The 112,281-nt window shown below is 43.5% G+C and overlaps 4 protein-coding genes across 14 annotated transcripts; 2 read left to right on the top strand and 2 right to left on the bottom strand.

The window, feature by feature from the left end:
- The first annotated feature begins 32,690 nt into the window (after nt 1-32,690).
- On the top strand, nt 32,691-53,440 carry chst11 (carbohydrate (chondroitin 4) sulfotransferase 11). Its single transcript, XM_056425464.1, has 3 exons — nt 32,691-32,819; nt 51,069-51,298; nt 51,917-53,440. The coding sequence occupies exons 1-3, from the start codon at nt 32,691-32,693 to the stop codon at nt 52,539-52,541; spliced, it is 984 nt and encodes a 327-aa protein (XP_056281439.1). The 3' UTR covers nt 52,542-53,440.
- Nucleotides 53,441-61,196: 7,756 nt separating this feature from the next.
- LOC130200553 (uncharacterized) lies at nt 61,197-64,883 on the bottom strand. 8 transcript variants are annotated; one of them, XM_056424941.1, is made up of 6 exons: nt 64,451-64,868; nt 63,791-63,854; nt 63,373-63,638; nt 62,336-62,510; nt 62,106-62,227; nt 61,197-61,629 (listed from the first exon to the last, which is right to left on the bottom strand). In XM_056424941.1, the coding sequence occupies exons 3-6, from the start codon at nt 63,418-63,420 to the stop codon at nt 61,309-61,311; spliced, it is 666 nt and encodes a 221-aa protein (XP_056280916.1). In that variant the 5' UTR covers nt 63,421-63,638; nt 63,791-63,854; nt 64,451-64,868; the 3' UTR covers nt 61,197-61,308. The 8 variants fall into 8 exon arrangements, 5 of the variants coding, with proteins under 5 accessions (XP_056280916.1, XP_056280917.1, XP_056280914.1 ...); XR_008833034.1 differs by adding an exon at nt 62,693-62,829 and having other exon boundaries at nt 63,373-64,883; XR_008833035.1 differs by adding an exon at nt 62,693-62,829 and having other exon boundaries at nt 63,536-64,883.
- A 14,620-nt stretch (nt 64,884-79,503) lies between these two features.
- Nucleotides 79,504-108,401, bottom strand: slc41a2b (solute carrier family 41 member 2b). Of its 3 annotated transcripts, XM_056424681.1 has the most exons (12): nt 108,313-108,401; nt 106,809-107,008; nt 106,311-106,724; nt 104,273-104,380; nt 100,583-100,654; nt 98,088-98,232; nt 97,835-97,981; nt 94,156-94,303; nt 93,674-93,753; nt 90,105-90,236; nt 89,507-89,655; nt 79,504-81,503 (listed from the first exon to the last, which is right to left on the bottom strand). In XM_056424681.1, the coding sequence occupies exons 2-12, from the start codon at nt 106,863-106,865 to the stop codon at nt 81,318-81,320; spliced, it is 1,638 nt and encodes a 545-aa protein (XP_056280656.1). In that variant the 5' UTR covers nt 106,866-107,008; nt 108,313-108,401; the 3' UTR covers nt 79,504-81,317. The 3 variants fall into 3 exon arrangements, with proteins under 3 accessions (XP_056280656.1, XP_056280654.1, XP_056280655.1); XM_056424679.1 differs by having other exon boundaries at nt 106,311-107,008; XM_056424680.1 differs by lacking the exon at nt 108,313-108,401 and having other exon boundaries at nt 106,311-108,282.
- A 624-nt stretch (nt 108,402-109,025) lies between these two features.
- nopchap1 (NOP protein chaperone 1) lies at nt 109,026-111,848 on the top strand. Of its 2 annotated transcripts, XM_056424896.1 has the most exons (5): nt 109,036-109,133; nt 109,874-109,980; nt 110,176-110,250; nt 110,913-111,046; nt 111,137-111,848. In XM_056424896.1, exons 1-5 carry the CDS (start codon nt 109,117-109,119, stop codon nt 111,299-111,301), a joined length of 498 nt encoding a protein of 165 aa, XP_056280871.1. In that variant the 5' UTR covers nt 109,036-109,116; the 3' UTR covers nt 111,302-111,848. The 2 variants fall into 2 exon arrangements, with proteins under 2 accessions (XP_056280872.1, XP_056280871.1); XM_056424897.1 differs by lacking the exon at nt 109,874-109,980 and having other exon boundaries at nt 109,026-109,133.
- Nucleotides 111,849-112,281: the final 433 nt, after the last annotated feature.

The following is a 112,281-nucleotide window of genomic DNA, read 5'->3' as shown; positions in this document are numbered from 1 at the left end:
CAACGCTGCAGAGCACATACGCTGTCTCGCGGTCATTGAAGTGTAACCGAAACATATTTGTCTTTTCTTTCACGTCCACGTCGTACTTAAAAGTCAAAAAAGTTTAACCGAGAATTGTCGCTCTGGAACTGTGCGTCAAAGTCCAGAAGATACAAAACACGAGGACCTTTAATGTGGTCATCTCAAACTTAACTTAAGGTCCACCTCGTAGTTTCCTTTCCAGACCGTCAACTACATCTGACGGTCTTCTTCACGATGAAGACTCTTCACGCTCTGTGACAGTGGCAATTGAAAGCACCGTGACGCCTGGAAATGAAAATGCACGATTTGGATGGCTGTCTCGTGAAAGTAGAAGTGATGCGATCCACTCGGAGGTCATCATGGATGCATTATGTAAACACATGAATGTAATTGTGTTTTCCGTCCACATACGTCAACTTTTTGGATAGTATGGCAATTCGCCAATTGACCCACAATGTTTGGGTAAGCTTAAAGGGCCAGCGTGCAGCATTTAGGGTTTTACAGTCCTTAATTATTTAGTGTATGGTCACCTTTTCAAACTTCGGGTTTGAGTGGTTGATTAGAACATATTTTCTACTGGTTGAGCTATGTTTTATCCCAAAAAAATACATTTATGAAACTAGACAAGTCCCCCTCAAAAAAACAGAGATGTGAGCTTCAGAGTGCTCCTGGTGCTGAGTTTATGATGTGTGTGTGCAGCAAAGACTGGACGCACACATGATCTACTTTCCTGCCTGTGGCCGGAGAGCTCAGATTCATAGATCAGCCCCCATCCCCAGCGACGCGTCTTAAATCACCTCGATCCACCGGGGAGAGTGAGGACGGTAAACCACACTCGGCTCTCCTCGCCATCTTTATTTGATTTCTTCTTCTGCTCCCGCTCTGTGGCCACAAGCCTTTGGGATTGTATCTATATTGATGCTCCTTCATTCTTGTCTCAGTATCCAACCTCAGTTTTCTCTCCTATAAGCTCCCTCTCTATATTTAGTCCCAGCTGTGGCTCCTGAAGGGGCTGATCTGGCCTCGCTGGGACTCGGATCTCCCACAAAAACCTCTTAATCGTTGGGCGGCACCCCATAGAGAAGCTGGGTGAATGAGACGGGAGAGAAAAGACTGTAAAAAGGGTAGGATGTGGACAAGCTGAAAAGTAGCTTTGAAAAGAAGGAGTGTGTAAGGGGGGTTTGGGGGGAGAAAATGAGCCCATGAAAGCAGCTCATTAGCTTTGGAGCTGAAAATCTCATTTTCAGCCGTTGAATGGAACAAAGAAAGGAAAGAGAAGAAAGAAAACTCAAACCTGGCACATCGATGAACAAAAGTTTACCATAAGAGAAAAAACATGTCCGCCCTTTGGGATTGTAGAGGCTCCACCCGAAGCTTCTTTTTGCTTGTAATTAGTTACTCATCTGACTGTTAGGCCAATAATTATTCACATGGTTGTACTTTATACAGACAAGTTGGTCAAGTAGGTAATGGCCAATGGACCTGTACTTGTGAAAGTGCATGGCTTGTTTGGAAATAACTGGATTCGATTGAAATTCAATTCAATTCAATTCAGTTTATTTGTATAGCCCAATTTCACAAATTACAAATTTGTCTCGGAGTGCTTTACAATTTGAAATGCCACTGAAAGGTTATTATAATTCATATCCTTGTGGCTTGTTCTGTTTTGGTGTGTGTAAGGTGGTACGTACACATCACCTACATACGGCCTCCGGCCTGTGCTCCGTGGGTTGATGCAGTGCATTCTGGGAACTGTCGGAAATCGGTTCGGGGAATCTCGGTCCCTAAATAAAAAGCAAGGTTGTGTGACAGAAACAACTCCAGGGATCAGCTGAACATCACAGATGGAGTAGATGTTCTCCAGCGTAAGGTGAACCCTCATCACTCCACCATGAAGTCCACCAGAGGCCTTTAAATAAAGACAAGTAAAGGTGCGTTCACACCAAAAGCGATGCGATTTTTCCGCTCACTGAATCCCATGAAAAGTCAACGTACAGACTCGTGTGGCTGCGATAGACGCGATATTGTTCCGGGCGGCGCGTTTGGGGCGGCGCAATGTGGGCGACGCGGTGTGGGCGACACGTTTATAGCGGCGCATTTTCAGCGGCGCGTTTTCAGCGGCGCGTTTTCAGCGGCGCAATTTAGCCCCTAGTTAATATTTCAACTTTGACACAGAGATAAGCCCCGCCCCTCGCGGAGCGTCTCGACGCTTATGGCGTGAACACGGCAAATGGTCGAGCGAGTAAACTCACGCGTTTTGAGCGACGCGAAAAATCGCATCGCTTTTGGTGTGAATGCACCTTTTGGTGCTTCCCATCAGGTGTGGCAGCGTCTTAATGGAGCAACACTCGGGGGCTGTGACACCTGGTTAGCATTGTGTTAGCATTGTGTTAGCGTAACACGCTACGCAACTCAACTCACATCTCCTTCCCCGCATGTTCACATGTGTGAATATCATCAAACAAACCATATTGACATTTCAAGTGGTGTTTGAACAGCAGATTGAAATCATGTTCAGCATATTTATCGTCAGCCTTTCACTGATTTCACTGCAATTATAATCTTAAGCATGATTACGTTTTTTTATATCGTTTTCCTTGAAGAAGTGAAGATCAGAAACACCTGTTAAATCCTCTTAAAGTCTAAAACTCAAACGGCTTCTCACAGGGATACACACACACACAGGCCGTGTTTACCTTCCTGGTGCTCAGCTCTCTCAGGATGAAATGTTCTACACAAACACAAGAATGAGATAAATAACCTCAAAATCAATGAGAGAAGTGTGTCAGTGAGAGGCCTTCAGGTGACGTATGGAAGAAGCAGCGCTGCAGCGCGGGAGAATAACAATATACATCAGCGGCTGTCAGCCATCACTTCACCTTAGAGGATAACATTGGAGCGACATTGGCTTCTGACAGGGAGAAATACAACTGCACACACACACACACACACACACACACACAGACTTATGCTTTGTCAGAATACCATCAGTTATTTTACACCTAGCTTTTTGCTGACTTGTGCTTTTCTCTCTCCCTCTCTCTCTCTCTCTCTGAAACAAAAAAGGGAATTTAATTTAGGTGATTTTTGCATATATATGTATATCATTTTTATTTGACATATTGAGCTCAGAATGTTCATATATACTGAACCAGAAATACTGACACGTTCATCCTTCCTATTGGCTCAGGAGAGCCTAAAACAATAAAGGGCGTGCAAAATATGCACACGTTAACATGTGCTACTCTTGAAATGTAGTTGGGGCACTTGCGGGAAACTGATTTGACAAAATGGTCAGGATCCGTGGCCGAAATATCCCACATAACCCTGATGACATCATCAACGGTTTCACAGGACACGTGGTACTTCTCAACGAGTCAGCGGATCTTCTTTGTGTAGAACTTTTAACGTGCCACTTTAAGATGGTAATAGTCCTTTAAAATTACTATGTGTGACCCGTTGAGGGGAGGAATGCGTGATTCCAAATTAGAACCAATAGTGTGGCACTTTTGTCCGTTCGAAGTTTAAAACTTTAAACTCGCCTTGCATGAATAAAGCTAGCGTCATCAGTCAAAACTCCAAGACAGGAAGGCCAGACGGCCTCCGCCCGATCCAGAACCGATCGCACCGTGTCGGGGCACAAGGAGAAATCCACGTCTTGAAAGATGACGACTAGCACGATTCGTAAGACTCTCCAATGAATGTGATGGAAGTTAATGGCTTTCTCCAGCCATCACTCACAATATGACAGCGTATTAGACGGTCTCAGCTGAGCGTTTGGCCCGCTGTCTCCAGACGGGGACGTTTGATGGATGGTGCAGCTGGCAGCCGAGGTTATAACGCCACACCAAACCAACACGCTGTGATTGAATTCAGTGAAAGCCTAAAAGTGATACTGACATTTAGTGACACTCAGCAGCAGATGCTTTGGGATTTGAACCCAGACGCCATCCTGCTGTCCCCACAGTCTGTGATCCTGAAGTGCCACGGCCATGTTGTGGAAGACAGCCCCAGAGCATCATGGGAGGTCTGCACCTTCCCACAGGGTCAAAAAAACAGCTCTGGGGTCCGAATGTGTGTTTGTTTTAGTGAAAACAATCACAACCTCATGAAATGTAAATAACCTGCTTGGTGCACACAAATCAACACAAATGTATTGTCGCACCATTAAAGGTGTCATTCATACGTAAACCTTCCTAGAATGCCTTCACCTTAAAGGGGCGTTCCACTAATTGGATTTGAAAAAGTAAATTTTCTAGTAAAGAAGATTCCCAGTCGCAGGAAAGATGATATCCTGCTGCATTATGGGAAGTGTAGGATTTGCTGTATTTTTAGCTAAATTCCTGGAAAGCCTTGAGGCAAAAATATTAGCTGCATGATTTTAACTTAAAATGGGAATGCTCCAATCGGGTGAATGGGCTTCTGAACCATTAAGCTGTTAAGAATCATTTGGGCTATAGAGAGCTGTGTGTGTGTGTGTGTGTGTGTGTGTGTGTGTGTGTGTGTGTGTGTGTGTGTGTGTGTGTGTGTGTGTGTGTGTGTGTGTGTGTGTGTGTGTGTGTGTGTGTGTGTGTGTGTGTGTGTGTGTGTGTGTGTGTGTGTGTAAGTCCGACTCTGTCTGGGTATTAACCAGTATGCATTTTTCATGATCCTGTAATCAATGCGTCTAATGAGCCACATTAAGACAGACTGGAAGGTCAGAGGTCACGGCTCAGCACGGTTCCTCTCAACGTTCACATTGGCTGCTTCTTGTGACCTTTGTGACCTCTGTGACCTCTGTGACCTCTGCACAGTAGTGTTGCTTGTTCGAACGACTTTATCACCTCTCGTAACTTCTCAAACCCACAAGAACACAAACGGCCTTGAATAGAAGCGCCCAGTTGAATGAATCACATTAATCTTTCATAACTTAAGTCGCGCGTGATAGTTTGGCTGTGAGCCAAGGAACAAATGATGAAATGCTGGTGGGGATCCAGAGGGAGTGGTTCTCACATCGGAATATTAACGACCTTTTACCATAACTGTGAAACCGACGGCTACAGAATCAGAAGAGCAACCGAGTGTACGTTCAGTCCTGATGTTCACTCGGACCAAACAATAAGTGTGAATATTTCCAGAGGGGCGGAGCTGTATCTCTTGGTTGTTTTTTTATCAACGTTGTCGTGTACAGCAGCATCAGGACCTCGGGCTCAGCAGCCGAGTCGCTCTGTGTTTGCCACGAGAGCAGAGAAAGACAATTAAGTGAGCCGACGGTGGAAAGACACGAGCTGCAGCATCTGTTACCCCGACACGCCGACCTCTCTCTCGCTCTCTCTCTCGCTCTCTCTCGCTCTCTTTTTTTCTCTCTCTCTCTCTCCGCTTGTCGTGTGGACATCAGAGTTTAGTCGCCTGTTAGAGAGAACAGGCCTCGTTCCAGCTCCAAGGGCGCTTTAATCATCCATCCTCAGGGACCTGTGTGTGTGTGTGTCATGCCCATCTATGTCTTCCTGTATGCTGTTCTTTTAGACTGTACAACCTAGAATTCAAGCCTTTATTAAGTTGTTTATCGCCTTATATATCTATATCCTATATATATCTGGCACATCTTACCAGCAACCCACTGCTTGTGATGGATAACACATGTTTAGAGAGAAATAAAGGAGTTGACCACTGCTCACTATTATAAATGATAAGCATTGAAGCGGCACTGTTCAGTACGGGTGATGCGTGGAAAGGCATGTGAGCTCCCTTCAGTCGGTTGTTGGGTGTTTCTGACGAACCGCGGCCATTGGTCGATTTATTCATCCTTTTCAGTGCACGGCTTGTTCCGCTGCCTCCCGATTGGCCCAGAGAAAAGAAAATTTAGGTAACTGCCATAAGCTTATTTGATTCGAAAAATACACGACAAGAGCTCGTTGATCCAAACGCAACGAATCCAACGTCTTTGGTTCAGTGGCCTCCACCCAAATGGACGGTGGTGTTGGGGTTTCAGCCCTAACGGAGGGTTTTGAGTATGCCCAAACCATTTGAATTCTATTTCAGGAGCTTCTTTCCCCCCATGAGGACATTTGTGGAGGGGGAAACTCATAAATCTGCTTTTGATTCATGTATCGCCAAGAAAAAGATCCAAATGAAAGATCGCGAAATATGCTGCCGCTGCAAGAAGCCAAAGTGCTGGAACCTGAGCGGGTCTGCTCGCTGCACTTGTAGACCGGGCTTGTGTGTGTGTGTGTGTGTGTGTGTGTGCGGTGCGTGTGTTTCAAGTTTCAAGTTTTTATTGTCACATCCCCTTTTATACAAGTATAATCGGTTCGTGAAATTCTTATGTGCAAAACACCCGACAGCAGTAGCAGACTAAAAAAAGAATAAGAATGAGAATAAACTATACAATATCCACACACAAAAAAGAAGAAAGTATTAACAATATATATATAAAACAGTGTAATAGAATATACATCATGACAATATATATATATAAAACAATGTAATAAAATATACACTTTTTTGAGACTATATATATATATATGTATATACATACAATATATATATACAATATATATATATAAACAATGTAATAAAATATACACCATGGCCATAGATATTCACAGAATATGTTCTGGTGTGTAGTGTTAATGAGGGTCTCAGTCCTTGTTCAGCAGCCTGATGGCCTGACTGAAGAAGCTGTCCCTCAGTCTGTTTGTCGGCACTTGATACTGCGGTATCGCCTGCCTGACGGTAGAAGGGTGAACAGTTTGTGGCCGGGTGGTTATTGTCTTTCAGCATCCGTTTGGCCCTGGCCACGCACCGCTTGGTGTATATGTCCAGGATGGAGGAAGCTCACCTCAACGATGTACTGTGCCGACCGCACCACCCTCTGTAGTGCCCTACGCTCCAGGGCGGTGCAGTTCCCGTACCAGACGGTGATGCAACCTGTCAGAACACTCTCGATGGTACTGGTGTAGAATGTTCTGAGGATGCGGGGGCCATGTTGAATTTCCTCAGTCGCCTAAGGAAATACAGGCGTTGTTGGGCCCTTTTCACCACGTGAGTGGTGTGCGTGGTCCATGTGAGGTCCTCGGAGATGTGCGCCGAGGAACTTGAAGCTGCTGACCTCTCTACTGCAACTCCGTCTATGGAGATGGGGTGTGCTCTCCTCTCCGCTTCCTGTAGTCCACGATCAGCTCCTTGGTCTTCTTGACGTTGAGGACGAGGCTGTTCTCCTGGCCCCACTGTACCAGTGATCCAACCTCCTCCCTGTAGGCTGTCTCGTCGTCGCCGGTGATCAGCCCCAACACTGTTGTGTCGTCAGCAAACTTGATGATGACGTTGGAGCTGTGCATGGCCGTGCAGTCGTGGGTGTACAGGGAGTAGAGGAGAGGCTCAACACGCATCCCTGAGGGGCTCCCGTGTTGAGGGTCAGCGGCTCTGAGGTGGTACCGCCCATCCTCACCACCTGGCGGCGGCCCGACAGGAAGTCCAGTATCCAGCTGCACATGGTAGAGTGCAGGCCTAGACCTCTGAGCTTGGTGTCGAGATTGGCGGGAACAATAGTGTTGAACGCTGAGCTGTAGTCCACAACCAGCATTCGCACACAACAGTTCCTCCCTCCAGGTGGGAAAGGGCGGAGAGAAGGGCCAGGGCAATTGCGTCGTCGGTGGATCTGTTTTGTCGATATGCAAATTGCCATGGGTCCAGCGTGGCAGGCAACATGGAACAAATGAAGTCCTTGACCAACCTCTCCAAGCATTTACTGACAATCGAGGTGAGGGCTACGGGTCTCCAGTCATTCAGGCAGGTTACCTTGGGGTGTTTGGGGACAGGCACAATGGTGGACATCTTGAAGCTCTCAGGAACAACAGCCTGGGACAGGGAGAGGTTGAAGATGTCTGCGAAGACTCCTGCCAACTGGTCTGCACATGCTCTGAGGCGCCCCGGGATGTGGTCGGGACCTGCCGCCTTCCGGATGTCCACCCGCTTGAAGGCTCTGCGCACGTCGGCCTCTGAGATGATCAGCAGGCTGGTCTCCTCGGGCGGCGCTGCCTTCGGGCTGCCGTTCACGTCGAACCGAGCAAAGAATGTATTTAGCTCGCCTGGGAGGGAGGTAGAGGAGTTCTCTTCACCGCTGGTTCTCCCTCTGAAGTCCGTGATTGTCTGTAGTCCCTTCCACACACCTCTCACGTCATGGCTCTTGAGCTTCTCCTCCACCTTGTTCCTGAACTCCCGCTTGGCAGAGCCGATGGTCTTACGGAGGTCGTAGCGGGCTCTTTTGTATTCCGCCATATTCCCGGAGTCAAAGGCGGTGTTACGCGTGCGGGGTGCAGCGCGAACATCGCCATTTATCCACGGTTTCTGGTTGGGATAAATCCGAACCGACTTGGTAGGAACAACGTCATCTATGCATTTCTTGATGAACCCGGTGACTGAGGACGTACTCACTGACGTTGTTGTCCGACGCGACCCTGAACATATCCCAGTCCGCACGTTCAAAACAGTCCTGTAGCATAGACTCCGATTGGTCCGACCAGCGTTGCACTTCCTTCACAGCGATTGGTTGCTGCTTCAGCCTCTGCCTGTAGGCGGGAGTAGTTGGATGGAGCGGTGGTCCGATTTGCCGAACGGTGGGCGGAGGAGGGCTTTGTATCCATCCCGGAAGGGAGTGTAGCAGTGGTCAAGAATCCGCTCCGGCCTCGTGTTGCTTTTATGTGTTGGTAGAACTTGGAGAACTTTCTTCAGGTTCGCTTTGTTGAAGTCCCGCCACAATGAAAGCAGCCTCGGGGTGTGCCGACTCCTGCTCGCTGATCGCCCGTAGAGTTCCTTCAGCGCTATGTCCGTGTTAGCTTGAGGCGGAATGTACACAGCAGTTACGGTGACTGCTGTAAACTCCTTGTAGCCAGAATGGTCGACACATGAGCATTAGGTACTCCAGGTCCGGGGAACAGAACGACTTGAGAGTATGTACATGACTTTGGTTGCACCAAGATCTGTTTATCATGAGACATACCCCCTCCACGATCTTTACCAGAGAGAGTCTTTGTTCTGTCCGCGGTGTACGGAATATCCTGCCGTCTAGATGTCTGAGTCGGCAACATCCGCCGACATCCATGTCTCCGTAAGGCAGATGATGCAGTTGTCCTTAGTTTCCCGGTGGAATTGAATACGAGCCTGTAGCTCGCATAGCTTATTGTCCAAAGACTGTACATTTGCCAGTAAAATGGTGGGTAGTGGGGGTCGATTGGCTCGACGTCTCAGCCTAACCAGCACGCCAGCTCGCTTCCCCCTCCGTCGGCGACGTTTGCGTGAGATCGCGCCTAAAATGGACGGAGATAGTTCCGCTACTGTTCCTGGCGGGACGTCCGAGTAAGAGTTGAAAAACTCTGGTAGGCGGCGAGCAACTGCCGATCCAATCTCCAGAAGTGTGCATCTGTCGTACGTTAACCGGCTGCTAACGTTTTGTGCAAAAATAGTCGCAATAAGAAGAATAAATATAAAAAAACTGCTACAAAATCCGGGAGCTCGCAACACAGCGGCCATCACGTACGGCGCCATATCACATATGTGTGTGTGTGTGTGTGTGTGTGTGTGTGTGTGTGTGTGTGTGTGTGTGAGTGTGTGTGAAGCAATTTCCGATCTCGCCAGACATCTTTAGTCGAGCGCTGTTAAATATTACATATAGGCAGTTAAAGAGCTGGATGGAGGGAGAGAAAGAAAAGCCCCCAGCGGCCCCTGAAGGCTGCAATACATATGTTTGTCCTGATGTTGGCGCTAGAGCAAAGACCACACTGTTCTTCATTTGAAACTAATTCTAATTGCTCAGTAGATTAATAGTATAAAAGTGGAAATATTAATGAGGACATATTAGGATCCATCCCATGTGGTCCATGTATGTCCACAAGAAGTATGGCAATCTTGCTGGTAACCAATCTCCAATGAGAATGAAGAAGCAGGTGCTTTGTCTATTGGTGACTCCTGCTAAGCAGTTTTAAATCAGCATGCCATGCCAAAGGTTTTCAAAGGTTTTCAAATGTTTTAAAAGGTGTTTTAAAGGTTTTTAAAGGGTTTAACCATCAAGTTGTGTCATCTTTATTGTGCCGATGAGCTGGCTGCTATTAGATTGAGGACTTTAATGAAGGTGGTTTTCTCAGTGTGTGTGCGTGTGTGATTCTAGTCGTTTTAGGGGACTCTGTGTTGCGTGTAGATGGCTTCACCCTGCGGCTGTCTTTGTTTGTAACAGATCTCTAAATGCTTATCTGTCTCTGTTTGTTATCCCAGCTGTGTATCAGCATGTGTGTGTGTGTGTTCCAGCGGTGATTTCGCTCATCCCGTACTTTAATCTGACCCAGTGAACTGATTCAGCAGGAAATAGCGTGGCCTTCTGCGACGCCCTCTGACTGCTAGGAAGGCGGCTCCTTCATATTTACAGCAGAGTAAATTATTTTTAGCGCGGTGGAAATAACAAAAGCAATGCAGAGGGAGTGTGTTTTATTGAATTTGGTTGTTTGACATTTACAGATGTCTTTCAGACAATTGACATTGCATGTGCATATTTTTAGATGATGCATATTTAGAGTGTAAAACATAAGATAAACAACAAAAAAGAGACAATGAAACAAAAAAGTTAAACAATGTATAACCATGGAATGATCTATTCTCTATTGTACATTCATTAAAAATGAAATGAATGTGTTTTATACAGGTCTTGATGCTCGTGAGTGTGTGTGAGGAGCCTGTCCAGCAGCCTTGTGGCATATTAAGAAACTTATTGATCACACACATGTTAAGAGATCATTTGAGCCCGTCAGTGTCAGGTTCTTGTGACGGGGTGAGGCTCAGGCGCAGAGTGACAGGCTGGACGCAAAATAAAAAAAATTAAAAGCACTCTTTCATGAGGCAAAACAGTTTACAAAAAAACAAGGTCCAAACGGGGCAGGCAGGGTCAACAGGCAGAACCAGAAACACGGACAGGACGGCGGGAAAAGGACACGGAACTAGAGACGACAATCCGACACCAGACAAGGGAAAGACTGACACAATATATAGGGGGGGAAACAGGTGTACGACATCAGACAGTAACGAGACAAGAGTGGCTGAGGGCAGGTGCAGGGAATTAAACAATTAAGACAGAGAAGACACAGAGGAGACATAGGAGACACGGAACACAGGAGAAACAGAACAGGGTGTTACAGTCAGGGTGTGAGACAGGCTTCTCTGACTCATGTGAACCATGACTCATTGATCAGCGGCCCAGCTGTGATGCTTTAGGAACCCCATGGTGTTGCTTTAGGACCTGTCAGTGTCAGTCTCTGCTTGTTACATGCTGATTCTTTTCTAAATAAACTTCCTCGCTCACAGGAAGCATACACCTGCTGTCTTTTCTAAACAAACTTCCTAGCTCACAGCTAACATACACTTTCCGTCTTTTCAAAATATACTTCCTCGCTCACAGGAAACATACACTTTCAGTATTTTCTAAATAAACTTCCAACATAGGTTTATTTAGTTTTTAGCTTCACTTTCTGAAACAGTAGTACTTGCTTGGGTTCAAGAAGAGATTTTGTTTTAGGTTAAAATAATTTAGTTATGATAAATTAATGCTACGTCAGTCTCATACTTACACACATGAGGTATATGTGACTATTCAACTGTTCCCCTATGTTTATAATGCTGCTATGTTCATAATGATGTGACTCCATTGTCACTCCTATCATACACAGGGGTATGCAGCTTGGTCAGTGGCCAGATGCTGCAAACTGTTTACGTTCATCATGATAATTGTCATGTTGTTTTAATGTTGTTGACTTACAGTCTGCTGTGCCATAGTACGTGACTTTTGGAGCTACTCGCTAATTTCATTGGAAAAGAGTTTCAGTTCTATGATGTTTTAAAGCCAGCGTGCTATTGCTACTGACAGTTGCTTTAAATCTACCTGTAATCACCACACAGACGTAATTTCCCGATAAAGATAAGAGCAGTTTTACAGCTCCTATTCAATTCAGTTTATTTGTATAGCCCAATTTCACAAATTACAAATTTGTCTCGGAATGCTTTACAATCTGTACACATAGACATCCCTGTCCCAAAACCTCACATCGGCTCCTATATGGCTTTATCCACCATCATCAATCTACAATCCAATCAAGTTTTCTCAGACATCCATGGATGAAGAAACGGGGCCCTGGCGATCGGTCACCCAGACACACCGTGTGAAGTGCTTGTTCATGATTTCATACTAATATATTCAATTTGCGTAGGATCAGTCTTTCTCTTCCCTGCACCTCGGTGTACATCAGTTCCATGTGAATATGCTGCATGAGGGAAACAACCCAGGATGGCGTGTTCTGCTACAGTGAGCCGAGCTGCACGTGCAGTCCGGGTGTTGACAGCAGTTAGAAACAGTGCAGTGAAAATATGCTCCTCAAATCATCACGACTAATTATTGTGATCTGTAATAGCTGTGATGTTGTTTATAGTGTGTAATTTCTTTTTCGTGCAGTCTCTCTTTTTCAACCCTCCACACACACTCCTCTCTTCTAGTGTTTAATGATAATATCCAATACTGCAATGTTTTGTACCCATTTAGTTTTGGTTTCATTCAACTGGCTTAGCGTACACACATGTTGTTTTTACTAGACGTTACAGTGGCGATTATTGGCTGGAGACGTCTCAATAAAACATGGGCAGTGTCTTTGAAGTTTTAGTACCAGTAACAGCTTGTCTAGATGGAGAGGCCCTAATGACTAGAGTAAATAAAAAGACAAGAAACTACACGTAAAAAAAAACATGAAAGACATAAAGCTGACAATTAAAGTTATGGGTAATCTTCCCAAAAACTTCTATGAGAATAAATATTTTCAAAAGGCAGCACATAATTTGCGGCTGTAACTCACACATGAAAGACTTCAGCATGACAGGAGAAAAGAGTTAAATCATGAATGTAGACATAGGCCTAAACTACTTTCAAACATGCACCGTTGACTGTATACGTTGGCGTCACATACAACCATCCCATTTTATACCACCGGGTATCATTTATACCCAGCTCAACATTGCTAATAAAAGCACAATGTCGAGCCAGGAGATGAGAAGCTTAGCTAATTATCTATTAATGTGAGACTGTCTTGGTCTGTTCACAGGTGACAAAAGTACACAAGCGCCATATATATTAATGTTATGTTTGCTCGCTTTGGCGGTGCTACATTTTTAAAAGGTATTAAGTGTGTAGTAGTTAAAGAGAAGACAACTAACTAAGGCTAGCACCAGGAGCTGAAGGATACTAATCGTGCTAGCACTTTAGTGCCATTGTAGCGTCAGTAGCTTGCATTGTTCCATGTAAGATTGTAGCAGGCCCGGGGTGGGTAATCGGGAGAATCGGGAGAGTTCCCGGTGGGCCGCTTCACTTCTGGGCCGGTCGAGAATTGTATTTGTTGACATTTGTCACGTTAGTCCATCTTCTCTTAAAGTGGGCTAAACACGTTCCGCATTCTGACACCGCAGCCTCTGCATGGGTTGTACCTTGCGAGGAAGTTCACCCCACCCAAATAATAGAGTTGGTTCAGTCCATTATGGAACCAACCAACTCAATTTGGGAGAGGAGCACTTCCTAATCGAGTTGGTTCGGTCCTTAGCCGTCTTTTCCAAAAAGTTTTCTCAGCTCCTGATAGCTGGGCCGGCCCGACCGCAACGATACGCGTCAGGGAGGATGGACGGGAGGAAGAGGGCAGGAGGGGCTGAAAAAGCCAGGTTTAAAAAAAGAAAGGCATTGGAGGAGGATGCTGCCAAATGTGCCAAGCTTACAGATTTATTTTCAAGAGGACAAACACAAGTGGCAACTGGTAAAGAGAGACAAAGGCCTAATGATTAGCAACATAACTATGCGGCTAACATTGTGGCCTTGATTAATATCATTGTAGCGTTGTCAACCTATTCCCAAGCAAAATATTAAATTTAATTAAAATATTAGCCTTTTTATCTCACCCAAAATATGGCGATCCATAGACGTTGCAAATATTATGGAAATATTGATATATACTATTGATATTGATATTGAAGTATGCAGTAATATGACTTAATTTTTCTTTGTAGCTTCGGAGCAGCAGATAAGACAGTCTCCTGCTGAAAATGATGAGCTCGACATTTGCAATGAGGAGGCCATGACTACAGGGACAGGTAGAGAGGATAACAGAGGAAACAATATGAATTAAAGTTATATATTCTAAGAAAGAGCAGTATATGACAGTACTTGATGAACCAATATGCATTGTTTGCTCAGAAGTGGGTGTAGTAAAGGAGTAAATCACCACTATATAATACACATGCAGAAAAATGATAATAACCATGACAATGACGGCCCCCATGAGGTCTCACTCCAACAAATCTGGCCTACTGCCTAATCTGAGTCTGACACCCCTGCTATGCCCTTCTGCCTTTTTTAATGTTATGCATATTTTTTGTTAACTTCTCATCTTAAGTGGATTATTTTTGTTGTATTTAACCTTTACATTATTTGTTGGACCATGGTATTAATAAAAGAACTACAGGATAGTAAGAGCTGAACTGTTGCTTCATTTATCCAATTTCCACTACCATAAAAAAAGTAGGCTGGTCTTGAGCCTGAAATTCCCGGGCTGAAAAGTGGCCCCACTCCGGCCCTGGATTGTAGGCTATAGTTATGTTGTGTCGCGTAACAGATATAAACAGTAGTGTGTGAGGATGCATAATTGTAGGTTGTTTGTTCAAAATTAATGTAATTATTGTCTAAAACAAGCAAGTTAGACCAGAATAACACAGTCAGATGTGACGCAGCTATGAATGTGAGACTGTCTTGGTGTGTTCACAACACAATCATCTGGAATGCTAAATGGACATTGTCATCTTTAAGTGTGTAACACTAGCTTAGCACAAAGACTTCTTTAAGGTCCTAAATCGTGGGTCTCAGCCTGTAGATTCACTAGATGTTGTTCTACGACTTTACAGCTAGCCCGTAAAACCACAACACATTTTATGGTTTGTGTATCGATTAAACAAAGAGAATTAGCTGTTGCATCTGATTACCTTCAGACAGAGCCAACAGGCTAACTCTCAATACTTGTCTTCGTCCATATACAAAGGCCTATACAGTTGCCATTTTAATGCTGTTTTGCATTACAAGCAATGAGAACAAGAACGTTCTGTTTCCACCCCCTGGTTAAAAAGAGGCAGAGACCAGAGATCAGAGATCCAAGCCTGTAGTTCTATTGCTTCAATTAACTCCAAAAAACATTTGATATACAGACACGATGGTATTGATCTTCTTGTCTGAATGTAACTGAGACATTTTTCCGGGAGTCATTCTGGGAAGTGTGGGACACCACCAGCTGAAGAAAGAAGTACGAGGCAGGTTGAGAGAAAGTGGAATTATTGATAAGTAGATGGCGTTACACTTCATCCTGAAAGAACTTCAGGACACATCGAATATCTGTCAGCGCGAGTGTGCAGGGGGGCCGGGTGGGAGCTGCGACCTCACTTCCTGGCACAATTTGGCTCCGTTAGCGTGCGGCAGCTCCAACCGGCCCTAAATTCTTCTTCTTCTGGGCTTATTGCTGTGAGCAGAGCTGCAGAGGCTCCTTCTGTTCGGTCTGAATTGATAACTTGTCTCTTTAGGAATCAGTCCACGTCCACACTTCCCCCTGTTCTCCCTTCTTTCTCGGGCCCGATGGAGCTGCTGTATCTGACTCATCTGTCTCTCAAAAGGACCTTAGGGGGGGGGCACTGTGATATTCAGCTCTCTTTCTTACGTCTATTAGCAGACCCTGGTGGTTCTGATCCATGGCCTCTTCCCTAAAGTTTGGAGATTCTCAAGATGGAAAACTTTCCTAATATACTGTTCATCTCTCCAGACTACAACACAATGTAGAAGCATTAGCAACATCTCTAGGACTCCCTAAGGCGCTTCGCCTCCAGCTTCACAGCAAACTTTAGGAAATAGAGTCTTTATAAACGCTGGTGGGTGTGTGTGTGTGGGGGGATTACACCCTGGAGGTTTTTAGGACTGTATTTATTAATTAATATTCTCAGTGTAAAGAACCGCTGAAGACTGAAGGTGACCTTCTAATACAAGGGTCCCCAAACTTTTTCCTGTGAGGGCCACATAACTGTTCCCTTCTCTGATGGGAGCCGGGTTCAGTTTGTAACAGAAAAAGTGTGACGATCGCAGGGGTGCCTAAATGTAAACATTTATTGTTTTCCAGAAAGCCACACATAACCAAATATTAATAACCCTTTCCGGGATCTTCACACATTCTATTTAACAGCAGCTAGTCTAGGATTTGTATGGCCAGACTGGAAAATAAATCATAATGCGTCTCTGGTATTGTTCAGGGGGCCGGGCCAAATGTGGAGGCGGGCCGTATCTGGCCCGCGGGCCTTAGTTTGGGGACCACTGTTCTAATATAACAATTAGAATATCTAGATATAGAGTCTCGTCCGACAATTGAATTGTTACAATGTGAACAATGTGGCCTTTATCTTTGATGAAATGATTACAGGCAGAGGTTAAAAAGAATGATTAAGATAATAAGGATATCAATAACTCTCTAATGCAACTGTCATTTCATAGATGTGATCCTTAAATGTTTTAATAATATGCAGAATGTTCTAATTTAACAAGTGGCTGTGTAAGATTGGGGGTCTGGCCACCCCGGTCTCTGGCTTTTGTTGTGAATGCTCCTGGTCCAATAGTTCTGGTCCAATACCCCTGATTCAGTACTCCTTTGCAGTTTGCACAGGTTGAGAGTCATTGAGAGGAAATAGAATAGTATAGACCAATCAAAAGGATCCTTCATTTGAATTAAGTCCCAACCTGGCAACCCAAAAGTGTTTCACACTCATGCCTGACGTGTAAATCACTCAGAAATGTGTATTTATTAGAGCTCCGATATGTCGTCATCACTGCTGCTCAACATCTCTTTGAAGGAAGCTTAGCCCATGAATTAGTCACGACCTCTCCTCCACTCTTACCCTCGCATGTCTCCAACTTTAGATCTGTTATGCATGCAGAGAGGACCACGAGACAAAGATCATCCCACACTCGTTTGTTGAGTATTAAGAGGCTTCGTGGTCCTCCCGCCGGCCCGTGACGGGTCCTGGGATGACAGCTTGCCGTCAAGCCCCGGGGTTTCAGTCTGGTCACGGCACAGTTTTATTTTCTTCACTTAACTCATGTCAACTTCCATTCACACTTTTTATGTGTGTGTGTATGTGTGTGTGTGTGTGTGTATGTGAGAGAAGGTTCAGTGAGTTCAGTCTGATCTCTTCGCTCTACCCATCTGTATCCAGGCAGACGTCTCTCTTCATGACTCCCCTCCCCCCCCCCCCCTCCTCCTTCACTGCGGTTGTGTCCCGTGGTCTCAGTTCTTCTTCTCGCTCTGTTGCCCCCCAGTCGACGCTCCTCATGTGACCGGTGTGTCTTCCACGCTTGGCCACCTTCAGACTGAATTGGCCCACGGTTGACCGCATTTCACCGCTTGGCCATTTCCACTCTGTCACACTTTATATATACATGTGTATGTTTATGTGTGTGCTATAGGGGAGGGGTGGACTATAAACAGTCATCACTTCCTGCCATCCATCAAAACCTTCAACTCTGTTAAGTCCATGTGGCCTTCGCCTACTAAAACCATTATTGCATCACACACTTCTAATGCAATGTAGGTCCTTTGTACAAATGTATACAACTACAACAACAATTCAATTAAATTAATTTTATATTGAATATCACAAATTAAAAATGTGCCTCAGAGGTCTTTACAGTCTGTACACATACGACATCCCTGACCTTTGACCTCACTTCAGATCAGCAAAAACTCCCAAGAAAATGTTACGGGGAAAAAAGGTAAGAAACATTCAGGAGAGCAACAGAGGAGGATCCCTCTCCAGGATGTACAGAAGAAATATATGTAATCTGTGAAGCAGTACATCACTTGCTACTTCAATAAGTATTGAGGCAGCTGAGGAAATTCAACCTGCCAGGGAGAATGATGGTACAATTCTACACGGCCATCGTTGAGTCCATCATCTGCTCCTCCATCACCGTCTGGCACCCTGCAGCCACAGCCAAAGACAAGTGCAGGCTGCAGAGCATCATCCGCTCGGCCGAGAGGGTTATTGGCTGCAATCTGCCTTCCCTCCAGGTCCTGTTCACTTCTAGGTCACTGAAGCGGGCCAGAAAGATTGTCGCTGACCCCTCCCACCCTGGACACTCCCTGTTCGAGTCCCTCCCCTCGGGGAGGAGGCTGCGGTCCATCAGGACAAAGACCTCCCGCCACACCAAAAGTTTTTTCCCGTCGGCAGTCGGGCTCATCAATGGAGCCCGGGACTGACTGACTGTCACCCCCAGGACTACCACCTCTTCTTCCACCTTCCTCTCTCCTCCTTCTTCCCGCTCCTTCCTCTTCCTCCCACTCCTCCTCCCTCCTCCTTCTTCTTCCCTCCTGGAGGCCTCCTCCACACACGTCACTTTAACATGCACTTTAACTTGAGGCCTCCTCCACACATATGCCACTTTATTTACATGCACTTTAATTAAACACTTAAACACACGCCACGTGTAACATACACTTAACTAAAACACACCACTTGAAGCACACACCCAAACACTTTCACATTATTTGTTTTCTTTCTGTCGTGTTGATTGTTGTTTGTTTGTCATGTCCAAATGTTGCACCTTCCGCCAAAAAAAATTCCTCGTTTGTGTAAACATTCCTGGCAATAAAACTGTTTCTGATTCTGATTCTGATTCTGATAATGTATCTACATTTGAAATATCCCTAATCTCAATAAAATTAGTGTGTGTGGCCTGAAAATCAGTTTCCACTATCTGTCTGCTTGATAACCCACCACGTGTGTCATGGTGGTGTCATGATGGTGTCATGATGATGATGTCATGCTGAACGTCTGTGGTATTGGTTCCCTTCTCGAGGCGTCCAGGCTACGAATTCCTTTCCTTTTATAGTTAAAGGGAATGTTGAATCAGGCAGTGAGAGGGCAGCTATAACTCAGGGGGTTCTGTGAAAGCCGGGCGGTGATGTCATGGGCAGGAGCTCCCGGGGTCTTAAGTGGTCAGATCATTACAAACACATGTGTGTCCTCATGTCTCTCCTGTGGAGTCGAGCCACGCGTAAAGTTTGTGTCTGAGTCTCCGCCCCAACGCAATAAAGTGAATGGAATTTATTTATGAATGAAGGTTTTCATCGGTACAAAGGAATGTTCCTCAGGGGAACCGCTGACGGACTCAACCCAGAGTGTTGTGATGCAACACTGCGTGGATACATCACAGAGACCATCTGCATCAATATCGAGACGGAGAATATACATTCATATTGTCATTTGGGTGAACCGACCTTGTGATGCTGTTTTGAGCTCCGGAACTACTTTCAATGATACTAAGCCAATTCATGAGGTCTTACTAACCCTTCCCCAATAGTTTTGTCATTTTGTTGCATTTTTCTTTTTAATATTAACCACGTTTTTAAAACGATGACCCTTAATCCGGGAATGCCGTTTCATTGTATCGGAAATTCATGTGGTTGGAGACCAGGTTGAGGAGGACACACCACACATGGATGTTTTAGGTGTAGGCTGCAGAGCATCATCCGCTCGGCCGAGAGGGTTATTGGCTGCAATCTGCCTTCCCTCCAGGTCCTGTTCACTTCCAGGTCACTGAAGCGGGCCAGAAAGATTGTCACTGACCCCTCCCATCCTGGTCACACCCTGTTCAAGTTTCAAGTTTCAAGTTTTTTATTGTCACCTCCCCTTTTATACAAGTATAATCGGTTCGTGAAATTCTTATGTGCAAAACACCCGACAGCAGTAGCAGACTAAAAAAAGAATAAGAATGAGAATAAACTATACAATATCCACACACAAAAAAGAAGAAAGTATTAACAATATATATATAAAACAATGTAATAGAATATACATCATGACAATATATATATATAAAACAATGTAATAAAATATACACTTTTGAGACTATATATATATATATGTATATACATACAATATATATATAAACAATGTAATAAAATATACACCATGGCCATAGATATTCACAGAATATGTTCTAGTGTGTAGTGTTAATGAGGGTCTCAGTCCTTGTTCAGCAGCCTGATGGCCTGACTGAAGAAGCTGTCCCTCAGTCTGTTTGTGCGGCACTTGATACTGCGGTATCGCCTGCCTGACGGTAGAAGGGTGAACAGTTTGTGGCCGGGGTGGTTATTGTCTTTCATCATCCGTTTGGCCCTGGCCACGCACCGCTTGGTGTATATGTCCAGGATGGAGGGAAGCTCACCTCCAACGATGTACTGTGCCGATAGTACTGTGCCGATGTACTGTGCCTCTGGGAGGAGGCTGCGGTCCATCAGGACAAAGACCTCCCGCCACACCAAAATCTTTTTCCCGTCGGCAGTCGGGCTCATCAATGGAGCCCGGGTCCCCCACTGACTGACTGTCACCCCCAGGACTACCTCCTCTTCTTCCTCCTTCCTCTCTCCTCCTTCTTCCCCCTCCTTCCTCTTCCTTCTCCTCTTCCTCCTCCTCCTCCTTCTTCTTCTTCTTCTTCCTCCTACTCCTCCTCCCTCCTCCTTCTTCTTCCCTCCTGGAGGCCTCCTCCACACACATGCCACTTTAACATACACTTTAACTTAAACATACGTCACATGTAACATACACTTTTAACTTAAACACACATCACTTGAAACACACACCTAAACACTTTAACATTATTTGTTGTCCGAGCACTTTATCTTTATCTTTATCTTATCTTATACTTAAGTTCACTGTTGCTGTCGCGTTGATTGTTGTTTGTCATGTCGAAATGTTGCACCTTCCGCCAAAAAAAATCCTCGTTTGTGTAAACATTCCTGGCAATAAAACTGTTTCTGATTCTGATTCTGATTAATTGGATATTTGTGTAATGCCCTGCGGCCAAATCCAGATCAAAGCGTTCTGGAATCTGATCAACATGTTATGAAATGATCTCCTGATTCACATTGCAGACCTTTATTATCACGGAAACCAAGATGAGCAATTGGAACCATAACGTGGTATTTAATCGACTGATGTAATAACTTCCCCCTGTGGATCAGTGAACCCACATGGGCAGTTATGAGGACCATAAATGAAGAGAGACGAACAAAGAGAAAGAACAATGGAGACACCAGAGGGTTCCCTCTTCATGTCCTCGGCTCGCCATGGTCCCTTATGGAAGCCATGCTCGTCCAGGATCTCTATTCATGACCTATGACCTCGCAGCAAAATAACATTGTTAAATACCAAGTAACTCTTCAGTAATTATGGAGCTAATTAATAGGAGAATCCTTGAATCTGCAGAACAGTCATTGACCGTATTTATTTACACCATAATTGACCGTATTTATTAAACCGTCTTTTTTCTACGATACGTACATTATCTCAGCGCCTATGCATTATCCCCCCCCCCCCCCCCCCACGAGTGAGAGCTCCACCGGTCCTCTTCTTCCTCACCTTGCCTCCGCTTGACCCGCCGGTCCGTCAGCTTTACGCTCGAGAGAGAGCTCGGCGTCGACCGTGATGTGTACAAGGACCCCTGAGAAGTATTACTCGCCATTTCCCCGTACCCCGATTCAGACATTTTAGAAGCTGTCAAGCCCTATCTTTGTCTCCTTGACTGCTTTCGCATTGTGCCTGCGGCTGTGCCTCCTCCTCTTCCTCCTCTTCTTCGATCATCACAAGTCAGAATCGCTTTATTTGCTAGCTTGGCAGAAAGGAGTGGAGTTCTGCATCTGGGTGACAGCTAACCCGGTGTGATGGGAAGAGCCACGCAGGAGCAGGAGCATCCTGTCAAGCTCCATTATTAAACTTGTTTTTTTGTTTGTATACATACACTTGTTGCACACCCCCACTGCCGGTCGAGGCCCGTCGAATTGTGACGGATGAGTAGTGAAGAGAATTGGTATAGATTTAATATTAGATTTCTGTCTGTGGGCCCGAGGTCAGGCTGTTGACGCCATTATTGCTTGTGTATTATTGTCATGTCAGTAATCATCATTAAAGGGATTAGACTGAGCACACACACACACATACACCAAGTTATTATTGAGCTTTGTTAAATGAAGTTGGGCCAACATTGCTAATCACCGTATCTCCACTTCTCTGCTCCGCATGCATTGTTCATTTAAATCCTGATGAGGCTGCGCCACTTCAGTTTGGTGTGTGTAAGTGTGTGTGTGTGTGTGTGTCTGTGTATGTGAGAGTGTGAGTGTGAGTGAGTGTTTACACCCAATCAACCATGTGTGCGTGTGTGTATCTGTGTGTGAGTGTGTGTGCATGTGGTACGTGTAGGCTTGTGTGTCTGTGTGTGTAGGTTTGTGTGTGTGTGTGTGTGTGTGTGTGTGTGTGTGGCCCCATTTGAAGTGGATCTCCTCCCTCTCTCTCCTCCGTAATTTCTCTCGCTGAGAGATAGCGTTGGATGTTGCGCGTGATTGCTGGGCCCGCACTGAGCAGGGCCCAGCAATCCGCGGCAGCCCCACGCTGTTTATGGGGCGCCTCCTCGTACAATTAGCTGCAGACACGTTCACTGACTGCAGCGCTGGTGCTGCATTCAGGGACATGGGGACTCGACCGCTGAGCCGAATCAACAACTGGCGGCGCGAACTGAAAGCAGACGTTATGGGGTTTATTTAATTGGTATTTACTGCATCGTGGCTGCTTTATTTACTCTGTTTGTCTCTTTCATATTATAGGTGTTGAACGAGGTCACAGTCTGTGTTTATCAAACTGACATTTTGGATTTAAGTAAAAGATCAATCCAAAGAAATATTCACTTTTACTCAAAGTTAAACTTCATCAAAGACGAGATGAAAAGAGAAATGCCATTTTAACACGTTTAGACACTTAACAACACTTTTTCAACTTATTTAACAATATATGAAGAAAAGAAAATACAAAGTCTCAAGTGTAACTTTACAAGAAAATCTTTTACCCCAACTTAACTTCATTGTATGTTTTTACAAAGACAACAAACATCCTTACCTAACCTTACAATGGTAATGGATGTCAGGGGAAAAGCTTGATGAAGGCCTTCGTCCCCATAGAGGATGGTCAGGAAGAAAGGACACAAAGATACAAGCAGACGGACAAAATAAACAGAATTTAATTTAATGTATTTTGTTGGCAGCAGGTATTCCATCAAATGCAGTAACCTTCTCGGGATTCACTGGTCAATCTTCTCTTTTGAAGACACGTGGTCTTGCATTCCTGAATGTGCTCTGCTACCCGTGGCATCAATAATGTGCACTTTCACGCCAATGAGTATGAAGGTAACTTTCAGTCCACCGGGCTCATATTTATTCATACTTCAGCCTCATTAGCTCATCATCATGAGAGGGTCGATACCTGTCAGCGCCGAGGAAATTAAACCGCTCTGACCTTACCTGATACCAGACCCGAGGAATCCGGCCAGCCGGTGCAGGTGACGGGATGGTGAGGGGGTAGCCGTTGCCATGGTAACAGATTGTTCCCACCAACCAATAAGCCAGGTGTTGGTGGGTGGGTCTACAGGTGACCTTATGATCCCCCTTGACTAGGTACACACCGAGTTCTGTGAGCTGGTTTCCCTTTACCTGGTCCGGGTTCCAGTAGCTCTAGTGTGTGTGTGTGTGTGTGTGTGTGTGTGTACCACAGGTAACAAGACAGGGATCTACCACAGGTAACAACGCTTTACTCGCGTGAGTTTACTTTTTATTAAAGGCTCAATTGTACGCCTCCTTGCAGCGCTGCTTCACAATAAAAGCTTTTCAGTCACTTGTAGCGAGCAGGCGTCGCTCGAGGGCTTTTACTGTGAAGCAGCCACGTGGCGTTCAGGAACCTGTCAGCTCAGAAGTTGTTGCTTTAGGAAACAAATGCAAATCAAATCCGGTTGGCATTTATTTTTCAACACAATCAATTTTAATCACGTTGTTTTCAGCGCACGCTTCATATGCTGTTAAATTGTACACCTCGTTCAAATGTTTATTAATGTTGTGCAGCATGAGATTAAACATTACGACATATTTCAAGAACATGAAATTCACAAGAGCTCTTTTTTCAATAAGGGTTTACAGCAGTGGTCACCAACCTTTTTGAGGCCAAGATCCCTGACCTCCGCCTTCATGACCGGCAAGATCTACCTATTGAGGCGTTGAAAGGAAACGATGGTCCAGACTGGACTTACAACTTTTTATTTGGCCTAATTGTCATTTTGGTCCAGCGTTCAAATTGATGTGACCAGGAACACAGAATTTAAGTGTAATATAACAAGTAAGATATTTGTTAACCGCACACAATATGAACAAGAAAACACACATTTCAATGAGCAGCTGGATGAACTCCCAATATAAATGTTGTATTTACATTACAACACGACACTGACAACATGATCAGTCAGTGCAACTCATGTAAGTTCAGCTCTCATCACAAGGCCATCAAGCCATGTGACTCCAGTCAGTGTGACGGCTGTGACTGAACTCTGTCTGTGAGCTTGTAGTTAGTTCATAAGCACAGACAGACAGTCTGAGGCCGTAAGTGAGCTGCTGTCAGTCATCCAGCTCCTGGTCTTTGATTTGGTGATTTTCTCAACTTCACTGACGAGTTTTTCGGGGCAAAATTGGTATTCATGAAAGTTTTCTCATCTGGGATTGGTTCTGAACTCAGACCATTGGTGATTACGTTCACATCAGCTCTAGACATCCTCAGATTTAAATAATGTTCATAATAATAAATATGAGAATCACCATTTGTGACTCCTGCATCTGTCCCTTTTCAAATAATAGAATAAATGCAATTGCAATCACTTTCAAGTAAACCAGATTGCTCTATCAGACAAGAAAAAAAAGCTCAATGTTGAGCTTTTGTTTTGAATGACAACAGCAGAAAAGCCCAACTCACGGAGGTAAGACCTGGCAAGTCGCCAAGAATCTCGGCTGTCGCGCATGCGCAGGCGTAACCTGTTAATGCCGTAACGTAAACATGTACACGAAGGTACAGGCATTTCAATATTTATTTATTGATGACTTAGTTTTATGTCGGTGTACTTTGAGCTTGTGTAATATGTGAAGTTATCAATTTAGGTCTTTCTGCATTTCCCCTGCGCCTCACCTGTAGTGGTACGTTCCCCTCTTTCAGGAGCACAGCTGACAACACGGCTGTGTAAGCGAACCCGTTTTCAGGCGTTCATGAATCAGGCGGAGATCTTTTCTTGCCTCAATCTTCCAGTCAGAAAGAAAACATTTCAGAAGACACCTCAGAAAATGTTCGAAAACAAGGAACAATGTGTTTCTGAATTTATTTTCATTTTATTTTGGAGATCGACAGGGAACGTCTCCGAGATCGACCGGTCGATCGCGATCGACGGGTTGGCGACCACTGGTTTACAGCCTTTGACTAATAGCTTCATATAAAGTTGAAAGGGCAGCAGAACATTGCTCTCCGTCCCCTTGTTTCCTGTCAACACCTCTAATAGACAGAAATGCCCGAATATATGACACAGTACAATCATTTTGGACAGGATGTACATATATATGTATATACATATATCCTGTAAGGATTAAGATGAAGCCCATATGGAACACCACTGTTTTTTGGTGGAAAGAAGTTTCTATGATTATAATCGTCATTTCTGTTATGGTGCGGTGTGGAGGACCCAAACGCTGCCGGAGTTTTCACAAGAAATCAGCTTTATTTCCAGGACAGGAACACCACACAGGAACAAAAAGGACGATCCAACACCAGACAAACAGGACACAGATTAAATACACAGGGAAACGAGACACAGGTGGAAACAATCAGGAAAGAAACAGACAAGCACAGGGAGGGAAGAACAGGGAAACAGGAAACGAGACAGGGACTTCAACATAAAACAGGAAACACACAGATCCTAACAATTTCATTGTTTTATGATCTAGATTCAAGACATCATTTGTGGGGAATGGCTTTTTGAAAGATGTTAACGGTCAAAATCGTGGGCGTGCATAACAGTGTTTGGAACAGGCTCGTGGTGTCGCCAGTAGGTTTCATCCCCAAGCACCAAAGGATAGGCATGTAGAGAAGGATATCTGGTCATATCTTTTATTGTCATTGCAGACTTTGCCTCTGCTCTCCACTCTCCCCCTCCTCAGTAAAAGATGGTGCAATAAAATAAATATACAGAGAAGATAAGAAGCAGACTATAGAATATTTAAATTAACCAAATTCCAGTGTTGAGATGGAATTTTACACCCAATAACCCCCTTCGCTCTGTAGCGCAGCATCTTTCCTCCTAGGCGTCCGTCCCTCGTGGTGAAGGACAGACGCCTGGAAGTATTGAATCTGTCGACAACCTTTCAACCTGATTCATTCATTAGCGACGGTCTCACTGGGACACGTATCGCCACAGCTCTGCAACCCGTCACACACACATTCACACAGGACTGGAGCCTCATTACTCTGAGCTCCACCTGCAGCCGTTCTGCTGAATCAGTGGCAGTGTGTCCAAAGTGTTGCTGCTTTTCAGTTTGAGCGACTTCATCAAAAATAAAAATAAGAACGCATATATTCCACGATTGCACTCGGATAACTCGTCTCTTCAGAGGAAACCCGGTAATTGCCTGTTCACATCATTCAGAGTAGGACGCAGTGTTGAAACGCAATCTGAAATACCAGCTTAAGCCACAAGGTTATCAACCACGCTCTGTGTGTGTGTGTGTGTGTGTGTGTGTGTGTGTGTGTGTGTGTGTGTGTGTGTGTGTGTGTGTGTGTGTGCGTGTGTGTGTGCAGTGGTGTATAAAGTACCCAAAATTCATACTTGAGTAAAAGTAAAGATACTTGACTGGAAAATTACTCAAGTTAAAGTAAAAGTCACCTATGAGAATACTACTTGAGTAAAAGTATTAAAGTATCTGATTTTTTTTGTACTTAAGTATCAAAAGTAATTTTCTGATATTAAATGTACTTAAGTATTGAAAGTAAAAGTAAATGCTGTAAATAAAAAAAACAAAGGGTCAGAATTTTGAGAATTATGAAGTTTATTTGTTTGGGTGCTGTGGCCACCATGAACAAGGAGTATGAGCTAGGATGAACTTAGCAATATATGAATACTATGAAATTACTAAAATATAAAAACACGATTAACACAGAAAAAAGCAGAACCAAAAGTAACAACCAAAATCATCACTTTAAAGTGAAAAATGTATTGTTCATCTTTAAAAGAAGTTGATTTTCAAAATGGACAGATGTCAGTCTCGCTCTTCTTGGACTGAAGACGAGTCCTGCGATGCTGAAGAGCCGTTCACAGGCCCTGATGGTGCAGGTAGAGGTGTGTCTAGCTTCACAGGCCCTGATGCAGGTAGAGTGTGTCTAGCTTCACAGACAGCCTGCACAGTTGGGAAGCATTTCAGCAAGTCAGCTGTTTGCTGCTGTCATGCGCTTGAGATTACGAAGAAGAAGTCCTCTTCATCAGATGAACTGGACCTGGTGGCATCACCTAGCTGCAGGGAGGGTTCTTCCATGTGCTGCTTGATTAGTCCATTCCTGAAATAAAGTGAGAGTATTATAGACATGGTAGAATTAATAACACTTCCTAACATGTCATGACCCCAACCAACAGTTTTGTACAAAATAGTTTGTTTTAATTTGAGGTTTATACATTTAGTTTCATGCACTGTCCGTGCATCCAGAGTTGATTTGTGAATATGCACTTGTATCTCTGTAGTTAAACACAACAACAGTCCCAAATCAATATCGTCGCCATTACTGGACCGTCACTCTTATAATATTAATACAAATAATGATAATAATAATAATGCTGTAATGATTAGCATTATATTATAGCTAAGACGACTCAAATCAACAAATTCTCACAACTGTCAACACTTCTTCAGCTCATTAACTCGCTAGAGATCCGTCTACTCCACTAACGCTAATTGTCTCATTTAATTGACAATAGCTAGCGAACGTTAGCCTAACAGACACCAGTCTTCCCCTCTCCTGCCAAAGATATATCGTACTCCAATCCTGAAGGCAACACTGCTAGATATCTTAACAGGTTTATGATTATCAAAACTAAACATTGACGTTGCGGCTCATGGGATTAATCTTAATTTACCTCAATGTGTTTCCTGAGGTTGGTGAGTTGTTGAAGGCCATATCTCCGTAGCTTTCAGTCGGCATAAGAGGCACTTCATCCGGGAGGAAGAAACTTTCACTCCGACAAAAGAAAAGAGTTTGCCCAAATATGGCCACGGACGTTGATCTTGGTCCCCGTCGTTGTTCGAGTAGCTTCCATTGCTGCTCCACATGAAATGAGTCGTATCTGTAGCCGCTCGCTCGCTAGCATCCTGGGCATCACTGGGAAGAGAAAACACGCGGCAAGGACCACTGATCCCCAACCTGGTGCTCGTGCTGCGTTCAGGTGCGCTGCGGTGTGTTCCACAACAGGCCCCGATGTTTGTCTAATGATAATTTGTTTCCGTAGTAACGAGTAACGATACTGTTTCAGGGGAAATGTATCGGAGTAAAAGTACAAGTTTTCATTGCAAAATGTAGTGAAGTAAAAGTAAAAGTAAACAGAAATATAAGTAGTAAAATAAAGTACAGATACCCAAAAAAACGACTTAAGTAAAGTAACGAAGTACATCCACTTCGTTACTATACACCACTGTGTGTGTGTGTGTGTGTGCGTGTGTGTGTGTGCGTGTGCGTGTGTGTGTGCATGTGCGTGTGTGTGTGTGTGTGCGTGTGTGTGAGTGTGAAGGCATGCTTCGCCCCGCTCTCCATCCTCCCCTTTGAAGGTCATGGTTGTCTGTTGGAGCTTGTTACACTTACAAGCTCCCACGAAGCACTGGAAATAAACATGGACTGGAATATGTCTCATAGTGCACATGTGTATAATCGGCCACTGACCCTACCACAGACAACAACAAACCCCTCGGCACAGACATGTAAGAAAACAATGAAAAACAAACAAACAGCCCTCTCTTTGTAGTTGTTTGGTGTCTCTTTGTAGTCGTGTTGTGTCTCTTTGTAGGTGTTTGGTGTCTCTTTGTAGCAGTGACGTGCGATGAGGTTCATGGTTGGTGAGGCACTGACTCCTTTAGTGTTAGATTTACAATTATATAAACCCAAAAGGGTAGCTTATTCAATTGGCTACTGGTTATTTCATGTCTCATCAGCATTCTCCACACAACACACACGCGCACACACACACGCACACGGTACATATTACAGATACGTAAAGGTAAACAAAAGTTTGAAGCAGACCTTTTAGCTCCGGCGTTGGTCTACCTGTGTTAATCACGTCCACTTTTGACTGAAAGTCCAGTTTTGAGACATTGTTAAGCTTAGATATATAATCCTCTTCCATGTTGGCAGTCTGGCGCAGCAAAATACAAAAACAAACGGACTTGACTCGCTTGGCGCCTCTGCGTAGAAGAAGCAGCAACAAGTACCTGTTGGCTCACTAGCGCCCCTTCAGTGAGGCAGAGTATTATCTGCCTCACCCTGCGCCTTTTCACTGCGGCTTTATTTCCCATCAGCAAAACTAAATATGTCACTTACAAACATTAAACTGGAATGGTTAAAGGCCTTAGCCAGACTGTGGGAAATCAGGGCAAATAAACATATCTGCAAACATTATATTAGCGACATGCAGAGATACGGCAACCCGCACGGGCCAATTGCATGCATCAACCAGCTTGTGATGGATTGCGCAATCAGAGGTGAGGCTCGACTCGTCGCCTCAACTCTCGTTTCATCCTGTATTTGAACAGGAAATAGGCAAATTCAGCGATTTTGACTATAAAATGTTCGAAATTAGTCATACATAAAGATCGGTGGACAAATACTAATATGAATTTGATGTTATCATTATTATTTGTTTTAACTTTTTTTTAAACTTGTTTTACTCATGATGACAGGTGAGGCTCTTTGTAGTTGTTTGGTGTCTCTTTGTAGTCATTTGGTGTTTCTTTGTAGTCGTTTGGTGTTTCTTTGTTGTCGTTTGGTGTTTCTTTGTAGTTGTATCGTGTTCATTTAGGTTGTGTCTCTTTAGGTTGTGTCTCTTTGTCTTGCGTCTCGTTGAATATCTTAATTATTTGTATGCTTCTCTCCAGATCACTTAGATGTCACACACAAACATAAACACTGAATATTACTCTCACATTTAGAAATGCTTCATTCTGTACATATGACATCTATTGCTTCTGTCCATCCTGGAGAGGAATCCTCCTCTGTTGCTCTTCTGAAGGGTTCTTACCCTTTTTCCCCTGAAAAGGTTTTTTTCTATTTCTTGGGAGTTTCTCCTGATCCGATTTATTAATAATAATAATAATTCAAACTTATATAGCGCTTTTCTAAATACACAAAGACTCTTGAGGTCAAAGGTCAGGGATGTCGTATTTTGTACAGATTGTAAAGCCCGTTGAGGCATTTGTGATATTGGGCTATACAAAACAAACTGATCTGAATTTAATTATAGTTTGTAGAAAAACCTTGGTAACTATATTATTTTAATGTTACTAATGTACAGTCATTATGTGTTATTTAAATAAAAGTACTGCTGCAGCCAGGGCTGTTGCCAGGATTTTAGTTTGAGGCTCAACAAGCGATTGTATGACATTATGACTTCAGCTCTTAGTAGTTAGTAGCATCGGAGTGAGAATTACGGGCCAGTAAAAAAGGTTATTACTGTTTTATTACCCGTTATGAAGGTCTAGATGCTAAAGGATGCCAGGGATACAATTCCTCGTGATGAAATTCTTGATCCTGGGGGAGGATTACTTAATGTTGAAACTGGAAGTAGGCTTAAGTTGTACACACACACCTGGTAAAACCCCAACACCCAGAGAAAATGCTATCAAAGTCCTAAATGGTAGTTATTGCACTAGCTGCAACCAACATTTATTTCCATTATTGTACGTTTACATCTCAGAAAATAATCAAAATTTTTAAAAACTTAAACGACCCAGATAAACTCAATTTACAGTGATATCAAAAATAGCGTAGCTAGAACTATTTCTTGAAAAATGACAATCAGCTATCAACATTACTGTCAGTTGCCAATTAAGTTATTGAGAACATCAATGTGTATGTCTACTAATTAAAAAAAGGTAAAACAGTGTGTGAAGTATCAGCCAAGCAAAGTGTGTTCCTTATGTCGTTGTATGATTAATTATTTGAAGGTAACAGGTGGAGGCAATGCACTGTAGAGAAATAGATCAAGTGTGAACGTATACTCTCATCATTAGCTCTCCTGATGGCAGTAACACATGCTCATCCATTAACACGAGGCACATGACGTGTGGAATAAACTGCCATTAAATCCTTGGTTTTCTCGTTAGCGGTCCCATTTCATCCCTCGCCGATGCCGAGGCCGTCCTTCAGCGCTTTTTCCATCCAGAGTAATTGGAGAGAGTGCACTGGCTTCTCCCACTGAGCCGCTGCCAGCAGCTACCGCTCTGTATGGAGTTGGGTAAAGAGCTGAGATCCAGCCAAGCAAATTCTGAACTGTGGCTTCGCCCTTGGCATATAGTCACTGCTCTCGTTATTTATCCCCGTAGCTTTCTGCCGCCTCCTCGCTGCAGTTGGTCGTTCCGAGCAATGATTTCCAAAGTGGTCGTCCTTGAGGATTGGTCCAGGGGATTCACGACCAAAACAAAGAGTAGTTAAGTTGCATCTATCACAATAAGACAACCTAGATAAGCAGCAAGTCTTCTGATCATATGCGTGTTTTCTCCACCATTACGTAAGAAATATTTAAAAAATCTTCCTCTCTTTGGCAACAAACCATGATCAAAAGCCAAATGCAACCTAACACCTTTGCTATCTTTGTCCATATATCACCGCAATATGTACATCCAAAAATCCCAACATCTGAAGCAAGACTGTTTAAAAAAGAAAATCTTCCTTTCCCAAAATAGCACTGACTTCAAACAGACAGATAACATCACAAATACAAAACAGCTGTTCGAGATGTTGGGAACTTTCATAGTTTGAGAAAATGATGCAAAGAGAGGTAACTAACCTTGTTTTAGGGCCACATGGGCAGAGAGGTACCTGGCTCTATTAATGCATCCGTATCGCGTCCCGTTTATCTGTCTTTCAATCATGTTGTCAAATCGTTGTGTCCTTAAAGCAATTGATAGAAAAGAATCTTAGAAAATAAAGGAGGATTTAACCGGCCAAAGATCCTGTATTTATCTCCGTCACAGAGGTTATGTTTTGGTTTTGTCAAAAGGATTGCCAAAAAACTACTGGCCTGATCTTCATGGAACTTGGTGGAAGGGTGTAGCTATGTGGCTATGGAAGAAACCATTATTGGCCCTCCTGCCTCCTGCTATGGCCCTGCTGATGCCCCTCCTCTCTACCTCCTCCTGTTTCATGGATCTTGGAGGTGAATTGAAATGAAATTGAATTACATTTTGGAAAGGATCCAAATCCTGGGGCGGATTCAGAAACTATTGTTTCCCTTTCATTAAAACTGTGAGATAGGGCATTGCCTTGGTAGAGGTCCTTCTACAGCAGTTACCACTTGTGGATAGCAACGATTGGATAGCGTTAACTTTCAGAGGTGTTTACGCAACGCGGTAGCAACAGACTGTATTCCTGAACTGATTCCTCTCAACAAGTCCGTTGTTCCTTCCTTCCGTTTGACTGGCCAGGTTGGTGTCATGGATACTCTGTTAATAGTGGTCTTTCCTCCCTCTTTTGTAGTCATGCGGAGGAACCCCTTCATGGTGGACGGCTGCTGTAGGAAAGGGTCCCGCAACGCCCTACAGGAGCTCTACAACCCAACGCAGGTAGGAGGCTGACATGCTCGCACAACTCTGTATGTACGTATCTCCATGTCTAGCTCTCTTGAACCTCATCTCTTCCTATTTGTACTCGCCTTCAGCTGTCAGAGGTCTGACCCAATGAGGCGCTAAAACCAGCTGACTTTGGTTTTGTATTTCTTCAAGTATGCCTGCCTGTGTGCAAGTATCAGCCTTTTTTGTTTTTGTGGCGACATGCCGGACGTCAACCCGAGTGTACCCCCCATCCCGTCCACCATGACCTGCCAATGAAAACTGCATTAGCATAATGTATAATGCTCGTCCAAATTCTACAAGCTTGCATGCGTCCTCAAAGCCAGATTGCAATGATAATGTAATTCTGACTCTGTTTGCTGTGATGGATTACAAACCTCAAGCAAGTGATCTGAAACCAGTGGATGCCTTGAAGGTAGAAAATACATTCATCAGCAGAATGCTCTAAAAAGGGTTGTCCAGGATGAAAGGTATAGACCCTTTTACAGCCGTCACAGTGTTAGATAGAAGCAAAGCAAAAGACAGACTGATGGCAAGCACAATGTCATTTCAAAGTTTCACATAAAAAATGACATTGTGCTGTGTTGTAGGGTAGCAAAAACTATATTGTGATTCTGGGATTTAGCATGCTACAATATCGGTGAAGTCTTTCAGAGATGGAAAGAATTTTTTTTTGATAACCGGCTAAACTATTATCAAGATGAAGAGACCCGCTGTGGGGTTTATATCAAAGCATGCTCGATTTTGCAAGCTAACCAGCGGACGGCTTGCTACTTAGCTAGCTTGTTAATTCCGCCACGCTTTCATCACAGAAAAGGACCCAAACAAAGCAGTCTGGCTTTTCCAAGAGTTTGTGGATGAAGCATTAGGTTGTTACATTTTACTCATTTAACGGCTGGCTAGTTAGCTAGCTAACTTGCTAATTCCACCATGGTTTAATGCAAACATTACACAGTAAATAGAAAATGAGCCCAACAAAAATGCAGTCCTTCTGCCTCACACCCGCCCTCGGAGATTATTAGCCAGCTCTGGAGTTGATAAGCTAGCCCGCTAACTAGCATCTGTTCTCACCGGAGCTCTCGTCTGCTCTCAAGTTTTACACATATGAGAAAAACTAATTTTTTCAGCTATTATATATTAAAAAATTGTTTAAACAAACCCAGAAAACTTGCAACCCGACATTAACTCACGTGTTCAGAGAATGAATCTCTCTCCACCTCTGTCATCCAGTTAACAGAAAAGGGTTATAGACACAATGTGTATGGCCTTCATCATGCCAAACCCAAAATAGACATTTGAAACAGATATCTGACATATTTTGCCGAGGCTGGAGCACAATACTTTCTTTAGTCGTGATGCAGCAGCTGAATCGAAGAGTGAGGCAGGGGGACATTGTTGGTGATCCTATCATAGTGATGGATTGGATCGTTTCTGCTCTTCTTCTGTTCTCTCATCACTGTCCTCCTCGCTATCTGTCACTGGCTATGCTCCTGCGACTAACCCTGGTCTGTCTGGTCCCTCACACCTCCACCTGTCCTTCTAACCCTGTGCTGTCTCCTCTGTCCTGGGCTTCCTTGAGCTCACATTCCTTTCCTTTTCTCTGTCAGTTTCTCTTTTTTCCTCAATTGGTCATTCATCACGTTATAAAAGGTATACGGCTCGAGGGAAGGCTTTAAGTGGTTTTCTGGACAGTCAGGATTAGATTCGGTGCACGTAGACTTGGGGAAGGTCTTTTTTTCCGTGAAGGATTTTTCCACATGTTCTCACCCATCTGAAGGTCCCATTGATATAGTTCTGTGTGCAAAGGAGGGTGTTACTGCAGTTAGAGTAAACTTTAGCAAGGCGCTTGGGGTCAGTGGTCAAGAAAGAGCTGTGTTTGTGTGTGTGTGTGTGTGTGTGTGTGTGTGTGTGTGTGTGTGTGTGTGTGTGTGTGTGTGTGTGTGGAGGTTTCTGTGGATTAATCATGATTAATCACATATTACCGATATTCTCGGTATATTTTTGTGAGAACATAAAGATTTATGACAAAAGACGGATATATACATTTATACACAGGAATGCACATAACTTGCTCACCAGTGTGCGCGCATCGCGGCTGAGCTCTGCAGCGCGCGAGCCGAGAAAAGTTGTTGACAGGGGGGGGTGCAAGTGACTTTTTTTCGTCCCGATGTGCGCGCACACGCCGGGTCGGAGCTCTGCGGCGCGCGAGACGGAGATCGGAGTCGTGTTAACGCGACACGTAGAGACAAGATGACACGCTGCTGGTTAGAGACGACCAACAACAGACGTATTGGAAGCTCATTCTGCGCATGCATTAAATGGGTTAAAAAAATTAACTAATTAATCCTGTAATTTAATCATAACGCGTTAGCGCGTTATTTTTCACAGCACTACATATAATATGAACTTATTTGTGTGTATATCAGCCAAAAAGAGAAGTGTATTGGTCCTTTTGATTGACATAATCAATACTTGCTTTAAATCAACTGTTAATCATTTTTTCAAAGCGGTGCATTCTTAGCGCCTAAATAAACCATCCATCTTTCTCTTTCCAAGTGTTGAATATATGTTTTAAATTTAATTTATACATGTTTTATGATTTCCTTGCAAATACTCGCTATCATTAAATATATCTGGAAAAACCCCCAAGGCTTAACTTCCCTCTTGCCACGCTGCAGTCGGCAGGGAGCAGGAGACGTCTTCATAAGCTCACAGAGATCTTCTTCTTTGCTATTTTTACTCCACCGAGTGTTTGTGCTTCATCTGAACTGAACTCTGCGTCCTCGGGGGCCACACACTGGTTTCTTTAATGAGAATTAATATCAGAGAAACTTGATTTGCCAAATCCAATAAACCCTCCAGAGGGAATGATTTAACGTGGCCACACACATGGTCAGATACCATCTGAAGTCCAGGAAGGAAACTTGTTTCCTTACACAGTAATTATCTTTTCCTCCTCATGGAAAGGTTTTTTATTTTCTTCAAGAGGCATGCAGACGCCATAATTACCAAGCCAAAAACCCGGCTCACAGTTAAATGCTGATTCATGAATCCGAAGTGAGGATGTGCAAACTGTGTCTGGGTTTGGGACTGGGAGGAATGACTCAAAGGTCACATCCGCACTAATGGAAGTATGTGTTCATGTATCTGTGAGAGCCCAGAAATACATCGAACAAAGTGCCTTTGATGAGGATATGTTGTGTCAGAAAGGGTTACATTTAAATTATGGATTATTATGAATACTTTGTTTAATCGCTTTGAGGTACGATTTGATTCTATTCTATGTTTGGAGTCTCAATGACAATTTACTCACATTAATGGACTGTATGGTTCCATCATTTTTATAATGTTCTATCACTCCATAGAAACCAACTTCATTTGATAGAATAATATGGATATCATTAGGTCCACTGATTTGTGAAAATAACTTTTTTGACAGACTGCCAAACATATTGGGCAGGGAAAAAAACACGAACCTAACACAGGATAAGAAGGATGTCGTGGAGAGTGGTCCTCTTACTGTTTCAAAAATTAATGTATCCAGTGAAGGGAGGAAAGTGTCTCTGTGCCAGCAGATAATATGTGTGTGTGTGTGTGTGTGTGTGGGTGTGTGTGTGTGTGTGTGTGTGTGTGTGTGTGTGTTTGTGTCCGTGTGCGTGTGCGTGTGTGTGTGGGAAGCTGCATAAGTCACTCTGGGTTTACGAAGACAAAGGGATGTAGAAGAGGAGGCTGCACTCTTCTTGTCTCGCTGTGCCTCTGGAGGCTGCAGATGAGCGTGGCTGGAGAGAGGGGAGTGAGAGGAGAGAGAGACAAAGGGGAGGCAGAGGAGAGAGAGACAAAGGGATTCAGGGATGTAAATAAACTGTCGAGAGAAGAGGCAGCGGAACACAGGAAGCCACAGAGCACATAGGATGAATAAAGATGTTTAGCAGGTAAAAGCACGATGCATTTCCCTCTAGAGTTCATGTCCACATTGTGTTTTACTTTTCAAGAGGAGGTGTTTACAACTAGTACGCTTTGGACATCGACAGCTGAGACCATGCTTCAACGTCGATGGCCTGTTGATTTAGCTCAAGCATCCTTCCAAAATGCAGGGAAATCTACATTAAAATGACAAAACTCCATATAATGTCTCACTTGCAAGGTGCAAGGAAGACGCATATCCTTTCACACAGCTGCTCGGTCACTTTTTAATACAGATCATCATCTGGAATTTTAATTTGCCTCGATTACTTTTTTTGTTGTTGTCCTTATCTTTTATTGCAGTTGTTATTGCAAAACACATTCAACAGTTATGGCCCAAACTAATTGACACATTCATTTTATGTAGGTAGCGCCCTTTTCTTTGTTTCCACTCTGGTCAATAACCCCATTCTGCAGGACGAATATAATGCATCACTTCCTGCGTGGCCTTCCACAGACTTAAACTGGCTGTATATTGAATCACCATTAGGTGAGTTAATGAGGAGATATACTGAGCCCGTTAATGTCTGGAAGAAACCAAAATACCATATCAGAACATTAAGTTATGGATGTAACTCTGGTTCTAAGTCGCTCCGTAATCACACCATGAATAGAGACGATAAACATGATCATTGTGTCATTAAAGCACGACACCGTTCGACGCATCTTCAGACCCGACTGAATATTGATGAATTTGAGACATTAACTGACCCGAGATAAAGGCTCAGTTAGTTTTACTTCTTCTCCAAAGACCTTTACACAATAGCTAACATCTGACTACGGATATAGAGCAGCACATACAAACAAAGCATGAATGAATAGAGCCCAGGTCCCCCACTGACCTTCATGAACAGATTTATTTTATCTAATACCATTGTAAATTTAATATTTAAATTATTGCACTATGTTGACTGTTGATCGTTGTTGAATGTTGTTGTTTTGTTTGTCTGTCTAATGTACACACCGCCTGCCAAGTCAAATTCAATTCAATTCAATTCAGTTTATTTGTATAGCCCAATTTCACAAATTACAAATTTGTCTCGGAGTGCTTTACAATCTGTACACATAGACATCCCTGCCCCAAAACCTCACATCGGATCAGGAAAAACTCCCAAATAACCCTTCAGGGGGAAAAAAGGAAGAAACCTTCAGGAGAGCAACAGAGGAGGATCCCTCTCTAGGATGGACAGGTGCAATAGATGTAATGTGTACAGAAGGACAGATTTAGAGTTAACATACATTCAATGAATATGACAGAGTGTATGAATAGTTCATAGTAGGCATATTCCACGATGGAGACCTCCACGATCCATCAGGCAGATGGAGGTAGAGAGGAGGAGAGGGCAGAGTCTCAACAGTGGGCGGAGTCTCAACAGGACAGTGGCGTCGTCGGTAGCAGGAATTCCATGACCCAGACCTCGATGATCCATCAGGCAGATAGGATCTATGCCGTCTCATAGAGTCCGATGATCCTATGAGACGTGAAGTCACAAGGACTCCGGGGAGAAAGCAGAGTTAGTAATGTGTGATGGAGAGATGAAAATTCATCCCTAAGGAGAGAAAAAAGAGGAGATAGGTGCTCAGTGCATCCTAAACGTCCCCCGGCAGCTATAAGCCTATAGCAGCATATCCAGGGGCTGGACCAGGTGAACCTGATTCAGCCCTAACTATAAGCTCTGTCAAAGAGGAAAGTCTTAAGTCTACTCTTAAACGAGGTGACTGTGTCTGCCTCCAGGACTGAAGGTGGAAGCTGGTTCCATAAAAGAGGAGCTTGATAACTAAAGGCTCTGGCTCCCATTCTACTTTTTAAGACTCTAGGAACTACAAGTAGTAGTAATTCTTTGTGTGTCTAACACACATAGCAAATAAATGTTTCTGATAAGCTCTGCATATAGCTGATAGATCATAGCAGTAATAGACACGCTCAAAGCAATATGCATAATGTTTTCATAATGTTATGGCCTTCACCCCAGTGATTGGCTGGTTTTAATTAGCCGTGGTCAGCGGCCAATGCTCAATTCAACAGAAACGACCTTGAGGGGATCTCTTTTTGAAATTTGGCACTTGGACTCTCAGACGAAGTGAATATAATCGTGACCTCAAGAATTCATATGCAAATAATGACAATTTGATGCTAATTTTTTCGAAACTGGATAAAATGATGGTGGGTAGCAACACATCTAGTAAGAAAGCGAAAGAGATTTCTGTCATATTCATTGAATATGTTGTAACTTTGTAACTAAGTTCATCTGGTCACATGACATCTATTGCTTCTGTCCATCCTGGAGAGGGATCCTCCTCTTTTGCTCTCTTGACGGTTTCTTACCATTTTAACACCTGTAAGGATTTTTGGGAGTTTTGGGGAGTTTTTCTTGATCCAATGTGAGGTCAAAGGTCAGGGATGTCGTATGTGTACAGATTGTAAAGTCCTCTGAGGAAAATTCTTAATTTGTGATAGCGGGCTAGATAAAATAAACTGAATTGAATTGAAACAAAGCCCGGCCAGAGCTTGTAGGATTATTCAGGTTGTGTACGGCCTCATATGACCAGTGTTGGGAGTAACGTGTTACAAAGTAACGCATTACTGTAATTCCACTACTTTTAGCGGTAACGAGCATGTAACGAAGTATTTTTTTTAATCAATTAACGCAGTTACAATTACTGAAATTTAAATGAGTTCGTTACTCGCGTTACTCTCTTTTGTGAAAAATGAACACTTGCAGACAAGAAGACAAGATAGGCCTACTTTAGCTCAGGCCCGGGGTGGGTAATCGGGAGAATCGGGAGAGTTCCCGGTGGGCCGCTTCACTTCTGGGCCGGTCGAGAATTTTATTTGTTGACATTTGTCACGTTAGTCCATCTTCTCTTAAAGTGGGCTACACACGTTCCGCATTCTGAGACCGCAGCCTCTGCATGGGTTGTACCATGCGAGGAAGTTCACCTCTCCCAAATAATAGAGTTGGTTCAGTCCATTATGGAACCAACCAACTCAATTTGGGAGAGGAGAACTTCCTCTCATGGTACAACCGGTGTACCATGCGAGGAAGTTCACCCCTCCAAAATAGAGTTGGTTCGGTCCTTAGCCGTCTTTTCCAAAAAGTTTTCTCAGCTACCAATCGCTGGGCCGGCCCGACCGCAACGATACGCGTCAGGGAGGATGGACGGGAGGAAGAGGGCAGGAGGGGCTGAAAAAGCCAGGTTGAAAAAAAGAAAGGCATTGGAGGAGGATGCTGCCAAATGTGCCAAGCTTACAGATTTATTTTCAAGAGGACAAACACAAGTGGCAACTGGAAAAGAGAGACAAAGGCCTAATGATTAGCAACATAACTATTCGGCTAACGTTGTAGCCTTGATTAATATCATTGTAGCGTTCTCAACCTATTCCCAAGCAAAATATTAAATTGAATTAAAATATTAGCCTTTTTATATCACCCAAAATATGGCGATCCATAGACTTTGCAAATATTATGCAAATATTGATATATAATATTGATATTGATATTGAATAGGCTCTCAGATCAAAAGTTTGAGAAGCTTCTGTTGAGGTACAATAACTGGTTTGAGACTTGTTAGCCCATTTTAACGTTTGTTGAGAATCTCATCTCTTATCTATATTTAGCTTTACCTTATGAGGCATGTTTGTAAAAACATTTTGTTAACCTTTTGTTAAATCACATATTCAATTATATGCAGCACCTCAAGGCACCTTTGTTTTCTCTTTTAATTAGTGTTAATACTGTAGGCCAATCACTTTTATTTCATTGGGCCTAATGTGGTAAAAAAAACACTGTTAAATGACTGAGACAGTTATTTTGTATAATGTTTAAGTATTAAAAGGGACTTTTGTACTACTGCTTGATTTGAAGGCCTGTTGCCCTGTTGATTGCAATAAATAGGTCTAAAAAATATGTTTATTGTGTTTGACTGTTCAGTACTGTTCATTACATTAAAAAATCAGACATAAAAGTAACTTACAAGTTACTTTCCCTAGTAACTAATTACTTTTGATATTCAGTAACTGGTAAAGTAATTAAATTACGTTTAAAAGAAGTATCTAGTAACAGTAACTAATTACTAATTTTCAGTAACTTGCCCAACACTGCATATGACCCGTATGTGTTGACACTTAGCTATAAACCAGGACCGCGTGTTGACTTCTATAGACTTCACAGTACATGATTTCTGGGGAACAAAACCTTCAAGATTCTTTTGAGGGCTCCAGTCTGCAGGCACTCCAGAGAGCCGAAAGAGATCTATCACAGAGTGATGAACAGAACCCTCATTTCTCCTTCTTGTCGCCTGCTTCTCCTCCTCTTGATTCTCTTCCTGAGGGGTTAAAAAAAAGACGTGCAGGAGAAGAAACGGATGAAGCGCTCATGGGAGTGGAGAGAAACTGTGATAGCTCTGAGGGAAAGTCAGAGCAGTTTGTCATTATCTCGTTGGCGGATACAATTATAGCCCCACTCGTTCTCGTTGACGCACACTCAGAAACACAGACACACAAAGAGACACGTCATATCCAGTCCTCGGGTGTACAGCAGCACAAGTACACACATGCATCCTCGTACTAGTGTGATGTGTACACAGTGTGTTACTCTGCACCATTTGAAGGTAACAGGGGACAATGATAGTAAAAGCAGTGGAAGTAAGCATGACGCTGAGCTCGTGTTCCAGGGCGTGTGTGTGTGTGTGTGTGTGTGTGTCTGTGTCTCCAGTAAAACCTATTTATTAACCTTGAGTTTACTCAGAGGGTTAAACATCCTCCATTGCATATCTTTATCAATGTCACCTGGTGGTGGTTTGTTTTATGACCCAATAGGCGGTTTCCCACTGGCATTGAAAAACACCCAAACATGTCTGTGATCAAAAGTATGCTGTTATTCAATTTAGAAAGCGGTGTCCCCACGCAACACATCCTAGTCACGGTCCTCATGGTGCTGCGATTACAAGTGTGTGGGTGTTTGTGTGTATCAGCTGGAGTCCATTTCTGCCGTTGTTTTTATCGAACTCGAGCATGACGGTGCATCTTGTTGTTATGCAGCTGCGAAGACAAAATATCCTTTACAGGCAGATGGTGCATTCAAGGACACACCAGGGTCAGAGAGTTTAGTATTTGGCTGCTGAAAACCCTATCCATAGAGAGGTTAATTTGTGTGAAAGGAAGGTAAAAAAAAAAAGAAAAGAAAGATAATTACTAGATGTCCCAGGCAGGATAATTCAAAGTTTTAAAGTTCTGCATCGCATCAGAAGTAAAAACTTAAGGTGACGACATCTCTGTAAAGTCTTCTGAAATAAAGTGAAAGCGTGTGTAGTTAACAAGCTAAATGATGCAAGACTACCGCGCCACTTTTGGGTCTGTAAGTGTTTGTAAAGAATTTAGATTTTTAACGATTTTGCAAAATCACAGATATTGTTCAACAACATTATTTTTCGAACGACTTCTTTCTACAGTCTGGGACAATCATATAAACTATGACGTCATTGTGGTAAGGCATATTTAATGTTATGTAGCCAGGTTTAGGGTTATTGATGACATCGTACTGAATCCATATCAGCTCCTGGAATATGAGTGGTTCCATATGGAATCACAGCTTTATTGCAGCAATACGTAAAGCCTGTTTTACGGGGTATTTCCTCTCACGCAGAGGTCGGCTGTGATGTGTTCAAGTGCTCCTTCTCTTTAGTAAAGTACCTCAATAGGTTGAAGAAAAGATCGGCAGGTACTTTGTTAGGTTTAGACAACCAAACGTCTTCAAACTGTTTGATGAATAAATCCACTTCTCGTTTCCTGGCTTAAACTCCACCAGTGTCTCAATCTGATTATATTGTACTTTAACTGTGTGACTATTTATGGTACTTGTTGTGTTTTTTGTTCTGATCTTAATCTTGTAAATTTCCGCACGGTGGGACGAATAATGATTCTTTTATCTCATCTCGAGGCAAAAGCAATTAATTTGCTTACATATTCTTGTTCCTTTCAGAAAAACAACCCAATCCCTAGATTGCGTGCTTCCTCCCAGAGTGACATCACGAGGCAGTAAAAGTTCTCCATTAAAGGCTTCTAGTGAAATGGTCTGTTAAGATTAAGAGCTCCTGAAGGCATCACGGCTTCACTGCAGCTTTTACAGTGTGCAGAGAGGACAATAATATTCACACTTCGTGTCTGTGGTCGGCCACGCTGACTTGCTCACTTCACACTTTCACTAAAAGGGAAATATGTGACATTGACACATTAGTAGCATTAGCATTAGCATGAGCATCAAATGAAGCTGGGAGTCAAGCAGCATCACCCCATAACAGCACAGAGGTCATGAATCCTTTCTGCTGCTTTGGGGATGTCGATCGGTTAGAAGAGCTGCTTGTGACCTGAAGGTTGCTGGTTTGAATCCCAGCGGCCTGGTGCCCCAGCTTAGTGGGAAGTCCAACATAGCTCAGGTTGAAGGCAATGTGGGAGTTCAATTTAATTCAGATTATTTTATATAGCCCAATATCACAAATTACAAATTTGCCTCAGAGGGCTTTACAATCTGTACACATACGACATTCCTGACCTTTGACCTCACATCGGATCAGCAGGACCATGACAGGAGGCATCAGACACAGCCATGCCCAATGGACCCTATGAGACGTGAAGTCAAAAGGACTCCAGGGAGGAAGCAGAGTTAGTATTGTGCAATAGAGAGATGCAAATTCATCCATAAGGAGAGAAAAAAGAGGAGATAGGTGCTCAGTGTATCCTAAATGTCCCACAGCAGCCTATAAGCCTATAGCAGCATATCAAGGGGCTGGACCAGGTGAACCTGATTCAGCCCTAACTATAAGCTCTGTCAAAGAGGAAAGTCTTAAGTCTACTCTTAAATGAGGTGACTGTGTCTGCCTCCAGGACTGAAGGTGGAAGCTGGTTCCATAAAAGAGGAGCTTGATAACTAAAGGCTCTGGCTCCCATCCTACTTTTTAAGACTCTAGGAACTACAAGTAGCCCCGCATTTAGTCATGTTACTGCTTTATATTTGTATCTTCCCCTAAGCCTTAATTTTTATTTTCATTCATCCTTTTGTAAATCTTTCCAGTGGGAGAGTCAGTCCAGTTTAATGATAAAGTTATCAAAATGAACTTATAATGGGATGTCTACCAATGGCCATGTCTCCACTGGCCCAAGTGGCACTTGGTACATTTTTAATGGGAAGTTTGAGATCAGGGGAATCACGAATAGGGCAATGGCCTTATATTTATATGAACTCACATCTTTTAGGTCCCACTATCGACGTGCCAGAAAGGAAGTTCACATACAAGAACAATTGAACCAAAAGGGGGCGGGGCAGCCCAATGTGAATAGAAACTGTTCTTTGTTGTGGGAAAACCATGATACCAGAAATATTATTATTTACATATTTACAATGTGTCTGGGGGGGGGACTTTATGTAATGGGATGTTCTATAAAAAGGTAACCTCTCCCACACGATCTGAATCCTGCAGAGGACGTTTTCGAGACTCAATTTCTGAAGGTCTTCTTCAAAAAGTCTTCTTCAAAAATCTTGTTCATTAATATTTACCCAATGATTCCCTTTAGTTTACGTCTGTCCTCCCGGGCTGCTTGGTAGATGTCTGTGGTTGTCCTCTGGCTGTCCTCTGGGTGTTGGTTTTTCCCCCCAAATTTTTGTTTGGAGCTGCATGAATATGTAGCCGGGCGTGTTCTCGGCAGATTTCCCAAAATACAGAGTCAAGGAACGTTTCCTCTGCTGTTTTCTTCCGCTTCGTGACGGGCCCAGGTGTCCGACTCCTCATGAATGATGTGATGTCAAGTTAATGTGGGAGGAGGATGGACTCATCAACTGTCGACATTGTCAAGGTTTATGGAAGGAGCCTCACCGTGATGCCTTTTAGAGACTCAGGTGAAGAAAAGCAGCTGTGTGTGTGTGTGTGTGTGTGTGTGTGTGTGTGTGTGTGTGTGTGTGTGTGTGTGTGTGTGTGTGTGTGTGTGTGTGTGTGTGTTCAGTGTCGTTGTGGCACACTGGCAGCCTTATATTCCTGCCTGCTCTATGAATGCCAGTCTGTAAGCAGAGAGGGTCAAAGAGACAGACGGCCTTCAGTGTTCACTGAGTGAGAGAGAGAGAGGAAGAGAGAGAGAGAGGGAGGGAGAGAGAGAGAGGGGGAATGAGAGAGAGAGAGAGAGAGAGGCTTTGATGGACCCTATTTATCTTTGTTTAGATGACTTCACAGCTCACGAGAAGAAGAGAGAAGTTGATGAACAAACAGAAGACAGATGGATCAGGTTTGAGGAGGCGTAATGGAAGAGTAGTTTATTGGAAGAGAAAGAGAAAGAAGAGAGAAGAAGCATTCCTCCAGCATCACCGAAAGCAGCCCTTTCCTCTCTAACTCCACCGGAGAGAGAGAGTAAATACTTGAGGAGCAGATTTAGCCCGACAGAAAATAAACAAGGCTGCACAATAAATGGAAGACAATATCTAAATAACTGCACCCGACTGACGCAGAATTTAAATTGCAATAAAAAGCGTTGTTTTCGAAAAATAATAATTTCTTAGAGGAAAAGACGTTTTGAGGCATCTTCTCCAAACAAAGAGCTCTGACGCTCTGCAGAGACCCCGGGCTGCAAATCACATCCTATCAGCAGCTCCTTTCCTCCGAGGCAATATTCATAACGTATTTGAATAAATTATCAACAGTTGTTTCCATATGTATGGTAATGCTATGTTCTGAAGCTGTATTTACATCTGGCTTTTAATTTACAATATGCTGTGCAGGAATACCCTGTAACAAGTCATTGTAAGGGTGATTTATACGTGTGTGTGTGTGTGTGTGTGTGTGTGTGTGTGTGTGTGTGTGTGTGTGTGTGTGTGTGTGTGTGTGGCTGTATGTGTGTGTGTGTGTATGTTTCAGTTTCAGTTTATTTGTATAGCCCATTTTCACAAATCCCAAGTTTGTCTCAGAGTGCTTTACAATCTGTACACATACAGGACTGTCTCAGAAAATTAGAATATTGTGATGAAGTTCTTTATTTTCTGCAATGCAATTAAAAAAACAAAAATGTCATGCATTCTGGATTCATTACAAATCAACTGAAATATTGCAAGCCTTTTATTCTTTTAATATTGCTGATTATGGCTTACAGCTTAAGAAAACTCAAATATCCTATCTCTAAATATTAGAATATCATGAAAAAGTATACTAGTAGGGTATTAAACAAATCACTTGAATTGTCTAATGAACTCGAAACACCTGCAAGGGTTTCCTGAGCCTTGACAAACACTCAGCTGTTATAAATCTTTTTTTACTTGGTCTGAGGAAATATTAAAATGTTATGAGATAGGATTTTAGAGTTTTCTTAAGCTGTAAGCCATAATCAGCAATATTAAAAGAATAAAAGGCTTGCAATATTTCAGTTGATTTGTAATGAATCCAGAATGCATGACATTTTTGTTTTTTTTATTGCATTACAGAAAATAAAGAACTTTATCACAATATTCTAATTTTCTGAGACAGTCCTGTAGACATCCCAGTCCCATAACCTATGTATGTGTATGTTTGTTTGTGTTTGTGTGTGTGTGTCTGTGTGGGGGGGTGTGCGTGTGTGTATGTGTCTGTGCGTGTGTGTGTGTGTGTGTTACCGAGCCACGTCCTGGAAGATTTTAATGTCCCTGACAAATGGTTGAAAAAAAATTCTAATATTATCTGGATTTATTAGCTGAAAAAGCACTGTAAAGCTCTGTGTTAAGAATTTTATGAAAATACACTCTGAAAACCTGTTGCTCCACATCACTGGTGATCCACACATCTACAGGGTTTTGTTTCTTACCATATGGACGTCAGAGTCAGATGATGTCATGATGATCCAAAAGGCCCATGTAGGGTGGAGGACACACGACTTGCATCAAGGAGACCGCTGTCAAGTCCTGTGTCCAAACAAGAGGCCTCTGTAACTTCATAATATTTTCTTAAACTTAACCAAGTTCTTTTGTTTGCTTTCACAACTTCGAGATATAACGATGTGCATTGACTACTTTACCTATGTACTTTCGGGATGCCACTTTCCTCCCTCCTTCATTTTGCTTTGTAATCCTCTCCAAGTTTCCTCCCTCCTTCCTTCCCTTTGTAAACCTCTCCTAGCTTCCTCCCTCCTTCCTTCCCTTTTTAATCCTCTCCTAGCTTCCTCCCTCCTTCCTTCCCTTTGTAATCCTCTCCTAGCTTCCTCCAGCCTTTAGCCATCATCAGATCAGGAGGAAGCTCTTCATTAGCACCTCTATGTGTCCGTGCTGAGACTCAGATTATATTTCAAAATCATAACAACTTTCGCTGAGAATCGTCCATCCATGGCGAGGAAATTAAGACTTGAAATATGAAAACACAATCTGCACAGTTCCCGTCAGCAGCTGCTCAAAAATGTTTAATGACTGTGCAGCGCCATAAATGCACAATGGCCGATGTCTGAAGAGACTTTATTGTTATATATACAACATTGATCATGATGTTTATGGTGAGATTATGTTTATTATGCATCAGCCTTTCCTTTGAGTTCTGATTGACTGTCACTGACTCACTTGTTGGGGTCCCAGGGGATGAGTGGGCTATGAGGGGGCTATGAGGGGCTATGAGGGACTATGAGGGGTTATGAGGGGCTATGAGAGGCATAAGGGGGCTATGAGGGGGCTATGAGAGGCATAAGGGGGCTATGAGGGGCCTATGAGGGGGTTATGAGAGGCATAAGGGGGCTATGAGGGGGCTATGAGGGGGCTATGAGAGGCATAAGGGGGCTATGAGGGGGCTATGAGAGGCATAAGGGGACTATGAGGGGACTATGAGGGGGTTATGAGAGGCATACGGGGGCTATGAGGGGCTATGAGAGGCATAAGGGGCTATGAGGGGCTATGAGAGGCATAAGGGGCTATGAGGGGTTATGAGAGGCATAAGGGGCTATGAGTGGGCTATGAGAGGCATAAGGGGGCTATGAGGGGTTATGAGAGGCATAAGGGGCTATGAGGGGCTATGAGAGGCATAAGGGGCTATGAGGGGGCTATGAGAGGCATAAGGGGGCTATGAGGGGGTTATGAGAGGCATAAGGGGGCTATGAGGGGGTTATGAGAGGCATAAGGGGGCTATGAGGGGCATAAGGGGGCTATGAGGGGGCTATGAGGGGCATAAGGGGCTATGAGGGGGCTATGAGAGGCATAAGGGGGCTATGAGGGGGCTATGAGAGGCATAAGGGGGCTATGAGAGGCATAAGGGGGCTATGAGGGGGCTATGAGGGGCATAAGGGGGCTATGAGGGGGCTATGAGGGGCTGCTGTGGCTATGATGCATGTAAATGGTGTCTGCTCTCATGGGAACAGCTTGTCTTGGCCAGAGTTCAGCGACCCCCTCTCAGATTGTAACGACATAGTTCCTCTCTCCTCTCCTCCTCCTCTCCTCCCTCTCTCCCCCCCCCCCCTTCTTCACCCTTTCATCCAAACTGCACAAGAGACCCGACGAAGTTTGAGACTGGGAGATTAAAATGTCATGAAGTAATCCCCTGAAAGGAGTGATATAAGGAGTGAGATAAGGAGAGGAACACTGATGACAAGATTCCCTCCCTCGTCTCCTTCCCGAGCTAATTGCAGCGTTTGTCTTCCTCTGGGACTTTTATGTGAATCATATAGCGTAATGTCTCTGAGCAGATTGTCATCAACAAAGAGCTGTTATTCTCCTCCATGGGCTGTGATGGAGTGAGCACACAAAGAGAAAAGGAGACGTCATGTCGATGTATCTTTCTTTACTTCTTTCAAAATGCTTTGAAGGACCCGTGGAAAGAAGAAGAAGAAACCAGATGGAGAGTGAGTCGGGTTGAACCATAGAGATGTGAACAACTAAAGAAACTAATAAAGTTGTAAAGTAGAAATGTAACAATAGAGGAAAGATACAAACTGTAATTATTCATATAAAATATAATTCAGGCTTGGTATTAGGTTGTAGTGGATTTGATGCTGGCCCACTTGTTGGGGTCCCAGTGGATGAGAGGATATGACGGGGCTGGGGGGGGACTATGAAGGGTCCATGAGGGGCTATGAGGGGACTATGAGGGGCTATGTGAGGGCTATGAGGGGCAGGAGGGGGCTATGAGGGGCTATATGGAGGGTTATGTGAGGACTATGAGGGGCTATGAGGGGCTATGTGAGGGGTATGAGGGGCAGGAGGGGGCTATGAGAGGCTATATGAGGGCTATGAGGGGACTATGGAGGGTTATGTGAGGACTATGAGGGGCAGGAGGGGGCTATAAGGGGCTATGATAGGGCTATGAGGGAGCGGAAAACAGCTGTGTTCTCTCACGGGCGCGTAGCCGGGTCACTCTGAAAGGCTGGAGTACTAACAGTACTAAGTGAGATAGGTGCTTTACGGGTTTGCGACAGATAACAAACTTTATGGGGACTTTCAGAAGAATTACGGACTTGCGATCCGTAAACACGTCCGTGTGGTGGCCACAGCCCTTTAAGGCAACCAGGAACTGTATGTTTGTTAATGTTAAAATAAATACTCCTAAGATGCATCCCTGGCTTTGAGACTTCGTCCGCAAACACCGGGCTCCACTTAACTCTTGATGAACCTTTTCAGTATGGTATAGAAACATGACAACGCCAGTTCCCTTAAAGGGATACCGATACCAGTAGAGTACTTCATAGGCTACTCTATATCTGGTGAAAACAATATTGATTTGTGCACAAGGTTTTGCTTCGGGGGAGAAATCCATATGTTGTGCACATAGATATTATTTAGTGGGGATAAAAGGTCCTCCAAAAGTTCCACTGCACCAGAATAACACATCTCATGTTTCCATATTAGATCAGTTGCATCACTCAGATAACGATGAAACCTCACGCTGAAGAAACAATCAAAACCGTTCTCATTTATATGACGTATAATATAAAGTTTGACGACTGTACACAAGAAGGAGAATCGTTGTTCACTGAAAGCATTAACGAGACTAAAATCTTGATTATTGTCACAATGTGAAGTCACAGTGGGAAAAAAGCCTCCCTCCAACTCTTCACCAAATTGATTCTTCAAGGAAATGAAGACATGTGACCTTTGACCTCTCTCCCCACATGACTATCCAACTATGAAATGTGACTTTACAGACATCCTTGTGGACAAAATTCTGATCTTAATGCTCCATGCTTTATGCTGATATAAAAAGTGTAACAGATCGGTTTCCTGCAGCAACCTTTGCACTTGGGAACAGGATTGAAGAGTGACTTCAAAGAGAAAAGAGTGACTTCAAAGAGAAATACATAGCAGGAGCAAAGCCCCCCCCCCCCCTCCCCCGCCCTGCTCTTCTCCTGCCACGGTCCACCTCATCACGAGGATCACAGTGAATATGAAATAAGTCTCATATGAATGATTGCTGCTTGGATTTTGCACATATTGAAAACTCAACATCTGTAATACCGATGTCATTATCTTTCTCCACACCCGTGAAGGAATCTCTATCGTCGTCTGCGAAGCGAGTCAGTTACGAGAAAAAGATAGTCAATAAATAGATGGGTATAATAACTATGGCTGCGATTAATAACACGCGCTTTATCTCTCTTCATCGCTCGGTTCAGATTTATTTGTTTTAGAGCGCTTTCTTGGCACAGGGAGATGTCCCCCTCACTGTTATGCCTCTATAACAAAAGCATAGAGGCAACAAGCGACTTCATACACAGGAAGATATATAGTAATGCATAAGTTATTATGCAAAGAGTCATGTGATGGGTATTGAGTGAGAATGTATCACCTGGTCATGTTTCCTAAAAAAGTATCCCCATATTATTTCTATATGTATGTATAAATTATAAACATTTATGTTTCATAGTATATAGTCAAATACATTTAAAGTCCATTTATATATTATAATATAATACTATAATCTATGTTATATATATATATATATAAATATATATATATATACAGAGTCCCAGAAGTGGAGAAATTGGTACAGCTGTCTATTTATAAAGCATTTGTAGTTCTATGTATTTTACTTGTGATGTTGTATGTATTTTATTCTATTTTAATGTGTTGTACTATCTGGACCTTGAGTCTGAAATAAATTTTGATTGATGGATTGATTAATTTAGCATACTGCAAATGTATTCAGTTAGTTGAAGCAGTGTTTTGAGTAAATCCTGGATTACAAACCAATAGCTCCCAAAAGAAGCAAGAAATTACCAATGTTTATTTCATTCTGTTAAAAGCTACTGAAAGCCTTTTCACATCATGTCTCTCTCCCACTCTGTTCTTCTCTCCTGAACAGCCGGAGTTGTCTGGAGCCGCCGTGCTCCACCAGGCCAGGCGGGACCAGGTGGTGGACGCCTGTAGAGTCTATAGCGCATCCAGCCGCAAGCGCAGAGTCCTGACGCCCGGAGACCTCAAACACCTCGTGGTGGACGAGGACCACGAGCTCATCTACTGCTACGTCCCCAAGGTGGCCTGTACCAACTGGAAACGGGTCATGATGGTGCTGACCGGCCGGGGCAAATACAGGTCAGTACTAGAGGCCAGTATTAGGGGTCAGTACTAGGGGTCAGTACTAGGGATCAGTATGTCTACAGATTGTAAAGCCCTCTGAAGCAAATTTGTAATTTGTGATATTGGGCTATACAAAATAAATGTAATTAGGGGTCATTACTAGGGGCCTGTACTATTCAATTCAGTTTATTTTGTATCACAAATTACAAATTTGCCTCAGGGGGCTTTACAATCTGTACACATACGACATCCCTGTCCCAGGACCTCACATCGGATCAGAAAATACTCCCAAGAAATAGAAAAAAACCTTTCACGGATAAAAAAGGGAAGACACCTGAGAGATGTAAATTCATCCATAAGTAGAGAGAGACGCGGAGATAGGTGCTCAGTGTATCCTAAAATGTCCCCCAGCAGCCTATAAGCCTGTAGCAGCATATCAAGAGGCTGGACCAGGTGAACCTGATTCAGCCCTAACTATAAGCTCTGTCAAAGAGGAAAGTCTTCAGTCTACTCTAACATGACGTGACTGTGTCTTCCTCCCGGACTGAAGGTGGAAGCTGGTTCCATAAAAGAGGAGCTTGATAACTGAAGGCTGCTAGTAAATGCATATTGGGTTTTTCCTCTCTTCCACAGTCACCCAATGGACATCCCTTCCAATGAAGCCCACATCCCTTCCAACCTGAAGACACTGAACCAGTACACCATCGCTGAGATTAACCACCGGCTCAAGAACTACCTCAAGTTCCTCTTCGTCCGCGAGCCTTTCGAGAGACTGGTCTCGGCATACCGCAACAAGTTCACCCTCAAGTACAACTCGTCCTTCCACAAGCGTTTTGGCACCCGCATCATCCGCCGGTACCGCAAGAACGCCACGCAGGACGCCCTGCTCAACGGCGCCGACGTCAAATTCAAAGAATTCGCCGAGTACCTGGTAGACCCGGCGACGCAACGCGACGGCCCGCTCAACGAGCACTGGCAGACAGCCTACCAGCTGTGTCACCCGTGTCACATCCACTACGACCTGGTGGGCAAGTACGAGACGCTGGAAGAGGACGCCAACTACGTGTTGCGGCTGGTGGGCGTCGGCGACTCCTTGCGCTTCCCGAGTTACGCCAAGTCCACCCGCACCACAGATGCCATGACAGCCCAGTTCTTCAGCAATATCAGCACCCAGCAGCAGATCCAGCTTAACCAGCTCTACAAGTTGGACTTCCTCATGTTCAACTACTCCACACCCAGCTACCTCCGGCTGGACTGATGGAGGGCCGAGACTCTGAGAATGGCGACCTTGTTTAAGCAGAGGCAACAAAGTGAGCGGAGGGATTGTTTTTGGAGGCAAACTTGATTTTTATTTAAACTGTCGTTGTAACTTGTAGGCGTTGGGGTCTGAATTAGAAACAGTTGCTGAAAGAGAGAAAGGTAATGCTCATCTGGGCATAACTGGGAGGATGTCCAATCGACACTGTGTGAGCTACAGAGAGCGCTGGTTGGGAATTTGGGATAAATGGACCAAATGCATGCAAAGACTACAGTGGGTGGGTGAAGCAGGTCTTCAAGGTGTTTTAAAAAGGGGAACCTATCCTCAGAGGACGGACCTGAAGAGGGTTCCTCCTGACGATGTACCCCTACTTGTTTAAACAAACTGCTTCAGATTCTACAAAGCGAACAGCGGCCTCGCACGCGCCCTGACCCCAAAGCATTGTGGGAGCTACGCTTATCTTGCCCTTCCCCCTTTGATCAGTAGAGGAACTCCGTCAAATTGTAAAACATTGTTCATTTCCTCAGCGCGGTGCGTTAGCACCCGTCACCGTCGACCCACGTCAGAACCATACAGGCACCCTGGTAGGCGGCTACCGGCTCTCAAGACCTCTACAACCGTGACGATGTGGCCTTCAGCCGACAGTTTTAACAAAATAAGTTTGCCACTGGTCTATAATTACAATGTTGGCAGAGGGGACCTTCTGTGTACCACCTTGAGTACCCCAAGGGAAACGGAGTCTTGGTGAAGTGTGGAAGTGCTTCATGAATCATTGCCTGTGACACCAAGCATCCTTAACACTTTGAGCTACTACAGGAAGACGTTAGAAAGGTACGGGGGTCCTCACGAGCTCGGAGTGACAAGTCTGAGAGATAAGAGACAGCCTGTATGATTGTGGAAGGGTTAAAGACACTGGATCTGGACACTGGGGCCCCGCCCCAGGGGCAAAGTGGGCACACCCACTAAAGCCCCCGCTCAGATGACCAAACATGTCTTTCAGTAAATTAAGATGACGTTTTTGTTTCTATGCTTGACTTTGGTTTGTATTGTTTTGATAAGCATTGCTGCGAGCAGCAATAACAAGATTATTTAATTAGCTTTTTTTTTCACATGCCGATTAATATTGAAGAAAATATTTTGAAGTTGAACTGTTTTCAGTGTTCTGTCATGTTGCTTTTCGTCTTCACAACTTTACTTTTTATATTTCTGAAGGTCACGTGGGAGGCTTTCATTTCAGCCCATGGCTTTGTCCTTCTGTGTGACATCATCAGAGTTCTTCTCTATTTCCTGTTGTCGAACATTTGGTGCCAAAATGGCGAGACCGCGCCCCCACCCCCCACCTCAACCACAACTCTACTGACCGCATCACAGACACAGAGAATGTATCTCATGCTGTAATGTGATTAATGTTAGCGATGCAGCGCAATGTCAATATTAATCACTGCACTCTCCATCACACTGTGGATCACAGGCTGTAAGTATCATCGAAGAGGGAGGGAGGGGGGGAGAGGGGCGGAGTCATTTTGTTTTTTACCTCTCTGTAAATTCCAAACCACTCCAGCTACAAAGTCAAACAGAAGGTGTTTTGGGGGCAAAAGATGCACCTCTCTCTTTTGCAAATAATATTTCCCTTTACAGTTAAACACAGTTCCAAACAGTTTTGACCATCAATCCTGCTGGTATTGATGACATCTGACCCACCAGACTCAGTGTAGAGGTGCTGCTAGACATGGCTGGATTAGCAGATGTGTGGCCATATGCACAAACTAAAGCACAATATCAACCGGCATGATGTGGGCCTTAAAGCGGGGCCTTCTTTACTCAACCTCGAGGCGCCGGCTTGTAGTGGCTCCTTGTCAGAATGTAGTATTAAGACCTGCATTTTTGTACTTAGATGGCAAAAAAAGCTGGCAATTGCCATGTGTGCTCGACCTTTAAGATCCCCCACGGTCCAAGGTTCACTGTGTGGAAATACAGAAATAGGCACGACTAAAGCACAATATGAGCCCACCATGACCCTCTAAGAAGGAGAAGTGATTTAGCTAATGAATGGAGGATAAGGACCATTAAGATGGATGCTGGTTTATTTTGAGCCTTGTAAAGTCAAGTCAAAAACCATCCACAAAATATTATCTTATATATAATGTACACCATTACAAATGACAAAGTGTAATAAGTGAATCTCTTACTACTAATATGCTTACAAGGTGCAAATCCTCTAACTAATTAGTAATCCTGGGGCCGCGTAATATCCAACACATCATTACCAACTCATGAAATATGGCAGCTTGTACACCCCGGTGTCGTTACATGCATACACTGTTTAAAAAACATTCCATTCATGGTAACAACTGGGTGAGGCTTAGGGATGGTTTGGGTTAGAATAAGTCTGTTGCATAGTTTAAGTAGGCCACGTTAAGTACGTATGTAAGTGTTACATAAGTTTAAGTACATAACTTAAAGTAAGTCAACGTTGACTAATAATATCACACAGGAGAAGCATACCTAACTCCTGTGTTTCTTTACTCATCCATCCACCCACCTCCTCCCTACACAGACCACCTGACCTTCACCAGCATAGGAATACTGTCCACAGTGCATGTTGAGGGAGAAAGGTTAAGGGGTCAAAGGGGCCTAGTTTGTGCCCCGCGGCCACCGAGCAGCTTATTCTGGCCCTGCTGCTCGATGAAGCTTTATAAAAGAAAATAAATTATAAAATCTCTTGCATGAAAAGTTATTTGCCTATACATGAATTAAATCTATTAACTTGTCTGTTGTAAATAATGTAAATTCACGCGCATTCAGCTGTGCAATGAGGGGGTATTTGTAATGGACAATTTGTCTCCAGTTTTTAATTCCAAATTGATATTTATGTAAACTGTATCCGACTCAGGTCCACTTTACTATAATGTTTGTCTGGTGGTAACTCTGTGTCTCTGGTGAGTGAAATGTCATCATAACTCAGAGGTGTGATAACTAAATATGAGATAATAAATCGACGTGCTACATCTGCCTCTAGTGTTAAAGTAATGTTACTGTAATGAGGGGGTCATAATGAGAGGCCAGGCGTTGTTGTTTTTCACCCTCACTCACACATCTGGCTCTAATAGAGGAGAAAAGCTGCAGGTCTGGCCTTGTAACCAAACAATAGCTGTATCCTCCGAGCCCATTGGCTCTCCTGCTGACGTTGACGCCACGCAGCATCCTGCTCAGCAACACAGTTAAACTGCTCATTTAGCCTCCGGATTACAGAGAGAACCTCTTCGGCTGCAGAGGTCTCTCTTTTCTCCTACCCTGCCTCGCTCCAGAAGCGACCTCTGCATATACACACCAGAAAAATAATGGTTCTTATATGCTTCTTTAAAAGGCTTTGTGGTTCCATGAAGAACCATCACCTATACTGAATAACCATTTTTTTCAATAAGAGTCACCATTATAGGTTCTTTATGGAAATGGTTCTTTAAAGAACCCTGGTTTGAAAGGTTCTTTGTGGAACCATAAATGGTGCCTTAAAGAACCTTTTTTAAAGATTCTTTGAGACATCTTTGTAGGTTATTTGAAGAACTATTTAAGGAAATGGAAAACCCTGGTTTGAAAGCTTCTCCGTGGAACCAAAAACAGAACCATTTTCGGTTCCAGGTGGCACCTTAATTCTTCTGTATATATAAAGTCAGTGTCGGTGATCCCCACCGTCACCGTGGCAGCAGCATGAGTAAATATCCTCACTGGGAGCAGGAACCTAGAGGCCCCTCCTGCCTTCCTGCTCCCTATTCCTAGCTCCTCAGTCTGCTCACTGCCCAGCTGTCTCCTCCTGGAGGAGTGGTCATATTCAAGCCAACGGCTATATTTATGTTGTTTCTTAACGACGTCTATTATTAGACTGAGCTGCACATAGAGGAACACAGGAAGGCTTCTTAACATATCTGTGCTCATATTATTATTGTATTATTTATGCAGAGGGCTAATAGGGTCACAGCAGGTTCATATATCAGTATCACTTAATAGCTGGACAATTTGGGAGATACACTTATTGCTACAGGCAGCGGCCGGTTAGCTTAGTGTGAAGAGTGGGGGCTAAAAATATTGAAATAAACATATCTAACCACAAATGATCGTATCTCATATCATCAGAGGGATGAAGCCATTCGCTGTCACGCTCCCTCTTTCTCTGCCGACTTCCTTTCTGACATTTCTATAAGATTTTGTCTCGTGTAGACATGATGTCATTCATTCTGCTGTCATGTCTGCATGGGTTAGTGCTCACACACTCACTGGCACACTCACACACATCACACACTCACACACACACACACATCACACACTGAGTTGTTTCTCTGTGCCTTTCATTCACAGCAATGCGGGGCAGAGATCCAGAACTCCTTCTTGGTGGTCTCCAGGGCCCCCCCCCCCTCCTCCCCTCCACCCTGACACATACACACACACACACACACACACACACACTGAATATTCATTCTATCCCGAGCCTCAACCCACGACAGATGGTTCAGCTTCTCACTGCGATATCTCACACTCTTTGCTGTTGTCAGTTATCAACACAATCAGAAAAGCATCGCCCGCCTGTACGCGCTCCTACACTGCAATATATATTAGATGTGTTAGATTTGCCCGATGACATCGTGGCACGAATAGGACGAGACAACAAGCGTCAACGCCGACTTCCCAACAGGAAATTCAGTTTGAGGAAATGCAGTGATACCCGTGAGGTGTCTCTGTTTCTTTTTCAACGCTTCACACTTCAAATCACTTCTCACACGGCAAAGCCCTCGCTGAGCGCCGTGCAGAGAGGCCCACGAGACGGCATCACGGAGGAGCTCCGATTCTCCTGCTGTCAACCATTCTGTCTTTTTGAGTAAATAGTCCTGATTTCTATCAGTGATGGTAAAGTCACTGCTGCGATGTGAAAACATGCCGGTGTCACTAATAATCAGCTGATTTGTTCATCTTCAACAGCGGTGGTGTGGATGTAGATTAGACCTCAGATGAAACTGGCAGAAGGGATTCAAACCTGCACACACCTCAGTGAGATAAAGGGCAGGCGACTACATCTTCTGTCCCTGCTCTCTGCTACTAGGGGATGTAGGCGTGGCAGCAGCTCAATAAAGTTATGAATCACGCTTCTTGATTAGGATTGTCCAGGTGTCCGTCCTCACTGGGGCACCAGATGATGATGATTCCTGACCAATGAGCTATACTCATTCCTACTCAATGTTGATGTAATGCCCAACCTTAACCAATCGCCTGTGCCTCGACAAGAGGTCGACCCACCTACCCTCAAATCTCAAGTCTCAAGCTGTGGCGATCACTGCAAGGCAACCTCCAAAGTGGGTCGGTAATCGTTTGGTTTTCAGAGCGTTGCATCATCACTCACGTCTCATTAGCTCGGCGGCAGCTATTCGCAGAAACGGGATGAAGAGCAGCGGTGTAGTCTCTCCACAGCTCCACTGAAACCAAGAGGCGTTCTACCTTTCTGTCTCTCTTGTGGGAGGAACGTTCCAGTCATTGTCTTTAGTTTCTTCTTTTGTGTGAACAATTATCTCACATTTGGTCCACCCCCCACCCACCCACCCACCCCCCTGGGCGGGTGTCACGTGCTCTCTGAGTTTCCTCACGGCTTCATCTTCCGCCAGATGGTGTGGATGATGTACTCTACAGTAATGTGTGTGTCTGTGTGTGTCCCTTAAATCAGCCGTGTCATCAGCATTTTTCACCATCCTGCGTATCAGAGTGCCTCATGCGCTACAAGTGGAACGACCGTGTGTGTGTGTGTGCGTGCATGTGTGTGTGTGCATGTGTGTGCGTGTGTGTGTGTGTATGTCTGTGTGTGTGTGTGCGCGTGCGTGGGTGTGTGCGCTGTACCCACTCTGCCTTACAGGGGACGTCCCAGAGGAAGGCCGAGACGCTTATTTATTTATTTATTCTCACATGACTTCTTCCTCAGAATCGCCATGGCAACACACCTAAACTCTCTCTGCGTCTCACCCTCCCGGGATGACGTCTCACTCCTTTAATCCTGTTCATTTCCACTCAGTGGAGTCATGAATAATTTAGCGTGTACAGTACTCTGAGTAAAGCAAAGTGGTGTCGACCTGCGGTTCATTCTGTCTGATGTTTTCACAATAAAACAACACTGAAACTCCCACTCATGCTGTTATTCTGCTTTTTTGTTGTTCAAGGTCAAATGTCAAACATGGAGAAACATACGAGCTGAACATGAGATACAGAAAAGTCCCACAGCACATAAACACACCACAGAGGAGAAAGAAGCTGGAAGATAATGGTGATGAAATATAATATTTCCCTTAGAGTGTCTCCTCTAACCGAGTTTCATCCCTCTGAGACTTTATTATGTGCTTCCCTTGCTTTCTTTTACCACTTTTGGAATAAAAGGATATAAATAATACAATATGTGTACCAGGGTCCATAATGAGAAGATCTGAGAGGTACAAAGTAGAGGATTATTATTCCTAAAAAACAGCTGTTGAGTAGTGAGATGGAGACTGAAGCCACCACTGGACTTCTACCCATCAGCTGCTTCTAGCTTTTATGCTAAGCTAACGTCTCCTGCCTCCGGCTTCATGACATCATATAGAATCTCCGTTCTGGCCACGTGTGCCTTTGAGCAAGGCACTAAACTAAAAGATGTTTTTGCTCACGGCTCGAAATAGAACCTGTGATATCATCACGAGACACATTGAATAGGCAGGGTGTGTTGTTGTTGTTGTGACAGGCAACTGAGTGTAAACAACAGCTTAACCCCACCCACTTCACACCCACACACACACACACATACTGTTGGCAGCGTTCCACCTCCTGGCTGACCTTCAAGATTCAAGATTCAAGATTCAAGATGTTTTATTTGTCACATACACACACAGGGTGTGCAGTGAAATGAAAGTGGCAATGCTCAGCAGGAATGTGCAAGGGCATCAAGTACACACTATTTACAAATAAGAAACAACACAATATTGACAGTAAGTGTGTGTGTGTGTGTGTGTGTGTGTGAGCCTAAGAGGGGCAGTTGTGTGGGACTATGTGGGGGTCCTGGTGAGGTCCGAGTTCACAATCCTGATGGCCTGAGGAAAGAAACTCCGTCTCAGTCTCTCTGTTCTTGCAACGTGGCGCCTGCCTGACCGCAGCAGCTGAAACAGTCTGTTGTTGGGGTGGTGAGGATCCTTCATGATCCTGCCGGCTCTGGTTCTGCACCTCCTGGTGTACAAGTCCTGCAGGGTGGGGGTAGTTTTCCAATAGTGCGCTCAGCCGAACGCACTACTCTCTGCAGAGCCTTCCTGTCCTGAGCGGAGCAGTTGCCAAACCAGGCTGTGATGCTTCCTGTCAGGACGCTCTCTACAGCTCCAGAGTAGAAGGACTGAAGGATCCTCTGGGAAACTTTAAATTTCCTCAGCTGCCTGAGCCTTTCTCACCAGAGTGTCTGTGTTGTGGTCGAATCTCTGACTTGTGGTCGAATCTCTGAAATACACATTACCCTTCCTGCCCTCTCCAACTGCACACCCTGTCATTAGAGGGAGGCCAAAAGTGTGTGTGTGTGTGTGTGTGTGTGTGTGTGTGTGTGTGTGTGTGTGTGTGTGTGTGTGTGTGTGTGTGTGTGTGTGTGTGTGTGTGTGTTTCAGGTTGAAAAACAGAAAAATAGCTTCATATTCCAACCGAGGAGAAGAGGAGGAGGTTGGTTGGTTTCCACTGACCTCTCCTGACATGCAGTTGTCATGTTCTGAGAACATTTATTTTAAACAGAGATTGACACAAGCAAGCAGACACACCTCCATCGAGTCCACTGGATACTCTTTGTCCGTAAATATAAAAATATCTAGATTCTATGTGGCAGCAGATCTACTCTTCTTCATGTAGGGGCTCTTACAAACGTACCTTATTCAACACTCAGCCCCTTTCATACCTTTACCGTTCACTGTTGATGATAGTTGTGGTCGTTTGAAGCAATACATTCCTCACTGCGTGCTTATATTGACAGAACAAGATGAGTTTGCATCTGCGAAATCTGAAGTTTTTCCCACATCCAGACAGTGAGGAGGTAGGATGTGACAGTGAGGAGGAAGGATGCAACAGTCAGGAGGTATCACAGCAAAATCGAAAGTGTGAATTTAACTCGCATAGTGTTAAAATCAACACTTTGCTGGTGTTTATATAATCCACCCCGGCTCCGAGTTAAATTTACACTTTGCATAGTGTTAATATTTTAACTCATTAATAGTGTTAATATTTAACACCTATAGTGTTGTTAAAAGACACACAAAAGTGTACTTTTAACACTCAATTGTTGTTGATTTCTAACTCTTGGTGTTATTTAATGACACATTGCAGTGTATTTTTAACTCTAAATTGTTGTTGATTTCTAACACTCTTGGTGTTATTTAATAACACATTGCAGTGTTCTTTTAACACTAAATTGTTGTTGATTTCTAACTCTTAGTGTTATTTAATAACACATTGCAGTGTACTTTTAACACTAAATTGTGTTGTTTGCTTTCAGTAAGTGTTGATTTCGAACACTCGTCATGTTTAATGCTATGTAAAAATTTACTATTAACACTAAAATTGTATATCTACATACGGTCAAATGCTTACACCCCAAAAACAGTGAACTTCAATAAAGTATTGATACAATTCTTTTTATTTTATTCAGAAAATATCTTCAAAGCACCATCATGCACATTTACAAAAATCAACTCCTGGCAGGCCGCATGTACAACACCACAAATGAAACACTTCATTTTTAAACCACGTGCAAGACCTTCGCCCAGAACTCACGTACTCTTGGAGACTGATCTGTTGTTGTAATATCGATGTTGTGGACTGTTGTCTGCACAAAGGTGAAGAGTGGGACCAAAGTTTCATCGTAAGACAGGTTGAACACGTAGTGGGATTTAAATAGTTCATCAAAAGCACCCAACGAGCTCGTAGCTTGGCAGGGGATGAGCCGTTTATCCACAACGATGTAGAAGGCATCGATTCTGTTTTTGTTTCGGCCAACAGCAAGGAGGTCCGGTTGTTTAGCCTCTCTTCCCAGCAGGTGTTCACTGATGCTGCAGCATGACTGAAAAACACAACATGAAAAACTTAGCTCAAGTTATTAGCCATGCAGTGGTACTTGTTGCTCCATGAGTTTAATAGATCCTCCAATTTGAGCAGTCATCTGGCCCTGTGTTGCAAAAATGAAATGTGAGCTTCACTGGAAGTGTCTTCCTCCCAAATTAAGTCCCACTTTATTTTGAAAAAGGAACACTCAGTGAAGCGTGTATAAGAATTCGAATTATCACTTTAAAGCAGTGTAGGAAAATGAAGAGTTAGCAAGCTTTCAACTGCTCACTGCATAGTTGAGTCTGTTAGATAAAATAAATGTTGATTTGCTCCTGTGTCGAAAAAGTCTTTGCTGTTGAAGAACTGTTGTAAAGATTGCAACATTGAGATGTTCAGATTAGTTGTTATTTTTCAAGCTTAAATCAATTTTTTATTGAGTTAATATAACTGAAAAACTGGCTTGTGGGATTTACGCAGATGAGACACACATACCTTGTGACAATGCAACATTTTTCCCACTGCATCACTGGGACTTATTTTGATCCTCTTCCGTCCAGCTGTGGGTGGCAAGAGATGGAGAAGCAGCAGCAGAGAAGCCATGTCACTGTCCCAGTCTACCAGGAGTAAATGAGGCAAAACAAATCATGTATATGTACTTGGAATGCACAAAGTTAATAGCACCAGCCATTTGGATAATAAATTAAGGATATCATGTAGCTTACTGGTATGATCATCTTCTGGAAGGTTCTCTGCAGCTGTCAGAAGTTGGCACAGCTCAGTTGTCGGAGTCAGGTGTTTGGCCTCTTTGATGACCGTGGGCTTGAATGCTGTATCCCACTTCTCGAGCATCTTGGAAGCCGTCTCAGCACCAAACAGCAGCGTGAAGTCTTGATTCAGCTGTTGATCATACAGATGCCAACAATAATAAAAATTAAGCAAAAGGTGTGTGTGCTGATAACTACTTACATCCAACCAAATTAAGGACTAGAGTTTAAATAAAAGATGTGCACAACTCACGAGTCCTTTGACGTCTAAAAAACATGGAAATAAATTCTACAATATTTTGAAGAAACACTTACCCATGCATTTCAGTCATATGGCTAGCCAATATGTTGACAAGCTGTCTACGGGTGCGGTGCTTCAGCGAATTTCCTGACTTGTACTCTTCAAGGACATCTTCACCTCCAGGTTTGGTGAGCAAGGCATTTTCTACCATCTACTCACATAAGATTTTAAAAAATTTAGTGTATAATTCAATTCAGTTTATTTGTATAGCCCAATTTCACAAATTACAAATTAGTCTCGAAGTGCTTTACAATCTGTACACATAGACATCCCTGACCCAAAACCTCGCATCGGACCAGGAAAAACTCCCAAATAATTTTCAGTCTTAATCAAACAAACAAATTGGTCAGGTAACGTAGAAACATCTTTTCAGGATATGTGGGGCATGCTGAAGCCAAAACAAGCAATATAGTCTACACTACAAAAGACAAGGCACCGTTCCATGTATGTAAATTAACCTAATTGAATAAATATGTATGGAAAGAAGAGTTACATAATACAAAGCTACACAACAGCTAAACCCTGGGTTAATTATTAATTTACACTAAACTAAGTTTCGTAACTTTCTCAATCTGGCACTCACCATTCTAAATTTAATTATAGTCCAATTGGTGAGAATCATCATTCAGTTAAACAATTTTCTTGATGATATTGTGAGTAAAAATGTTAACTGACATCTACTGCTTTCAAGTACCTCTTTTGCAGTCTCTGAATCCGAAACCTTTTTTGTAGACCTGTCCATGACCTCAGAGCTCAAAATCCCCCTTTGTCTTATCCTATGAACAATGCCACTTAAACATTGTGTATTTGTTGTTAAACCAGCAATAATTTGTTTTTTTACATAATATGTTACTCACCTGCAGTGATGAATTCCAAATAGGTGAAACCTAGCTGTAATCGGATGTACTTCTTGGTACTCTGGTATCTCACCTTCAGCAGCATGGTGATATCTTGCAGAAACTGTACAGAGTGGAAAAAGATAGCTGTTCAACTTTCTCTAGGCAAGGAGTTATTAAACATGTATTAAGTCCAACAAGTGGCTAAAGTTAACAGGGTATCGCTAAGTTAACGTTAGAACCTTAGTCTCTGAGATGTTGGAAGTCTATAATTACCGTTTTGGTATCAATTAGGCACTCGCTTTTTCCTCTTTAGTCCCTGTCGCAGTTTAGCATATGCCTGCGATAAAAGTCAGCCAATTAAACCATACGCCGGTGAAATGCAAGACAGCGAGACCGCAGTTCCGCGAAACTACCGTTAGTAATGTTAGCCCTCGACACAGCAGTACCGCGAAACTACCGTTAGCCCTCGACACAGCAGTACCGCGAAACTACCGTTAGTAATGTTAGCGCGCGAGACAGCAGTACCGCGAAACTACCGTTAGTAAAGCTAGCCCTCGAGGCAGAAGTACCGGAAACTCTCGTTTATGTCCTGTCATGGTGGATCGTCGAATTTCTGATGGCAAAATAATGTGGCATAATTAAGTTAAATATTCTTCAAGAAATTTACTGAAAGAAAAAAAGTATATTTATTATTTTGGCCTGGAATTAAATATGCTCGGCCGGTTTGAACAGGTTCATACATATTTATTGACTGATGTTACACTTCCTGGCTTATTTCTCCTCCCTTCAACCAACTAACGTTAGCAAACGTTAAATTAGCTATTAGTCACAAGCTTCACTAAAATATAAAACACGTCTCACCACACTTGAAGTTAACACATCATTTCATATGAAGATGAACAGCCTGTAGAAGTAAATATAATGTGTACTTACCTTCTGAAATAACAGCTAAATATCTTCCTGACCACGGGTTTTCTTCACCGTGACTTCAAGAAGAAAGAGCGCGTTGAAACCGGATGTGCAAGTAACTCGGTCAGGAGAGCATCACTTAACTCGCCGCAATAACTCCGCCCCCAGAGCTGTTTTAACACTGTAAGTGCTAAAAGAACACCACAATCAACACGGATCAACTCAAAATATTTGACACTGGGAAATCAACACTACCAATTTTGCTGTGATAGGATGCAGGAAGAACCGCAGGGTGCTATTTCAGGGGGTTCTAGATCAAAAACAGCTGTCAGCTGCTGCAACGGGCTTTTTAGCTGATATGGTTCCTGATGTCCATAGCGGCCTAGAAGAGATCCCTTCCTGATGTCCATAGTGGCCTAGAAGAGATCCCTTCCTGATGTTCATAGCGGCCTAGAAGAGATCCCTTCCTGATGTCCATAGCGGCCTAGAAGAGATCCCTTCCTGATGTCCATATCGGCCTAGAAGAGATCCCTTCCTGATGTTCATAGCGGCCTAGAAGAGATCCCTTCCTGATGTCCATCCCATGGTGGACCAAATCCACGATCCTTGTCTTCCTTTACTTGCATTACTTATTAAGCGTTTTCTGTAAACTTGAGATAAAGTAGAACTACAGATCATGATCGGTCATCCCGGACCATGAGACTCACAGTGGAGAGATGACAATGATCCCTCCAGACTTTGCGGGGGGGATTTGAACGCCACGCTTTGCTTGGCGCCTCCTGCTCACAGATAACAGAACCACTGAGCTCTGGGATCCAGGTTTCCCACGACTGGGCTGAGAGGCTTTGTGAAGATTCTCTGACCTCCAGGAGCCTCAGGAGGAGAGGCCTTCCCTCTTCCCTTCAGCACACAGGTGGCCACAAAAATGTCATGACATCAGGAGGGAGAATTTTTGAAGTGGTCAGAGAGACTTTGGATTGGAGCCGCTCGCCCTGCCGAGGTGCTGTTGGGCAACCCGCCTCTTCTCCGGCTTTCAGGTTTCAGAGACCTGAACTCGAACGCCTGGTTTTTAGAAGCGTGATTGACGGCACAGACGGCGCTCCGTGTTCGGACACAGTCGGACATCTTTTACAGCGCTCTCAAGGTGACCTCCGACTTCCCCCTGAAGAAATAAAACGGTTCCTCCGCATGCTTCAGCAAATCCCACATTCTCAGATAACTTGTCTTTGATGGTTTAGTGCAGGGGTGTCCAAAGTCCGGCCCGCGAGCCAATGGTGGCCCGCGGTCAGATTTCATACGGCCCGCGACATCGGTCATATAATGTGTTATTTCTGGCCCGCCAGATCTGTCAGAATAAATAAATCATAAAAACTTGAAAGACGTAATTCCTCCTTTCTAATGTATCTGGCTCTGCATCCGTGGCGTGAACCCTTCTCGAACCCTATTTGCCATGGCGACGGCAACAAAAAAAGGAGAAAAGTTGACAGTGAGGGCCGCCGCTTTCAGGAGCGGTGGGAATTACGAGTGTTTCCCCTACCATGAGAACAGGGTGGGGGTCCGCCCCACTGACATGTTCTCTATAGCGCCAGATTACAACATAAGTAATGTCAGGTTGTTTTATTCAACTAAACGGTCGTATATTATTGATCGTATCGACACAGCGGCATGTCATTTCTGTCTCAACGTGGTGGCATTCACACTTCTCCTGGCTCTCGGTATCGCGGCGGAGCTCCGCCCCCATGCGCACAGACAGGTGCGCACATACAGGTGAGCGCGCTCCAACCAGCCGGCAGAGATCGTCCAATATGTCGCGTGAACAGCAAACCGACACCTCTGCGTTCCCACGGTGGTGAAGACACGTCGTCTCAGAGTCGCTCTCTGCTCCGGGTTCAAGAGCAGAGACGAGGTGGGGCGCGAGGGGAAATGCAGATTCTTTTATTTCAAGACCTTGTTTGAGAACTTCACATATTACAAACTACACGGACATAAAACTAAGTCATTAATAAATAAAGAGCGAAATGCCTGTCGTCTACTTTCGTGTAAATGTGTACGTTACAGCGTTAACCGGTTACGCTGCGCATTCGCCACAGACTAGATTATTGGCGACTTGCCAGGTGTTACCTCTCAGCGTTCCAGCTGTTGCCCTTCAAAACAAGAGCTCAACATTGAGCTTTATGTAGAGTGGCCGTATCAAGCCTGCAACCCCGTTTTAAAAAGAGGTGTAGTGGAAAGCACATTTCATCACACAGAGTAAAACGTGATGACTCAAACATATCTGCACTTGTTTTGTTTTTCAAAGGTTGCGCGTTTTTGTTATTTTGAAAATATATGCAGTGTAACTAACACTCAGTAAAACTCTTTATGCCCAAATTCTTGATCTTATTTGGTTTAATTTGTCACAGGTTGCACTTTATTGATATTATCTTGAAAAGGTATTCAGTGCAAAACAGGTTAATTGCAGCCACAATAAGCTAAATGTGAAGTGTGTTGAACGGTAACATATGTCATTAACAGTGAAAAACCTGTAGATGTGACAAACTATTGTGTTTCTGAAAAGATCTAGTAAAAGATAAGGGCAAAATTAATTAGTTTGTAAGTGTAATGATAACAGACCACTTTGCATATAACTCCTGTTTAAAATGTTCATTAAGCAACGTTATGTAACTCATAGATATGTAAGGTATTCTATATACAGCTTTTTCATTGTTATCTGACTGAATGAAAGGCAGACTTGGTTCTATTATATGTGGTTACATTGTCATTTAAAAAATAAAAGTAATTGTGACAGTTAAAATACATTGTTTTATAACAGTCTATATTCATGTAACTTTTGTGGTTTAAAAAAATGTCTAAATGAACTATTGGCCCTCAGGCATCTTTACTTTATCACAATTGGCCCTCATTGCAAAAAGTTTGGACACCCCTGGTTTAGTGGAACTAGAACCGCCCACGAATGAACCGTCAGAATCCCCTCAGCAGCTGTTTCCCCCCCTGACTGCAATATGACGGTGTACAGTAAAATATTAGCCATAAATCGTTACTCTACAGGCTATATAATATGCAACTGTTCACCCTCAGGTGGCACTTTATATGTCACGTTATTGTATTCACGTGAGTGAAATCACTTTAGATTAGCTTCATAATTCACCTGTATTTCCGAAATACCCTTTAGTGTCTCCAGAGGTAAGCTGAGAGAAGTCTGTCCTTGAGTGATGTCACTTGAGTCAGCGTCGATTGGGTGATGAAGAATATACGAGTAGGAAAATAGGAGAAAACCAGAAATCAGTGAGGTAGAAGTGAGGCTACATCTTCTGGTAGCATAACTCTACAGCTGAGTTGCATTGTGGGTGATGGAGGCACCAGATGTTGACAATGAATAAGAAAGAGTTGCATGGAGGATGTCTCTGATGTAAGTATACTGGCCACAACATTCGTACAAATCAAACAGCTCTTCTTTGAAGCTGCATGAGGTATTTATTTGTTGCCACTGTAAACACAACATGAACACATGCTCCCCTTTTATATATATATATATATATTTATATATATATATACACATATATATACATACATAAATGTTGTTATATATGTATATAAAAAATGTTTTATGTATAAATATATATTTTTAAAATATATACAGTATATATATATGTAAATATATATATACATATTATGGATACATATTTTGTATATATATGTTTACATATATATACATATTTTGTACATATAGATGTATATATACTGGAGGAACTTGCGCAGCTGGGCTCGTCCAGCTTGGAGGAGGCGAGAGGGGGCGTCGCCGACGGAGCCCCGGAGCCCCGTCAGCCCCGCAGCGCGCCCGCGGACAGCAGCTCCGCGTCGGCATGGGTGCGCTGACAAAATGACGTTACCCCTCTGCGATGGGCCGCCTCCTGCTCCTCGTTTACCGCACGGTGTCGGTGATCTCCAAAGTGGTCTTCTGGAGGAGCAGCATGGCAGCGGCTGACCGGAAGAAGCTGAACCAGCTGATGAAGAAGGCCAGCAGCGTGCTGGGCAGTGGCGCGAAAAAAAGAAAAAAAGAAAAAAAAAAGAAAAAAAAAAGACAAAAAAACAAAAAAAAAATAAATAAAAAAAAAAAATATTTAAAACAGTTGAAATGCCAATTAAATAAATAGTAAATGGGTAGTGATAGTGTGTGAACCACTTACCGTAATCAACAATAAATATATTATAATGAAAATTATTATGAGAGAAGCCCTCCGATTAGCGAGGCGCCCTTTAACGGTACGTGTATGGCGTCGATTTCGTGGTTTTGGCAATCGGGGGCTTGATTGGCGGAACTGAATGGCGAGCGATGTCAAGACAAATGTGCTGCGTGCGGGATTATTCGCTGATCGCAGATCAGAGACCCCCCTCCCAGGCAGCAGCCCAGCCTCAGCCCCTGTCGGTTTTGAGTTTTCCGGGGTTTCGCTGTTGTCCAGAAGTGGTTTTTTTTTTTTTGGTTTTTTTTCCTTTTTTTTTAGACCTATTTTTTATGCAAATTAATGCAAAAAAATTGAATAAAAAAAAAATAATATATTTAAAAAATACATTTTTGAAACCCAACCAGATCCAAACGACTCCAGATCAACACATTTATATTTATTATAATTAATATTATAATTACACACAGCCATTTTAGTGAAATAGAAATAGGGAAAAGGAAAACTGCTTTTAACAAAGAAACTAAATGTTAACATATGTTACAATACAGATAATACATTGGCAATGAATGTAAGTAATGTTGGACTTGGACTTTAAAAATGGTTTATATTATTTAGTATTTTTGGTATTTATTGGGTTATATTTTGGCTGTTTTTTGATTTGGTTTTTTGGTGGTTTTTTGTCACACAGACCTGGCAACCTCACAATGGTTTTATATTGCTGAGAGTGTGTGAGTTGAAAAAACGATGTTTGCAATATTTGGCTATATATTTTATAAAATTATAAACTGTTACATTACATAATAGTAATGGTATACGACGTCATCACGCTGTCCGTTTGTGGTGTTATTATCAAGTCAACATAATACGTTTGGTGGCGGTCTATTGAGCCACACCGCTTTTTTTGTTTAGCTACCATCCGGTCGCTATATTATATTTTCCTTGTGTGTGTTGTTTTTTTGCAGTATGGATGTGCTTCTTGTTGTGTATCTAGAATATAAAAAAATGGAAAATCACCATCTCTTCTTCCTTTTTCCATGCCCACATCTGTTCCACATGCTCTGAACTCTTTTTCTTGAGGGTGAAAAACTTTTTTTTTTGCAAACCTCAAACCCCAACCCAATGTTCTTAAAGAATTCTGCTTTTACACAATTCAAAATAAATTTTATTTCTTTTATTTTCTATGTTATTATTTTAAACCAACTGCGCCCCCCCCCAAAAAAATTTCACCAGCCGCCACTGGTGCTGGGGTGTCCTGTGGATACCGTGGAGGTGGTGGGGGACGGGAGGGTGATGGCAAAGCTCTCGTCCCTGATGAACCACACCTCCCGCCCCATGCATGACACTCTCTCAGCTCTGCACAGCTCCTTCAGCCACCAGCTGATTCCTCCCCGTGTCTGAGGGAGAGAGACCTCAAGTCCTTCCTTCCTGCTGTCAGGCTGCACAACGTTTGTTGATCCTGGAGATCCTGGCAAACTCAACACTTTACTCAGCACTTTGCTTTGTTTTCCCTTTGTATATTTAGTTTCCTCTGTATATTTAGTATTTTAGTTTAGTATTTAGTATTGTTATTGTGTTTTATTTTTATTAATGCTCTAACGTGCACAGGCACGTGCACAGACATTTTGGGGGGCAGGTGCTCAAACCCCAAAAAAGGGCACCCAATGCCAAAAAAAAATTCTGACAGAGTTGAAGCATTAGCAGCAATACACTGATGATGCTGTCCTCGACCTGCGTTTCCTCTGGGCAGCATCAGACCGCTCGCTTACATTTTCTTTATGAATAAAGATGAATTATTATATAGCAACAACAGTACAAGCGTTCTGATTGGCTAATGGGTCGTCATGCCAGCCACATATTGCCCTCCTCGCTGGTCTGATACGGATCCGTATTGCCCTCTTACGTCATTTTCAAAATGAGCGATATTGATAGACATCAACAGCCAAGAGCAGTGGTCCTCAAACTAAGGCCCGCGGGCCGGATAGGCCCGCCTCCACATTTGGCCCGGCCCTCTGAACAAGAGAGGCCGTATGATTTTTTTTCAGTCTGGCCACGCAAATCCTAGACTAGCCCGTTAAATAGAACGGAATAAGAATTCTCTCTCTCTTTCTCTCTCTTCTCTCTCTCTCTCTCTCTCTCTTCTCTCTCTCTCTCTTCTCTCTCTCTCTCTCTCTCTCTCTCTCTTCTCTCTCTCTCTCTCTCTCTCTCTTTCTCTCTTCTCTCTCTCTCCCTCTCTCTATTCTCTAAACATAACTAACGTCAGTAAACAGCTGGACGAGGCTTTGAAATCACGGAGTTTTTGTTTGTTTATTTTTTTAGGAAACGTCGGACCAGTTGTGACGTCATGTTTTCAGCAGCGTAATGTTGTGGTTGATTTATCACAAAACAACGTCAGGGGACAAACACCGTCAGGACCTGTGTGTCTGGTGCTGCGGGTCAGAGGAGAAGGAGGTGCAGCCGTTCGGTTGGCGCGAGAAGCACTGCGCGGAGGAGGAAGTGGAGGAGGGAGGGGCGCGGCGGGGGGGGGGGAGTGGAGGGGGGGCTCGTGAGCGCCGCGGAGCAGGTCTGACCGAAATTCTCACAATAACTCAAATAAATGCCCCGTCGGAGATTAAAACACATTTTGGGGAACTTGATGACAGAAAGAGTAACTTTTATTCTTAAATACGGATGAATAAAAAAAATGTGTCTCCAGCAAAAAGGGCACTTTACTCATCCATGGCAAAGGGGCTGGTGCTTGAGCACCACTAGGGCTCGTGCCTGAACGTGCACCGCTGCTGTGATCCTGAAATTTCCCGACTGGGACTAATAAAGGATTATTTTATCTCTCTCTTATCTTATATACGTTTTATAAATATATATTCAGATTTTTACATATATATACATATTTTTTAATATATATATATATATATTTATGTATATATATGTATACATATTTTTTAGATATATACATATACATATTTTTACATATATATACATATTTGTATATATAATAATAATAATCATTTATTTTATATAGCGCTTCTCAAGACACCCGAAGTCGCTTTACAGAGTCCAGAGTCCAGTAGTCATACACACATACAGTCATACCGGTGGTGGCATAAGGAATGATTAATTTGTGTTGAAGGGTTTCCTTAGACCGATCACGGCTGGCTGGCTTCAGGGGGAAGGACACTCGCTTCCCTGTGGGGTCAAGTGATGACATGTGAGTATCGGAGATGTGTTCCGACTTAGTGTCCTCCTGTGGTGATTAGTGTGTGTGGGGTGTTCACAGGGTGGCACGCATCCAGCTGTGAATCTCCCCAGGGAGTCGGCCTCCTATCTAGGTGTCGGGTCCTGTGCCAAACGGGATTGATCGGGCCCTGAGAACCCACCGCAGGCCGAGTCATCCGTCCTCTATCGATCTGCCGAAAGTACAGTTCCTGTCAGTGTAAAAGATGGAGTGCACGGTGGTGGAGATGGTGTGTGTGTGGGGGAGGGGGGTCAGAGGTCACAGTGTCACATCCAGGATGGTTACAAGCTGTCTCTGGGTTTCAGACCTGTGTGAGTAACAACTGCAGCTCATCCAGAATGCAGCAGCTCGACTGGTCTTCAGCCTCCCGAAATTCACCCACACCACTCCGCTCCTCCGCTCTCTCCACTGGTTACCGGTGGCTGCCCGCATCCGCTTCAAAACACTGGTTCTGGCGTACCGTGCTCTGAACGGATCGGGCCCCGTCTACATCCGGGATATGGTCACACCGTACACCCCGGCACGTTCGCTCCGCTCGGCAACAGCCAATCGACTTGTGACTCCTGCACCTCGAGCTAATCACTCGAAATCCAGACTGTTTGCTGTCCTGGCTCCTCAGTGGTGGAACGAGCTCCCCACTGACATCAGGACAGCAGAAAGTCTCTACATCTTCCGCCGGAGACTGAAAACACACCTTTTCCGACTATATCTGGATTAAAACACAGATGTGCACTTCAGTGGCACTTAAATAGCACTTACTTATGGTACTTTTGTAGTTCGACTATGTTGAGGAAATGTTACTTCCTGTATTCTTGTTGTTCTTAGTTTGTACTCTAGGTCGAAATGCACATATTGTAAGTCGCTTTGGAAAAATCATCTGCTAAATGACATGTAATGTAATGTAATGTAACTGTTTGGAGAGGATGGGGATTGTCAGCTCAATGAACTCAACAGGGAAACATTCATCCTGACTGGAGGAATGTCACCGCACGCTGTCAGGAATTCCTCCGCTGGCCCGACCAGTTCACCGAGATGGTCGAGCTTCCCTCACATTCCATCATGTACCATCACAGGATGCACAGGTGCTTTCAGACATGGCCTGGTCTATTCCCCAAAACCCGTTTCAGACGCCGTTCAAATCTAACGCTGTGGTCATTTACAGACGTAGCTTCATGTGTTAAAGCTGCATTCTCTCTACTGACCACCAGGGGACGACTCCTCTGGTTGTATCTATATATATGATTCTACTTCTCTCTTGATTTATTCCCTCAGTAAACATTGTAAACATGAGTTTATGACTCAATCTCTAGTTTCAAGTCTTCTTCAATACAGCATGATGTCATCATTGAGTAGATTATGGTCATTTAGAGTCAAACAGAACATAAAGCAGGGGATGCTTTAGGGGCGGGGCTACAATGTGATTGACAGCTTGTTGCCTTGTTTGCCTTTGGCAATCTGGGGACATTAATTTTGATTACAACAGTGAATCATGCAACATAGCAAACCATCTTATTGGTGTTTCTCATAATATTTTGCTTTGATGAAATAACACTAAGCTTGACTGATTTTGTTCCAATTTCCTGCAACCTGGTTAGTGGGTGATGAAACAATAGCATTTAATTTGGTTTATTGGGAGAATTATTCCTTCACAACTAAATTGTGGCATGAATAATTCAGGGGGCAGCTCCTCCAACTCCGATTGGCCGCCCTGGAAGACGACCTTGTGACTCCTCCCACTGCCCGTCTCCAAGAACTCTTGCTTTATGTTGATTGTATCGCTGTAATAGTGCACATGGCGGTATGAATCTGTGAAGACCACATCAGTGTAATGGTTATTCTCACAAACCTCTGGCTCCTTTCCTTCATGGTGCACTTTAAGACCCCCGGGGTCTCATAACTGTGACACAGTGTTCCAACATGCACTTCAGCTCCACGGGCAAAACCCACGGGCCCCTCGAGAAATACGTTTCCAATTACACGGAGCATGAAACATCAATTGTTTCCCTGAGCGCCCAGAGGTGCTGGGGGCCGTGAGCTACCTCCAGACCTCTGAGAACCCCCTCCCCGTAATAGCCTCAAGGGTAGCTGAATGAGTGACAGGCGGGGGGGCACATGTCTGGATCACTGTTGCTGAGCCAGCAGACCATCCCCCCCCTTCAGTTTATTAAGCACAGCGTCCCATCGACATGGTTCAAAATCAGCCATCTAGACGGCAACAGAGTTTTGAAAATCCAAAACACAAGCTCATACATCACGTGAAATATAATAATCATAGCGTCACCCAGGCACGTGCACAGGTAGAGCCCTATTGGGGCTCAAGCACATGGCCCCTTTGTCCTGGATGAGAAAAGTGCCCTTTCTGTATTCATGTCAAATACACATTATTGTGGTCGTCATGCTCCGGTTTATTTTTTCTGTTTTTTTAGATGTGAGACGGGAGTTGTTCTTCCAGAAAGCCCGTCGGCCCAAAGATGAACGGGACGATTAAAGTCTCCGTTTGATTCCTTCTTCAGGTTGGAACCGACATGCCACGTTCAACGAGTTCAGAAGGCTGAGCCCTTTGTCCGGCTGCTGGGAGGCGAGGAGCTTCCGGACGGTCTCTCCGGGAGCTGGTGGACGAGATGCCGGCTCATGTCTCCTGTCCTCAGCCTCCAGAGGACGTCATTCATGCTGCTGAGGTCCAGCGGTTGTGGAGACGTCCTCCTCCATGTTGTCTGTTCATTGGTTTTGTTTCAATGTTCTCCATCCAGTTAGGAGTTTGGTATAAAAGCATCATTTCATATACCGCCGGGGTCGGTTACTTACTTTCCTATTTTTGTCAATGAAAATCTTGGAAATAGAAATGATGCATTGCTTTAGTTGGATTATTTAGAGTGAGGATATATGTTGGCATTTGTTACTGATGGTTGCCAACTGACATGACACGTTTTTCCATGTAGGAGTTTTTGTACGATAAAATAACTTTGTGGTCATTTAAGCTGTTTGGCAAAACACAAAACAAAAATATAATCGTTTAATCGTTTATCTGTTATGAAGATGAAAAATGAGCACTGGTGTAAACTAACAATATATTAGACATTAATTATTAAGAATCAACACAATAAGTAAATATAAAAACTATAACATTGTAGTACATAAGTCTCAACCATTAAAGTTGATTTATAACCCAATATGAACATCATAACAGTGTTTGCTGACGCAGTAGTTTTTAATAAAAAGACATATTTAGATGTTGTTGTACATGTATTTATTAAAATGAGGAGATAATCTAAATACTGTACACAGTTTACATGAACGTACAGATTCCATGTGACAAATGAAATAATTATTATGTCTCGTTCAGGCTGAAGCGTCCGTCTTCTTCACAGCTGCTTCCTGTGTGGGCGTGCGGTGTCAGGGGTCTGGGTGGACAGGGGGGGGGGTCCTGATTGTACTTGTTCAGTGGTCTGCTGAGGGTGACGGGTTGGTTGACGTCCACCTTCAGCTGGGAGAGAGACAGAGGAGTCCTGCCCTGTGAGACACAAACACCAGAGATGAATATGTTTGAACTGAACTACACAAGCTTTACATTATTGTGTTGGATCTGGCCTCCGATGATGGGATCGTATTACTGATACTTCTGTAGTCTGAGTGAGGGATTACTTACTCCGCCCACTAAAAGAAAGGCAACCGCCACTCTTGATCTGGTCCTGTAGTCCTTCATCCTTCTCATATGGTCCTCCCTCGTCATCTTCTTCGTCGTCGTTAAGGAGATCCTAGAAGTTGCTTCTTGTGTCACAGCAATCGATACCTAAATAAAAAAGTATAACCACGCCAACCAGCCTTCCCCTGCCAGGCGCGAGGGAAGGCTGTCTGGAACTTTATCAGTCCTGCCGGGGCAGTCGGGCGAGTCCTCTTCCTGCTCCTCCTGGTAGACTCTTCTGGTTTCTGGGGGGCTGGGGCCGGAGCTGCTTCAAGACGTTCCACAGCTAAAGAGAGGGTGAGAGGAAAGGAATAACCAAGGACAGATACGGGAGAACATTCCTGCCAACTGCTATAAGACTTTATAATAAATCACCTCTGACCATATCCTCCTTAAATTGATCAATAACCCTTTCACTGTATACACTCTATAGACTTTGCATTTTCTTTATCATCTAATTATCTTAAATTGAATATTTCCTGCTCTGCTATTTTATTGTATATATTGTGTGTTTACTCTGTAACCTTGCTTCTACAACCAAATTTCCCCCTGTGGATGAATAAAGTATCTGTTCATCGCTCTATCTATCCGTCCATCTGTCTGTCTGCATATATCTATCTATCTATCAATTGTCTCTCGGTCTGTCTATCCATCCATCTATTGCAAAGTATGTTTTCACTAGAGATGCACCGATCAGGTTTTTGGTGCCGATCACCGATCACTGAAATCAGTACCTGCCGATCCGATAATACCGATCACGGTGTCGATTGAAGCATTCTATTTATTGTGTAGCATTATTGCCTAGGTCTATGAGGAAATACATATATAAAGCAACTCAAACATTAAAGAAATTACCGATTTCTTTAAACATTTAGGACTTTTACTTTGAAAAATTTCCTAATTGATACATTAAAATTGTTTGATTGCTATTGTAGGGGATTTCAGATATGTATGGAACACATATGCATTATTCATTTCCTGGAACTCTTGGGGAAATCTATATACAGGACTTTTTTTAACATACAAAAGTCTGACTTATTTTTATAAACTCTTCCTTGGTACAGTAAAAATGTTTTAATGTTAGCATAATTTAAGCTAAATCTCAGAAACGATCTATAAAGATACAAAATCAGTTAATTGTTTTCTTTTATATGTTCGTGTATGATTTGTCGACATCTTATTTTGAAAAACGGATGTTGTTTCACGTGGTTCTTTCTAGAGATGCACCGATCAGGTTTTTTGTGCCGATCACCGATCACTGAAATCAGTATCTGCCGATCACCGATCACTGAAATCAGTATCTGCCGATCTGATAATACCGATCACGGTGTCGATTGAAGCATTCTATTTATTGTGTAGCATCATTGCCTAGGACTATGAGGAAATACATATATAAAGCACCTCAAACATTAAAGAAATTACACATTTCTTTAAACATTTAGGACTTTTACTTTGAAAAATGTCCTCATTGATACATTAAAATTGTTTGATTGCTATTGTAGGGGATTTCAGATATGTATGGAACACATCTGCATTATTCATTTCCTGGAACTCTTGAGGAAATCTATATACAGGACTTTTTTTAACATACAAAAGTCTGACTTATTTTTATAAACTCTTCCTTGGTACAGTAAAAATGTTTTAATGTTAGCATAATTTAAGCTAAATCTCAGAAACAATCTATAAAGATACAAAATCAGTTCATTGTTTACTTTTATATGTTCGTGTGTGGAAGTTGCATTAAAAGGCAAAACACAATTCCTCAAGTTGAGCACACAAGTGTGTGTCTCGTTTATTCCGTAACACAAAAACGAATGAACACCAAAATGGCGCTGCCCAGATACCAAACCCGCATGGGGCTCGACGTCACAAACAGCAACACAACACTTAAAGGGACCGCGATCCCGGAACAGTCACACCGATGTGTGTGACTCATTACACTAATAACTGTGTAACGAACTACACCAGGAACAAGGGTGAATTATGATATCCCATTCACTACAACAGTACAGGATGAGACACACTGCAACAGTATGTAAGAAGAAGAAAAAATTCACACAATGCGAAGCTACAGTATAGAGAACATTAAAAGTAAATATAATATAATTTGTTATCGTGGAATATTGAAGATTATAATGATGATCTCGTTGTAATTAATCACGCAGCATATGGAGCCTTATTATTTGCTTTAATGTGTTGCACATCTACTTCTTCTTGATGATTGGCAGATGGATGAGCAATAGATGACGCGGGCTTGCAGGTGTATGGTCTTCTGACTAAACTACTTTATTTATTTGACAGCTATACGTTTCCCCTCTCAACTTCTTGAAACTGTTCGAGAGGTCAAATGATTACTGTCCATTATTTTTTTTGTAAAGTCTTAAGAACATTTGTTCTTCTTCTTTAAACAAATAATGTATTCTTTTATTTGGAAATATTGACAGGTACATAACACAGTAAACATGAACTGATATTTCCATTGTATATTATCTTTTTGTTGAAATATCATATAACAACCCACTCTCCCACCCCTCCCACTGTATACACATAGAGTACAGGACATTAAATACATAAACAATACATACAAAGAGGTCACCTCATTTCACCGAGCCAGACGTACACACACACACACACACACACACACACACACACACACACACACACACATCTGGAACATCTGTATGTAGACACACCTGCACAGAGTCAATACCCAGTATCACACAAGTACAATATATCCAGAAATTAAATGACAATATGAGTTGTTCTTCTTCTTTGAGTACAGCCAACCTATTCTACCACATGACTTGGGGAATAGACACAACTGAACATCAGAAATAGGATATTGTAAATCTACAACTGGCACATCTCCGGCTCAAGATTTATTTCCCAGGGACGTAGACAAATTTTTTCTTCATTCATCAGTATTTAAGAATAACACTTACTCTCTCTGTCATCAATTCCCCCCAAATGTGTTTGGATATCTGTCGGGGCATTTATTTGAGTTCTTGTGAGAATTTTGCCTCGACATGCTCCGCGGCGCTCATGTCTTCAGCTCTCATGTCTTCTCACGACACAAAGTGTTTCAGGTGTTTCGTAACAACCAATTACTTGCTCACTTCAAGTTACAGTGATCAATAGAAAAATCATTTTGCCAATGGGTGCCCTTTTTTTGGGGTTTGAGCACCTGCCCCCCAACATGTCTGTGCACGTGCCTGGCGTCACCCTTTAATAATGAAGATGCTCAGCCTGGAATGGGTTGTTAAGTGCTATGATAATCATGCGTTTGTCGATGTCTTGATGCAATTATCAGTTGATACAAACCTCCTGAACCATAGGGAGTCCTTCATCTGAAGAACTCTCAGACCATCCATCAGCACGAATAAGAGATATTCATGGTGCCTTTGATCACACGAGAGGTGAGTTGTGTTGGAATGCTTCTCCCCGTGTTTGAGGAGATAAAGGTAAAGCCATTAGTTATTCAACCCAGAGAGCATGCAGTTCGGTATCAAGACTGTGAAGTCTCATGAGAATCCACAAATCCCATCTGAGACAGGGGCCAAAAGACCATGAGGTAATGAGTCCACATCCACAGACTCTATATCATCTATACAAAAGACCATATTTATTAATGACACCATCTTTTATATTGTGTGTCGTCCTGTGTGCACTTGATTTTTTTTTAAAGCTTTTTTAACTTGCAATACTCCCTAATATGTGAAAAGCACAGCATATTGTTTAATTATTAGTAAATATTTATATTTTAAAAAATGCTTTTGCCAATCTGAAATTGTTGTGTGAGCAGAGAAAAGTTCTGGAACTTCTTGATGTGTTGGATACTATTTAGGGATTACTTCAGGCACATCTTTACCGTTTATTTGCTCCCCTACTACGGCTCCTCCCCCTGCAGTGCAGCAGGCGACCACCGGGTGGCCGACTGGACGAAAGGAGCCAAACCCCCAAAAAGAACCACAAGTGAGACGCGTTTCATCAGAAGGACATTTATTTATTGAGACCGACGAACACAAATAAAGGCATTCATAGCAAATGTACGTCACCCTCTATAATATGACAACTTATGATCTCTAATAGTTTCATGCCAGCAATTCAAATGGTGTCACTCCTCAATAATACAATAGTCGTCGTACAACTAAAAGTACAAAAGGAATCAATTTCTCATCATCACAATGCGGTAGAAAGAAAAAACTGCATTAATAGCGTGACGGAGAGAGAAATACCTTGTGGACCAGTGAATCTCAAGAGGCACATGTTGGAGTTGATCGGTCGTTCACGTGCACACGCTCACGTGCACACGCTCACACAATATGCTGCTGAGATTAAAGGAGGAAGTCGGATTTAGGGAAGACAGATATAATTTCTCCGGAGTCAGAGACACACATTGAACAATCTTCATCTGGACCCTTTGAAACACAGAACTATGAAAAGTGACCATAACCTAATGAGAAGACAGCTGATTGGACGAGTGTAGATGCTATGCATACGTTGTTGTATTGATTAGCGTGGGGTGTCTCTGTGCCGCTCGTTGTGCACAACGGAGGGCGGCAGACAAAAGGAAGGACATGAATGACATCACAGAGAGAAGAGTTCATGCTTTGTGGATATCGACACAACATCAGGAGGCTGGAAAGATGGAAAGAGACACGAGTTCATCCGTGGATTGGTTGACCGTTCACTAAACCCGCCTCCTCTTACCTTCTGTTGACAATTCGGCCAACTGACATTCAATGAGCTAATTTAGCCAACGTAAAATTCTCGAGTTGCTCTCAGCTATCTGATGACATGATGGCTGTGTACTCGATGCTCGGCTGCAATACTGATGTCACATGATGAGCCACAGAGCTGCAGGTCCCAGGTCAGTTTGACTTGAAGCTCATTCCCTTCTCTCTCCAAACTAGTGCCTGTGTCTTTTAGGCCACGATTAGCCTAAAAGACACCAACACTAAAAAAATAAATGCATCGTCCTTGTATTGCAGTGTTAAACCAGTTGGTTTGCATGACAAAGATCAGTTGTATTCATATAGAAGCTGACGACCTGTAACTGTCACTGTTAAGGTTGACCTTGAGGATGACCTTTGAGCGATGGACCATGGCTTCTGGACTCAACTTCATCAGATCAACTATAAAAGTGGACGTGGTCGCCGTGAACGGGGCTTTTTTAAGATGTTATTTGTAACCCCACAGAGCAAAGTACCGCTGCAGGTTATAACAACCCAGACTGAGTTATTACTCGTAAACACACAGACCTGACACGTCCAGGGGCGGTTGCCAAGCACTGATTGGACGAGTGGTTTAGTGAAGGGTCAAATCTCAACGGCTAAGGTACCTTAAAGAGCGTTACACATTATCCATTAGTTTAATTGTGAGCCTTTTTAGTAATTCTGTCCATGTCCTTACTCTGTCAGCATCATTCACTGCAGAAGAAATCATTTAAATTCAGCAGAGAGCGCTATAGAATTAGACTGGAATTAATTTAGCCTGGCACAAAACTCAAGTACATCCCAAAAAAAAAGGTAAAGCCCCAAAAATACATACTCCAACAAAAGAGATGTTTTTAAGGAGCAGTTCTCCGACTGACGCCTGGCGGGCAGAGTGAACCACCTCGGCAGCAGCAGCGAGGTTCCCTGCTCCTCTGCAAGTGCTCGAAATATGAACAGAGAACAGTCTAAACTTATGGAATATTATGTATTTTGTGTATCATATAAAAAAAAGTAAAAAAACGATCAGAAAGAAGTTCCCCAAAACCCTAATGTGGTTTCAGTGAAGCGCTCCCACGATGCCTCAGTCGCCCACGTCGCTGTCCTGGTCTCCGATGACCCACAGGAAGTGGAAGCTGAACGCCAGCAGGGCGGTGCCAAGCAGGTCGCCCAGCGCCGTCAGGTAAGGGATGGCGAAGCTGTCGGGGTCCTTGCCGCTCCGCCACATGGAGTGCACCATCCAGTCTGCGATGCACAGCAGCAGCAACACCTGGAGGAGGAGGAACAGGCGGGGATGTCACTTCTCTTAGAGGGAAACGGGCGGAGGAGACATCGATGCATTTAAAACCCTCATCGAGGTCAGGAGGAATCGGTTCGGCGGTTATGGAAACACTGCTTTGCTTTCCGTCTGAGAGTTTGAGGAGTACGTGGATAGCACTCCGTCGTCTGCAGAGTGAATGTGTAGCTAGAGCCGGAAGCTTAGCACAGGGTTCATGCACATGTGGACCAGTGGGTTTCCACATTTCCATCACCAAACATTTTGTGAAAATGAAAAAGTGAGAAAATGTGGTATTTAAACTAACAATGAGAATTCCAAAGCATACAGTACATAACCTAAATTGACTCAAATGAATGAGAGACAATTGTTTGATTAAAAGAATAAACATGCATGTCTTTTCAGTTAAGGTGCGTTCACTTGCAGCGCGAAAGATGTACGCCGAGTGTGAAGAGCGTATGCCGGCTTATATTTTGAGCGTCATTCTTTTACAAGCATATTACTCATTTAAAACTCAGCGAAAAATGCACATATGAATATAACAAATTAACATGACTTTTCCAAAACTTTTGGGGATATCTTTCCCCCAGCTCTTTTCCAGGCCTGGAATTAACCATTTTAAAATAGCATGACTTTTCCAGGTTTGCCATGACTTTACGAACCCTGAAAGCAATTGTAACACCTGGGCTTTCCACTTATTGACTGGTGAACAGTCTGAAATGTAAGAGTAATTTGTCCTCACAGATTTAATAAAGTTATGAGTGAGCTTCAGAGGTGCCGGCTGCTTCTTTTGTTTCTATCTTCCATGCTACGCTAAGAGGAGAAATAAGCATAAACTCTTTCTGTAGGAACCACATTATATATGTCAGAAAGAATACTACAGTATAAATAAGAAATACAAATCCTTTGAACATATTCATAATTTCTCTGCGATACAAAATAAAATAAAGAGTGTGTGTTTGTGTGCGCGTGCGTTATTGTCGTTAGCATTTAGCTCAAAGCAGCACGGTGCGAACAGCCTTACAGAGCCACTTGGCTATGAACTCTTCTTTATGATGATAATAATGTGGATACAAATAAAAAATACAATGCTTATTCTTGTGGTCACTAATATTTTGGAAAAGTGGGCCTAAATATTCCTTTTCTTATTCCGATTGAGGCTTTTTCATGGCAAAAGAAAAGAGAATAAGGAGAGGCCTCCGAGTTTACTCCTCCACCAAAAGAATACAAAGAATATCAAGATGGAGACGAGTAACGCTGGTGTTGGGCTGGAGGAACAAGAGTTACCAGACACTGTGCAGAACGGAATAAACACTCAGACTGTCGGAGAGTTAAGAGAGTTATTCATCATTCACGTTTCCACGCGTGGAGGCAACCGTGCCGAGAGTAAAAGAGAAGTCCATTAAAAGATAAGGAAGAGTCCATCATTTAAGGGGGAATGGGCTGTCCGGAGTGGTGTGCAAACATTCTCGAAACACAAAAAGAGCATGGCCGTCATCGGGAATATGAGGAGCAGCGGTGGTGTGATGACAAAATGGCCGCCAGCGGCGTGCAGTCATGACACCGTGGAGCGTCTCCCGAGCGTACGTCCAGCGTTTAGACCCGACCATCTACTTGTGTTCATGACGACATCCTGTGTGTTGTAGCATCATAATCTACACACTTTGAAATTTGTCCTGTTGCTCACCGATTCCGCCTAGCAACAAGACTTGGGTTCCGTTGGGTGGTCCAAGTAGAATCGACCAATCGCATCAAAGAGGCTGAATGCATTGGCCAGAATGCAATCTTAATAAAGTAAATAAGGAATCTGAAAAAATTAAGAAAAGTAATCATGCCGCCCTCATTAACGGGTGGCAAATCGTGTTAATTTGGTCATGTGTTCATGAATCAAAAACGAATATAATGATGCCGTATAACAAATTAAACTAAGACTAAGCCATCCATTTATACATGCTCCAATATACAACTCAACAACCGCAGCCAGACCAAACCAAATATATAGATAGACAACAGACACATTGCTTACCTTATGATCAATATCTCTACGTGACCCCCAGCTACACGTCACGCCCCGTGACCTTTTGACCCAGAGTCAGCCTGCTCGATCGGCTTCAATCTCAGCCAATCACAAAGCTTGGACGACCACCGAGACAACAAATAAAGACAGGGGGGCAAAGGCGGGGAGAAACTCCAGAGAAGTTTCAGGCTGTCGGCCTTTCGAGGATTAAGATGAATCCAATTCCCTTAATTTGGCAAAACAAAAAGGAAAATGAAAGACAAGTATAACAGCGGCATCAGGCCGTTTGTCCTCCGTCTCTGTGTTCAACGCCTCAATGGTGTCTGTTTGATCTCCCGAGACGGTCGAGCTCGCCTCCGTGTCAATTTTCGCCAATTACGCCGGCGGCAGAAATGAGTCGGACTGCCGCTCAGCCCGGTGCATGCTGGGAGCAGAGTGGGTTGGATGAGATTCCTCCGGCTCCCTAGCTAACAGAGTTGGACATCTTCTTTCTTCTGGCAGCGTTCATCATTCTCCGACGCATCTCTCAATTTGTGCCACTAAATTGCTCGTCCCGGTGTTCAAAGTCATATTCAAACTTCTTGACTGTAAAAACTTCAAACTCATGAAGTGAACTAAATTAGAGGTCCCAGTTTGAGGGACTTGATCATTAGTATAATCCCTCTAATGCCCATGTAAATCCACTTGTTCCATTCCATTTGTGGCTCAATCCAGCCAACACACATTGCTTACCTTATGATCAATATCTCTACGTGACCCATAGCTTCACGTGACACCCCGTGACCTTTTGACCCACAATCAGCCTGCTCGTTCGGCTTGAGTCTCAGCCAATAGTAAAACTTGGTACAAAAGTCTCATTTGGATGCACGATTAGGAGGAGTCTAAATCATGACAGTTATCAAAAGATATGATTCATCGGCTAATGTTAAGATGATCCGAGGACAAAGAGCATTATTTTGGCTCATTTAGTTTCTGTTACTGCAACTCAAGAGCTGATTGGCCCGAGTTGCGAAGTTTTTGCCAAAAGTTTAATTAATTCAACCAGATGCGAAGTTCGCAACGCCCTAAAACGCGGCGCCTGGCAAAATTTCACGTCTAACGCAACCACGCACGTCTGTACTTTGACTTCACGTGGGATCTCGTCGCCCTGGAAATTTTCCAACGCTTTTGGTGAGAACGCACCGTAACAGCGCAGGTATTTATTCATCATCCGTACAAACGCACGTGGATTTAAAACGCTCAGTCTTCTTGTGAACCTGTAACCCTCCAGCTACGTCTCGTGGAGCGTTCCCTCCCCCGCTCCATCTGCCGTCTCTCCCGTGTCACATCTAAACATTCGCCTTGTGGAATATACTTCGCTCACGTCGCACTGTCGGAGGAAAAGACGTGAACTCGTTACGTCTCCGTGGAGGAAAATAAATAAATAAAGGAATAATCAAATCTCATACTTCTATTCTGTCTTCATGGTTCTATACAAAGTGAAACAACCTACTTCTTCTCTATTTATTTGTAAAAATTTGATGCATGAGTTGAAATTAAAATCCTGCTGTCGGGTCAGAAACAGCAGCAGCTGCCTGTGGATCCATTTCACATTCAATCGTTTTTGGCTTTCTATTTGTTCCATTAATGTAATATTGACGTTTTGTTTCCTCATGTCACATTTTCATTATTAACTGCGTGGCGTCTTAATGACTCAAAATACAAAGTAGAAACCGTGTTTTTCATTTCTGGGCCGAAGCCTGTGAAAATTCAGAGTACAGAAAGTCTTCGAAATACACGCTGTATTGTGGGCTGAATAATTACACATACCAGCTGCGGGGCCCTTTTTTTGATTGTCAGCGGCTCTGCAAGACATTGTTTATGCTTAAGGGTTAACGTTATAATTAAAATTCATCTGTGAAGAGTGAACAAAACCTGAAAATGTGGATTCCACACCAAGCGACGGATTAGATGTGCAGGACCCCTGACCGGAGGACTCGGCCTCCACTCACGTGACGAGGTTTGGACTTCAGGGCGAGAGATGGTGACCCGTTGCTAAAGTGCCGTTAACACGTGGCCATAGAAATGCATATTTATCAGGGGGAAACTTGAAGCCCTTTCAAAACTCCTTGACACCCAAACTCTGGAACTACGATTCTTTCTTCTTCTTTGACACCCGTGACACTTATTGCACCTGCTGCCTCATTCAGCATGGCCTCATTGTGTGGGCCCATACAGCACCTTTACACCAGGCCGCCTTGTGTATGGTTTAAGCTGTCTGTTCATGTTTAAAAAAATGTGTAGCATGCCAAAATATGCAGAATTGTACATCTCTCCAGTCTGGGGGGTGAGGGGGGTCGCCATGAGGTCACTCGTAGCTGCAGCAATGCTTACAAATCTCTTTAAATGGAGCATCATCAAACCGCAGTGCTTGCTCTCACTAAAACTAAGAAAAGAGATCACATCACTCCTGCACTAGCTGCTCTGCACTGGCTCCCAGTAAAATCAAGAATCACTTTTAAAATTCTTCTCTTAACCTACAAAGCCTTGATTGGTGATGCACCATCATATCTTAAGGAGCTTGTAGTACCATATTACCCCACTAGAGAGCTACGCTCACTAAATGCGGGACTACTTGTAGTTCCTAGAGTCTTAAAAAGTAGAATGGGAGCCAGAGCCTTTAGTTATCAAGCTCCTCTTTTATGGAACCAGCTTCCACCTTCAGTCCGGGAGGCAGACACAGTCACCTCGTTTAAGAGTCGACTTAAGACTTTCCTCTTTGACAGAGCTTATAGTTAGGGCTGAATCAGGTTCACCTGGTCCAGCCCCTTGATATGCTGCTATAGGCTTATAGCTGCCGGGGGACGTTTAGGATGCACTGAGTACCTATCTCCTCTTTTCTCTCTCCTTAAGAGACTCCGCCCACTCCTCCTCCCCACCGCCATCTGCCTGCTGGATCGTGGAGGTCTCCATCGTGGAATATGCCTACTATGAACTATTCATACACTGTCACATTCATTGAATGTATTTAAACTCTAAATCTGTCCTTCTGTACACATTACATCTATTGCACCTGTCCATCCTGGAGAGGGATCCTCCTCTGTTGCTCTCCTGCAGGTTTCTTCCCTTTTTTTTTCCCCCTGAAGGGTTATTTGGGAGTTTTTCCTGGTCCGATGTGAGGTTTTGGGGCAGGGATGTCTATGTGTACAGATTGTAAAGCACTCCGAGACAAATTTGTAATTTGTGAAATTGGGCTATACAAATAAACTGAATTGAATTGCTATTAAAGAAGCAGACGGTTACTTTGTGACATTATTGAATTCCGCCGCTGCTCCAGACATCTTTGCCAGAGTGCGTCTGACCCCCCCCCCCCCCCGTGGAGGGCAGAGAGGACTATCTCAAATGGCGCCGTAAGGTGATTGAATCCCAAATGGATGTTTCAGACAATTGGATATTTGAAATGCAGTACATGTGGTAATTAAACATTTAGTACTTTGCTCTGGGGATATTGGATGAAATACATAGTCATGGTGACGGTGGTTTCACTTTGCAGATACGCTGTCATACACCACTGGCTGAGTCTACACACCGGCTGGGTCTACTCACCGGCTGGGTCTGCTCACCGGCTGGGTCTACTCACCGGCTGGGTCTACTCACCGGCTGGGTCTACTCACCGGCTGGGTCTGCTCACCGGCTGGGTCTACTCACCGGCTGGGTCTACTCACCGGCTGGGTCTGCTCACCGGCTGGGTCTGCTCACCGGCTGGGTCTACTCACCGGCTGGGTCTACTCACCGGCTGGGTCTACTCACTGGCTGGGTCTACTCACCGGCTGGGTCTACTCACTGGCTGGCTCTACTGGGGGCCGCAACTAATCCTGCCTCTGCCTCATTCAAGTGCCCAAACTGGGGTCTCCTGAAATTTCTCTCTCACCCACTCTCCAAACAATCTCATTCCAAACGCGGAAGTCATTCAAATGAATGTTCATGAAACGGTTCTCTGCATTCTCCTTGACTGGTGATCCTCTTCAGGTGTCACCAGCTTCAGCTCTCATCACATCACCAGTCTACAACTCAACCACAGACCCGAGTACCATGCAGGACCCTGCTGGTGAGGCTCGTGTTTGATACCAGAGATGAAAGCAATCGCTTCAAGTCCTTTTTCCCCTCTTCAATATCAGTGTTGGGAACACACTTGGAATGCAGATGAGAGGAGCAGACATTGATATGTAGAGTGGAGCGTTTTGGAAATGTGCTTTGGAAGAAGTTTCGTCAACTCTGCTAAACCTGCAATAACCGCCCTTTGACCGGCAACTGTAGTTTCTAACGGCATCGCGATGTGTTCAAATGCTATAGAAACAGATCATAAAGCAGGGTATGCTTTAGGGCGGGGCTACAAGGTGATTGACAGGTTTCTATCAGAGCCGGCCACTCATCCGTGTTCAAATATGGTCACTTCTGTTCACTGGTTGCAAAAAAACAAGATGGCGACCAAAAGGCCCAAATCAAGGCTTTCAAAGGACTACGTCCACTTCTAATGTTCGTTATCTAGGAAAACCAAGTAACTACACTTCCATATTATCTTCCGCAGCACTTAACTTAGCAGATGTTAATTATTAGGCCGAGTCGGTTCCAAAACACTGACGACATAGCAGATACAACACCGAGTAATTTCTGCGGCACGCTTCAATAAATAATCCTCCTGCAGTCACCTTGCTGCTGTGACACTGCACAGAAACCCACATTCACTGCAGAGCCCCGGTTCCCAGACGCAGGTCAACAAAGACCAGGAAGAAGTTCATGAATCATTCCGACATGCAGCTTGTAAACCACGTCCAACATTTTAAAAAACAAAAGTCAAAGTGGTGTTTACGGTTCTTAAATCCAATCAATACAGCATACTCTCTTTAGTGGTTGTAAATATAAAAGACGTCTCTGCCATTTGATAATCCTTGTGGGACCGAGGCCCCCTTAAAAGCAGCTCGTTGGAAGGGTTCCAGGGCGTCCGGGGTCCAGGATCCTAATGTTCAACGTCTGCATTCAAGGTTCAGGGGAGCCGTGCAGAACCTTTCCGGTGTACTCAGAAACACAGACGTTCAATTATTACACACATCAGTCCTAACCAGCAAGTTGTTGCTTCAGAATTATCTGAACTGCTGCCAGAACGGGTTTATTACGAGCACCAACACCACTCAGAACCAGACCACAGATAGACCCTCTGGAGATGAAGCATGAAGTCATGTTATCGTCACATGTTGCAGACTCTCTCCAGTCATGTGCGTACGTCCTCAGGGGTTGGGCCAATATATCCTCTACGTCGTGCTATTGGCCATCCAGATGTTTTGGAAATGTTTGTCATTTCATTTTGCTTATTTAAAAAAGGTCTGCCTCTGAAGAAAGGAGTGCGAGATGCTGCTCAGCCGACACCGACTGGGTTTATGAAGGGAGTGTTTCGACCAAGCCGCTCAGTTGTTTTTGTTTCCGTCAAGTTTTAATGAAGCGTGAAGCGTTAACACAGCAACTAATCCCATTCATTCAGGAAGTTACATTTTTCTATTTAATAAGTGAAAAGGTGCAATCGTCTTTTTTCCTTTTACCTTCTGCAGGTTTATTTTGTTTAATTGTTAGACTAAAAGAACACCGTGGTGTCGGTGACAATTTGTCTATTTGATAATGCCTCACTCACTACTCTTAACTATCGCCGCTGCTCAGACACGGACAGAGATGTTTGTGCTTTTTTTACATTTTTTTATCGGCCATCAACATCATCAACATACTTATGTATGGCTTCAATAACACTTGAAGCCTAAATGAAGGCTCTGGGTCTGGTTAATCCCGTGAGACGGAGCTGTTGTTTTGTAGTCAAAGTCATCTTGAAAATAAAACCCTTTAAAGCAGCATTAATAACGGCTATATTAAGACTCTGGATTGTGGAAGAAATGTCCCCCGAGCTTCAAGACTCGAGTCATGAACAATAAATGAAGTGCAGAAGCCTCCAGCTCACCTGCAGCATGGCAGCAGCCAGGTACACGGACATGAAGATGGGGGTCAGGGTGGTGTGTCCTCTCTTCATCAGGTGGATGGTGTAGAGGAAGATCAGGTGACCGGGGATCACCAAAAGGATGAGCACCTGAGCAGAGCGATGATTGGCTCCTGAGGAAATAAAACAAAAAAGGGATGTTACAGGTGAATGAGAGACAAATACTGAAAGAAACTTGAGTCTCTCGATAACAAAAGAATCATCTTCAACACCACTTTACTGACCCAACACTAGTGTTCATGGTGGCTACATGGGAGGAAATCAGCACTTCCTTGATTGTATATCCAATCATAGCAAAACAAATACATCTTGTGGAAGATTAAATGTTTTGTATTGTGTGCCGCCACAACATATAAAGGAAAGTGTGTTATCCTTGTGCTAAGTCTTATGTGTGTAATTCCATAACAACATATTGCAGCTCATGTGACTTTAATTATTGAAATGACCCTCAGTTGAAAAGGGAATAATGGTCTATGTAAAGCATCCACGTGTGTAATCGTAAACATGGTACCAAGCGAGGCCTCGGCATCGTAGCCATGAGCTGGTCAGCAGCGGTACTCACCTTTACCCCAGAATGTGCGGCAGGGGTAGTAGCAGCCCTTGGCCTCGTCGGGAACCTCCCCGGGAGCGCAGTGGAAATGCAGGTGGGTGGAGAACCTGCTGGCCTGGATCGCCACCAGGTTTCCCCCGATGCCTGGAGGAGACAGGAGAGCACTCCGGGTCAGGTGAGGTCAGAGGAGAGAGGCAAGGTAAAGGCAGGTAAACATGGCTCTTCATTATCATCACTTTCAGAATCAGCTTTATTGGCCATGTATGTGTGCACATACATGGCCTGTGACTCCGGTTTCACTTAGACTGTCGGCGTACATACATGGAATTTACAAATACCAGAATATTTTTTTTTAAACATTTATAATTATATAAACCACTGGTGCTTGAACACAAAGAGTCTCCCACAACTGTGCATAGTGAGAATAAAGTGCAGTTAGTGACAGTATGGGCTTCACGATAACACCGACAGTCTTGGGGGCGGGGCGTAGCGGAGGCCGAATCTCCTCGACACAAGCCTGAATCTAGTTGGAAAAGATAAATAGCCCGGAGTTGACATCTGCCACACTGAATAAGTAGACGGCTCCCGTCTCTGCACTGTGCTAGGCCTCTAAAAATGATCGATGTGACTTGAACAAGACGTTTGGGAGCTGGAGCTTCACTGAGGAAGCATGGGGGACGCCATCTGTACCCACGAAGCACTTTACATTCACACAGTGCAGCCATCTCTCTCTCTCTCTCACAGACACACAGGCAGAAACACACACACACAGGGAGAGAGAAGAGCGAGACGTCCCTGGATTCAGAATCATAAGGAATGCATCGTTCCAATGACAGCCCCTCAATACGAGGCTGCTTTCTATGTGTACCATCAACACAAGAAGAACAAGAAGGATGTCTCAGACCCGGTTTTTCAAAATTTGTAATCCAGATCAGAATAATCCAGATAACCAAATCCCCCGGTCCTCAGCCACAGATCAACCTGATCTATGCCGGTATTTCAAAACTTTGCCGGATTGGATCAGAGTGATCCTGATACCGGCAGATTGGGATGTCCAAATCCGTCCCCGCCCCCTGGATCACAGACAGGAAACAGGAAATGGAGCGAACATTTTACCGAAAAATGGAGAAGCTGGCACTGCTATTGTCTCTAAATCTAAGTATAATCTTGGTCAGTGTTGATGCGTCCTAAGACTAGATGAAAGGCTATCATCATATTGAGTAAACAAATTACGCAACTCAGCACAAAGAAGAGCTCTGGGAAGTCAAATAAAGCCGAGTTCACGCTAATGCGCCATTGACTTCTGTGTTAAGGAGCTAACAAGCTAGTAAAAAGGCTAGCGTCTGTATGTCGCGGTCCATATTTTAATGCATTTACTCTCAAGGCATTGTGTGTAGATTTTAAAATGTGTTGTACATATCTTTTTAGGAAACAGTTTTCAACAAAAGGTATAGCAGTTAAAACCGTAATATTTGTTTTTTTACAGATGTTTGTGGAAAGAGAAGACAGCCAGTTAACACAGAGCTGCTCCAAATGGCAGAACCTTTTGAGCTTTGGCTATGAAAATTAAGTGTGAGCTGAATACATGTTAATAAATACATTTGACTGATGGACGTTGTATGTTTTTTTACTTCAGTTTTTCACTGTGTTTTTTTTTAAAGAATCGAACGTGCAAAGAAAATAAACATTGATCAAACAGCAGTGAAGCTATATCTGTATCAAACAGGGAGCTTTGGGAGCAGTTACACTTCGGCTGTTGAAACCTGTACATGTAATCTCCCTCCAATCCACCTCTGAGGTGGGATCAGGGTAATCCAGATTTTTAGGATCAAACTGATCCAGATTTCCCACTAAAGTTTTGAAATACTCAACTGCAGTGTTTAATCCGGATCAAAGACAGGATTGGATTTCCAAATCTAAATCTGAATCTTCAGGATCAGATTTGCTTTGAAAGACAGGGGGGGGGGGGGGGCAAATGACTTGTAGGTGGGAGTGGGACAAATATGAGAATACCACAAGCGGAGATTAAAGACTGTGCCCGAGTGCTGTCGGCAGAAGACGCACAATCTGATACGTGCATGTTTAGAAAGACGGATCAAAGACGACATGACACCTGAACACATCTCTGGTGTGATGCTGCAGCTAGAGGCACAACCGCAAATTAACTGCCAGACACTTCCTCCACACCTGGATTAAAACACACCAGCTACTTTCTATCTCTGGGGAAATTGCATGTATAATAATTTATTAAACAGAATTAATGGAGGCCAGTGTCTACCTCTACCTTTCGTTTAACCCGTCTTTTCTTATCGCGCTCGACACATCTCCACACACACACACACCTTTTATTTCATTTCATTCTTTTATTACAACAGGACCCACGGTGTCATTTTAATCAAGCCCAGCCACACCATGCCCCCCCCCCCCCCCCGCCTTGCCGCTTCCTCACCAGCTGAAAAAAAACCCGACGTCTCTGGCTGGCTCCCAGCCCCCCCCCCCCCGCAAACAGCTGCGCCGTGTCCGGGACGCAGAAAACCAATTAAGAGTCACAAACTTACTCCTATCTCGTTAAATGTCTTTCATTATTGACGTTTAATTAAAAGCTTATCCCTGGTTGTGGAGGTGCCGGTGAGCGGTGGGAGGTGGAAGAGGAACTGGAACAGCACCAGGTTTATGGACTGTCTCATGAGGTCACTCATCTATGCCGATGATCATGTGGAGGCTTTATGTAGTAACTTTCATTAATCAGGGGACTGTCTGCACTTCTTTGGGCTCCACATTAGTCACACCTGGAAGCTGCACTGACAAGTAGACCCGACGGTGCGTCATCCGTCTTGTGTGTAAACACTTTGTCTGAATCTCAGCTCCAACAGGGTCAAACTCTGCATAAGACAAACGGGACCAACTCCAGCAGCTTGTTGCCGTCTGCCGTGAAGAATAGAACTGGGCCGTTGGTCTGTTGTAGGACAGGATGTCCTGAAGAAAGCTCTCAACCAACCACTGCACTTGTTTTACTTCCCACCAGGATTACAGCTGAAGAGTCTTTCATTTAACGACATAGTTATGCTTCATATTTTATTTTTCTACCTGGGATATTACGTCTTAAATGATCTATTAGGAGAGATGTTTCCTTCCCAAAACCTAAATATATATAATATAATAATCTATTGGCTGACGCGGAGTACCGTGTGTTTAAAAAATCTGCAGTCATTTGTATCGTGTAAATATGACGTCACGTCTCGATTCATGACTTAATCAAAAGAAAAGCACACACACTGCATTTAAATTAGCACGCACACAACCACACACAGAAGTGCACATGCAACCTTTCTCCAGGCGTGCAGCCACAACGAAAACACATGAACACAAACTCCTAGAGGATCCATTCTGGTTCTAATCGGATGGGATTAGAGGAATCGGACTCCACAAGCTTTCATCCCGTATGTATCATTCTTCTTTAAATCGCCCAGGACTAAACGAGCTGTTGGTGCCCCCTCTGGGGCAGTCCAGCGGTTGCGATCCAAAAAGTGACACCTTGAAGCCATTGTCAGGAAGAGGGCGGAGCCAATACTGTGACTCACCGTTGATAACCGGCGTGTACACCACGATGCCAGCCAGATTTGGGTCAGACACCGTTTTGTCCAGAATGAGCCCCCCGATGCTGCAGAGCACGACACAAGTAGATGATTAACTGGTGTGTGTGTGTGTGTGTGTGTAAATTAACCTGGACTTGTATTTCTCTTTTCTAGTCTTCTGACCACTCAAAGTGCTTTAACACATTCACACACACTGATGGGAGGAGCTAAGGAGCCACCTGCACATCAGCAGTGTGGCTCAGTGTGTGTGCGTGTGAGTAAGACAGAGAGAGACAAAAGAGGGCATGGAAAGAGGAAGACGGAGGATTCTCAATGATGTCCACGGTAATTTGTGTGCTCATCTTTAAATGCCACTAAAAATGCTTCCTGCTCAGATCACGGGGACCCGAGGGTGCCTGTGCAAATTTGTTTTGAGGTGATGTAGTTATTTCCCCTTTTGAAGACTAGACAGGCACACACACACACACCTGCTGATGACCATGGCCGTGATGACCGGCTCCCATCCGGAGTACAGCAGCGTGCGGCTGGCCGGGTGCTTGGAGGAGATGACGATCCACAGAGGAGTCAGACTCATGAAGAAGGCGCAGACCAGCAACGACACGTACGGGTAGGTATCTGGAGAAGGAGAGCAAGAGCCGGCGTTAATCTTTCCTCTCCGGGTGGCGGCTTGGATTCCTTCCCAGCATGCACTGGGATAGACGGTACAGTAAACCAGCTGGGGTACGGTCCAGACACAAACATGTCCAACGCACAAACCCTGAATTAACTTGATAATTAGTTGTTAAAATTAATACATTCATTTGGGAATATTCACCTTTTAAATTATTTTAACTGACATAATAAAAAATGACATAAAACTAGATTCAGGGTTCATACACATGTTGACAAATGGATTTCCAGGACTTTAGACCAAATTTCCATAACCAAACATTTTGTGAAATCTTGGGTGTAGACATGAAAAAGTGAGAACATTTAATATTTAAACTAACAATGATAATTCCAAAGCATACATGGTATATAAACCATGTAATTTAATATGAATATAACAAATTTCCATGACTTTTTCTAAACTTTTGGGATTTTACTTTTTTCCAAGGACTTTTTCAGGCCTGGAAATAGCCATTTAAAAAGACTTTTCCAGGTTTTCCATGACCAAACAAACCCTGTAGAATTGTATTAATCAAACCTACAACTTCCGTATGATTATATGTCGGCCACAAGGCCATTTCAGATGATTGTGCTTTTTGTGAAATTAATATTTATCCCATAAAATGAATTATAACTGCTGCACGAAATTATATAATCATCGAGAGGAAGAGCGCACCAACAGAGGGAACAGAAGTTCCTCTCTAAAACTCCTCTGTTCAAACTACAAAATAGTAGTTTTTGTAGTTTTGTAGTCGAGCACTAAATGACTGGCATTAGGAAACGGGGAACCCGAGAACAGAAATGTCCCAATGTTCGGGTTGGACCTTAAATGCAGCGCTGAGAAAGACGGCGCTTTGTCCCCAGCTCGACCCACATCGACGTGGAACCTGACACCGAGGTAGCTGGCGGTCAGACGAGGGTCCACTAAAGGGTTAAACTGTTTACATGGACCTCTGACATCGGGGAGCAATGCTGGCATGAATTGTAAACATTTTAATTATTTAAAGTATTTAAACTGATGGCCATAAATTACATCTGTAACATCCTTAAACTTATCCGAGAGAACAACATTGAATGACAACGACTAGAAACCACTCCCTAATCTTTTTTTAAATTTATTTTTTTAATTTCTACTATTAAGTTCCGTTTAATAAATTATCACACAAGCAGGGATGGATTAACGAACGGGCCGACCGGGCCCAGGGGCCCATGAGCTCAGGGGGCTTTTGCACTACACATACACTATGCTGATCTGCACAACATGTTTCGCTTTACCTTTTCTTGCTTCTCAGTTACGGATTTTTGTAAATAGTTAAATTAAGAATTTAATAAATTATCTTTTGAATTCAAACCTTAACTCGGTGTGGTCTCCCTACTATGTTATTTCCACTTTGAGCCGTGTGGTTGTAACGATTACAAAAGTTATTCGTTTAATACATATAACCGAAGTCCCTGCTATCATATAATTCGCGTTATGTTGTCTGCTCAGCTCCGGTATCGTTGTTCCATACGGACTGTTTTGTTAGCGATGTTTTTTTGTTTTTTTGCAGGGGGGGGGGGGGGGCCTTGACACGTCCAGGCCCAGGGGCCCGTGGTTTCTTAATCCGTCCATGCACACAAGCTTCAATCCAGACATTTGGGCTCCGGAGCTGTTCTGCTTTTCGGCAGACTGCTGCCCGTTTATGGCTGCGTGTAATAATGTGGTGAAGAAAATAAAATACACAGAGAATGATAATGTCCTCTCTTTTTGGCAATGAGTCTCAACAGATGGATATGTGACTGGTATCTGAAATGCAGCTTAACTCAGTATCCAAGTCCATTAATTTAACTTAATACCAACTCTATCTTCCCCATTTCTACTGCTGAGCCTTTCACGAATACAGCCTGATGGTTTAAATAAACATTTCAGGCCTCCACTTGGCTCCCGCAGTGGCAACGTTTCCCCTTTTCTGCTCAGCTGGTTTCGCCTCCCAATTAGAAGCTCATATTCCAAGTCGATAATCACGCGTTTCAAATTCGGTTCAGTTGAGAGTAAACCGACCATTAGTTCATATTTAGCAGGAAAGGGTCGGCGTGGCCGAACAACAGGGCCCAGTGTCCCCAGGACTGACACGGCCAGACGATCCCGCCTTGGAAATATGAAGTCCGAGGTGTGTTGAACACATTTAACTCAAACTCACTGAACTGCTCCTTTCACTGTGGTGTGGTCGTCTGTGTCACACACTTAGTCTTTTTCCAGAGGGAACGGTTCAGGTGTTTGCCGGATTGAGTGACACGTGGTGGGAAGACAAAAGGGAGGCTCTGTTCTGCAGGAGAGCAGGAGGAGAGGCAAGAGGGCCCCCTGCTGGCAGACAGAGGGAAGTGACAAACGCTTCTAACAGGACACGGACCAAATTCAGTGGTTTTTTGTTGTGTTGCTTCAATCCAAAAACGAATCATAACCGGAGACCACCGTCGCATGCATGCATGTGCGATGTATGGACAAGTGGAACTAGAAGGGGGGCGGCAGTAGCTCAGTGGGGTAAGGGGGTCGTCCTGCAATCCCAAGGTTGTCGGTTCGATCCCTGCTCTCCCCATTAGTTGCAAGTCGAAGTGTCCTTGAGCAAGGCACTGAACCCCCAGTTGCTTCCCGGGCACATCACTGCAGCCCACTGCTCCTTAATAACTAAGGATGGGTTAAATGCAGAGAACACATTTCGTTGCATGTGTACCTGTACTCTGTGCAATAGATTGAATCCAATCCAATCCAAAAGAAGGATCCCTCAGGTAACTCTGAGGTTGCGTTCACTCTGGTGACTTTTACACAACTCGTTGCTTTACGGCGGTCGGGTTAATGTTCACATGGACTCTGTTCAGCTGGTTTTACTCTCATGCCCTTGTTATGTCCATCGATTTGCTTGTGGATCTAATTATTTTAAGTATTTGTACTTGTGATGTGCATATAGAGTTTATATTAAAAGCTTTGGAAGTGCATCGATCCCCATCTGTGGTACTTCTTGTACAACAATGTTTATGTGATAAACTCAATAAAAAGGTAATGAGGGCCTTTCTTTTCCGCCTGCATCTCTGCAAACTGTTGGTTGGTTGGTTTAAGTCTCACCCCGGACGCAAACTGTTAGCCCCGCCCCTTAGGGGAGGAGGCTGCGGTCTATCAGAACCAAGACCTCACGCCACGAGAACCGTTTCTTTCCAGCTGCAGTCGGGTTCATTAACAAAGACCGGGACCCCCACCAACTGACCCCCACAGCCCCAGAACAGTTTCAAACACCCTTGCTCATCTTTCCATCTCTGATATACACGGGTCACTTTTATAATGTATACTTGTTTTAATATATACTTGTTTTATATTGCATGTTTATTGTTTCTATTATATTTGAATTGTTTATATGTTTATTGTAATGCATTTTTTACCAAATTTAATTCCTCGTATGTTTAATGTACTTGTCAAATAAACGTAAATACATACATATATACAGATGGCAGCAGCTCATCACCTACCCAGGCACTTGTAGAGGCCTTGGCTTATCCAGGCCAGGATCGCCAGGGTTATGAGGTCACCAAAACTGGCGGCGATGGGTGTGGCTACATTGTCTGGGTTGATGCCCGTCTTCTTGGAACCCACGATGACACCCACCATGATGAAACCTGACACACACACACAAACAAAAGAAAAGAGTGATCTCCACATTACTGGTGACTTTCAGATGCAATTAAACAACCAGTGAGAGAGTGTGAGTGTGAGTGTGTGTACCCTGCAGCATGGAGGCTATGAAGGCCGTGGCCACGCTGCTGGAGCAGAGCAGCATCGCGTGGCTCATCTGGAACTTCCCTTCCGGGATCCAACCGAGAACCACGGCGGCCACGGCGGCCAGGAAGCCCACCACGGTGGCCTGGACCTGGGAGGAGACACGGGGGGTGCGGGGTATGGAGGACTCAAAATGACTTAAGTATAAATAAATAAATGCATGAATAAATATAGGAATGAATAAATGTTTAAATAAATGTTTAAATAAATGTATAAATAAATGCTTAAATAAATGTATAAATAAATAAATACAGGAATGAATAAATATAAGTTATAAATCAACAGGACATCATTAAATAAATATATTTCTACATCTCTTCATTTATTTATTTCTCTATTTATGTGTCCACACGTATTTCTTCATTTATTTATGTGTGACATTTACGTGTCCGTATATTCAAATGAGCTGGGGCGGTCCGAACCTCTGTCTAAAGCATGATTGGTCACAGGAGTGTGATGCACCTGGTGTGTTGTGCTCTACTACTTCTGCCTGGCACATGAAGCTGAAGTTGGCTCGCTCAGCTAACCGTTAGCAGAAGTTAGCCTAGACAGCTTTTTCACTTAAGCCGTTTATCAATTCCAAGTGCACTGAGTAGACTCGTGTTCTTTTGGAGTCTGGTCTTGGGAGTCCAGACTCTCGAGGACGCAGGACGGTCTTTCTGGTCTTGTGACGTCACCACATCAACTGTTCTTGCTCATGAATTTACTCCAATTATTCACTGTAAAATACTTTACAGTGGAGTAGAATGTGTTGCGGTGTTCACTGTTGTTTGGCGTAGGCTACGAATAACAAACAACGTCTCGTAGCTTTCCTGACCCAGGGTCGCTACAATATGAAGTTATGAATCTTAACCCTCAGTCAAATTGACGTAACGTTATCTTTTAGTAAATAATAAACTCGTTGTGCTCTTTAGATCCTCCAAAACCTAATTAATCTCATGTTTAGCCGCTACGGAGACGTCAGAGCCAGCGGAGCATTTCAAAAAGTCCTGCCGAGATCAGGCTGCTCTCGGCGGCCACACTGAGGGCCTGGAGCTCAGTGGTCCCGCGAGCAGAACCTCAAATCTCCATCACATATCCTTATTAGGCTGAATCTCGATAAACCGACCACAGATTTGATGCTTAAACTACTAACTTCTCGGCTGAAAACATCCTTAAATTACATTCCGTGACTCAACAACAGTAGTATTTAGAATGTACAGACAATAATGCATAATAAACGCTGTTTGTCTACAGGTCCAAGTGCTAGGGATCGATTGCTTCTGTCTTGCTCCCTGACTTGACCAATCCTGTTCAACAATGAGGTTCGGACCGCCCCAGCTCATTTGAATATACGGACATGTAAATGTCACACATAAATAAATGAAGAAATACGTGTGGACACATAAATAGAGATATAAATAAATGAAAAAATACAGAAATGTAGAATTACATTTATTTAATAATGTCCTGTTGAGTTATAACTTATATTTATTAATTTCTGTATTTATACATTTATTTAAGCATTTATTTATTTATTCCTGTATTTATTTATTTATACATTTATTTAAGCATTTATTTATTTATTCTTGTATTTATTCATGCATTTATTTATTTATTTATACTCAAGTCATTTTAAGTCCTCCATGGGGGGGGGGGGGGTTACTGCTGTGGCATTGCTACGTGTGTGAAAAGACACCCAAACAGTGCTTACAGGATCAGCAGGAGGGTTATTACTCATGCGGGGTCAAGTTCCACGTAAACATTAAGGTGAAATACTGTAACTAATTATATGTCTAGGTCCATTACATAAGACCTTCCTGCTGACGTGTTGCTGCTGCTGCGTTCAAACAGCTGTGTGTATTTCTGTGTGTGGAGATGATTAACAGACAACATACTCTTAGTACAGAGATATCAATACAACAGGATCCAACTGATTACCAGTTACTCATAATGGCTTTACAGAATTCATTTTTTGCGGCCAATTAAGGTCCCGAGTTTGAAAAGGAAAACGAAAATTGTTTCCTTATAGCTGCAGGTGCATGAAGATAAACAGGGTTCATACACATGTTAACCAAGGGATTTCCAGGACTTTAAACCAAATTCCCATGACCATGTACTTTTCCATATGAAGCCAAGCATGGTTAAAGCTACACTTCCCTGGCATAGTGGATTATGCCGACGGCTTCCCTGAGCTACTGTTGCTATGGCCACCAAACTTTTCAGTTAAGGTGTGTTCGCTCTCCGCACAAAAAAAAAAAAAGACTTGCCGAGTATGCCGGCTTATATTTTGAGTATCTTTCTTTTTAAAACATATTAATTATTTCAAACTCAGCGCACATGTGAATAAAATATTTTTTCAAGGATTTTTCCCTGGAAATAACCATTTAAAAATTCCATGACTTTTCCAGGTTTTCCTTGACAGTACGACCCCTGTTGGAGCTTCAAATGGGAGCCGTTACCTGCTTCAGCGCCAGGTTGCCGATGATTAGATTCCACTTCTCGATGGGGGAATCCATCTTGCCCACATTCACCTGTGTGGGGAACCAGCAGAGTTTTTTTTTTTTAAAGAAGCAAAAAGGGAAAAACAAATAATATTTCTATGAATGCCTTTAAATAGGGTTAGAGCCCCTTCATGACCTGCAACCTCTGGAGCCCCGTTACCCATAATGCACCAGATCATCAGGACCTTAAAGGGAATACAAACAGACTGTAATAGTCAGGGAATGCCGACACTGTGGAGCGTCCTTATGCAAGAGCAGGACTACATTACTGGAGTGTGTCTTTTTGTTTTGCAGCTTTCCCACATATATCGAGCTGTGTTTTGTTCTCAATATGCATACACATGCCCTTAAGACTGTACAGGTTTCATCCTTTTTTCAGTTTTTTCCCTGTGGAATATTTCTTCAGACAAGTACCCCCTAACTAGCCATTTTTGGTTAAATACACAGCCCTGTGCCATCAGTGTCCGATTTAATATAGAATATACAGTGGGTACGGAAAGTATTCAGATCCCTTTAAACGTTTCACTCTTTGTTTCATTGCAGCCATTTGCTAAAAATCTAAAAACTCAGCACCCCATTTTGACAGAAAAATAAAGAAATGTAGAAATTTATTTAAAAAGAAAAACTGAAATATCACATGGTCATGATTTTTTTTATTTTTATGGATGATAATTTTAAATATATTTGTTTACAAATCTCACGTACCCCCATTTGAAAACCACTGCCTGATACTGTAAAGTTGTCATCCCTTTTCACTAAAAATATTTCCATCGCTCTGTGAATCATAGCAGAGTTGTTTTTTGGAAGAACGTGAACACGAAGACAAATGAGGTTTTCTTTTTTTAAGACACCGCTGAGGAGTTATGAGCGCCAGCTAGGAATGCGCGATATAAACGATATACGATATAAACGATAAAAAATGGCCTACGATAGAGATCTTAGTTATATTGCTCTATCGCGATATTGCATGTTTGACGCGATCTATCCATGACCCGCGAAATATAAAGTGCCACGAGTGTCACGATGTGTACAGGATGTGGACCCAGCGGATGTGGACCCAGCGGGACGGGCGGTGATCGCGGGAGGCGCGAGGCAGGAACGGGTAGGCACTAGGCAGACGGATGATCGGCTGGCTGCTGACGGAACGAGTAATCCTCTGGCGGGTGTACATTACGTATAACAATAATGCATGTGACAATAGTACAATGATCCCACAACTCGTGGGTGTCAAGCTGGGGTTCTTATAGTCCCGTTGATTTGTGATTGCTTGCTGGCGTGTGCGCCGCGCGGCAGCGGAGTCCGAAGCCACGCCCCCCACCGCGTCAAGCCCGGTGACACGGTCGCGACCGTGACAACGAGCTGCAACCGTCTGCAACGCATCCCGGCCACAAGTGCTCCTTCTGAAAGGGCATTTAGCATTGGTGGTAACATAGTTACATGCCATCGGTCTCTGTTGAAGCCAGAGACTGTGGACAAGCTTGTGTTCCTGGCGAATAATCTTTAGACCTGTAACAACTGAAAAACGGTGTAAACACACAATCTCAGTGAGTTCCCATTCCTAAGATTTGTTGTTTTTCTGTTCTTTGCATCTTTTTTTTACCTACATTTGGTGCGTTCTGCACGGTTTTTGCACTTTTTACTGTCTATGGCACTACTGTTAAGAAATTTTATACTTGAAAGTAAACATGTTCTTTAGTTGACATATATGTCCCTTATACTGGAAGTGTATTCTTTATTCAAAAAATGTATTATACTAATTTCATGTTCATTTCAAAATTGTATGTGTGCACAATAAATGTTCTCAAAACGACATACTAAGTTTCTTTCTTCTTTTGTTTTATACATTTAGCAGTTTGGCTTTCCTTAGAGTCTATGTAACCTGTTCTGAAATGGTTCTATTATGATTTACAGTATATATCGTGATATATATCAGTATCGCAATAGCTGCAATGTATATCGCAATATGGATTTTAGGCCATATCGCCCATCCCTAGCGCCAGCTGTCCGTGTTGACTCAGCACAGAGTCAAGGTGGAGCCTGTGTGCCGAAGGGAGAGCACGAAAGACAACAAACAAAGAGAGGCTTCTTCTAGCTGCTGCTCCTCCTGTAGAGTTCAAGACATCACAGACACGAGTCATTCACACAGGTTTATGACACACTTTTTAAGTCTGTTTGTCCACTGTTTGCTCTGGGAGGGATTCGTTTGGCTTTCTTGGCTGCTTGGTGTTCCCGGATCCCACCCCTCCCCTCCACAGGAAACCACCCCCATACTCTGCTGCGTCAGCAGATTCCTCCACCAGCTCCGAATCCGCACTAAAATCCAACCAAGATGTCACACAAATAATTGTTACATGGATTTCTCTGAAGAGATTAGAACAGTAACCCAGGTGGGCCGCGAGCCTCCATCTCACCTGACCGAGTAGAAGGCGTAACAGACTAGACGCAGAGAGACTGAGTCTGTGGACATGAGACACCACCACAAATAAAATGATGCAATGCCAACAAACAAACACACGATGACGTCACGCATCTAGTTGTGAGGCTGGCTGGGACCACAGACTGGCGATAAGAGGGTGGTGGACATTGGTTTGTGGACTTATGTTATGAAGCCTCGAGTTCGGCCGTCTCTGATTATTGCATCCTGAAGTTACCATATTAGAGAAGTCGTCTCTGGTAGTGATAGCAACCTGTCTATCACAGAAGCCCCGCCCTAAAGCGTTGCATATTCAACGCTTTAACACAGTGGTCCCCAAACTACGGCCCGCGGGCCGCATCCGGCCCGCCTCCACATTTGGACCGGCCCCCTGAACAATACCAGAGACGCGTTCCGATTTATTATTTTTTTCACCTGGCCCGCTGCCGTTGAGATTGCAGTGAGACGCGGAGAAAATGTGAAGTGGTGCTCTTCGCAATAAAACATCTTTGATGGGACGTGTCGCGTCTCGGCCAATCAGCGTTCAGATGTCCACAGCGTTTGGGAAGTTAGGTTAGCTTGAATGTTAGTCCGCTACATCTGCTTGCACGGTGTAGCGATGCTAACGAAGTACCCTTACGTTAAAAACGATGTGATTTAGCATATTTTTTGTATCGATACTTCATTAAAAGAGCGATCAGAGCGCACGCGCTGCTCCTCTCCGTTAAATGCTGTCTGCGCGCGCATCGCTCAGCCGTGATGCGCGCGCACAGGTGAGCACTCTCTCACAAGCACCCCCCCCCCCCCCAGCAGACAAGGGAAACGTTATGTGGCCCTCTCAGGAAAAAGTTTGAGGACCCCTGCTTTAACACAAGAAGCATAGACTTCGATACAACCAGAGGAGTCGCCCCCTGGTGGTCAGGAGAGTGAATGCAGCTTTTAAAAAAGGCACTTAAGCATCGGCTCCACTCAGCAGAAGCAGAGGTGACCGTCTGGCTTGAACACAATAACATAAATAAACAAACTATGAATTTTCTGTCAACTCGGCTGTGGCGAAAAAAGTTCTGTCGGAAAACGTAACATGTCGGCGACGGTGAGGAAACGGGACGGCCACGCTTCAGGAGGTGGAGCCAGATAAAACAGTCTCAGCAGAAATATAGACGAGATGTCTGTTCTTCAGTAACGCAGGTGTGTGTGTGTGTGCGTGTGTGTGTGTGTGTGTCTCTCCCCCTCACCGCTGTGGACAGCCTGGAGGCCAGAGTCATCTCCAGGTTTCCCTTGAGGCCGAGCAGAGCAGGAACCAGAATAAAGATCTCCGTGATGTACCGGAACGCATCCCAGTGCTGCGGGCGACATGTTCAACCCTTAAACACTCACACGTTTGACATTCAAATTCAAACACTATCCTTTCGATAAGGATGAAGTCCTTCATTTGCATGTACACCAATGAACCCAGTGGACCATAATGCAACAGAGTCAAAGGAGGAGTGGAAAATCCTGACAGAAGTTCAATAAAAAAAGAAATATGGATTAGCTGCCATCTTGTTGTGAAAAGGAATACAGATTTTGTTCCTGGTGGGAAAAGACCACAACGGACACATCCGTCAATCAGGACAAAAACATCTTCTGAACTAATCATTTAATATTAACATCCTCTTAAACAAGAAAACATTGATGAAGTCAAAATAGTTTTTGAAGGCCAAAAATACCTGCTGGACAAAATAAAAAATAATCACAGTTCTAAATCCACTTCCTAGCTTTTAAGATGCTACTAAATAGAACGTAAAGGAGAGTTCAGATGTTTAGAAGTGTCGTTGTACGAGTCAGTGTTTTACTACAGAAGATGGAGTTTAGTGTTATTCTGTGGTCGTATTTTAGACACCTAAAAGAATGAAGTAAACATTGTATTTAGAATATTTTCAACTCTTTACTTCTATGAAGCTGTTATATCTGTCCTCTTCAAACCCATTGCCTAAAACATTTTACATGACAGAACACTGGAGCTTCTGGTGAACCTCTCCTCTTCCGGTTACTTTGTCAGTGTTATGGTGAAGTCACCACAGTTCCTCATACAGAAAGGTAAAGAGGTGGAACTATTCTCAATAAAGTCTCCACTTAAACCCATACAGATGATTTTATTTTTTATTTAGGGAGGCCTTCTTAGGGAGACTGTTTGACATCTAGCAGTACTATAGAGTTATGTTTTTAGGAGCACGGTTTTGTGAATATTGCACACAAAGACGCACACGTAGACACGTGCTACACATTCGTGCCACACTATTCCTCTGAATGTGAGCGTTGAACATGAACGCTTTAATTCCTCTTTTTTTTATAGTTTGTAAAATCATGCATCGTTTACGTAAACAATACATGATTTTACATACTACAGTGTTTCCCCTAGGTTTACAGCTTCAGGGGCGCGGGACTAGTGCCTCTGCTAGCCATGTTGGTGCCCTAAGCTTAACTCCTTCACGATGCCCCCCCTAAGATAGAAAAGGGACCCACGGCGAGCGGTGTCGACGGGGGGTGGGGGGTGGGGGGACTTCAATAGGAGGTAGACGATCAATAGAGAAAATTACAGGGTGGCGGGCGGAGATTGCAGGGTGGCGGGGCGCCACCCTGTTATAATGGTAGGGGAAACACTGCACTATAAAATAATTTTAAAAAGAGGAAGTAAGTGCATTTCACGTGTTTGCTCGACCTCAGTTTTTTTCTGTTTGAACGCCACGGGGCAGCTGTCATTTATTTGTTTTAGAGCCAGTCGCTCATGGCCAGCTGTGTTAGCACAGCGATCCTTGAGATTATAGTCCTGCTTGATTTCAAGAGGTCTATTGGAGTAAAATCAAGAGGACAGAGGTTATGGTGTTACTATGAAAAGCTTCAGGCGTAATTCAAGTTGTTGTGTCGATACAAATTTAGACTGCCGCTGACTTATAAAGCGGCAAAAACATTTTATTGCAATACTTTCATCATTGGGCCAAAGGCTCAATCCAATTTATTAATTTCTGTTTATTGTTGGTGGTAAAAAGGGACAACTGATTGCTGATTGATCAGGTTCATGTTGTCCCTTCAGACTTTGTTCTGACACCATGCATCTCACTGATTACTTCACTGAGTAAAGTGTTATCAGAACTGATGGAAACAATGGCCCCAACTATGAAAACTAGACCCGGTAAGCAATGAACTGGAATTAGCCTCTAAAGCCACCCATGCTCCAGTTCTCTACGGTGCCAGCTGTGCTTTGGACAATAGTTGCATTGTGGGTCAGCTTACCTGCACAATATCCAGCACCATTCCCGCTGATACAGTTCCAAATCCAGCCAGCAAGAAAGGCAGCAAGATCTGCAGCGCCATGGCCAACAGCGACTCCTTCGGCATGTTCTGCACGGCCGATCGGGGCCCTTCCTCCTCGTCCACGTCCTCCTCCTCCTCCTTCTCCTCATCTGCGTCCTCCGCGGAGAGTCTCCTCTCGGCCAGCATGGGCTCCGTTTCGGAGTAGCCTCCATCCCCACAGTCGGACAAAGTCACAGAGGAGCGAGAGTCCCGGTCCAGGAGCCGTCGGCTTTCCACGAGCGACGTCTCTGCTCTGTAGCCTTTCTGGAGCGAGGCGGCCTCTGGTTTGGCTCCGAGGTCCACCATGGACAGCCTCTCCTCCTGCAGCTTGGTGTAACCGGTAGGAACCATGGTCTGGAATAGAGAAGCGATCCGCCCGGAGGAAACAGGTGTCAGAGAGAGAGCACTCCATCCTCCGCCTGCTCCGCTCATACGCACCGTCAGGCTAGAGCCCAGGGAATCCCCGATGGCTCCTCTCAGACTCTGGACACTCATGGTGTGGCACGAGGCCGCAGCATCTCATCTTCTGTCAACCAGCGTGAGAGCAGTGTAAAAAAAACACGACAGACTGTTCAAGGGGTTCAGACGGGCTCAGGTGCACCATCCATGTTGGAAAATGGCTTTAGAGACGGAGAGGCCTTGAGGGAAATACACAAAGACAGAGGGAGTATAGTAGAGAACATGGAAATGCGGCATGAGGCAATGTTTAAGATGATATTACGCCGAGATAGAACAGCTGCATCACTCCTTGGGGAGTGGAACAAAAAACATATTATTCAGTAATCAGATAGGCGAGCTCTAAATGTTGAGCAGCTGTTTTCATGTGGATTACAGAGCAGCAGTAAAGAAGTACATGCAACTTCTACACCAACATCAGGAGTTTAAATTAAAAGAGTAGCTACAGGATATTTGTATCTTTAAAAAAGAAATACATTTTTAAGATATGTTGTTTGTCTCCTGATCGTCTTTCCACATCTCACACCTGCTCACCAGAGTGCATCTCTCTGGATGTTGTGAAGGTGGAGAGTGTAAAAAATCAGTTGAAAGCTGGTCAGCACTGTACTCATTCAGCAAAATTATTATGTCTCGTATTAGTTACTTTTAATAGTATGTATTACTTACTTTTAATGTGCTGTACTGTAGCTTCGCATTGTGTGTATTGTGAGTTGTTCTTACCACATATACTGTTGTAGTGTGTCTGATCCTGTACTGTTTGTTATTGTATTGTTTGTTATTATTGTTTTATGTTTGTTATTGTTTTATGTTTACTATAGTCTGTCAAGAGACTACAGATGCAAATTAGCTGTAGCTACAATCTGGTAGAGGGCATCAAATGGTGACATTAATGTTTTAACTGTACATGGTCCCTTTTTAAATAAAGATAATAATAATAATTAAAAACATCAGAACAGTAATGTTCATCACCATCAGTACCGAAAAGAGTTTATAGTAGAAGAAACAAAATAATGCGTTTTGAAATAAGTGATACATCTTGTAGTATCTGTTTCAGAGAGCAGCAAATATGCCATGAAAACAAGCAAAGTAGCATTTAAATTGGTTGTGTCGGTTGGTCTGTCCGTGATGATGCGGTCCCGAGTATTTAGTTTGTACCTTTTCATATGCAGTCTTGAGACCTTTTACATATTACCTGTATGTCTCGCTATCGGGAGCTTCTCTACGTTTAACGCGATATGGCGGCAACTGTATGACAATATTTATAAAACCGGAAATATAATTGAACGCAAGAAATGCTCGTGTATGCTAGCTAACACGGTGCTATGTGAGCTAGCCAAACCAAAACAGAAGGAAGCGCGACTCCCCGACTCATGTCTGTATTAACCGGGAGACAGCGGCGGTCAACAGTAGCTAGTAAAAGTAAAAATAGCAAACTACTTATTCTGGTCGTCAACGTATATCAAGCTATTTTCCACCCATCACTTACCTTTCTGGACCGGTGGCGTTTCCTCCAGAAGAAGAGATGGGAGTCTTCTTTCATGTGTCAGGCAGAGAGCCGCGTCAGAGCGAAAAAAGTGCCACCAAAGCTCGTCTATGTTAAAGAAGATGAGCTACTCCGCTATGAAAAATAGTGGGCGTAAAATCCACCGGCGCATTAAAGTGTTGAGACGTACCGTTACATGCGTTTGAAACACTAGGCTTGAAGCTTTACAATAAAAATGGCATGATTTGCACAAAAACATATTTGTCCTCTTCTATAGTAAATATTGATTGTATTCACTTTATTTTCTTGGTGGCCATGTATATAGTGACGGTGATGATGTGAAACATTACCACATTACTGGGTCCACTCCGTCCGACAGTCAGAGTGGGACTCTTGCTCAACCGACGAGCTTTACATTCAGAACAAAACGTGCAGTACACAGATGTTTTGATTATTTCTGATTTGTTGGGATTTGTTGTCAATCTTTTAAAATGATCATACAGCTTATGGGGTCGTTACATTTCAGATAGTTTCCACCAAAATTAAGAGTTCTAACGACGTATTACTAGTGTAGGTTTATTAGCTTTCATATTCATTGTGCACTTTTTAACAGCCAACTTCTCCGTCTCGTTTCTCGAAGTCTTCCGAAGCACCAGGGGGCGCTATGTAAGGCATTGGTTCAGAATATTCCACCGTCACCCGGAAGTTGACGTCACTGGAAACACATGCTGATAATAGAGACCCTGGTCGTGTCGCCTCTAAAATGGATTTAAATATCAAGAAAACGAGTTCACGGGCTCTGCTGTCATGCGGGAACGGAGAAGGTTTGGACGCTTTTTATTAGCGGAAGAAAAAACAGTTTGACTGAGAGAAGCTACGATAGCTTCACATGTGAGCTCATGTTAGCTTACACTGCAGCACGCAGCGCACTGATTTAATTATTGATGAAGTAATGAGTTTCAAACCTTATCTAATCTAAGTCTGACTCGATATTATTTAATATGTTTTAGCCGGTACTGGAAATGACACACTCAATATTCCCAAGGGTCTGAAATCATATTTACTCGTTACCAAGGGATATTGTTCATTAACACATGTCCATTAACAATAGGATATCCGACATTGTTATGGCTTGCAACATGTTTTAATATGACTCTCAGCAACGTCCGGTACACTATATTATTAATGTCAAAAACAGAGACCCAAGATATTAATATGGATCTTCTTTTCTGATTTATGTTTGGACAGATCAGATTGATGTGAACTCCTCACGTCAAACACAAATAAGCAGTTTTTAATGACAACTTGCCAATAAGTGTATTGAATCATAGCATGATCCGATCTGAAAGGGATTAAACCACTTGTATTTGAAAGCTCAATGTACAATATTGATTTTTTTTCGTGACATGATCCAGCTCTAATCTACACACAGGGTGTCCTTTGCATTGTGACCCATACATGTCAGATAATTCAATTCAGTTTATTTTGTATAGCCCATTCTCACAAATTACAAATTTGCCTCCGAGTGCTTTACAATCTGTACATGTAGACTTCCCTGTCCCAGAACCTCACATTGGATAAGGGAAAACTCCCAAACAACTCTTCACGGGGGAAAAAGGGAAGAAACCTTCAGGAGAGCAACAGAGGAGGATCCCTCTCCAAGATGGACAGGTGCAATAGATGTAATGTGTCCATAAGGACAGATTTAGAGTTAAAACGGATTCAATGAATATGACGGAGTGTATGATTAGTTGATGCATCACAGCTAGTATTTTTACTTATATCCCAGTGTTGAGACATGGGCTCCGTTATGACAATGTTATTACAATGTTATTACAAAGTGAGCGTTGTTTGTCTTGCTGCCAGGTCTCAGTGAGAAGCTTCTCCTCAAGCCAAAGGCGGCCACAGCCCTGCAGACCGAGAGAGTCCCGAGAAGCAGCGGTGAGACTAGACGCCACTTCCCTTCATGCTCACTATGAGTTCCAAGGCTCTTTTTTTTTAAAGGGGTTGCATGACAAAATGTATATGGTAGTCCCAATTTGCTAGAGGAAACAAAACAACTATATTATATGGTGACGGGTGAGTTAATAAGTCACAGCCAGAGGAAAGATGAGCGGTTCTGCAGCTGATACTTGTGACTTTCCAGACGGAAGCAGGAGAACAGCTTGTGGCTGTAATGGGTTTTGTCCTTTAATAACCTTCAGCTCTTCTCAGCCTCTTCTTCTCCAACATTACTGATGATGAGGATGGAGATGTGTGAGGACCATGTCAGGTTATTAATGATTCTGATTCCTAGGGACTTAAAGCTGTTAACCATTGGTGTAGACAGGCGTGTGCCTCCTTTTTTTTCTTAAAATCAACAATCGGCTGACATCGGGGAAATTATGCAGGATTAACGAATGCAGCTGTACAAACAGATTTTTTTGGCTTGCGACTAGCGTTGCACAATATTGAATTTCCGCAGAGATTTTTCCATTTTTTTACTTGTTTAATTATAAATGTAACACCCTTTCTTTAAAAGAAATCCCTGCATACAACCTACCAAACACCTCTTGAGCCAAGGGTGTGATAATATGTGTATTTATGTTGTTGTTGTGCTTCAGTGTTGGAGCGGCTGCAGAGCTTCCTGCCTCAGATGGCCGAGGCCAACGAGAAGCTGAAGCAGCAGATGGCCGACGCCCCCGCCGGGCACTTTGACATTGAGAGCGTCGAGGGGGAAGAGCGGGTGATAGAGATGGTGAGCGTCTGTCAGAAAGCCCCAGATATGAACGTTAAACGTCCTGACGTCTTGTGTCATAATATGTGATGTCTCCCTCTTGTCCTGTAGGACCTGGCGCTGGTGGAGCTCAGCGGGTCTGAGGCCGAAGAGGAGACTTCGGACTCCGAGGAAGAATCGGACTCCGGCGAGGTCACGGAGCAGAACCTCATATTACCCGGAGACAAGGGCAAAAAGAAAGCCAACATCCAGGTTCTCCATCAGCAGGCCGAGTAGAAAGGGCGGCCGGCTGCTCGGACTTCTGCGTGACGCAGACTAAACTGACCCAAACATCCGCCTCGGGCGAGGAGGGAGTTACTTCACGGACACAGAGGAGACTCGGGTCTTCCCCCGTAGGAACAAACTGTACATATCATTTTGTAAGTTTAAAGAAGTGCCTTTGAAGCCAGAACCGATCGCCTCTCATTGAACTTGACGTGTTCAGATCACTGTGGTTCGCCTCCTTTGTTGGCGTCTGCTTTGCTTGAGGACCAGTTGGTGCTCTTCTGGAAGAGGACGGGCGATCATAAAAGGGGCGTGATCATAAAATGCCTCCTCTCTGCACCTCCCCGTCACGTTCACATGGAAAGATTCCTCTAACATAAGAATTCAAAACCATGTGGTGTGGTTGGGCAGAACACTTTTATCCATTATGTTGTAAACTGTTTTGGGTTTGTACACAGGATGGCTCCTCACAAAACAAGAATAACAGCAGTGATTTTTGCTATTTGTGCCTCTTTAAAATGTATTTAAAATATTTTGTTTAAAAAAAAAAAAAGTGTCATTTTGGGGTTCAACTTTAAGTCCTTTTGGGAGTTCAGGTGACTGAATAAGCTGTTTGTATTTAATACCCAACAGTCGGAAGTACACGTATCAGATGGCATAAAACAACTGACGTATCAAACGGGACTAAAGACACAAAGTTACTTTCTAGTTAAGTCCTCTATCGTTTGCGTTATATTTGGATTGTACAAGTAACATAACCTCCACAGGATAGAAATAATGTTATGTTAAAAAAAAATCCATATATATTTGACTAGATTCAAAATCAAATTTTTTGAAATATATATACACATATACATATACAGGGGTGCACATAACTTTTTCAGTGAGTTACTCAGGTGAGTACCGGGAGATGGTGTTTGGTACTCACTCCATATGTAGCGTCAGCTTTTGTGACGTCCACCTACGGAGGGGGGGGGTGTGGGGGTGTGCTA

The sequence above is a fragment of the Pseudoliparis swirei genome, chromosome 10, assembly GCF_029220125.1.
Source record: "Pseudoliparis swirei isolate HS2019 ecotype Mariana Trench chromosome 10, NWPU_hadal_v1, whole genome shotgun sequence".
NCBI lineage: Eukaryota > Metazoa > Chordata > Actinopteri > Perciformes > Liparidae > Pseudoliparis > Pseudoliparis swirei.
The sequence above is the reverse complement of the archived record's forward strand: the minus strand, read 5'-3'. Positions and strand labels throughout refer to the sequence as shown.

What these genes read in the sequence shown, in the direction of transcription:
- LOC130200553 (XM_056424942.1), bottom strand. Translation starts at nt 63,420, where the DNA reads ATGGACAGGTCTACAAAAAAGGTTTCGGATTCAGAGACTGCAAAAGAG. An exon ending in ATTCAGAGACTGCAAAAGAG is followed by an intron (nt 62,511 to 63,372) that starts GTACTTGAAAGC and finishes TATGATCAACAG; the next exon opens with CTGAATCAAGACTTCACGCT. An exon ending in TCCAGAAGATGATCATACCA is followed by an intron (nt 62,228 to 62,335) that starts GTAAGCTACATG and finishes TACTCCTGGTAG; the next exon opens with ACTGGGACAGTGACATGGCT.
- chst11 (XM_056425464.1), top strand. Translation starts at nt 32,691, where the DNA reads ATGGATACTCTGTTAATAGTGGTCTTTCCTCCCTCTTTTGTAGTCATG. An exon ending in AGCTCTACAACCCAACGCAG is followed by an intron (nt 32,820 to 51,068) that starts GTAGGAGGCTGA and finishes TCTCCTGAACAG; the next exon opens with CCGGAGTTGTCTGGAGCCGC. An exon ending in ACCGGCCGGGGCAAATACAG is followed by an intron (nt 51,299 to 51,916) that starts GTCAGTACTAGA and finishes TCTCTTCCACAG; the next exon opens with TCACCCAATGGACATCCCTT.
- nopchap1 (XM_056424896.1), top strand. An exon ending in TCCCTCTCCAAGATGGACAG is followed by an intron (nt 109,981 to 110,175) that starts GTGCAATAGATG and finishes TCTTGCTGCCAG; the next exon opens with GTCTCAGTGAGAAGCTTCTC. An exon ending in GAGAGTCCCGAGAAGCAGCG is followed by an intron (nt 110,251 to 110,912) that starts GTGAGACTAGAC and finishes GTTGTGCTTCAG; the next exon opens with TGTTGGAGCGGCTGCAGAGC.
- slc41a2b (XM_056424679.1), bottom strand. Translation starts at nt 106,865, where the DNA reads ATGAGTGTCCAGAGTCTGAGAGGAGCCATCGGGGATTCCCTGGGCTCT. An exon ending in TGGTGCTGGATATTGTGCAG is followed by an intron (nt 104,381 to 106,310) that starts GTAAGCTGACCC and finishes TGTCGCCCGCAG; the next exon opens with CACTGGGATGCGTTCCGGTA. An exon ending in TGGCTGCTGCCATGCTGCAG is followed by an intron (nt 81,504 to 89,506) that starts GTGAGCTGGAGG and finishes CTCCTCCTCCAG; the next exon opens with GTGTTGCTGCTGCTGTGCAT.